Below are 138,821 nucleotides of genomic sequence, written 5' to 3'. Positions count from 1 at the left end.
TGCACATAATTTTAATATGTAGACGACAGTAATACGAACCTAAAAAAAATTTGTTTCATATTTTTTTGAGCTTTAGATATTTTTCTGTGTATTTTAGATTATTTCAACCGATTTATCAATATAACTATTATACCTCTCGCTATTTTTCTAGAATTTTCCAAAAAATTACATTATACATATAAATATATGGATATATATATACGTATATATACATATACGTATATATATACGTAGGCCCACATAAACAGTAGCTACAGTGCTTGAGCCCTAGAATCGCTCCAATTATTGATTTGTACTCTTTCCTTTATTGTTGCAGCTAGATTAATGACCAGGAATATTTGAATTTGACGATCAGGATGGAACTCAAAGGTGCCCGTTCAGAGGTGGAACCGATCTATTTGTCCGTGTTGCTTAACACATTTGCTTCGAGCCTATGAAATCCTAGCACTCGCGCCAACAGCAGCAGAGCAACAGCACCCCGCAACCAAGGACTCACAAAGTCACAAGCGTAGCAGCAAGCGGCAGTAGGAAAGCACATGGCAACTCAGGGCCGCAAGTTTAGAGTACTCCGAAACGGACGGTGAGATGAAACAGTGGTATCATGACGCATGCGCAGGACGAGCCACGCCCGTGGTGAGATTCACAGGGAGGCGTCAGATCGGATCGAGCTCGAGCTCCACTGTCACGTACCACACGCGGGCCATACCAAGGGCGCACAGGGATGGGGGGCCGCGGCAGGCAGCCAGCGCCTACTCTGATTGGGAGATGCGTGCGGCGCGAGGCTGGCGCGGGGCACCCAGACACGGAACATGGTGGGCGGAGCAGAGCAGGGGTTGGGTGGAGATCAACCTCGAAAAGGCGCCCACCAGATGCGCCCAACCTACGTACGTCCCGGTCTCCCCACCAGATGCGTCTTCTCAGTGCCCCTGCTCCACCATATTTCCTCACCTTCTTTTCTGTGACTCCCAATTTACATTGGTAGCGTTAGGTCTTTCAATGTTGAGTGATGAAAAAATATTAAGGATCTGTTTGTTTCAGCTAGAGATTCTGAAAAGCAGTTTATAAAAACTGGATTGTGAAAAGCTTTTAGGTTGTAGATTCTAAAAAATTTTGATAGACAATTTAGTAAAATAGACTTTCATAATCTATCAAAAACTGAGAAAAATCAGCTTCTCAGATTCTCCCAATCTAACCAGCAGATTTTAAAAAATATAACAAAAAGCTGTCTGTTTGTTTCAGCTTTTATAATTCGAAGCTGAAACAAACAGAGCCTAAGTCTCGTGGTGATAAGTTGGTGTTGAACTTTGCAAGCCACCGCGTGAGGCATCACTCCTAGGATCCACCAGGAGAAATAAAAAAACAAAAAACAAATTTAAAGCAACGTGTTTTCCTCCTAGGGGTGTGCGCTTCTCTCTTCTTTTTTAATCAATGGGCATCGGTTAGCATCGAAGCAGCTAGATGCCTCGCTCAAACTTTTTCTGGTTTTGGCATTGCATGCTGCAATGTGAAGAGCGATGCCCAAACCTTCTCTCTGCATTCCAAGCTTCACTTCAGGCGCACGTTGTGGTGGGCCTTACAGCAACAACCCGTACCTTGTACTAAGTAGCTACGTAGTACTCATTTCGATCGTAAATATTTGTTACTTTTGATTTTTTAATCTTTAATGTACAACTTTAATCATTATTTTCTATTAAATATAATTATAATATCTAATAAAAATATAATATTATAAAAGAATTTTTTAAGATAAATTTACACGTGTGATTTTTATATTTTCAAATTAAATATTTTATAAACTATTAATGGTTAAAATTTTAATCAGATTTTAATCAAAGCTATAAGCATTTTTGACCGGAGGAGTACCAGATCGATCCCTGCTACGCATTGTCTAACAGAACCCGGGGCTTGGTAGCAAGCAAGGTTGCGTCCGCGGAAGATCCCGCGTCGGCACTACTGCTCACGATCCCTTGTACCGAAACGCTGATGCTAACCTCCAAGCTACCTGCGCCCAACGACAGCTACCGAGGACGGCAAGACGCCAAAACTGTACTGTTGTGCTGGGACGACCAGGACATCAGGAGCGGTTGTTTTTGTTCCTCATCGGCTCATCCTGCCCTGACCTGATCACCTGATCTGATATCCCAGTTATTTTCTACCCGGTTTGTTCGACGCTTACACATCGCGTAATTAAGATCGCTTATCACCTCCTGATCGACTTGTTCTATTTTTTCACTCATTCCTCCATGGGAATCACTGCTCGGTCCCTCGCGCTCCCCGATAACACTAGCAGCCTAGCAGCTGCATCTCCACACGGCTTCCCTTCGTCCCATCAATTTCGCGTCACCGTCAGAAATGAAAGTCTCTCTCCTTTCCGTGACAGGATTGATCGCAACCCCGGTAGATGCTTGGACTGCGAGGCCCATCAAATATTCCCGTCCCCAAACAGCAAAGATTTTTCCAACCGGCGAGCACTGAAAGCCAATTAGCGCAATGCCTCGATTAGATATAGGTGATACAGCCTCATGGCACATGGTTTCAGCTTTAAAATCTTTTGCACCGTCGCCATCAGGGAGGGGAGATGGAATCCCGGCTGCTTAGTGGGGGCTGTGGAAGACAAAAGGTGCTCCCTTGTCCAATCAAGGCCAAGCCAAATTGCCTTTGTAATGCATGCATGCTAGGCTTAATCAGGCCCTTAAACATGTCAGGTTCAGGCGAACATCCGCATAACTACTACCAGTAACAAAAGTTTATCTGTCACCGAGATAAGATTTCTCGTTTATCTCCCCATGCATGAGAACATGTACCTTTTTTGTTTAGGAAAGAGAACATGTGCTTAGGCCAGCAAAGCATGTGGATTTTAACTAGTTACAACCTGAACTTTATAGCAAACAAATGACCCGATTTACGTGCGTTTCTGGCATGTACCAAATGTGAGAGATTAAGGTGACTTGGTGTTCTTGGGCAAACCTGATGGAAAAGGGTGAGAGAGATATATCAACCTTAGAACAGTAAAAAGTCGTAGGTGAGAGGGATTGGGGAGGAGTGTTGGCTAAAGACAGTTCCCTTTTGAGAGGACTAGATCAGGCAGAAAAAAGCCTCTTTTTTACAAGCACGTCTATGCAGTATTGATCGACACACTGTTGAGAACAATTTTCAGTTATTGTTGTTCTCCACGCGCTTTTTTCAGATATACTAGATGGATTGGTGCGTCTATACCATGCTCGTGGGCCGATCAAAGAAGGCCACGCTCCTAGGCAACACACAAGTCTGCAATGGCTCCGCCGTGTCTGGCATTGGCTTCATCGATGCAGCACGAGCGCTCAGTGGCGGACCCAGGGATTTCAGGGAGCCTGGGCTGAGCGCAGGCTGTGCCTATACGAGCTAGATTTTGCTCAAAATTTGATCGGCTCAATTTACGAATTTCCTCATAATCTATATAGAAGTATAGAGGTGGGTTGAGACGGAGCCCGGGCGGGCGCCCAGGGTCGCCGGGCCCTGGGTCCGCCACTGCGAGCGCTGGTGGGTGATGTCGTGGCCGTCGTGCCTCGCGCCCCGGGGGCTTGCCGTAGCGGTCACAAGCGGCGGTGTGTAAGCTGCGGCGCAGTGCGTGCAGACGGTCGGGGATGTCGACTGCGTGTAGTGTCTGAAGGTGCCAGCAGGGAACATCGATGCGTGCCCGCCCAAATTCTCGGAGGCCACCATCGAGGATGGCGCGCCCGCTGTTGGTGGCGCCACAGACGGTGCGGATGGCGTGGCAGTGATGGCAAAGCAGGCGACACAATCAGCGACTGGTGGCTGCTTCGATGGTTGCAGCGGCGGCTGTCCGATGCTGCTCCCATTCGAGTCGTCGTCCCTCGCCTCCCTTCCTCTGATTGGTGCTGACCTCCTTATCGACGGTCGACGATAGAGCCTCAGCCACGGCAGCACCAACCCTTCGATTGGTACTGGCCTCCTAACCGACGGTCGACAACAGAGCCTCGGCCATGGCGGCACCAACCCCTTGCCTCCCATCTAGTGCTGCTCCCATCCAAGTCGTGTCGGCCATCCCTCGCCTCCCATTCGGTGCTTCTTCCTTGCTGCAGCCCGCGTGCTGCCTCCTCTAAGGTCTTTTTCTCCACATGTCTGATCAGCTTCGCTGTAGGCGCCCTGTCAGCCCCGGCCCCCGCCTTCGACGATAGATCCAAGGAGCGCGTAGGCGGCCTCCGCTTCACCGACCGTCGTGACAAGGAGGGGTCTGCGATCGGATCCATGAAGCCATGTATGTGGTAATTGGGGACACACGGCTCCTCAGTCTCGAGCTCGGATCCCGCTACTGTCGGGAGCTTACTGTCGCTGCACCTCCTCCATTCCACGGACATTCGGAAAGGAAGGAAGGGGGCATAGCAGTGCCAGCGCGTCCCTTGTCGTTGGCCGCCGGTTGTCGGGCAGATTTAGAGCTCGAGTGGAAGAGAGATAGAGGGAGAGATTTTGGCTGCATGCCCCATGCGCCTGGAAAAGTAGCGATCACGAATAGAAAACGAGCAGTAGTTTTGTTATCGGCCTTCAGATGCACCCAACGGACGAAACTGAGTGGGATCCAGTTGTCTGTGCCTTCACTAGAGTAGCTACAGTAACCACCGCCCATGATATTTCATGAATTCTTAGCGCTTTAATATATGTTATAGATTCGAGGCAAAGACCCTTTACCATAAGATGGAAAGCGAATGGTACCATCATAGTGTCTCTTCGAGGACATTCGATAAAATAGGAATTATTCTCTCCTATCAAAAAAGTAGTAGTATACTATAATATGTTTATGAAATACAATATAATTATAATACTGTAAAAGCATTTTTCGAGACAACTTTACACATGTATAATTAACATGCTTTGAATCCAAATAATTAGAGAGATGTTGATAGTCAAAGTTTCAAATATTTGATCAGTCGTTCTATGTCAAAACGACAAGTCATCGTGGCCAGAGCGATTGACTAAAAAAAGAGGCGTCATGCAACAACTAACAAGCCAATCTCGTACTCCTTGATTTCACATCCATCCTCTAAGCTGATTTTGCCGCGCCAAAATCCAAACCCTTGATGAATTAAGAGTGTGTTCTCAACGATCCGCCTAAAGAATTTCTGTAAATGTTAGTAAGCTGTAAACGATGAACGCTGATGTGGTTATAGCTGAACAAGGGGCAGCCATTTGCATCGATATAGCTATCCATTTTCTGTGTAGTAAGTGTGAAAAGTTGCCACTCTTGTTCCGGCTTCCCGTTCGTGTCCGGAAAGAAGAAAGGGAAAGAAGTTGCATTTGTCTCGTCTTCGTCTAGCGATAGTGGAGAACAAAATTAACCAGTTCTAGGTTTCCGTGCGCACTGATTTGATGTTACTATTACTCGATATATTAGTTTTTTTTTCTGAAGCAGCACTACTTTAAAAACAAATTATATAGAACTATATCTAAAAATATATTCGTGAGACTCTATACTATTCATTTTATGATTAACTACTGTATTAAAGAGGAGAAAGACTGAATAGATACATATCATCACAACAGGAGAAAGTTTTTTATAGGATTGAATTTTATAAAATTTGCTTTCCCTACTATAGTACTGTAAGCACCAGCCAATCATTCAGTGACATGATTTTATTTTTCTATGGAACAAAGGATTCAGTGACATGATTTGTAAATGTCATCTCTTCACTCGCGATTCGAAGCTGAGTATCTATTGCATCTACTGCAACTGCACTTATACAGTGATGAAATTTTATCTGATGACCAGGTCATGTTTTCCTGTGTTTTCTACCGATCACAAACTAAAGAACACTAACAGGCACTGTTCCGTTCACTCATGCAGTACCAGTTCCTTTCTTTCAAACACAGAATAAATCTTGCGAAAATGCATATAATAAATTAAAATTCCATTTGATCTTGACGACAACAGAAATGACATAACGATGATGACTAAATCTCATTTGACATAATGCGCTGTGCCATAAAAAGAGAGTACTTTGCCTCCATGCACTTATTTCTCTCCTAGGCCACTGTCTTCTTGATCTCTTCTCATACACCAGACTGATTAGGATTAACGATATTAATTGCCAGATTTTACCCTACCATGCATGCACACACCTTCTTCATAATCATAGCTAGTGATTCACCATTACAGCAACGTTGCAGAAAGAAAATGCACGATTTTCAACACAAGATTTGGCGCGCGGCGCGGGACAGGATGCCTAGTCGTTCCACATCCACCAGCTGATCTGTCCGTCGTCGTCGTCCGCGTGGTGGTGGGCGTGGCTGGCGAAGAGGGCGGCGGCAGCGGCGGGGTCGTCGGCGTAGTAGCTGCAGCCCTCGTCGCTGCCCGCGCCGTCGTCCTCCTCCGACTGGAATTCCCTTGCGCCGTGGTCCAAGGGACCCATCGCGCAGTCGTGGAACTGGTCGTCGCCGCCGGGGAAGTAGGACTCCACGCTGCTGTCCACGGCGGCAGCGAGACGGCCGCCGGCGCGGAGCAGCGCGTCCGCGTCAACCACTGAGCTCCCGCCGCTGCCCGTGCTCAGCCTGTCCTCGGACTTCACCTGCTGAGCCTCTAACGCCGCGTCCGCCGCCGGCTGCTCATCGGCGTCGGCGGCCAGAGATGCCTTCGCGTCTGCCAGCAACTCCGTGGCGTTGACGGCGGCGCCCTCCGCCGCCTCCTTCTCTTGCAGCTTCTCGGTCAACGACAACACCTTAATTAATTACCACAGCACAGATCGTCGACTCATCCATCAGTGACGTTTCGAGACCATGGAAGAAAGCACCGTGCTAAGAGCAATAGGAGTAGGAGGTTACCTGCGAGCGGAGGCAGTGGTTGTCCTGGAGGATGGCGTCGTGCTCGGCGCGGAGGGCGTCGAAGGAAGCCTTGAGGCACTCGAAGTCGCGCTCGAGCTGCTTGGTCTTCCACCGGGCGCGGCGGTTCTGGAACCAGACGGCCACCTGGCGCGGCTGCAGCCCCAGCTTGCGCGCCAGCTCCGTCTTGCGCTCCGGCTCCAGTTTGTTCTCCTCCTCGAAGCTCCTCTCCAGCAGATGCACCTGCATCGTGTGCACGCACGCATGCGTCATGCCATGCCGTGCATCTACGTGCTGACTAGCTAGATGGTAAGAGCGGTACGTTGACTAGTTACCTGCTCTGGGGTGAGGCGGCGCTTCTTCTCCGGCAGCTGCTCGTCGTAGTACTCCTCCTCGAGAAGGTCGTCGGGGGAGGTGAAGAAGGGCCGCTTTACGCCGCGCCCTTCTTCCAGGCCGAGCACCGGTCTCCCGCCTTCATCACTCCCACATGGCAACCCCAGTCAGCACACGAGCCCGAGCCAAGAATCCGAGATCGAAGCAACGCCAAGAAGGAAATTTAGATGAGACTAATACCTCGATGGAACATGCCGCCGCCAGGGATGCCCGCGCCGCAGTCCAGGAAGAGCATCTGCCCCGCGCCGGAGCCCGTCGTGTTGAAGATGAGCCGGCCCGACTCCATGGATCAAAGATCAAAGCTTCGAGATTGCCTTACTTACTTGGGGGGGGGGGGGATCAATTATATATGTACATCTAGCTGTGGACGACGGTGGTGATCTTATAAGAAGCAGGAGGAGGAGGCGAGGATGGCGGCGATCTTGTGGCGGAAGAAGCTGGTGCTCCACAGAAGCCTCGTCGGAGTCTTCATCGGCGTGAGCGAAAACCCCATCATGCGCGCCCCAACCCCGAGCTCCCGCGGGATCTCCTCAGCCGCGTGCGGGGGAGACTGCTCGCCTGAAACAGACTCTCGCTGGCCGGAGAAGCAGGCGAGCGCCGGAGCGGGACAATTCGGCTACGCTACGGCGGCCGGAGGAGGTTGGTGGGACGGAATTGCAAAACGGGGGGAAATCTTTTTTTATTCTGTTTTCTGTCGATAACGAAAAGCCTTTAATATTCGATAATATTTTTCCTTGTGGAGGGCTCTGGAACTAAAGTTTGAGGAAATGGAGAGGGGCCTTCTTATAGGCGCCGGGCTGCATGGGTTGACGGTTTTGCCCCTGGGTGGCAACGGTGGGTCGAAGCACGATGACTTTTTTTAGATAGAATTTTATAAAATTTATTCCCACTGTGGGTGGCCGGCGCAGGAGACCAACGGTAGGAGAGGAGGATCTGATCTGATCCTTTGCGCTGAAAGGTGAAAAATGTTTGCCCGTGTGTATGGGATCACCCATCCAACTTTTTGCTCTTGCCGGACGTTTGAGGCCTGTTTGGTTGCTCGGCTCCTGCCGTCCTAGCTCTGTACGTGCAGCTTAAACAGGTCTATACAGGTGTTTGGTTGTCCAGCTGGTTTTGCGTGTGCAGCTGCTACTGTTTGACATATGTTTGGTTGGCTACGTGCACTCGCACAAGGTAGTTCCTGCCGATGCAAAAATATTGTACAGGCTGGCTCCACGGATACGGATGAAATCCGCGTTTCTCACGAGCCAGATCGGCAGGAGCCAGGCTCAATACGTGTAACGTAGACATGCAGCCATCCAAACACACCCTTAGTTCACCGTCAGGAGTGACGTGCTCATCCATTCCATGGCAAAGTGGATGAGCCAATCCGAAAACAAAAAACCTGGACCACACCACCCGTGTTTATGCTCGTTTTCCGCGTTGTTTTTATGTATATTTTATCTAAGTATAAAAGAGGTCTATTTTTTATAAATATTTTAATAAGTAAATTAAACTCATTAGCTACATATTTTAATTAGTTTAATGAAAAGCCTCCACTAATATTTAATTAAAATTCTTAAAAAACCCTATTTTTATAATTTCTAGTAATTTTTAGTGTCTTAAATAAATTCTTAAAAATCTAAAACATTCTCTAATATTTTTCTAATATGATGTACTAATTTATATAAATATTTCTAACCTTAAATTATTTGTTGAAAAAGTAAGTTCCTTTATAATACTTTATTAACATTTTTATCATTTCATGAGATATTCTCTTTTTAATTCAATTTGAATTCAAATAAATTCAAACATGTACAAATTCCTACAATACTTATGAAATACATGTAAACAGAAAACTAGCTCATCATATCAATCCAACCAAACAGAAAAATAACTCATCCTATCCATCTTAATTCTGCCAACCAAACAGAAAACTAATTTATCCTATCTATCAAATTAAATAAAAAATTAACTCATTCCATAAAAAATAAAAAATAATCATATCTCATCAAACGTGCTTCCTAACCAAACGCACCCTAGCAGACTCAAAGCATGGGCAGACTCGGTCCAGATCTTCTGTCAAGAGGGCATCAACGCCGACCGTATGCTGAGATCACTGGATGGTCTAGTGCTCAATGCGTAGTACACACCAGAGTATCTCCAAAGGAAGGAAGAGAAGATGCCCTACGTCGGATTGTCTGTTGTGAAGAAGAGTAAACACCAGAGGTCTACACCAGAGTATTTTCTGTAGAGGTGTTTTCAGAGTTGAAGAGTAAAGATCAAGACACCAGATGGTTTAGTGATCAGTGTTGTGTATACCAGAGGCTTACACTGGAGCATTTAATACAGACAGAGTTCAAGTGGCTTGGTTAGCTCAAGATAACTCATCGGATAGTCTAGTGATGTATGTTGTGTACACCGGAAGGTCTGGTGATAGTGCATACCGAAGTATTTTCTAGAGAGTTTGCAAAGAGATAGAAATCAACACATTGGAAGGTCTGGTGATCAGAAGATCTACACACCGGATTGTTAAACAGTGTAGAAGATGGCTCGATCAGGCTCAAGTCTATACACTAGAAAGTCCGATGATAGAACTGATGGCAATGATGGAATATCCAGTGTTAAGAAAAAGTTTGAGTGGAGTTCCAACGACTAGTATCCACTGATGTACACACTGAATGTTACAGTGATTGTACTACTATTGTCATCGGACCATCCGATGTTTATAGTAAAGTTGAGCCTTGGAGCAATGGCTAGTTAGCAGGTTTTAGGCTATAAATACCCACTCACTCGGTCATTTGAAGGTCCTAGAATTCAGAGAACCTCATACACACGTGAGAAGATATCCAAGCCATCAAAGCGATTAAGCACAAGAATAGAGAGTGATTAATGCTTATAGGCATAGAGAGAAGTGTTGCTAGGTGTTGTAACCTAGAGAGTGGATCAAGAAGTGATCCAACTGTGTACCGAGAGCTACGCTGGTGCCTTGAAGTTTTGGTGACTCATCGATAACTTGTTGACCCTCTGACTTGGTGTGGAGCGACAACAAGAAGATTGTGTGGGGACGCGGAGGCCCATGTCTTTGTGACTAAAGCTCCAAAGTGAAGACGACACATAAGTGATCGGAAGAGAGGTTAGTGGTGAGACCTCATCTTGGTGGCTTGGTGACTCATCGTGCTTAAGGTCTTATCTTGGTGACTTGGTAGCTCAAAAGCCGTGACCAAAAGAGACTTGGTGATTAGGAGCATATCATTTGTGGAGTTCCAACATGGACTATGGGTGATTTCTGTGCCACTGATACCATAGGATAAAAGTCCCTTATGCCGAGTTTGTCTCTCAAGCTTATTTATGTTTCTGTATTTACATACTTGCAATTTACCTTTCTAGAGTAGGTTGCAATACTCTTGAGCGGTAGAGTAGGCACATTAGATAAATCTAGAGCATATTTAGATAGAAATTAAGATAGATTTATCTTGTAAAGTTTTTGAAGCTATTAGTTTCTAAGTGTCCTAATTCACCCACCTCTTAGGATGTCGTCGTTCCTCACAACCTAGAAATTAGCTCCCTCGCCCATCTTCATTCCCATTTCTAAGACAATGAAATCTCCCAGGCCTTGTGGCATATGCGGGTGGACAGCAGCACTGGCCCGAATGACTTCAACCTCGGTTTCTACAAAACCTTCTGGGCACTGGTCAAGAATGACATCAGGCACCCGTTCGATGAATTCCACACAGGAACTGCCAATCTGGAAAGCATCAATCAATCTTACATGGTTCCCCTTTCGAAGAAAGATGACGTGACCACTGACAATGGGTGTCATCCTATCTCGCTGCAGAACTTCACCCCAAAGCTTCTGAGTAAGACTCTCACGACTCGCCTCCAATCAGCAATCACACCCCTCCTACCTGACTCCCAGACCAGATTTATCAAGAGACGCAATATCACTAAAAGCTTCATCCTTGCCGTGGAGCTTGTCCAATGCTGTCAGAAGTGAAAGGTACCCAACATAGTCCTCAAGATGGATTTTAGAAAGGCCTTTGACTCCATAGAATGATCCACACTTTATCTGATCCTCAAAACTCATGGTTTTAGTGATCAATAGTGTTGTGGGTCCGTCACCTGTTGGAAACAGGCAGAACGGCCGTCCTCTTGAATGGCGTACCTAGGAGGTGGATCCAGTGCAAATGGGGGCTACGATAGGGCGATCCCCTTTCTCCATACCTATTCCTCATTGTCGTGGATGTGTTGCAGCGACTGATCACAACAGACGGCTCCATTCGGCACCTCTCCTGCCCGAACACCCTTGTCCTATCATCCAATATGCTAATGACACTCCGATCCTACTTCCAGCTAACCTTGAGCAAATGCAGACACTGAAGATGATTCTGTCCTGCTTCAATGTAGCCACTGGACTGCAGATAAACTATCAAAAGAGTACCTTTGTTTCGATACACCTACCAAAAGATGAGGTTGCGGGACTCGCAGCTATTCTTGAATGCAATGTATAGAGCTTCTCGCAAACCTACCTGAGATTGCTCTCTCTGAGAAGAAACTGCCTGCTGCGGCCCTTGACTACCTGGCTATCAAGGTATAACGTCAGATCCCTACGTGGCGTACTTAGTTTCTAACGTCTGTGGGGTTGTTAACATTGATAGAAGTTGTCCTCTCACCCTTTCCTACCTATGCTATGGCTATCTTCGAGCTCGCTAAATCAACTATGGAGAAGATTGAAACCGCGACGAGTTATGTTATGGAAGGGAGCAAGTGAATGCAACATGGCGATTGCCAGGTGGCTTGGGCTACAGCTTACTGCCCAAAAGAAGACGGTGGCCTAGGCCTCAATGATTTACACTCTCCGAACCTTAGTTTGTTGCTCAAGTTCCTACATAAGCTCTGCACTAGGGAGGACACACCTTGGACTCGGTGGGTCAACCAAGACAATAAGCCTTTTCAGACCAGGTTCCGCACCTCGCTGACATACATGTCTAGCTAGAACACCCTTGCGCGTCTCATGCCTCTCTACATGGCAATCACTTCTATGGAGGTGGGGGACGGCAAAACCACCTTCTTCTGGTACGATGATTGGACCTCCCTAGGACCCCTCCACTGGGCCCTTCCGGTTGCCTTCTCACGCTGCACTGTTAAAGACATCCTGTTAGCTGAGGCACTAGCGGCGCGGCACTCTAATCCTAGAACTCCAGCCACGCCTCACGGCCTCCGATAGGGTGGACCTCGAAAAGCTAAATGGTAATTTGGCGACCCTGACTCTAGGAGACAACCTTGGCATCAGATGGATGAGAGGTGCAAGAGCACCGAGTTTCAAGATAGCCATGGCCTATGAGATTATCTGCCCCCCCCCCCCCCGAGACAAGACACACACCTCCAGGAGTATAATTGGAACAACTTCATCACCAAGAAGGTCCAAATCTTTTTCTGGATTCTCCAACATGGTAATACACGAATCAGGGCTTTCCTCCACTTGGTTGGTGATGTCCCGAGTCTTTATTGCCCCTACTACCCCTCTGCACCATAAACAATTTACCGAATTGTGGAGCCATGTGATACCTGGTGTTGGGCCCGTAAGCTCACTAGACGCCCTCTGCCCCCTGGTGTACTCTGCCTTCAATCAATGGTATATGCCTCTCCGCAACACGATCATCCTCCTGCTGCCCTGGGTCACCTGGAAACAACAGAATTGCATGATCTTCGATGGGATTAACATGAACCTCGTGAACACCATGTAGCTGCTTCGAGATCATTTCTGCCTCTGGGTCGTTCGGGCCCCTTCTTCGATCAGCATAGAGGCTGTGTTGGATTAGTGCGCTAACTCGATAGATGTAATCACCTAAGGAAGTATCCAAACCCCCACCCCCCCCCCCTCATGTCCTTGTTGTAACTCCGCCCACCTTGTTGTGGTACTTTTGTACTATGTATGGCTCTTCCATTTTTACAATGAGAAAAATTCAGATGGGCAACCCCACTGTTCTTTTCCTAAAAAAATATTTTATTTGGTTTCATAATGTAGTGGTATCAGATACCCGCTTTGATAAAGAAATTATAGAGGCTGTCCTACTCCAGGCACCAAAGAAACTGTGACATCGGGCTCCACTTCATATCGAAGACATCAACAACGACTGTCATGTGCAGTAGACGGAGCCATCGGGAAGCATCCTCCACACCACAGAGAAAAGCACGACAAGTTGTCTGCCCATGAAGAACACCTGCAATGGCGTTCCCACTGAGGTAGAAGGGGACAAAATTCCTCGCCCGAGTCTGAAAATTGAATCAAGTAAATCAACACCTCTGTTCTGCTCCATTTTAACTCCATCCCAACATCATTGCTCATCATGCCGTCTCTAGAACCGGCCTTGCACGGTTCTTGCAATCATGCACCACGCCTAGTGCCTCCGCTCACAACACCCACCTTGATCTCCTCCACCGAGTCAATCAAGTGTCATCACAGGTGTCTCGAAGCTTAGCCACGCTTCCCTAAGTCCATCGATGCCTATGCTAGCCAATCTCCACTAGTGACGAGCTTGCTTGGCGGACCTCTCCTCTCACAGTGGCACCTACTTGCCACCGGCCCCTTCAACTTCTAGTAGGGGCCGAGCACCCTCTGAGGTGGGTTCCTCAACTCATGGAACAGCTCATGTAGCCGTTGCTTTTCCCTGTTGAAGCCCATTGATGACTGTCCTTAAGCAGCCACTCGGTGGTAGAGTGGCGTGCGCACCATGCCGAGCACATGGTCTGTGTACCGGCTAAGCTCCTTGCACGAGGAAGGCGAAGGGGTGGTTGTGCTTGTGCGCAGGAGGAGGGATGGATCTATAGTATCTTCTCTGCGAGGTACCATAAAACGATAACAATCGGCGACGAGAGGAATCAGCTGAGAACTAGCTGGGCACCAATCACTAACTAACGATATCTATTCTCTTCTGCAACCTGATTACGTTACAAACGGTGAACCAACCACTATCTTAGTCTTTAATAAAAAATTAGTTTCACTAGAATATTTCTAACCATAAGTTACATAACTCTCTTGCTCGTAGTTAGTTGCTGAATAGGAAAATAACTATTCTTATCAAGCAATAAAACTAATTAACATGAAAAAAGAGGTTCCAAATAACTCGATGGATATGATGTACTTGGTCATCTCTTGTTTTTGCTATACTTGGCTAGCTGGCCTTATGATTAGATTGGTTACCAAGTTCTCGTCCTACAAGATAGACATATATTAAGGGTATAATTGGTTGTCTGTATGAGAAGTCTCGCGGATACGTATAATTTTATGAAGAAACGTGTTTGGTTGTTTGTATGCACTGTTTCAATTTGACCCGACGAATGCAAATTTACACCTATAGTCTGGCTCGCGATTCGAGCTTTACTTCGTAGCCTAGTCTGACGGATACAGAGTCCTACATCCGCTCATGTATGTGAACCCACTTATCTGTATTATAAAATTATCTTCATACGAGTAACCTATCACAGTCTCAACTATTGCATCTACTCATATAGTATCATATTTGGTCAACTAAATAGAAACTCAGCCTATCTTATTCACATAGATACAACCAATCAAACACTCTTTTTTTAACCAACATAGCTCTGCTTACACTGCATATACATTGCATATAGACAAGACTCATATAAGCAACCAATCACACCCTAAATAACTCTTTCGAGAGGTAAATTGTTCCGAGGACAAAATTGTCAACATCCGTTAGGAACAAGATCCTCGCTATCAACCGCAAGAATTAATTAGACGACAAATGAGTTAAGCTTTGGCTCTGTATGAGCAAAATTCAGATATAACTCTGAAAAAAAATAAAGAAAACTAAAAGTTCCAACGATGCAGCTAATAATCCTTGCTAGATCCAAGGCGAGCTAGGAAACAGGTGGTAGATAACCAAATGGCGATCAGTCCATGCCGCCGTGTCCGGTAACTGCCCGGTGACAGAGAATCCGAATAAGATAAATTCACAATATGCTGCCGAATTACTACTTAATTTTTAATATGTCCTCTATTATGAGGATCATGTATAAAATTTGGATTCATATATCATCAATATAATAATAATATATAAAGACATAATAAGTAATTCAGTGGTAAATGTTTGGTGGCCGATCGTAGAATCTCTCATTATCGAGGAATGGAGTCCACGGCCACGCGCCCATGTGCCCCCCCCCCCCCCCGCCCACCGGGTGGCCGGAGTGGGCGCCGGAGCTGGTGATCCATGTGGTAGGCTACTGGCCACGATTTGCACAAAAGATTCCATTGAGATTAAGTCTCGTCCAGCGCATGCTCCATGGGTTTATGCATGTTCGTATCATCTTATGTGGAAACTAGCTGTATTCTTGTATTTTTGCATGTATTTATGATTCTCTTCGTACTTTTTTATGAGAAATGTGTGATGGCTCTGCGGAAAAAAGAGTTTTATTTTATTGTGGCACCGAGACCTCTCTTATTTGAGGTGGTGACGCAATCTTTTTGTTCAATAAACTCAGGACCCTAGGCCGGCTGGTCCAATAGCATAGGATGGGGCTCACCATGACCCCACAAAATGTTTGACGAGACCGTCAGTCGGAAAATAGTTAGTAAGTTCATATGACATATATGCTGATGAATTAGAATTAGAATGACGAAACAACTACTTGTATTATCAGAAAATGGCATAACCATTTATTTCAGATTAAAATTCAGAAAAGAAACACTAAAACACATTCACTCTCTTGTGTTCTATTCTCATCATGTGAATCATATGCAAGTAAAAAGGAAGTTCCATGCTATAGAGATGACAACATCTCCTTAGACCATCTCCAATTATATTCTCTTCATTTCATTCCTTTTCTAATTCCCTTCATTGTTCTTATTTCTTTTATTTTCTCTCATCTTCAACAGCTTTTCTTTAAGGGGAATCGCGAACGGAAATGAGAGAAAATCCCGTTCTGAAGTGAATGACTTTGGAATCTCTTCGTAACGGAAACCGTGAAGGGAAACCATTAGAACGCTGAAAGAAACGAAAATCCCTTCATAACGGGATTTTCGTCCTCGAAGGAAAGCTCTTGGCGATGGCCTTATATATAGCTTGACAATTCACTTTTCTACACGACCCTGTTAATTTTATGCAGCGGTGCCAATAGCTAAATTTGGACCATAATTAACTGCTAAGGGCGCCATCAACGTACGTGGCAGGGGTTTAGAGAAAGCACCATGCCACAATAGCGACGTGGTAGCCCCTTTCACACAAGGATAACTAAAACTAATTAACTCAACATGGGTCACTAGATCAGTGCATACGTTGTGACACTACAATAAAACTAGTTATTCATATCAGATCATCAGTACTAGTTAGATTAGAATCGGCACTGATAAAATATTAATACTGATTTGTATTCTTTATAGCAGTATTCGGGAAGCTTGCTTCAAAATGACACTTTTGCAAGTGATATGTCTTATGGTTCCTCTACATTGCTTTACAATTTTCGTGTTTATGCTGATACATTATTCAAATAATAGAATCGCGAGTACATGTTGCGATGTATGAGGAATATCTTGCATTTGTATGTTTTTGTTCCGTTCTTGGATTTGGTCGGCAACTTGTTGGATCGAGATAGTGGCGACAGCCGATCCGACTCGTTTATTTTTTGCTCTCAGGAACCTTTTTAGATCAACTGGTAACTATGAACCATCATTGATACACATTATCAATGTCGGTTCACTCGATTGGTAACCATAGATCGGTACTGCTACATATTATCAATATCGGTTTATAAATCGGCATTGAAAGTTATAGACTATCAATGTTGAATAATCAATGCGGTTAAAAAACCCTCAGCGATGTCTATTTATGTGCTAGTACTCTCCCATCACAAAAGAGGGTTGTTTGGGATATTGATACGGTCCGAATACATTACTTTGACTATTGATTACTAAGTAGAGAATGTATGCAAAATATTTAAAATTGTAATATTTTAAAACTACTTTTTAAAGCAAATCTAGCTATATCATTTTTACAGTTTAAACGCTCTGATTGCATGCAAATCAAAATGACGCTATCTTGTGATTGGAGGGAGTATCAATCTAATTAGGTTATTGTCTAATCAGTGTCAGGGCGGTGTTTCAAAGATCATGCTTAATTTATCTGTCGCTGTTGTATCAGGAGAGAGACATGTGAAAGAGTGAAAGTGTCATCCTTGTTCTTTTGATAAAAGCAGAATCAAGGTTCGGCCTTTGGTCTAATGTGAAGTGACACTCGCTAATAGTCTTGTTTAACCCAGCCCTACACGGCTATTAGCAAGGGCTTGTCGTTGCCAGGATAATCTAAGTTGGAATCAACTGTGGCTTTTAAACCTAAGTAACCATGTTTTCATTGAACAGCCCAAACTAGTCCAAAATATTCCTGTCCACAAGATCTCTTCGCATCCATCATATGACCACTCTCAAAGTCTCACAATTTGCTAGAAAAGAATTTGCGTGACCACGCAAAATAAAATTAAACGGCTGAACTCACTCTATATATCACACACACACGTTTGGTTGTAACTAACTAATAACTCTATTATTTTTAGATTATAACTGTTGATAACGTAACAGTAATTAGAGTTGAGTCTAGTCACATAATATATATATATATATATATATATATATATATATATATATATATATATATATATATATATATATATATATATATGCGCCGTGAGTCTAAAATGTGCGTACTCGCAGAGTACACTTAAGTTGTGCATAAACCAGGGTGCATGCATCTACATTCCTTTTCCACCTTTAACATACACAAAATAAAGGAGTCAGCCAAACAAGTTGCGTCACGTCACCCATTAACCCACCCACTAGACAAGTGGATATGCGATTTTTAATCCGTTCGAAGTATATTGTTGAAAATATACTTAATAAAATGAGATCTATGAAGTCTATATTTTTATGAAGTTTAGATAGTAACGGAGTTACGTCCATATAAGTCACTTAGTTACGCTTTGTGCTATATTCTAGTTACAATTTAGATTGTAGTTGTGATTAAGGAACAACCAAGTTCACTACATAAAAAACCCGCAAAAGAGACACCATATAGTGATGGCTGCTCAACACGCGTCACTAACGTCCTATTAGTGACGGGTCCAATAAAGACGCGTCACTAATGTCCCTTCTGATCGGGACCAGATATTGACCCACCACTAATAAGTGATCATTAGTGTCGTAACATGACCAACCACTGATGACAACAGTGACGGGTCAAGTTGTGACCTGTCACTAATGATTAGGTTATCAGTAACGAGTCGTCTTAGGCTAATCATTAGTGACAGATCAAGTTGTGACCCGTCACTAATGATAAGATCATCAATGACGGGTTGTCCTATGCCATTCATTAGTGACGGGTCAACTTGTAATCTGTCACTAACGACCAACTCCAATCACTAATAACGATATTTGCAAATATTTTTTATTTTATTTTTATTTTTCTCTTATTTTTTCACACTTTAGCAGCACTAGAATAGGAATAATAGTATATTTATGTTCAAATTTGATGTAAGGTGTGACGGCTATGAATACAAACGCGAGTTTTGAAAACAGTGTAGGAACTTTCAGGGGCGAGAACTCAATCTTCCAAGTCATTTTTTGCCTCAAAAAAATTCTCCAAGCCCAACAAAGTGGGGAGAAACGAATGTAACTTTTTTTTAGATGTTCGTAGAGTCAAAAAATAAAATAAAATTGGAGTCTATATGTAAAAGTTATACCCGTTTTACTAAATACACTCTGGGTCACCTATCAAATTATAACCTTGACGAAATTTGACAAAATTAGGCATTAGTGACGGGGCATAGTTATGACATGTCACTAATGACCTTCGGTAAAGAAGGTTAAAAAGATAAAATATCCGGTTTCTATCACAACTATGTGATAGCAGATGTGGTAAGGTGGTTACACATGCGATGAGAAGGTCGTGGGTTTGATTTCCATAGAATGCAAACTTGAAAATAATGTGAAAAAATGTGACTTGTGAGGCATATGGGATGAAAATCCATTTGGATGGCTCGGATGAAAAAAAATAATTTTTGACTTTTTTATATCAAAAAATAAGAAAAACATTTATCAGTCATTAGTGACGAGTCAAGATTACAGCCTGTCACTAATGTTTAGTTAATAGTGACGGGTTACGGTTACGACCTATCACTAATATTCAGTCATTAGTGACGGATCATGATTATGATCCATCACTAATGACCTCGTTAGTGATGGGTCATCACCCGTCACTAATGACATATCATTAGGGACGTGGTAAGAGTGATGGGTATGAGACTCTTCACTAATGCCGATTATCACCATCACTAATGACTTTTTTCATGTAGTGGTTATAATATGTTGAACAACATAATTACAATATGGTAGACACTCTAATTACGATAATATAGTTATAACATGGTAGACACTCCAGTTACGATAATACATTATCAAGTGAGTATTAATTACAATATGGTAGACACTGTAGTTATAATATGATAAACACTCTAGTTACAATACGGTAGACAATCTAGTTACGACACGTATTATTGAGTGTGAACTAGTTACAATATGGTAGACACTTTAGTTATAACATATTGAATAATAGTTACAACAATATCGATTGCAATATGATCGTAATTAGTTACAATCAATCAGCTTGGACAGGCAAGTTGCAATCTCACTATCCAAATAGTTGTAATTGATCTATGTATATAGTTGCAACAGTTGGTTACAATCATTCTATATTTATAGTTATAACATCTTTATACACATAGCTGCAACTAGTTGTAATCACTACTCACGAGGTGAGAACGCGCTCGACCATCCAGTGGTCTTGCGAGGTAGGTGGGTGTGAGCGTGCTCGGTCGATGGGGCTAGGGCGTGCATTAAAGCCTGGTTGGCTACTCGGTTGGACGTGCGCACGCCCTATACACATTCTGCGCGTACATGCAGTATATATATACAATATATATATTAAGTGCATAGGCTCAACTCTAGTTACTGTTACGCCAACCCCTGTTATAATAAAAAACAGTAAAGTTACAATCCGCGAGATAGAAAATTATAACTATACGTAAATAAAAAAATTAAGTTATAATTATATTATGAATGAACATAGCTCATAATAAATTTCTTATCTAATATTGTACAATATAAGGATATATATATACATTTTGTATACTCTTGCTTGCGTATGATTCCTCTCTCTTTTAGTATGTTTCTAATCAGCACGCGCATTAGCAGTAATTTTTTCTCTCCATATATTTCTATTTTTAGAAAAAATTTAAAAACTTTTCTGTTAAAAATTTTCAAAAAAAAATTAGGTCAAAACTTTTGAGAAAAAAGTTGGTGATTTTTTTAAAAAATTAACAAGAAAATTTTATTAGACCACTAGTAAGCTCCATAGACCGTTGAACCGTGCTCTATGAGCCGACACGTGGGTAGGCTTGCACGCGTGCAACCGCGGAACTGGAACCGTGCTTTTTTAGACGTCATGCGTATGGAATCGGGGGAGAAGAAGAAAAGGTCGCAGTCCCCGCCGCCGCCGCCCACGGTGCTCGCCTATAGGCGTCGGGGGCGTGTGATAGCGGCGGGCACGGAAGTTGCGACGCACGGACGGGGCCGCGCACGCGGGGGTGAAGGGGGCGGGGGGGGGGGGGGGTCAGCGCCGTAATCTCGCGCGCGGAGATGCCGGGCCCGCCGGCAGGGGAGGGCGAACGAGCCACTCGTCACGGACGGCTTGTCCTGCATGCACCACGTATGCCGGCGCGGGCCCCGCCACCCGACGCGGTAGCACATGGAGCGCGCGCCCACCTGAATACCTGATCCTCTGCGCACCCGCGTTCCGCCCGCTTTCGCCGGGTGCACGTACGGCAGCTGTTGCTCTTTCGGAACCCCGCCAAAAGCCGAGATTTAAAGCTTTTCTGTTGAGAAAGGTCGGTAGAATCGAATTAGGTTTTAAAGAATTCAACCAGCGTCATTGAGTCGATCTAAAATTTTAAAAAATAAATTAAAAATTTATTCTCATCTAATTAAATTAAAAAAATAAACTATATTATAACCCAAAACTATTCATTAAGTACTCACTTTCATCTCTAAACTACCCTCTAGATAAGGGCCAATTCCGTAGCCACCTTACGTGGCCTCGGCGGGAAGCAGGTCGGCTGGTGAGCCTCACTCAATATATGGTTCCTTTCCATTTCAATTCTTCTTTTCACTATTGGCAGTGGATCGTCAGGAAAAACACTCCTCGTTGAATATATGGTTCATTTCCATTTCAGTTCTTCTTTTTCACTATTCGTAGTGGATCGTCAGGAAAAGCACACCAAAGGAGGAGAAGCAGAAGAGAAAGCGTTATTGTGTTTATCACTCCTTTTTCTTCCCCTCCCACTAAAAAAGCTGAGATTTTCTTTCTCCTACGAGGTGACTCTTCCACATTTCTTGTATTCGATCCGCGCTCGCAGTGTTTGATGTTTAGATGTACTTTGCCACTTGTAAAAGGAGCTCCACATGGACTTAGGAGCTTTCCCATGAAATATGTATACTAGAACTACTTTCTTTATGTATGTATGGAACTGTATAGAACCAAATCCTTACTGCTTAGTTAAAAATTAAAAATGAAATTAACAAATCCTAGATCGCCCTGTTCTTCCCATCACCGCCACACACAAAAAAAAAACTCTTCCAATTAGCACCTAGACGTTGAATTTGTTTTCTCCTTTTGTGTCTAACTAAGCACCATGTTTTCTCTGACAAAGCAGCGATTGTTGTGTTTATCTCTATATTTTGTCTAATAATGCAACAGGCATGGAAGTGAAAAAAAAAACTAGCACAGAAATCACTTTCAAGCATAAAAACCTGGATTGGACAGCTGAAAGGAACTATGATTATCTCGCGTTCGCTTTTAAGAGGAAAAATACTATATTAATCGGAAAAAAAAAATGATCTACATCATTAATTATTATGATTGTGATTAAATTAAAAATTAAAAATTATGAACAATTAGTAGTTTGATTTCTATACAAATTTTGAAGCAAAATAGCTAAATAAGAAGTCTATGTAAAATACAATTAATCAATAGCTAAATTTTGAAATAAAAATAATAAAAATTTAGTAGTTTGATTTCGATACGGATTGCGAAACAAAATATCTAAATAAAGAGTCCATATAAAATACAATTCATAATAACTAAAATTAAATTTAAAATAAAAAAAGAAGGTCCATATCAAATACAAGCTTGGAAAAATCAAAATAATAAATAAATAAAATTAGTAACATGATTTCTATAAGAATTAAAAAGCACCGTATAGCTCAAGTTAGTCACGTCAAGCAAGCAGTGGGGCAAGGCACAAGTAGACTGCATATCATATAAACCATGACCTCCAGCAGTGATAAAGGGACATCAACAAATCTAAGAATCGACTGGACGAGACATTTGATTGGATCGATAGGGGAAGATACATATCGAGCTTGGACCACGCAACTCAAGGCCACAATGTTAGGCGCGCAACGGGATAAGGAGCAACACACAGCCTATAGACGATGCAACCACGATCTCCAACAATAGTAAGGGACATCGACAAAGCTGTGAATCAACAAGCCACGACACGTAAGTGAAAGAACAATGATGGTGCCTAAAGGGGGGTGAATAGGTGTTTTTGCAAAACTTCATCCTCTTTTGATATTTGGCCTAGACTTGCAGTGAAAATAAACTAACAGATTTTTCACATGTAAAAAATCTAAATATACTAGGTTCGACTAGTGCACAATCATCCTAAATAAATGTGAATGTTACAATCTTATGGTGATAAAGATTATTCAAATCTAGCAAGATATGCAAGAAACTCTAACAGATGTTCCGATATTGTTCATCGAAACATCCAATTAGTTTAAAATAACATATTTGAATATTACAAAATTAACTCAATACGCATACAAATAAACATACAAACAATTAAACCCATATATTGCACAAGACTAAAGAAATACGAAGACAAATGATTTGTTATCGAAGTTCGAATATTCACAGATATCCTACGTCTCTGTTGAGGAAGCTCGGTCACATTTGAGCCGAATCTTTTTTAACCTTTTTTCTCACGAGGTTGCACACATACACTCCTCATGTGCACTATAGCCAATCCTTCCTCCATTCCAGAGATGATGAGTTCCGCAACTACTTCCGAGCCTCCTCACAATCTTCACTTGAGGAGATCGTCGTTAATCCACCACCGAGTCGTCTAGGAGACGGTGGTCTCCAAGAGTAACAAACTCCCAAACTCGCTTACGATCAACACCAAGTGCCCAAACACACACAACTAATACGACACATGAGAGTAACCCAAGCTCCACACACCTCATACACTTCACTCTATCTTCACTAAGCCACAAATGCTTGATTCTCACAATTTGTTGATACAGATGGGAGGGGAGGTGAGCACTCAAAGGTGAAACACCAAGTTCTAACATTTCTTCTTATCACCATAAAACTAACCAAAAAGTCTCCAACACGCTAGGAGGACAAGGGGTATAAATAACCCACTATAAAAAACTACCTATTGGAAAGATTCTGTATTGATTGGAACTTTCGATCCTTCAAATCCCAATAGTTGAATCCAAGAAAACACACTCCCAAACCTAGGAAAAACAACACCTCAGAACTTCCAATTTTAGATCGGAATATTTGATTAAATAAAAAATATGAACCTGAGAACCCCAACTATCTAAAAATCGGAGGTTCCGACACATTGAAACTTCGAATCTACCCATAAGAACATCCGACACATCGGAACTAGGATCAGAACTTCTGACACATCGGAACTTCCAATTTTCACATCGGAACTTCCAAAATTATCACAACTAACACTTTGAAAAATGACAATAACTTTTGATCCCTATGTCTGATTTCGGTGATTTCAGACTCTATGAAAAGCTTATTCAGAGGGATACGTATCCCTACTGAATTCATGATCTCAATCACATTGGATCGATCTAGGAATACTCTGAATACCAATTCGAACACATCCACCTATTGTACAAAGCTTAATCCCCAAGATTAAACTAGGTAACACATAGAACATACCAAACACCACTAAGACTTGACCAAAACCACTTTTTGTCACTAAGACCGATAACAACAAAGGGCTAAATCTAAAACACCTTTAAGATACCCCGGACTTATAAAACAAACTCTCAACAAAAACCCAACCAGCACTAAACATATGGTTTGAGCACTCGACACAATAATCAAGCAACGCTTTCGGCAGCCTATCTTGATAGTACGACTATAGATCATATAACCCGGTCTCCCATCAAACTCCTTGAGACCGGCAAAATTAGAAAACCTATTATAGTTATATATGAATGTGATATGCCCTAGAGTTAATCATAGAGATGATTATATCACACGTCTATGTTCATGTACTTCTGAATAATGTGTTATTCCAAGAATAACTATCATTTACATTGATTAGTAAGTATGTGACATGTTCGTGGAACTCTTTGTTTATCTCATGATGTTATTCTAATTTGATCTCTGGTCACGTATCATTAGGGATGATTCATAAGACCAGCATGAATCATAGGTATAGAGATGCCGAATCAATAATGCGGATATTTATATTAGAGAACATGATGTTGGATAGACCTACGTTGAGATACTATTGAGATTGTTATTTATGATATGCCATCAGTTGTTATCTCAGATAGTGTACCTGTAGAATCCTTAGATATGCGATCGTCATTGATTCCCAGAATATGTAGTGACATACTTTGAGGCTGTCAAACGCTATTCCGCAATTGAGTAGTCATAAAGGTATTTTTCAGGTTTATCATGAAACATGTCACGAGGTGTGAGCGATCAAAATAGAATTTGTCCCTCCTTGATAATGGGAGAGATATCTCTGGGCCCCTCGAGGTAGTTGGATTGAGAAGGTGCATGGCTATGCCAATATGATTAAATATTTAATCATGATGAATCCACTACTTGATCGAGTGAATGGTCGAGCCATCACAAGGATGACATGTATCTTGCCTTGAGCTTGACTGGTATCGTGAGGCGAAGATATCAGTGCATATGTATATTAAGATTCGACCGATATGATCTTTGTATATACTCGGGAGTCAACATGTCCTGCTATGTATTGATTTCAGTTTGAAAAGGGTTTTCGAGTCGTAGCCGTTTGTATATGAACCTAACAGGACACACACTTAATGTGTTGAAACAAAACATGCGAATTGGATTCATATATGGGTTTGATTGGATTGTGATCTCCATGAGGTGTTAGAGTCCTAAACGGCATCCAACGTGGGAGCCTATTAGCAATCTCTATATAAGGAGAGGTGTAGGGTGGGACGTGTGGAAGAGAGCCACTCCAAAACCCTAGCCGCAACCCTCCACACAATCTCGTAAAACCCTAGCCGCACGTGCGGTGCTAGCATATTGGCGCTCAGTGATTCCGCCCAGTACGTGTGGATACCGTAGAAGCGCTGCTGCTATTGCGACGCTGATCTCCTCGACGTGTAGATCTTAACGCTGCTGCTCGGCTGGTCGAGGACCTACTAGGCTGATCGATATACTTGCTCGACGCTGGTCGTAGAGCATGACGTGACCATTTGCAGCTAGTCGATGACGCGATAGATCTGCTCAATGGCTGGTCGAGGAACTAGTCGCAGAGTGTGACGCGACCACTTGGAGCTGGTCGATGACACGACAGATCTGCTTAGTGGCTAGTCAAGAAGCACAACCACCTACTCGAAACTGGTCGTGGAGCACGACCACCTGCTCGGAGTTGATCGAGGAGTGTGACCACCTGCGCGGGGCTGGTCGTGGACCTGATCGAGAAGCTATTCGAGGAGTTTGACGCGCACAATATTGGATCGAACTACTCCAACTCTTCTTCCGCTGCACTACGTATCAAGTGGTAATGATCTATGATCTCCTACTTGCATGGTTTCCTAGGTGAATAATGTAGAATTTTTTTGTTTTAGGCTAGTGTATCCTACCCGTTCCCCAATAATACATTTTCCTTGAGCAATCTCATCAGACTTAACGAATACATTATCCAAACCCCGACGCTTCTTATAGCTCTTTAAAGCTCGTCATCAACTTCTCTTCTCTTGATGACGATGACCATCCTTATTTCCATTTTGATCTTCACTCGACCTCCGAAAGCTTAATGAAGCTCTCTTGATTGCTTCCCATGCACCAATAATAGAAGTCCTCACTCATCACGTCATCTTCATTTTGGTTCACCACCAAAGCATAAATCGCAAGCATCAATCATATAAGTTATCCACTGAGCTTGTCTTGATTTTTCTCTTTCAACTTGGCATATTGAATATCTCAATTCAACTCATACCTTCTTATAAAATCTAACCCTAACTCACTCTCAAGCACAAAGTACATGAGTTAGTTCATAAAAACTAATTGATAACTTTATATCTTAAGTCACTTGATTTTCACAAGTAACTTGACCTTCACTCTTATTGTCAATCTTCATATGGAACATAATCTCACTCACTCTCAAGCACATATCATATAGGTTAGTTCATAAAACTTAATTGACAATCTCATACCTTTAGTTACTTGATCTCCACAAATAACTTTGCATTCATGCTTATTGTAAATCTTATTGAAAACATCTTTAACCTCCGAGATCTCTTCCACTCTAGCTTCTCCTTCATCATATAAGCATCACTTAGAGCTCAATAACATCGATGCATTTCTTTTGATCACATGGCATTCCTCAATAAATCCATGCTTAATCCTTCATGTATCACCTATGAAACAACCTACTAACAGTTCTTAACATAATTATTAGTCTATAGTTATTATCATTAATTATCAAAACCATATTTATGGGATAGATAAAACTTCAATAAGCTGGCCACACATCTCGCGGTCACGATAGTAGGCGAGCGAGGAGCTATATTTAACTGAATTTGTTGAGAAATTTAAAAATCACATAATAGATTTGTTATTTCATAGCATGATATCATAGTGTTCTGTAAGAGACGAGGTAAGCCATAACTCGTAGGCTACAAATGGTTGAGTAGTGACCTACGGTGGTGATAAGGGGCACCGATGACACTCAGGCTTGCATCACAAGGTGGCAAGGAACAACATTTTAATTAATTCATTGGGGAAATTAAAAAAATCTAACAATAAATTTGTTGTTGCACAACATGAGATAGTGATATCAGCTAAACGACGAGGCAAGCCACAATCATAGGCCGTAGTTGAGCCATAACCTATGACGATGACAAGGGACCCCTACGAAGAGCTGGGCTTAAGCCACGCAAATTGTGGTCGTGGTCGCAAATAGGTGAAGAGTATGGCTCGTATTTTTTTATGATCAAGACATATCTATATAATTATGTTTGACTCAAACGTTAGAAAAATTCAAAATTCAGATAATAAATTTATTGATTGATCATGTAAATATAAATTTGCAATTAAATGGAGTATAAAAAAGTACAGTGTAATCAAACTAGCCGCATAATGCGCGGGCCACATTGCTAGTTCTACTTTGAGGTAAAAGTTAAAAATTGAGGCAATAAACAACTAATAACGGTAAGGAATTAAACTCTTTTTCGGGATTGCAAAGAATTATTATATATCTGAATAAAATGATGGCCCGGTATGGTGATTTTGGCTAACATATCCGTTCGACGGGTGCTGAAAAGAGATTCTTTTTCGGTCAACTGCAGCTTTGCGCCGGGGGGACACGTTGAATAACAAAATTACTAATTTCGCCGGAAAAAAATACTAACACAAGTATTGACCTATAATTGATCTTAGTTCAGAAATTGATACAAGTTTATTGACTTCAAGTCAACAGAATATTACAAGAACACTTCATCTTCGTGGAAAATACAAAGTCGAGGAACGAAGAGTTTCCTCTCTTTTTTCAAGAACTAGAAATATTGTCTTGTCACGGGGAATACTGATCTGGGTCCCAATTGGCAACCTACACGACGAAATTCGTGGGTCTCCTGACCAACGAACATCACAGAATAATCAAGTTGTATTCTACGCACCTAGTATTTGTAATCCACGAGCACTGCTCCCATCTTTCTCTGACAGAATTGACACATGACTTCTATAATAAGTTGCTCCAGACTCTACACGGTTCCAGGCCTTGTACCCTATATCATGATTGCTCATTAGCATCTACTAGTAAATTCAAAGAGCCGATTGATAATATATTACCGGTGCATGTCACTTAGTAAATTCTAAGAGCTGCCAATTGGATCCACCATCCATCCAAACGAAGAAAGGGGAAGAACACTCGCGTGTAGACTCCAATCAAATGAACCTGTCCTTCTCCTTGACAAGTGACATACCAGCAGCAAATCTAGGTGCATGCATCACAATCAGCGTCCGCATCAGCATCAGCATCAGCGATACTCGAGTGCGTTTTTTCAAGGACGCAAAGTAGCTTGGCAAGTAGTAGCGTTTGCGTTTCCCTCGCCCATCTTCATCAATGGGCGTTCTTTGCGTTTTGGATTCTGTTAATCTACGCTTACTTATCAGCGCTGCTAAATGAGGCGGGCCAAAAGAACAAGGTGAACAAGTGGAGGCTCGGATTGGAATTCCACGAGGATTTTGAAGGAAATTCGCACGGGACAGTTCAATCTCGACACTCCATCATCAACTGCTTTTAAGTGTGCGAAACTGATGGAAGCTAGTCTTTTTTTAAAAGAAAGAAAGAAAGAAAGAAACTTATGGAACCGTGAGTGGCCCACCGGGGATGTGCTCTCCTTGCCACCACTTGGCACATGCCTCTCCGTAAATGCAATTGCTTCTGCATATTGGCTTGGTTTGAAGGACCATGGAAACAGAGTAAAAGATACAGCGAAGTGAGAGAAAGAAATACAATAGACAAGGTCAACCACAACCAGTAGCCAGCAGCGAAGGCACGATCCATTCAAAATCAGCAAAATGCTCTTTGCACTCTGCGCATTTCCTACAGCGCATGACACTACTAGAATCCTATAGTGGTAGGCACTATGGCAGAGCCAAGCACAGCGCCTCCATTGACCTTGCCAGATTTTCTGAAGCCTGCTTATGATCGAGCTTATCTGAAGCATATCATCTATTCTAACCAACGTGTAAATGCCATTCACTCTCAGGTATTCTCTGTTAATTGGGTGATGAGAACGAATGAATTGAAAATGCTATGAATCTGAAACTATCTACTCCAGCTGTCTGATGAGAAGGTTTCGACCGAAGAATATGTTTTTTTTTTCCTTTATAGAGAGGAAACCGAAGAGTATGGTCAGTTTGATTGACAGTTCGACATGTCGATGCACATGCATGATACCGACAAGGAATCCAGATCGGAGCGGCTAGATATTTCCCGGCACCTATTAGTAATACATGATGCTTCCTTTCGATACAAAATAAAAATAACAGATGATGCTTATATGTATCCACGCTACGCGTCTACGAAGACGCCACTATTTTAGCAAAGTGCTCACTATTTCTTTCGTCCTCTGTGGCTTTTCCATTATCCTCCTTTTCATTTGCCAGAATGCTCCGTCAAGGCCGTGGTGCATCGCCCATTTTTTGCAGTCCTTGGCTTAATCCTGCTTTCTATCCGGTGGCGATTTCATGCCCGATTAAGCAAAACAAAACCCACGAAATCTTTCTTTATTCCGAGAGGAAGAGAACACTCGGACGAAAGAGAGAGTGCGCGCGCATCTTGCCCGAGCACCGCCCGTTCCTGAAAAGAAGTGGGCGCAAAAGGAGCCTGCCTGGCCGGGGCGAAGCAAGTGCTCCCCGCACCAGCAACAAACCTGACCAGCGAGCCCCTCCCTGTAGCTGAGACGACGCAGCATCAGCACTTCAGCTTCAGAAGCAGCCCGGCACTGCTGATCGATCATGGCAGCTAGCCAGGTTCAGAGCAAAGGCACGCAGCTGCAGGAGCAGTGACCACACACCATCAGTGCCGTATAGATTGTAATGAAAATTGCAGTGGAGCGAGTGAAGATGCATGACATGGTTTGTCTCCTGTTGAGCTAGCCACCGGTGATTGCTAGGTTGGCATCGTCACCAACCATCCTAGGTCTTTGAATATAGGATTCTAATCAACCCAGTTGGGAAGATTCGATTCCGTTCCATGTTAGCCTGTTCAAGTCTTTTTTTTTTTTTTTTGATAAACACCCTGTTCAAGTCTCGACTTTACTTGCCTTAATCCATGTTTTCTTGCTTAATTTCAATTCAAATTTAAATAATTATAAGCGAGAACTGATCACCGTTCTGGCTTGAACTCTGCATGACTGAATTCAAATCAGAAATTCACCGGGGAGATGAATATTGCTCTCTTATTATTCACTTTTGCTGACAGTGAAGAGCAGGGAAAAAGAAACAGCAACAGAAGCGCAAGCTTATCCTACATACATAATCCTGTTTTGTTAAACGAGGAACTTGGCAAAAACTATTGCTCAGCTGTGAAGCAACAGCGACGGCTTCTGCATCAAATGGTGGTGGTGAATCTCCCTTGAGTGGAGGGTCAAGGTGGACTCTGAACTTTAGAAGTGTGGATGATGGAATGCTGATGGGACACCCCAAAAGCCAAAGCCAAAGCCAAAGCAGAGGGCATAAATACTCTTGTTCTGGGATAGAAGTGGCCATGTGGGGGCAGGATCGGCAGATAGGCATAGTGCACCTTGCCTCCAACTACAAAGCTAAGCTTTTTCAGCTCTTGTTTAAAACTGGATATCAGTAAAGTAGCAGGGACGTGGTGAAAAAGATTCCTGGTTAAGGTAAGTAATTGATCCTGGCTACCTCCTAGGATAACTGGACCTTCACCTAGCTTGGATTAGTAGGAGTATTAAACTACTAATGTAGCATGGCCAAAGAAAGGTCTCTTGTTTTTGGCGAGGGGATTAGTTTTAACTACCATTGGGTACCCACTTGTATCTCTACTCACGCCGCACATAAACCACATAATGTGTCCTGTTCGGGCAAAGCTGGAACCTCTTATCTCGATTCTAAAGGATGAAAAATAGAAGATGCTAGAGAGTAGAGGAGGAGGTGAGAGGAATAAGTGAACAAAGTGTCGGTAGAAAAGGCCATGTGTATTTGCCGTGGTTTGCTTTGAAGGATTTAGATTCTTGTAAGTATGTAGAAAAGTTCTTGAGTAATTTCTCTCTTCAGAAAAGGAGTGTTTCAAATATCAAAAAGTGGAAAGATTTCCTTCAGTTAATTTTTTTAGGGGAATTTCCTTCAGTTGATGGGCCAATCCATATTCCAATGAAATCCGCGGCCCATTTAACTGAATTGTTAATCGGCCAATATGTTGATTCGACGAAACTGAGGGCCCCAAGCCTAGTACCGAAGTAAGGTAGGCCGCATGTCGACTAGATTTTACACGGGCTTAAAATTTTCGGATGCATGACACTTAACCTTGGCCCAGTAGAACAGCTCCCTTTCCATCTCAGCTCTGACGAAGTGAGTAGGCAATCACGAGATGACCCGGTGGCCGCCGATGGATCACCACCTCGGTGCCACACAAGCGATGTGTGTGGCCGAAAATTTGCGCAAATTTTCAGATCCATAAGCATTACAGTAGCTGCGAATGCGCGCGCGTGTCGTGTGTGGCCGAAATCGCAGTGCGGGTGTGGGTAGACTGCACGGCCAGCCGAAGTCATCCATGGCCCCCATGTCGGTGTCGGCCACCCTTGCGCCGCTGCCAAAGGCGACCGCCAGGAGTTCGGCACGACGCGCGCCGTCCGTGGCCGCCGTCGCCGCCGGCTCGACCGCGTTGCTGGCTGTGACGCCGGTCGCGCACGCCGCGGCGTTGTCCAAGGAGGACGTCGCCGGGTCGCTTACCAAGGTACGAGTCCATGCATTGCGTTTGGCCGCCGTTCTTGAAGCTCGGATGAATTTTTTCGCTGCATTGTTCATGAGCGATTGCAGGTGGTGGACACGGTGGATCAGGTCATCGGCGTCGGCGGCAAGGTCGCCGAGCAGTCCGCGGGCGTGCTCAAGGCGCTGGGCGAGGCCGTCAAGCCGGTGCTCCCGGTTCTGAAGAGCGCCAGCGAGGAGGCCCTCAAGCTCGCCGCACCCGTGGTCTCTGGCGCCTCCAAGCAAGCCACGGAAGCTCTCCAAGGCGCCGGCGTCGACCCCGCCCCCGTTCTGTCCGCCGCTAAGGTACACAGTGAAACGCGTCTCCGGCACTCGGAACCAGCGTTTTGATCATCAGCTATTGTTCCGTTTGATTTGACGACCTTGCTCTTCTCAGTAGACCGCAGCGGAGCAGAGCACGAAGGTCATCGACGCCGCAAAGCCCGTCGCCTCAGCGGCCGTGGAGACCATCACGTCGTTGGCCCCTGGGGACTACGTCGTGGCCGCCGGAGCGGCGTTTGTCGCGTACCTTCTCCTGCCGCCGGTTTGGTCCCTGGTCTCTTTCAGCCTCCGCGATTACAGAGGTAAAAGTATTGCCCAAATGTCCGTTGCATTGCTTGCTTTCTTCAGTACTCGCATTGCTCACTGCATTGCTTGATTGTGTTGCTAAGGTGACCTGACCCCTGCGCAAGCTCTCGACATGGTCAGCACGCAAGATTACGTCCTGATCGACGTGCGAAGCAACAAGGACAAGGCCAAAGCCGGCGTGCCGCAGCTGCCCTCGAACGCGAAGAACAAGCTCATCTCTGTGCCGTATGCAATCTTTTATTTCCTAACTCATTCACTTACAACGCAGTGCGTTTTCTTCATTGCAATGGTATTCACTTTTTCAACCTTGTGCCCTCAGGCTGGAAGAGCTCCCGAGGCAGCTGAAGGGCATGGTGCGCAACGCGAAGAAAGCCGAGGCGGAGATCACCGCTCTGAAGATCTCCTACCTCAAGAGGATCGGCAAGGGCTCCAACGTCATCATCATGGACTCGTCCGTGCACCCAACCATAACCTTCGCAATTGCTTCTGGTGAACTCATCAGTGACCTGTTCTGACCTTCGTGCGTGGTATGGACCTGCAGGTACAACGACAACTCGAAGATCGTGGCCAAGACGCTGAACAGCGTAGGGTTTAAGAACTGCTGGGCCATGGCTGGCGGCTTCTCCGGCCGGAAAGGGTGGGCGCAGAGCCGCCTCGGGACGGATTCTTACAACCTCTCCGTAGTCGAAGTCGTGACACCGTCGCGGGTGATCCCTGCAGCTGCTGGCCGGATTGGGACGACCTCGTCGGCGTCCCGGGCGCCTACTCGCATGCTTCTTCCCGGCAGTGTGGACTGATGAGAGGGGCTGAAAGCGCTGTAAAGTGTAGATCCAATGTTTGTTTCATTTCGAGCTGCAACTTTTGTTCTGTGCATTGTTCTGTTACAGTGTAGCACAGTCTTAGTGTGGAAGACTCGAACTCATCTAGCTCAAAGACCAGGATAGTACTTCTTAGAAGAAGCCACACAAATCGAGAAATGATGACAGGTTTGCAGAGTGCATGCAGCTTCGTCGTCATCTTTTTTCGGCATTAGTATAACTTGCACGCATCAACTGTAATCATACACGAGACGCTAGAAAGGATCGAAGAATAGAAATTGGTGAAACAAGTATCACTATTTGCAAGATGTCCATTCAAACGAACTCAGGGTTCAAAAGTCAGGGCAGAATAACGCCAGCCTCAAACAAAATATACAAGTAGTTTGCGACAACAACAAAATTCAATGAAGGCCACACGTTATACTTTTCACAGTACCCTCATGATAGGTTGCCAAGGGATGCAAACTGATGATAAAGGAGCATCCGTAAAAATGCACAAGATTCCTTATGTAGAATCCCAGTTTTCAACGGTGGCCTCAGAAGCCCAAAATCGGCACAAGGTTCTCTGAATAGACTGTGTTCGAGACGCCCTTATGGCCTACTAGCTGGAAGCTTCCATTCTGTGGATCATAGTACAACCAATGGTCATCCTCCATCTCTAGAAAGATCCTTCCATCAGTCATCACCTCCAACGGGAACCCAAACAACAGCCAATTACTGTTGATCACCTGCAAGTGTGTGACATCAATAACGAAGTCCTTAGACCATACGTTGCTTGCATAGTCTCTGAGCATCCACAGATCAATTCTTTTTTCCGGGTTCCTACAAATAAAACAGAGCGAGCCACGCATTTCTCTCAATTCAAAAGCCATAGAATCCATCTTTTGCACATCTGGTAGTGCCATCACACTCCATGCTTCTTCTTCAAGATTGAACAATAGTGCTCTCCCATCCCCATCCTTGGACTCCTCAAAAAAGGTGCACTCTGAAGAAAGCATATGCAGGTTGCCATTGAGATAAGGCATATGGAACGATGCGGATATACGAAACCGAGGTGATTTTCCTTTCCGCCATGAATTGTCTATGCCCACAGTGAACACCTCACAGATATCTTCAGATCCAAGTATTATGCTGACCACCTTGTATTTTCCAAGTGATGACACAAAGCCAAACCCTGTGAGATGGATGTCAGCTTCATCCCAAGGGTCATGAGGAATGTAGAATATGTCCCGCATAGCAGGGTTGGACAGCAGGTAGCCATACTCGTAGCTCAGAACAATGAGATGACGGGAGGAAGTGACTAAACCACGGTCATCCACCCATGGCAGCATGTAGTATTGTTGCAAGTCACCCTCTTCAGTGAGCCGTTCGATTTTGATATCACCTGTACAGCTCCCAACCAGTTTGCATATGTTTGGTTGAGAACGTTCTCTATGCAACTCAATGAAGTGGCGATTAGATATTTCAGAATGCCAAGCCTTGCAAACAGATTGAAACCGCCTGAGTGATTTCACAGGAAGCCACGTTAATATCTCACTGGTGATTAAATCCTCTGGGATGTTCCATCCTTCCACTGTTGCCATTACTTTTCTTGAAATTCTATATGTTGAGAAAAAGAAACGAAAATCAACTCGGGGAGGTCAGTTTTTTACTTTCCAGTCAGGGAGATTTAATATTTAGAATTACAGAAAGCATGTAGTTTATCATAAACAAATTGCTAGATATAACATTTCGTGTCAATCAATAAACTCTCTGTACATAATCTTCTCTAAAACTCTTAGATCAATGTTGCCGAGGATCTCTAATTTTAGTTTCCACAAAGCCACAGTGCAGAATACTGTCCACCTGGACATGAAAGTTAGTTTGGCTAGAATTATTACCTGCAGTAAACACGCACACCTCAACCCTACCAATGATAGGTATAATACTCAACTCTTTATAAGTTCTCTCAGTCAACAATATCGACGTAGATTATCTTTACTAGGCTATCTTGCATTTGCCAGGGCACTACACTATTTCAGTAACAAAGGAAACCTAAGGTGTAACCAACTTGCATATTCTGATCACACAATGGAATTCTGGTGGACCAGGGTTTGGGACACTAATCTTCAAATTTCAGATGTGTTTGCAAATACAAGAGAACCTAATCAAGGGCGGTGCTGAGATATGACCAAAGGCCTTGTCGCAAGCCGACCCTGAACTGACAAGGATAGAGGAGATGAATACAGCAGAAGTCAGGTTCACAGAGGCAACAGCTACAAAGGTGTCCTCTCACTCATATATGGAAGGAAATAAAAGTGGTAGAATCAACCCAAAGGAAACACCGCTGAACCAAAAAATGAAACAATCCTGTCCAAGACTAGAATATGCTGAATATCTACATCATAACTATCTAAACACGATAGGAACCGGTGGACCACGCATACTAAATGTTGTACTTGCATACCCAATTAGACATGTGATAGTTGTTTGTGCTTTCCTGATTCCTCTACACAAACTACAAACCTACCAATTGTTTCAACCACGTTAGTGAAACATGCACACATCTGTTCCCCGTCTGGAATGCAAGACTTCATAAGAAAAATTGGCGGTAACTGTAACAATTCATGCATAATTCGCGTGTTATGATATTACAGCAGGTTCTGGAGAAACCTTCTGCACAAATCAGCAGCCCGTGCACGCCTTAGTAGGGTTTTCCTCTACCCTACCAGCCTGGCTCGAAGCAAACCTGACGATGACGGAATCCCTAACTAAATAAGGACGCTGGCTGATGCTCAAGCAGAGGTATCCTAACCCCTTGGAGAAAAATGTTCAACAGGAATTGGATTTTCATGGCCGTAAACCTAGTCAGTTGCGGGGGCAAAAGCGGCAAGCCAGAAGGTTGGGAGCGGCGGATTACGGGGAGGTGAAGGAGAGTGCGGTCTCACCGGCGGAGAGAGCTCGGAGGACGGGCTATCGCCGCGACGCCGGAGAAGGCTATGCCGGCAATCAGACCACCCCCTCCCGCTCTTCAGTCTTCTCTTCTCCCTCACCCGCCGCGCGCGGCCGCCTTGTGTGCGTATGCGCGAGTCCGGAAGACGATGGGAATGCGAACGGTTGGGAATGCGAACGAGTTGGTCGGTGCGGACGCGTAACCGCCCGGCCGGTAGGGGATTTTTTATTTTAGCCATTTTTAAACTAATCTATATCCCTAACATAATCATCATACGATCTACACTCTAGATTAAACGTTCACCCAACACCACCTAATATCACCTTCCTTCCCACATGTTACGGTGATTTAGAAACCGACTGAACCCTTCTTATGTTGACCGCCGCCACCGCCACACTCCACCCATCTCCAAACCCGCCACCGCACTGCCGCCTACGCACTACACCCCATCCCCGAACCCGCCGTCGCCTCCGCACTCCTCTCTGTCCCCGAACCTGTCGCCGCGTTGCCGCCTCCGCCTCCGCTCAAGTGACCGTGACCGTGACCGTCGCGCTGATGTCCACACCCAGCTCTTCTCCCCGCATCCGCTCTCCCCCGTGCTCTCGCCACGGCAAGCGCTCCTCCACCACCGTGTCGCCTACGGACTCGGACGACGAGGGCCCCTTGCGCAGCCCTCATCGCGGCGCGAATGGCGGCGGCGGTGGCGGGAGGATCGGCACTAGCGAATCTGCGCGACAGCGAATTGAATGCGTAGAGCAGCGAGGACACGGCGTGTTATTTGTTAATTCCCTCTACCTCGCTTTCATGTTTCAACCTCATGGCCAGATGGGACTCCACCTCCTCTTCTCCTCCTCACGTCTCTCTTAGAATCTTCCATCGAACCCACGGGAAACTAGCGTCCAGATCTTTTCCCCCACGATTCAGATCACCATATCTACTCTGTCGGAGAGTGAACTCCTGTCGCAGGGATCCCGAGAGACCCCTTTTTAGAGATTCGGCCGGGGGGATGATCCTGGAAAAACTTGTTTGGGAAATAAGCGGGAGCGGAAATAAATGTGATGGCCGGCGGGAGACGATCACCCTAATGCAAGAAAAAGTGGGTACGCCGGGTTTTAGACAGGTTCGGGCCGCACGAAGGCGTAACACCCTACTCCTGTATGAACACTATATTTATCCTTGAAGGGAATTCTTCAAGGAGGTATCTGGTTCTAAGGGGAGAGCTGTTTACAAAGAGCTTGAGGCTCTTATGTTCTAGCTTAACTTGAGCTGGTTCGAGTGTCTGTCGATCAATCTTTGGCCTGGTTCGTCGGAGATTGTTGGTCGTCTGGTGGTCGAAGGCCTTTTTCTCCTCTCTTTTAGTGTTCTCCATCCTTTCCTTTTATAGGCGCGCCGACCCCAACATATCCTGAATGGGAAAGAGGGGACGCGAATGCCCAGGTGCAACGGAGAAAGGCGTAATCATTTCATTTTGGCGAAGTGACAGGGGCGGTGGAGAAATGCGGCGCGCATTCGACCACCAGCCGCTGCGGAAGCCTCGGGGCGCCCTAAAAGGGGCCCACCGGTCAGCCTCAGAGGTGCCCAGTGCGCCCACCCTGTCTTGTTCTTCTGCCAGGGCAGGGTGGCAGGCAGAGTGCTTCGATTCTGGCAACGTTATCCCGAGGCACCTGGATGAAACGGGACGGGACCCGTGCATTTAATGGACCCACGGCCCCCTGCTAGTGCATGGCAGGGTCTGACACTGGGGCGTGGGCAGCTGAGGATGTCAGGATGTCAGGATGTCAGACCGCGCGTGCCTATTAAATGCGGCATTGGGCCCTTGACTGGATGACACCCTGACGACGGGACCCTTCGGGTCGTTGAATAATCTTGCGCGAACCTTCGGGGCACCGAGTCCTCGGGGGCTGCCACGTGCAGCCCCGAGCACTCTCTCCCGAGCACTGCGGTGGGGCCTTCGGGGCACCGAGTCCTCGGGGGCTGCCACGTGCAGCCCCGAGCACTCTCTCCCGAGCACTTTGGTGGGGCCTTCGGGGCACCGGGTCCTCGGGGGCTGCCACGTGCAGCCCCGAGCACTCTCTCCCGAGCACTGCGGTGGGACCTTCGGGGCACCGAGTCCTCGGGGGCTGCCACGTGCAGCCCCGAGCACTCTCTCCCGAGTACTGCGGAGGGACCTTCGGGGCACCGAGTCCTCGGGGGCTGCCACGTGCAGCCCCGAGCACTCTCTCCCGAGCACTTTGGTGGGGCCTTCGGGGCACCGGGTCCTCGGGGGCTGCCACGTGCAGCCCCGAGCACTCTCTCCCGAGCACTGCGGTGGGACCTTCGGGGCACCGAGTCCTCGGGGGCTGCCACGTGCAGCCCCGAGCACTCTCTCCCGAGCACTTCGGTCTTAGTATTTGGACCCTGCAGATCATCGGGGAACTGGGGTGCTCGGGAACCAGAGGCGGCGGCCCCGAGCACCTTCTCCCGGGATTTAGCTTTTTCTTACCTCGCAGGGTGGTGACATATGGTGGATAGCCGGCCTGGCCTCGGGACTTAGGGACCTCTGGTTCTGAATACACCGACATACTCGGTAGATCTGGTGAGGCGTGTGGAGGAGGGTGGGTCGGTGCTGAGGTGGGGAACGGGAGGATCGGAGAGGCAAGGGAGCTTTACGCTGCTGATAGCTCTGGGTCTGTCTGGCTGGGTGCGCATGGTCTCCAAGCCCGGTATGGAGGATTCCTCTCGGGCGCTGCTAACGTCTCCCGCGCGACGGTGCCCAGCATAGCGGCATCTTCCCCAATCCAACTCCTTACCATCCTCTCTTACCCTATACAGATGTGGTGAGCACACAGCCCCTGATCCTTCTCCTCCTTTTTGTTTCAATTGAGATGTGCATTGGTTCCCAATTTTATTACAGATTATCCTAAATACTTGAAGCTCTAACTGATAGTAAAAAAGTTGCACAGTAGCATTCCGGGATAAGATCAAATGATGAATATACTAGCATAGATTGTTATTGATATTCGTTTGACATATATCCTCCAAAATATTTCATTGACTCACATCCATCTATTCGTCAATGTCATGACATAAAGTACGAGGAAAACTTGAACGTCTAAAGAGTTTGTCACTGCTTAACATGGTATGCCATTTGTTACCATGATAGGTGGTTCCTATAAAGCAGCTTGACCGTAATGGATTACAAGGCAACAGGGAGTTCCTTGTCAAAGTTTTGATGCTAAGCTTGCTGCACCATCCAAATATTGTCAGCTTTATTGGCTACTGTGCTGATGTCGATCAAAGGCATTTGGTTTATGAGTAAATGCCTCTAGGTTCTCTGGAGGACCATCTTTATGGTATGCTATTGAAATTCCGAACTACTGTAACTTTTATTTTGATAGCAATGTTACTGGATGTTTAACATTTGTGTACTCACAACTTGATCTTGTTTTACTCAGATCCTTCTCCGGGTAAGGCATGATTTGATTGGAATACAAGGATGAACATAGCTGCTGGTGCAGCTAAAGGACTAGAGTATTTGCATGACAAAACCAATCCTCCTGTCATATATTGTGACTTGAAATGTTCAAACATCTTGCTTGGAGAGGGGTATCACCCAAAGTTGTTTGATTTTGGATTGGCAAAGCTTGGCCCGGTCGGTGATAAAACTCATGTTTCAACGAGAGTGATGAGGACATATGGATATTGCGCCCCTGGTATGCTATGACCAGTCAGTTGACTCTGAAGTTAGATATATATATATATATAGCTTTGGTGTTGTCCTTTTGGAGATCATTACCGGATGAAGGGCTATTGACAACGCCCGAACTGTGGGGGAGCAAAATCTTGTTGCATGGGCAAGGCGTTGATTTGTTTTATTTTTGTTATGTTTTGCTCCTTCTCCATGCTAAGATTAGTATAGATGATGACTATGGAAAACATCCCATTGTGCTATCTTCTACTCCTTGTGAGTATTAATTGTTAATGTATTCTGAAAAAATTCACCAGATATCTGCCCCTTAGCTCAGAAGTTTCGTAAGCTGTGTTGTTGCATTAGTCTTTTGTATCACCTGAAGGGAAAGTATAGGAGGTTAATTTCCAGTTCCTCTCTTTTTTCTTTTCAATTTTGGTAAATTTATATGTGTGGAGAACTTCTCGGCAGCATTGCTTTAATTTTGCTTGGAGCACATATTACCCTTACAATTTTCATGACAAGCTTCTCCTTAATAGCTACTGAACTGGGATGAAATATAGTTATCGTTCTGCATTGATTTTTGGTATGGTCAATTTGGTCAATATTTGCTTGCCCAAATGACATTCTTGTAACCTGTTGAATAGATTATGACATGGCAAATGCTTTGCTAAAAAAGCTCTTGCTTGCTCTGAAAAAGTAAACCTCTTGTGTCTATCTGTTTTCCACCATTATTGTATGTAAAATTTGTTGGTGCATCGTTTGTTTTAGGCCAACCCGGCCCTTGTTCAAAGATAAGAGGAAATTTCCCCTGATGGCAGACCCAACATTTGAGGGTCAGTACCCATCAAGGGTATCAGGTTGCTAATATAGAGTGATGTCTGAGAGTTTGAGGTGTTCATGTGTGGATGGTGGAGCTGTTTGTTTGATGAGGGGTGAGGCCTTAGCTGAGCAAAAATATTGCGGTAGGAAATCATAATCGCGGAAGGAAGGAAGGAGATGGATGGATGTCAGTTGTCTATGATGGGTTGAGTGAGATGGATGGTGGTGGTCCATGATTCCAAGTACACGCCTTGCGGTTTGCTTTGGGAGGGGAGGAGAGGAGAGTGCAACTGATCAATTCATGATCTGCCTTTGCTGATGAGTTGATCGCTAACAGTGATTCTGTCATCGCAGCTTGCCGTTCGTTGAACGGTTCAAGGATTTCTTTGCTGCGGTGAAGCAAGGCCTAAACTCAAGGCATGGATAGAGGTGTGTCCTATCCAGTGAACATAAAAGTGATAATGAACTTATTCTCTGTCTGTGACTCTGTTGCGGCAGATTCACTAAAATAAACTCAGAGGAGGAAAACTGGACTGACTTCTTGTTTGCTCACTGTAGCTAGAAATATAATCCCTGTAGCCTGATCCAATCAAGCAAGTGGACTGAACAACAAGATCTATATATCCCTGTAGCACCTTGAAATTTTTATAACATGATGTTAGCTTAAATGATCTTGTACATGTTAATCAGGCTTCTTTAATGATATTTGTTTGCCCAAGTTTGAAGAACAAATTAAGAATGCACATCAACAGTTGGAAGTCGCTTTCAAAGAGTGTTGGGTCAAGTGAGGAACTAGGTCAAATGTGGAGCGAGCCGGCCAGGGATTAATCCCTGGTCACTGCAAGCCTCCAAAGAAGGCTAGGATGCTTGTCCATTTTTTGCGGATGTGCAAAGAGCACGATGGTAAGGCTCCAAGGTGAATCGAACCGGCGGAGTTCGAGCCCTATACCGTACACCCCTGTAGGCCTCCAATAAAGGCTGAGCATTAAGGAAGCGTTGTTAAAAAAGAAGGGTGCCAAGTTCATGAACTGGGTAGGTACAATGGCTTTTAGGACAAAACAACAGGGGAGTGTTGATATATGAGTATATATTCTGGTGCAGTGATAACTTTATTATGACCATAGAAAATGCAAAACCACTTGAACATATAGGCAAGTAACTCTTTGCATTACAATGATCCCAAAAATTGAAAAATACCAAGTATGAATCTCTTCTTTTATTAGGATAAAATCTATTGCTAATCCATAAAATATCATGTTTTGCACGAACTTTATTTGGAAGCGTGCATTGCACGTGAGTGATTACTAGTATTTTAAAAATAGCACATGACGTGATGTATGACCGTGTGATGAGTCATGTCATGTACTTTGACGTGATAAAGAATCACGTGGCAATGCGCTGGGACGGGACGACAGTGTGATCATCTTGGTCATATCATATGTATTGGCGTGATCAAGTTGTGAGTCATGTTATATATTTTGGCGTGACAAAATGAGCTCCTAGAAATTTAATGTCTCGCGTACTATTTTTAAAATATTAATTTAAAAAGGATTAAAATAAAAAAAATCGCGGGCAGGTGGATGCTGGGCCATCGCTCAAGTGGATAATGGGCCACGAGTCCGTGTAGATGGGCCCGTTCATCTTCCATTCTTGCCCACAACACGAACGCTCGGCTAGGCGCTTGTGGGTGTTTGATGTTTTTCTGCTACGATGGAGGTTCAATGGAGCGTTTACCGTGGCATCGCTGCTTGCTTAAGCGGTCTACATCTCAAGCGGTTTCAGCATGGAAATCGACAGTTTGAGTTCGGATAACTAGTGATTAGTATGAAAAAATAGTTGATCTCATTATAGCTTAAAGACTCTTATGTAATAGCGTCATTATTCTCTCTTTAAGCATCTTGATTAGCAGCTTTTGTGATTAGTGCAACAGAGGTGGGTATTGTGTATCGTATGCGTAAATTACATACATTGTGTATAACGTATTACCGTATATAATGGGCTGCTCTTGTCTATCTCCTCCTCATTTCTCCCCTCTCCTTTCTCTCTCTTCTCCTCAGCTGCGGCCTGGTGCCGTTGAGTCGAACCTCTTGGCGTTCGGTACCACGCCAGGTGCAGTAGGAGTACTACATGGATCCAGCACCGTGCACGGTGCAGGGGGATAGGAAATTATTCCTGCAGGGGAATTATTAGTTGACTCCTCACTTGTCGGCACTACGTGCCTGATCAAGCGCTCACACGTTCTTGCACGTTTGCACAACAGCAGAGACATTACCAGATCGATCATCGGGTCCCAAACACACATGAAACCATCAGCTCCTCATTCCAGCCCGCGAACTGCGTGCTTACTCACTCACTTTCCAAGATGAAGCCTAACAACAGCAGCCAGCCCCAGGGCGTCCGGAGAGCAGCTTCCACCACGGGCCTGATCGTCATCCTGCTGCTAGTCGCCTTCACCGCGTCCAACTACTCGTCGCTCAACACCGACCGGTTCACCGACGTGCCCACTTCCGCGTCGCACGTGACGTCGACGGCGACATCGTCGTCCCTGGCAAGGAGCAAGTGCGACGTTGCGAAGGGGGAGTGGGTGCCCGACCCGGCCGCGCCCTACTACACCAACGCGACGTGCCCGCTCATCGACAGCCGCCAGGACTGCATGAAGTACGGCAAGCCGGGGCTGGAGTCCATCCTCCGGTGGCGGTGGCAGCCCCACGGCTGCGACCGGCCCCGCTTCGACCCGGCCGCCTTCCTCCGCCTAGTGCGCCACAAGTCCATGGCCTTCATCGGCGACTCTGTCGCACGCAACCACATGCAGTCGCTCATGTGCCTCCTCTCCAAGGTACATGCACTTTACCCACTTACGATCATCGCCCATTGCAACGTTTCAGCTAGCTAGATCACATGATAGGATAGCCACGAACTAGCATGCGTTAAATCTTTGGTTGTCGCGCGCAGGTGGAGCACCCTCAGGAGATTCAGCCCAAGGACTGCATCCACTGCACGCGGAGATACTACTACCGCGAGCACAACTTCACCGTGACCGTGTTCTGGACGCCGTTCCTGGTCCGGTGGAACCTCACGAACGACGGGGGGCAGCAGTTCATGGACCCGCACAACGTGTACCTCGACGAGGCCGACCCGGAGTGGGCGCGCGACGTCGCGGGCTACGACTACGTCGTCCTCAACGGCGCCAAGTGGTTCACCCGCCCCGTCGTGCTCCACGAGCGCGGCCGCGTTGTCGGCTGCAGCGACTGCGGCGATCCCAACGCCACGTACGTGCCGCCACACTACGCCGTGCGCGCGTCGTTCCGGACCGCGCTCCGGGCGCTGCGCGGCCTCCCGGGCTTCCGCGGCAGGGTGGTCGTCCGGACGGTGGCGCCCCCGCACTACGAGAACGGCAAGTGGTATGACGGCGGGAACTGCCTCCGGACGCGGCCCCTGCGGAGCAACGTGACGAGCCTCCCCCAGACGGAGGCCGCGTTCCACGCCGCGCAGGTCGAGGAGTTCCGCGCCGCGGCTCGCGGCTCGGAGGCGGGGCAGTTCATGCTGCTGGACGTCAGCGAGATGATGCAGATGAGGGGCGACGGGCACCCCGGCCAGTACGGGCATTGGCCGCACGAGAAGGTTGGCTTCGGCATCGACTGTGTTCACTGGTGCTTGCCAGGGCCCATTGATGCTTGGAGCGAGTTGTTGCTCCATTTGCTCACTAATGGTTAAAAACCTGAATGTTCCTTTTGAATATGTTGCATCGAATTGGATGCAAAAATGAGCAGATCCTGCAAGTTTCAAACATGAATACTGGTTTCACAGCATCACCGGTGTACAGAAATTCCAGCTTTCAAGGTTTCACATGTGGACCAACCTATTCAGCTCAATCAAGTTGTCACATCCGGGGAAAACAAGCTCGATCAAGCTCTACGTTTGATTGCTGATGATTTTCTTTTTAAGCAGCTACTTACTTAAAACCGCATATGGCTCGAGCCCCGAGTGCAATGTTCCACAGTAGAACAATTGGTTATCTGATGATAGCCACAATTAAGTACCATGTTATTTAGTTGAAGTCAACCACAGACCTCAGATGTTTTCAATTGCGTTGTGCAGAAGAGCAGTGGATCCAAGGCGCAGATTTAGCTGAGTAGATGGCATCTTAATGTTTTATAGCACACTATATATGACATAGATGACGGCCTCGCTGATCAGGATCCAGGTCTGAACCCTACAGTTATTGTTCACAGTATCTCAACCTTTGGAACGCAGAAAATTTACAAAAAATATACTAGTAGTACAACTCCGGAGGGAATCAACTGAAATTCCTGCATTTCCTATGGGTATTAAACTGAAAGTCTTTGTACACTCACCATCTGAAACACTCAATAGAATGCGATGGCGCAAAAAAGCACAGATGTTCAAAATTTTGGAAGCAAACGTGCACTCCATGCTCAGAAAGACACATCTATTTCGTTTTCCAGAACGACCTTGTAAACTACGCATTACTGTTATCTACTTACTAGTCAATGCAGATAGATATATCTTAATTCCTCTTATGTGATTTTATTTAGCCTCTCCCAGTCATGGCAATGATCCGATTCCATTTCCGTGAAATCTGACATCGGTGGAATCATGGAGTGCACGTTCCACGAGCTCGCGCTCCCTTTCTGTCTCCGATCCATGGTACATTGCCGGTGGAAAACTATGGACCTCCACAAACTGCTAATGCAAGTCACCGAGTTGGCAGCTTGACACAAACGCCCTCAACAAAAATCTATCCTGCGCAACTTTAATGTGGAGTTACTTTCCTTCGAACAATGGCAAAACTAGCTTCAATTTACAGAAGAAATCAAGTCATTTTAATTCGATGCATTCGCACCACTCAATACTGACATGATCAAAGCTAACGCGGCCAGCATCTGGAGCAGCAGCTCGTCCCACAGGTCGATCGGCCCCGGCAAGCACCAGTGCAGGCAATCCACCACGACGCTCCCCTCCACGCTCCCGCCTAGCGGGTGGCCGTACCGGCTCGGGTGCCCGTCCGGCCGCAGGTCCATCGCCTCCGTGATGTCCAGCAGCAGCAGCAGCTCCGCGCCGTTCCGCCGCGCCGCCGCCTCCGTCTCCCTGACCGCATCAACCTACAACCGAAACCAAATCATGTCACAAACTCACTAGTCAGACTTGTCACGTCACGCATTGTAGCAAAATCTTGGCATGTCAGAGGCCGCAGGTCAATTCTTTCCCACCTGCGCGCCGCGGTACTCGGCCTCGACGGCGCCCAGGGCGCGCTCGCCGCGCCGGAACGGGCGCGTGCGGACGCAGTCGCCGCCGGTGTTCCACTCCCCGTTCTCGAAGTGCGCGGGCGTCACCGTCCGGAGGATGACCTTGCCGCGGAACCCCTTGCGCGAGGCGATAGCGCCGAGCTCCGTGCGGAACGCGGCGCGCACGGCGCGGGGCACGGGCAGCTCGGTCACGTTGCCGGCAGCGCTACTGCCCGCGGCGTTGTTGCGCCCGACGACTCACCCGCCCTTGCGGTACACCGATGGGCGGAGGAACCAGTTGGTGCCTGACAGGATGATGTAGTCGAAGTCGGCGATGTGCGCCGCCCACCGGGCATCCGCCGTGTCAAGGTGGAGGTCCCACTGGCCGAGCGTCGCGTTCGACTGGTTGGCCTTGACCAGGAAGGGCGACCAGAATAGGGAGATGGTGAAGTCGTGGTTTCCGCAGTGGTAGTCTCGCCTGACAGCCCTCCCGGTCACGTCGATCTCCGGAGCTGTCCCGACCTCCACCGGTTGTGCCTCCTGCAACATATACGCGCATGCCCGGCCCGTCGCATCAGCAGCAGAGGAGCAAGAAGCCAAGAATTGAATTGAGCAAGCGCACATGCAAACGTACTTACCTTGGACAAGAGGCAGAGCAGAGGTTTGAAGTGGTTCCTGGCGAGGGAGTCCCCGACGAAGGCCATGGACTTGCCCCTCATGGCCTCCAAGAACTGCTCCGCGTCGAAGCGGGGGAGGTCGCACCCATCCGGTCCGGCCTCCACCGCCACCCCACGAACCCGAGGCTCGGCTTGTCGAACTTCATACAGTTCTGGTGGTCGTCGATGAACGGGCACGTCAGGTTCGTGTAGTACCGCGGCTCCTCGGTGTCCGGCACCCACTCGCCCCGCATAACGTCGCATGCCCTGGTAACGCTGGCGGAAGACGACAACGACGAGGAGGAGACGGCACGGTCTATTTGCGGGTAACTATTAGAGAAGGTCAAGTCGTAGAGCGAGATGAGCGCAAGGGCCAGCAGGACGATGATCGGTGTGGCAATGGCGGCTGAGCGCTTTGGAGAAGACAGGCTGCTCTTGTGTGGCTTCATGATCGAGGGACCGGAGGTGGCGAGGAGATGCGGATCAGGATGCTTACTTGCTTAGGTGACGGGGAGCGGAAGGAGAAGAGAGTGTGCAGTGTAGCTTGCTCTTTGTGTTGCCTTAGTGATGGCGGTGGAGGCCAAAGAGCGCGTTGCACGACGAAGCTATTTCTTAATTTCTTTTGCAAAAACCCAACTGCCGCAGACCACGGTACGATTGGCAATTTGGCATGGTTCAACAATGTGGTCTTACTTTGCCTCGAACAATGGCAAAAAAAAAATTCAATTTACAAAAGAAATCAGGCCTTTTTAGTTCGAAGCATTTGCACCACTCACTCAATATTGGCACGAGCAATTCTAATGATGAGCAGCCAGCATCTGGAACAGCAGCTCGCTCCACAAGTCGATCGGCCCCGGCAAGCACCAGTGCAGACAGTCCACCACGAAGCTCCCCTCCACGCTGCCGCCCGGCAGGTGTCCGTACCGACTCGGGTGCCCGTCCGGCCGAAGGGCCATCGCCTCCGTGATGTCCAACAGCAGCAGCTCCGCGCCGTTCTGCCGCGCCGCCGCCTCCGTCTCCCTGAGCGCATCAACCTGCAACCGAGAGCAAATGGTCAAGTCACCAGCCGCACTCGTCACGTCTACGCGTTGTAACGATATCTTGGCGCGTAGAGGGCGTGAGGCAGGTTTCCCAATTCCCACCTGCGCGGCGCGGAACTCGGCCTCGATGGCGCCCAGGGAGCGCTCGCCGCGCCGGAACGGGCGCGTGCGGACGCAGTCGCCTCCGGTGTTCCACTCCCCGTTCTCGAAGTGCGCGGGCGTCAACGTCCGGACAACGGCCTTTCCTCGGAATCCCTCGCGCGCGGCGATGGCGCCGAGCGCCGTGCGGAACGCGGCGCGCACGGCGCGGGGCACGGGCAGCTCGGTCACGTTGTGTACGCCGCTGCCACCGCTGTTGCGCCCGACGGCGCGGCCGCTCTTGTAGTACACGGACGGGCGAAAGAACCAGTTGGTGCTCGAGAGGACGATGTAGTCGAAGTCGGCGATGTGCGCCGCCCACCGGGCGTCTGGCGTGTCGAGGTGGATGTCCCACAGGCCCAGGCCGAGCGTCGCGTTTGACAGGTTGGCCTTGACCAAGAACGGCGACCAGAAGAGGGATACGGTGAAGTCGTGCTCGACGTAGTGGTAGTCTCGCCGGACGGCCCTCCCCGTCACATCGATCTCCGGCGCCGTCCCGACCTCCTCCGGCAGCGCCACCTGCAACATTTACGGATGGCCATTTCATCAGAAATATAGGAGCAAAAGGCCATGAACTGAATTAAACAAGCGTACATGCTGTTAGATTAATATCTTGACACTGTATCTGCACAAATTTTTTTAGACCAAAGAGGGGAACTGTATCTGCATGATTTGTTTGGGTCATTTGCATCTAGTAGTGACCATGTAGACTTCTGCATGGCAGCAGTGTGCGGCACCGGAAGAAGTGCACGACAGGAGGGCTTGAGCGCATTGACGGCAAGGTGCCGGCGTGCCTCGACACGCGGACGTATTCGCAAGTGAGTTGTTGCCAAGCGCAACGGACTATCCAACAAGTGCGTACCTTGGACAGGATGCAGAGCAAAGACTTGAAGTGATTCCTGGAGAGGGAGTCCCCGACGAAGGCCATGGACTTGCCTCTCATGGCCTCCAAGAACCGCGCCGCGTCGAAGCGGGGGAGGTCGCACCCGTCCGGCCTCCACCTCCACCGCAGGAACTCGAGGCTCGGCTTGCCGAACCTCATGCAGTTCTGGAGGTCGTCGATGAACGGGCACGTCAGGTTCGTGTAGTACGGCGCCTCGGCGTCTGGCACCCATTGGCCCCGCGTGACGTCACAGGTCTCAACGGCGGTGGCTGGAGACGTCGAATACGAGGAGGAGGCAGCCGGCGGAGACGTCGAAGATGAGGAGGAGGCGGCCGGTGGAGACGTCGAAGATGAGGAGGAGGCGGCCGGCGGAGACGTCGAAGATGAGGAGGCGCGGCGTATGAACCGGTAACTATCGGAGAAGTTCATGTCGTAGAGCGAGATGACCGCAAGGGCCAGCAGGACGATGATCGGCGTGGCAATGGCGACTGAGACCCTCGGAGAAAACGGGCTGCTGTTGTGGAGCCTCATGGTGGACGTACGCGATCGAGGAGAACGGATGCGGATCAGGACGCTTCCTTGCTTAGGAGGCAGGGCATGGACGAAGGAAAAAGCAGGGTGTGTCGTGTGTGGCTAGCTTACTGCCTTACTCGTTGCACACTTGCACTAGTACCATCTTCGTCGTGGCGGCGGCCGGTGGAGGTCAAAGTGCGCGTTGCACGAGCAAGCCATTTCTCTTTTGGCTTGTGCACGAGACGCTACTGCCGCAGACCACGGTAGACTCTGAAGCATTCTTCTCCATGTTACCGGGTTTATCTCAGCAACCCTCACGGCCTTCTCCCGATGAGTTTGGTATTATTATGCACGTGGTCATCAGTCAAATTCAGTTTGCTACAAGACGCTCTCCCAGTCCCCACCAGTCCAAGTTGCATCTCCTGACTCCTGAGTAGTATCACCGCGAAAACATGGAGCCCTCACCGTTGTTTGTTTCAGACCAAAGAAAAAGGACCTGGTCAAAGAGGAGCCGGCGCGAGAAAGACTGAGTCGGACAGTGGTCGGTCATAGAAACTCGCAACATCTTCTCGTTGCACGAACCGGCTTCTTCTTCCCATCCCGGCCAGAGCAGTCGCCATCTCCTGCAGGCTGCAGTTGCTTGGCACCTTCATCTAGCAGCTCGCGGCCTTCGTCCTCGAGTCTTTCTGCATATTTAAAGGTGACGAGCATCCACTGGAACAGTCTAAATATCGAAGGTACAAATTTTGCCAACGGGCGAGAGCAAAATAGATGACTGATGGTCACTTCCTCACCGCAAAAAATGACAGTGCGAATCTCCTACCAACCTCTAAATGGACAAGAATGCCTTGGTTTTCAAAGGTGCTTTGAGATTTCAAGTGCTGGATGAAAAGTAAAAACAACCATGAAAGGCTCGCGGGAGTGGAGCGCAAAGGAAGCGGTCGTTATTGAACCGCAGTGGAGAATTGCAAGTGAGAATGTGAGCTACCTGTTAAGCTTCAGCACTTCAAGTTCGTAAAACCAAGTTCGTAAAACCAGGCCATAGACTTACGAACTGAGCTTCTGAATTTTAAGGAGACACGAGCAAAGTTGGGGCAGGGGAAGAAAACGACAGGGATTTCAATTTCGTTTTATATTTTTTTAACAGCGAAAAGACCGAAATTTACGAAATTTCGGTGAAATTTTGATCATTTTTTCTTCTATTTTGTAGATCTCACATATGATCAATAAAAAAAAAATACCATAATTAAATATTTCATTCACTCTAAAATTTCCGAAATTTCGCCGGAAATTTTAATCCCTGAGAACGGTCGATTGGGTCTGAACTTGCAACAGATTCGTCCGAGTGAGCTCATAGGGTTCGCAAGAAAAAGGGGCAGAATAATTCCAAGCCAAACAAACCGTTCGATGAGTTTTCAGGAATCATCGTTTTACTGCTGTGCACACGGAATATGTCGCGGAGGAATGCAATCTGATGAAGAAAGGAGGCGACAGAAGATTCAGGGGATAGGATATTGCCACGTGGCATCCATCCCGCCGAGTCCTAAAGCGGCTTGGTTTGAGCCGGCCCAAGCCCAACAATGAGCGGCCCAATGTACAATGGGTCGGTCACGCCAAGATGGGTTCATCCGATTCTACCTGATCAAGTTCTAAAGAATTCAATTCTACCACAAATGAGAATCAATTGAACTGAACTGAGCCATTCATTCTACTACAGTGCTACATAAATCTCATGGTTTCATACAACGTCGATTTTTTTTACACAGCTCTACACTGCACTGGAGAAAGAAAATTGAACATGCTCGAACACGAAACTACTCTGAATCAATCCTGAAACCAAACAGCAAAAGCAGCTCTGTCCTCACCGAGAGTATCCCCCACGAACGCGCGATGGATCAGTACCGGTGGTTGTTGCGAATGGCGCAGCAGCCGAGGGAGTAGGCGAGCATGAGGAGCGCAAGGACGGCGACGTTGAGAGTCGCCACGGCCTTCCAGTTCTTCTTGGCGGTGGCCAGCACGCCGGCCTTGCACGCGTCGCACCGGAAGCACAGCACCCGCGGGTCGTTGCTCCACGCCCGGCAGTCGACGGCGTCCGCCGTGGCCGGGCCGGAGGCGGGGGCCGCCCAGAACGTCGCGTTCACGGGCTCGAACCCGCAGTACGCCGGCGGCTTGCAGCAGCCGGACTGCACGGTTGAGTACAGTTCTTCAGATGAACAGCAGCGTTACCCAAATTGATGCATGTATCGTCGTTAAGCTTACTAATGCTACGTTAAAACAATGCCCTTGTTTAACGGTACATAAATTAAGGAACTAATGCATCGTTTAATCAATCTCCATAAAGAAAGGTCATTAATCGCTTTACTTCAGATGAACAGAGGAAAAAGGATGATCAAAATGAATCGACGAACGAATTAGTGTAGTAGTCACTGTCCAGTGGGCCCACCGTGCATGCTATGCAACGCAACTGGTGGATCCATGCATCATGCATGCGTACCTGAACGAGCGGGAGGTGCAGCAGGTAGAACTCGCCGGCGCTGATCCCGCCGTCGACGCCGCCGACCCAACCACCGCACACGCCCGCGTCCACCATGCAGCTCTCGATCCGCCGCCACGTCTCGTAGTCCCTAACCCTGTCCCGCAGCCAGTCCGAGTAGTCCCCGATCCGGTACTCCCCGTACCCGGTCCCGGACACGGCGGTGGCGGCGCCCTTGTTGGTGACGGCGAACGCGAAGGCGGTGACCACGAACATGCCGACGACGAGCAGGAACATTGCCGTCACGTACACCCAGAGGAGCGGCGTGGCGCGGCAGCACGCTCCGGCGAGCGCCATGAGCGATAGCAGGAGGAACGCGGCGCCGAGCGCCATGACGGGCAGCCGCACCAGGCGCTGGCACTCGGTGTCCGGTTGCCCGAGGAGGTAGGCGCCCGCGCCGATGAGCGCGGTGGAGATGAGGAGGGCGACGGCGTTCAGGGCGCCGAGGACGCCGTTGGAGAGGCTCGCCATGGTTGCAGCCTACGTGTTCTCCTGGTTAACAAATGGTTACTGCGTTTGCCTCTGTCTAGCTGCGATCCGTCGGATGTTTGTTGGAGTTATGCTGAATGTTATTTGGGATCAAGATGTCTTTTTCGGGGAAAAAAAAACAAATGGGTCCAAGAACGGAGGAGAGTGTGGCTGAGGCATTGTGTTTCTACTGGTTCGTGTTATATTCCGGTTTACACCATTTAATAGAATTGAGGTGTATTCTGGAACTTACAGTTATCTTGCGTGTGACGGTGTGGTTTGAGGTTCAGGATTCAGGGACTCAAGACGCTGGCCTTAAAACGCGGCAGATACGGCTGCTCGATCGTTATGACAACAAGCGAGGCAAATCTCGTATGTGCCCTTGACCACGAAGTACGAAGCGAGCACGCCAAATTTGTGCCGGACGGCGGCCTGAATTGCCGCATACATCTCATCCCAAGCGACTGCCGGATAGAACGCCCCGCACCACGCAAAGACGCCTAAGCATCTTCTCCAGCAAACATGCGACAAGGTGCACCGCCCAGCAACAAGAATGATCAACGGAATGCACCAGATCAAAGCTTGATTTAGACCAATATATTGGCACTGGAAAAGACATAGTGTACAACTGACATAGTTTCAGTTAAGAACCATACATCCTAGAGAATGTCCAGCCAACCAAAATAGTTTGTCGAGAAGGCGGCGAATGGGTGACCAACAGCAATCACCCCTTCGGCATCTGAGGTAAGGGCAGATTTAGTACGGCTTGAATTTCCTCTGAGCCCTAAGCTTCTGTATCCTTTTCTTGTCCTGCTCAAACTTGCTCTGCAGCATCGCGAGTTCTGCACAAGAAACACAAAGCGGCAAGTTAGATCCAATCAGTTCTCACGACCTATCATGTTCTAGAGAAGACATGCAGCACAGATGGCTGAAAAAACTCAAACTTCTCATTTGCAGTTACATATCACCACTTTTCGTGAGTGAATTCATGCTTACGAAACCATGGGAATGAACTATATATCTAGAAAACTCTCTCTCTCTCTCTCCGTCCCTCCCTCTATCTCTCTCTCTTTCACACACACACAAAGAAGAGAAAAAACTCCTCACACATTCATTTGACAAAGTCCAATCAAGAAGGCAAAATGAGAACTTGTAATTCCAACCAAACTGAAAATGCAAAATGGTGAACCTTTAATTGAACCAAATACTTCTCCCAAAACCAGAACAGACAACACCAAGCTGAAAATTACCCATACTGGAACGGCAAACAATTGAACAGATTAGTTTGTCATGGGCTGATGAACTGCGCAGCATTACAAGTCCAAGCAGTCCATGCTGTGCCTAGAACTATATGGTATTGAACATAATTTGGGTTCTGTTATGTGTAGTGAGCATTGAGTGTAATTAAAATTGAATATAGAATATCAGGAAACCTTTTTAAAAAAATGTTGACATACCACTGAGGTGGGCTTCTCGTTTCTGAAATCTGTAGAAGTTTGGAGCAACTTCCTTGGGTTTCTTGTTAGCCATTTTCTCTTGCATTGCAGCAAGAGATACAGAGCCAACAGCTGTTCCAGTTTCAGTATCTGTGGTCTTTTTCCTACCCTTGTGATGCACCACAACCGTCCATCCTTCTCCTGCCGCGCGTGCCTCCCTTTCTTTCCTCTCCTGAAATAATCAAATAGGTGTCAGAGAACAAACTAAGTGACATTTTTTTGGGGCACGAGTTTTGCTATATCATGAACCCAAACATTATGAAGCAGTCTTCCACTCTGTCAAATATAACACAATCCAGAAATATAGATGTTGGCATTATGGCGGCAACACATCCACTGGGGGAATACTTCAAGAAGTTTGTCTTAAATTGCATAATAGTCGTTTGGGTAATGTGTCTATCGCTTCTTCAGACGATAGAAGTCATAGAGGGAGCATTCACCTTCTCTTGTTGTTCCTCATGAGCAACTATAAATTCATCTATTCTTTCCTGCAAAACTTTCAAGCCTGGTCTCTTCTGTTTGTACTCCAGGATCCATTCTGTCAAGACATTGAAGATAACTTTTAAGACTTTAGAGCATCAAGTAGCAAATCCCAGCAGAAAAGGAGAGAAGAATAAAGTGGAACTTATTGGAGCAGAACATCAATTAATAAGAACCTTGCAAGTCTGCTACACATATGACTGACTTTAGAACTGATCGCATTGTAGGAATAAACAAGCTAGACTAACAGATATTTGGGTTCATATGTCAGTTTCTTTTGAAATTGGCTCCTAAAAGGGATTTGATATGTAGTAGTCCTAAAAGGAATTTAACTATATAATACATATTCTACTCCCCCACCATTCATGAAAGAGTATTGTTTTGGGAGTTAGACTTTGCTATCTATATTTGTCTGTAAAAGTACTTTCGTCACATTATAATTTTACTGGGTTTACAAAATATATCACTATAGAAATAATCGTTAAAGTTGTGTTTTACTAAATATATTCACCCAAGTGAATATTTAAATAAGTCGCTCAAAGAAATTCATTGGTAGTTCTTTGGATATAGTACATTCAGTCTTCTAATTGCGAACATTATCTTTCCATCAAACAAACTTCATGAAGAATTGTCACTTGTCAGCGTAAGACTAGCAAAATGGTATCTCAGAGATCAACAATCAAAAGCGAAAACATTACTTTTCATTCCTCTGGAATAGTCTTCGTCAACTGATGGAATCTCATCGACGTTTGCCGTGCCAATTTCAACATGCTTCTCCAAGTTGTTCTCTTTGCTTGATGCATGACTATCTGTATTGTCAGCCTTTCCAGATTTTTTTACTTTCTCTGCAGCCAATGAATGGGGCATGTGTCAGGAAGTATAAATATTTATGCAACACATTTAACTGATACTTCAGACCAACTTTGACTAGGAGACAATACAAAGTCCTACTAGTCTTATTTTTCTTTCCCCTCTTTGCTTTCTCAGGGTCCCCATGATCCATATCTTCACTCTGTGCTGCACGTTGGTTGACATCAGCTGCATACATATATGCATATTAGCTATTACGTAAAATATTAATATAATGAGAACAATAGGACAGAATAAAGGATATCAACTTATTCTTGCATGAACTCACTACTTAAAACCATTTGTTAAGAAAAATGAGAAAAGATCAAAGTCATCCATTTGTTAAGAAAAATGATCAGCACTCAATCATGGTAAAGGTGAAGCAATCTTACCACTTTGAGTTTCTTCATCTTGATTTTCATGCAGGATTTCGTCTGCATCATTAAGCCCAGCAGAGATCTTCCCTTCCTTTACCTTCTTTTTCTTCTTCTTCAGCTTAGGTGTTCCGGCATCGTCACTAACAAATGAACTTTCATATACCTTGACAGGACTGCTACCATCCATTAGCTTCTTTTTGGTCTTCTTCTTCTTCAGCTTAGGTGTTGCATCACCCTTGCTGTCTGACTGTAATTCTGCCACACCATCAGCCCTGGCATGATTGCTCTTTAGTTTGGCATGCTTATTTTTCTTCTTCTGCTTCATCAATACAATTTTCTTGCTCCGTGCCAATTCTTTATCTGGCATTTAACGATGAAGGTGGAAAACATTATCTTAGATAACTGTAGCTTCATTTCATACTTTAACAAGAAAAAACTTGATAACTGTACACATGACATAAAGAGTAACTTAAGAACTAGAAAATAAAATAGAACCAATAAAAGCCCAGGACATGAGATGGTTCGCACACTAGCTGTTTCAGGCACGCAAGATGCTCGTGGTGATAATTTTATCACAAAAATGGTGGCCAAAAAAACCATCAATCAGATAATTTAATTCACCATATTGATCATACAGCAATGAGATATATCCTGAATTAAAGAATCAGCATTTCTCTACGAATTCTAACCAACAAAATAAATATTTTGCATTTACAAAATCAGCATCCACTCTGGTTAATTGCTTTACTCATCCTAACTCAAGCTGTAGCACTACCTCATCACTTCAACCTTCGTAGGCCAACCAAAGTGACATTTTTAAGCTCATAAATTACTGCTCTAGGCTAAAATCACCGATACTATCTAAGAAAGAAATGAAAGTAAAGAATAATACACAATCAGTACCATTACCTTCTGCAGCTCCATGCTCGGCAGCAGCCTCGCTCTCGACAGCAGATTCCAAACTTCTGCCCTTCTTCCTCTTCAGTTGCTTCCTCTTTACTCCAAGCGCCAATTTCTTACCCTCCTTCGCTTCCCGCAAAGCTTTCTTATCTACAAAAAGAGCAAGCTCTCAATTTACTGCCTCAGTTCGAACTAATTCAATCAAGAAGCTACGGATTCAGAGAGGCGAAAAGGCCGCACCGTTGGATTTGCCCATGGGAACAGATTAGGAACCAAGCCTACACGAGGAAGGCCGTGAAAAAGGCGGTGCCGGCGAAGTTCCCGTCCGTGAGCGGCACGGGCACTAGCGGCGACGGCGAGGGGTGTCCTCAATGGTGGCCGTCGCCTGTCGGCGTCGGCGGCTCGGAGGTGTAGGGTTTGGTCCTTGGAGGTGTGTTCCTTTGGTAAAGCCTTGCTAACAAGTGGGCCCCACAGTTCAGTGACTTGCAAAGGTCCCGACCTGCCGTTTTAATAGAGAGCGGCTTTGCGTTCCCTAAAACCCTAGCTCCAGCCTCCGCCCTCCAGAACCAACAAAACCCGCGAAGCCACAAGGGCGAAAGCGGCGGCGGCGATGGGGAGTGACACGGAGGCGGAGAAGAAGAAGACCCCGGTGGCGCTGGCGCCCATCGCGAAGCCCCTCGCCGGCAAGAAGCTCTGCAAGAAAACCCTCAAGCTCGTGCGCCGAGGTTCTTGAGATTTTCTGCTTGGCACAACTCGATTCGGTATCTGTTCTTCTGGTTCAGGGATCCATCCATCTCACTATGAACTCATGATTTGGTTCTTGGCGAATTTGCAGCCTCGGAGGCCAAGTGCCTGAAGCGGGGAGTCAAGGAGGTGGTCAAGAGCATCCGCCGTGGAAACAAAGGGTTAGTACCTTTCAGTTCTTTTCTCTGCCTGTTTAGTGTTTGGTAAACTTGTGATTTCCTAATTGGGTAATGACAAGTCCTATTAACCTATTGAGCGGTTGGGTTTATAGTTTCTGTGATAGTTGTAGCAATCAGCGAGCAGCGAATGGCTCCCACTTCCCACTTAGATGTCCTATTGGCCTTTTGGTAATGATGATATTATAGTTTTTGATGTCTTATTTTACTAAATGGTATTATGTACCCTGCCTTATTGGCCTTTTGGTAATGATATTTTAAATATTGACAAATTGTAACGCTGCCGGCCATTCTGATTTGATTTTGGAAATCCAGAGTTAGAACATACTACATAATAATGGAATATACATACTGATAACCGTAGTGTGTTGTCTTGTTTTTTTGAGGGGAGTAGTGTGTTGTCTTGTTGATGAAATTGTTCACTTTTGCGGCAATATGAACTGTTGTCTATAGGGTAGGGAATTTGCTTATCTTGATGTGTTACTCTGTGAGCTTTTTTAAAGCATTTCGTGGCTTAACTTGCACTATGTCATTGAAATATGTTGCTTTGCTTTGTGCAGGTTGTGTGTGATTGCTGGAAATATTTCTCCTATTGATGTGATTACACATGTTCCAATACTTTGTGAGGAAGCTAATATTCCTTACATATATGTTCCATCAAAGGAGGTGGGTTTACACTTTTACCGCATTATTTAGGTTTGTTTATTCTGCAATCGCACGGCATAAAAATCTTTCATTGACATGCAAGATATTATAAGATGACAATCACTTTACTGAATGTCCATGTAACCAAAGAATGCCAAAAAATGGTTATCAGATGTCCAACATCCATAAATATCTAAAATTTTGAGTGGAAATTCCCTGTCATCTTCCTGATAGGTATTGGTAGTGACGCTCTGTTTTAGGTCTGTGGCCACATAAAAACTCAGTGGCACTGCCTATTTGTCTTGTCAGTTCCTTGAAGTATTCTACACTAATTTAGAAAATACATGCCCATTCTCGTTTTTTTGGTCCAGTTCACTAATGCTGTACTTATAACTTACCTGAAGGCAAGAAATTCATATATTAGAAAGACCCTTTGCTCTTTGCAACAGCAAATTTTCTCATGATTCGCCGGTATACATTGAGATTACCAATGGACGGATTAGTAACATGGAGAAATAGGTCATGCTAAATTTGTGATTTCACTTATACGGCACTTTGTGATTTCAGACTGGATGCTTAAGATAGATGGCAAGGCCTTGAGATTTACTGATGTGTTGTGGTTGCCCCTCTGTACAGGATCTTGCGACTGCGGGAACCACTAAGAGGCCTACTTGTTGTGTTTTGGTTATGACCAAACCAGCCAAGGGGGAGATCAGTGAAGAGGTGAAGGAGAAACTTAAGTCAGACTATGACCAGCTTGTGACGGAAGTTGCTGAAGCTACATCTGCAATGTTCTGAGAATAATTCCAGATCACAGTAACTGGGAATCAGGCAACTCATTGTGCACATCTTTCTTGGTGTAATGTGTAACATGATACTGTCAGCCCACCCTGCTTGTGTGAACTGCACCAGTATGTTTTCCAGGGTGGCTGGAGCACCATCGGTTGCTCACCTATATTATGGATTGCCCTTGTTGGGCGTACTATTCTATTAATGATTACATAAAATTAGCCAATTATAATGATTGGTGAGCAGATTGCTTATTGTGAGATTGCCAGACCCGCCTGTAATGTGTAAAACTAATGCGATGCCTGAGAACCCTGACCTGGAATAATTCTGCCCATTAGGGGTAAAAGCATTGAGCATAATTGGCAGTGCGCAACTGTGCATGAGTGGGACTTGACTAGTATTATGTATCATTGAAATTTTCCACTCGGTTCAGGCTACGTCGCAATGAGCTCTTCTTTTTGTTTGTTTGATGGCACATTTTCTTGAAATCAGGTGTTTGGAGCCACGGCAGGAGTGTAGTCGTACAACACAATACAGTTCGACCACTGATCCTTCAGTATCCAGAGCTGCTTGCGGGTACGAAGGGAAAAAGCTCCGGTTTCTGCATTGGTTCTGATCTTTCAGGCCCTCATCAGAGGTGCTGGATCTTTGTTTGTAGTTACAGCGCCTTTGTTTGGAAGTTTGTGTCGAACACACGACAAAGTTTGGCCTCAAAATTCTGTGGTTACTGTTATGATATGCCATCCATCAGTCTTGCTGGGGAGTGAGAGCTAACAGCATAACAAAAAAAACTATATATAGTGTGTGGTTGAAGCAGGTTTCATATAGGAGCCCAAATAACCCAACCAATCTTTCTTGCTTGTGGACGAGGATTTGGCCGTCGAGAATCGAGTTGGGTCGGTTGCATTGAGAACAGGTACATAGAGAGAGCGCGTGCGCTTACAAAAAATTCAGGCACTACTCTCGAGCTGCCAACGACCTTTCCAATCCCGGCCTAAGGAGTGGGTTCGGTAGGATTCTAGTGGTGTTTGGTTTCAAGCTTGGGTAAGCGAAATCAAATTTTGGTCTATTCTAAAAATTTGATCGTTGTTTGATTTGAAGTTAAAAATTAGCTGGTTCATAAAAATTTGGCTATTGCTACATTAAACAGCCGACACGGGCACTGACGCTCGCCCTGGTTTTGGCGGGATGCTTTGCTTTGCTTTGTGCAGGTTGTGTGTGATTTGCAATTTATTTGCACCATGGTATTTCTTGTGATTTTATCTACAAAACAAGATCTCATATGACTATGTTTCAATGAGAAAAAAATTTGATGATACATAAGCATCACATGTCATATTCACAGCTATGGCAAAATTTTACATGACTGTCATACAAATAACATTTTTTCCTGTTACTGTCTACGAATTGACAATGCCAAATTTTGATCAGCCCTTCTGAGGTCTAGAACCAAACAGGCCCTAATGCATGAGCAAACTTGTGGAATGTATGATTCTCTTGGGATAACCATGCCATAAACCCAGACAAGCAGATGGCCTCTACTTTGCAACAGGTGTATGATTCACTTGCCATCTTAATATACCAAATCAGACAACCTAAACATCTTGTCGTTATAAATTTAAAGGCGAACATGAAAAAAAAGAGACAGGGGCAAAGTACTGGTGTGTATATGCTCCAAGTATACAATCATCAATAGTCAAACCTTTGTTTTTAAAAAATAGACATCTGAGTTACCATACTGGAGGGCTGAGGTCACCTGGTCAATCCAACCATACAAGATGCATGATATTTGCAATGGCTGTGGCTGTGGCTGTGGAGCAGTGGATGCTCAGATCTTCTACTGTTCTACCCTGCATGCATGCATGCTACAATGCATAACGTGGATTCTGCTGTCCTTGGTCGTGTTTATTTCTTGACCTCGAAGATTTATTGTGTTAGTTATCTTCATTGCCACTAAGTGCCATCATTTAGATTGTATGATATCATTTTTGTCGTGTATTTGCATCCGTAAAAAAAAAAAGAAGAAGAAAGACATGGGTCCTCAGCCGGCCCATTCTTTCAGCCGGCCCAACCCGGCTCTTTCCCCCTCCTCCTTTCTTCATCAGGCCGGCCCGGCCCATCCCGGGCCACCTTATCCTCACGCGCCGGCTGCCCTAGGGCGCCTGGGCGCTGTTCCTCTTCCTCGCGTCGCCTGAGCGGCCGCCTCTCTCCCTCGCGCACGCCGCCGCCTCGCTCGAGCCGCGCGTCCCGCCGGCCAAGCCGGCTCTTCCCCTTTTCCTCCCTGCTCCTTGGGCCTACGCCGCTCTCCTCTCCCGCACCGAGCTGTTGCGCCGCACCGCCTTGCCCCCTGGTCCACGGGCCGCGTCGCTCTCGTCGCCCGGCCGCCACGGCAGCAGCCTCAAAACCGATTTGCCTCCCTCCCCTCCATCTCTATCCCGTGCGTTTTGAGTGGATCTGGGTGGATGGAAATCGGTCTCCGGATTTTTCCCCAAATCCTAACCGCCCGGACTCTATCTCTTCCCCCAAATCCTAGCGGTTTCGAGCTTATCTCCTCGCGTGGGAACCCCGTGCCGTGCCTATATAAGGTGCAGGGAGGGGGGGGGTGCCCGAGAGGAGGATTAGAGGTGGTTGGCCGGAGGCTCTGCTGCATCAATAAATCGCCATTGCCACTTCCTGGACGCACCGCCGACCCCGCCATGGGTTTTAGCTCTGTCTGTGCCGCTGTCCTCCGAGGTGAGTCCTGGCTATGATCCCCTCCTTCTAATTCCTCAGTCTGGGTTTGATGGTGATGGTATGTGATGCTGGCCGGCCATCGTGCCGTGTATGCTCATCGTTATGTTGCGCTTATGCTTCTCCCCAGCCTTCGTGCTGTGGTGCTCTTTGCGGTCGTGCATATGCTCTAGATGATTGCTGTTGTAACATAGAAGCTAGCCGGTGCCACACCATGCTCAGTTGACCCCTGGCCATGGCCAAGTCGGCTAGCCTCTGACAGTGCTGGCGTCGTGCCGTGGATCTCTCGCTGTTCAGGCCGACTGCCGGTAAATTGATGTCGCGCAACCCTTTTTCTCTGTATTGTTCTTGATGGAGTTCGATTGCTCGACATTGAGTCGGTTCGATCATGGTTTAGCTGCTGGTTTGTTTCACTGAGAAGTGGTCTAATCTTTTGATGGTTGTGGGCATTGGCATGTGATGCCCCCTCCCCTTTTTTTCAGTATTGTCCCGGTGTTGTTTGGGCGCTGGCCTGGTGTTTTTTTTCTTTAGTGCCGAGTAGTGGTCAATCGGCTGTGATCTTCATGGTCACTCCATCTATTGATTGACTGTAGTTGCTTGACACATGCTGGTGATAGCTCAATCATATTGGTGCCCTACGATTACTTGTTCATGATTGATTCATGATTTCTGTTAGCTTCATCATTGTCCCTGGTGAATAGAAAGTCGATGTTGTTAGTTTGGTGTTGATGGTACTGGATATGCTGACAGTGCCTCAATCTTGCTTATGCTGCTGATCTTGCCCTGCCTTGGTTATTGTCGGTTGATGCTATGGCTACATTACCCTCCCTGAAATTTATAAGCAACAGCATAAAAGAAAGGTGATTGCCCTTTTGCCTATGTGGCTTATCGTCGCCTTTGTGGCTAACCAGATTATCGCCTTTGTGGCTGGAGCCTACGTGGCCCAAACAGTGATCACCCTCGCCTTTGTGGCGTTCGCCTTTGTGGTGTGTTGCCTTTGGTCGGCCGATGAGGACAAGTCCGAGGCCCAAAGAGGAGTTAGTGAGTCAAGCACGGCGTCGGAGCTCCCGGTTGTGGCCATGCTGTTGCTTTCGGTCGAAGCTACGCGTCGTGCCGCGCTCCTAGCCCATCTCTTCATAAAAACACAATTTTGAGGCCTATGTGGTCGATGATGACCCGGGATACATAAACAGTCCAAAAAGTTCATGCTAGACTGTGATCCCGTTCTTTACTGCTTTTATTTCTAACGCTCACTTTGCTTGGTCTTTGTTGCGTGTGACTACAGCCTTGCAGACTCGGAGACGACCTCGGTATGACGACCGCCAGCGCACTTAATCGGAGGTAGCCCGAAGACGGGCGTAATTAACCGGAGAGCCCCACGAGGCCACGGGAACTAAGACAAAGCAATCGCCAAATCATGAAGATAGTCAGATAGCGTGTGCGTTTGAGGAGTAAAACAAGTGTAATCGAAAGATGTACTTTATGAATTCAATATGAATGAATAAAGTTACAATTCCATTACATTGTATCCTGTCTCTTGTATACTCTGTATACTGGCACACCCGCAATATTACATACACAATTTCAAATACAAATTCAAACGCTTGACGTTTCGAATCCGCGAAACACAGATGATGACCATACACAAGTTACATGGTTGCAAAAGGACATCCAAAGCACTTAGAAAAAAATAACCAAGCCAATGATGCAGCCTTGGAGAGGAAGTTCAGATTTGGGCAATTGAAGCAACACACTATGATTCATGCCCCATGCTTTGAGCTTTATCACGCACGCTCAGCTCAGCTCGTGCATCAAGTTTCTGGGGAGCAACCGAGGTTATGATCCATGTCTCACAGATAACTTGCAGTTCATCCTTTCATGGCCCCACATACGTTTCTCCCAATCTTTGTACTAGATCTGTACGGTATGGTGGCATACCACATTGCCCTTGCCCAGTTGCTCTTTCACAAACACATCCACACAAAGCATGAGTGCAGAGGAGAAGAGAAAAGCGAGGGGGGGGGGGGGGCAAAGGCAGCACATCATCCCTCGTTTCACTGGAAAAGAGACGCCACGTCTTTCATGCAAGGTAGCCTCCCAATGATTTCAACCCAAAGGACAAAAGGAGCATGGCCATCCATTCCCTTCTCGCTTGCAGATCAAACAAGGAAAGAAGGTTGATGACCTCGTGGAGCATCCAACTGATAAACAATCTCTCCTAAACATCACTCAAACCTTGGTTTCCTTAAACACCACTCTACATGCACATATACTTCTAAATAAGAAGTGCCATCATATGACACACTAAGGTATGAAGAAAAGATAATTACCTTATTTTTGTTTTCTCAGAAAATTTTCCGGTACTTGGAAGTACGTATCTAATCATCTGCATGGTATTGTTCGACGCCAACTGAACTGGTACAAGCTGATACAAGAACCCAGGCTACTGTTAATATGCTACAGCCGATAGCAGAAACACGGCCAGGATTGCATTTGCTTTTTATTTGGTTCTTGATTCTCCATCCACACTGCGTCAGGACCAAAATTCCCTTGTCCATTTCCCCCAGCGCCTCCACTTCATGTCAGGTGAGAGGCACTTCCCCCTGTCATCATCCTCCCTTCCTCCAACTAAAGATACCTTTGCTCCATTGTTTAGTGTTCCCACCAGAATTCTTACACACTTCCCTAGCTAATTGTCCAACTGCCTATGCTTTGGAGAATTCTTTTTGTTATAAGAACCCCCAATCAGAGGTGATATTGTGACCTATCATAGTCTTACTCCACTCCACCGCTGAGCACACCCACACTCCAATAAAGCTGATGCCCTTCTTGAGTGGCATCGATAATAATTTGTTCCTTTAGACTAGATTAGCCTAGCCCATTAAGTTAAAAAAACACATTGTCACTGTTTTTCATAATTTGGGGTTTCTTTTTCACAGGCCCTAAGAACATAGATAGGATAGAAAGGAGGAATTTTCTTGCTCTTTTGTTTCAATTTTCTATTCCAAGCAGGCTCAAGGGGCAGGCATGTTTGTTCCCCCTAACCCCTCATTTTTCTGCTTTTGCTTGCAGCCAGAACACAAGCATCTTCTTTTGTGTCATTTGCTACTGACAGGTCCTCAGAGGCATCCCTTCCACTGCCACTAGCGATTGGTTCTGTGGGAAGAGAAGGTTGCATGCTTCCTCACCTTGGCCTCACCCTTGCTTCCATGTTTGAACACAGAACAAGCCCCTAAACTTCTTGCCGAGGAGGCCCAGCTCTTGCACTGCCTTGGCAATGGAGGTGGTTCTTGCTGCTTCCTCGCTGGTGCTGCTCTTGTTCTTCTCCCCTCGCAGGCCTGCAAGTGGCCTCCTCTCCCACAAGGGTGTAAACTATGAAGGTTAATATTCCTTTCTCAAACCAAGAGCTCTCTTGGTTATTTGGTGTTTGTTCTCTTGCATTGGTGCTTGCAATCATCCTTGTATGATACTCTCAGATCAAGAACTTTGTTATTGTCTCTTTATTGTTTCCTTTGAAGCATCAACACATTTTGGTTTCTTGGGTTGTTCGTTTCCATGTAATCTTCTTTTGCTTTTGCTCGGGCCTTTGGCCGTCCTGCCTGTTGTGTAACTTTGAACTCTTTTTTCCTTAATACAAAGATGCACAACTCTCTTGTGTTCTAGAAAAAAAAATTGTTTCCTTCTATTTTTTTATTGCATTGGTATGTAACAATTTCTGCTCCATTTGCAGTTCGAGCTCTCATGATGATCAAGAACTACCTCAAAGATCCTCATGGATCCTTGCAGAACTGGGACCAAGACTCTGTGGATCCTTGTAGCTGGACCATGGTCACTTGCTCACCAGAGAACCTTGTCACTGGCCTGTAAGCAAGCTGCCTACCATTTTTTCACCAGCTCGAAATCAATGTTTCCTCAGGTTTTCATCTTCATCTTACTGTTTCAAAGGCTGTCTGAATTTGGCAGAGAAGCTCCAAGCCAGAATCTCTCTGGCCTGCTCTCCCCAAGTATAGGGAATTTGACCAACCTTGAGACAATGTAATTTTTGTTGTCGCGATTAGCCTTGTCAACTTCTACATTTACTGAGTTTCTTTGGGTAGGAAGATATCTCATATTTTGTTTATAGTCTTCTGCAAAACAACAACATAAATGAGTTAATCCCAACAGAGATTGGCAAGCTAACAAAGCTCAAGACACTTGATCTCTCCAGCAACCATTTATCTGGTGAAATCCCAAGCTCTGTGGGCCACCTTGAAAGCCTCCAGTATCTGTGAGTGCAATTCAGTTCCACTGTACTAACCTTGAAGTTCTGTTCCATGTACTTGTCTTGAATGCTATTCTGGAGGTTTTCTATTCATGATATGTTCCTCTGGAGCCATCCAGTCCAATATCTATTCTTATTATTTACCATTGAGCTCTTATCAGGAGGCTTAACAACAACACACTGCCTGGTGCCTTCCCTTCATCATCAGCTAATTTATCACACCTCATATTCCTGTGAGTACTCATTGCTGGTTTTGCTGTTTTGTGTTGGCTGTGTGGCGATCACTGTTGACTTGCATTTTTCAGGGATCTGTCCTACAATAATCTGAGTGGTCCAATTCCAGAGTCTCTGACATGGACATTCAAGTAAGGCAATAGCCTTCTGTTCTTTATCTTTGACCAAAAGTACCACTTCCTTTGAAATATAACTACCTTCCAATTTGAGTTATTGGGAAAAAATATTTATACCCTTCTCTCGCAGCATAGTAGGGAATCCACTGATCTGTGAAGCAACCACGAAACAAGATTGTTATGGAACTCTACCGATGCTGATGTCCTATAGCCTGAATAACACACAGGGTGGGCACAATTTTGTTCTGCTCGGTGATGATTAGCAGTACGTATGTTAGTGTTGTAGATAACCAATTAACATATGAGATGACAACGATCATATTAGGGATTATATTGGAGTTCAATTAGCACAAAGCTTCATATCAAAGTGCATTGATCTTGTAGATAGTAATTGGTCTAACAGCCACTTTTATCAAAAGGTACTCTAATGCCAATGAAAGCAAAGAGCCATAAAGGTGCAATTGTGTTTGGTTCTACAACTGGCTGCATCAGCTTCCTTTTCCTTGCCATTGCGTTGCTTTTTTGGTGGAGGCATAGGCAAAATCGGCAGATTCTTTACAGTGTTGATGGTAAGTAAAAGGCCCAAGTTACTCATCAAGACATGAACTAAGTTCCTGAATCCTTGTGGTACTTGGTGGCATCAGTTACTAAGGTGACATATTCGTTTGATACTGTATTGGCTACTTGCAGACCAACACATAGAGCACGTCAACCTCGAAAACATGAAGAGATTTCAATTCAGAGAGCTCCAGGTTGCAACAGAAAACTTCAACAGCAAGAACATATTAGGAAAAAGCAACTTTGGAATTGTTTACCAAGGGCAGCTCCCAGATGCAACTCATGTAGTTGTCAAAAGACTGAAGGATGGTAAGGCCACAGGCAGGGAGGCACAATTTCAGACTGAAGTCGAGATGATCAGCTTGGCAGTGCACCGTAACCTTCCCAGGCTCTACGGGTTCTGCGTGACTAACACCGAGAGATTACTAGTTTATCCATAGATGTCAAATGGAAGTGTCGCATTGTGCCTGAAAGGTAATGATATAAAGTTTTCAAGTTATAAATTCTCAAGTGTCATTTCTTTTGAAAAAGGAAATTTATTAACTCTCATGGTTATATCAAGCTGATACAACCATATTAGAGTTTACACTCAAGCTCTACATAACTATAATGCACACAGTCGCAATCTAACAAATATCAACACATTACAAAAGACCCACACAAAACAATAGTCTAACATGATGGAATCACATCTCCTCAGCTAAGGTTATTTTGCTTAGTCCTGGATGCGGAGTCTAAACTACCATCCAAACTGGATAAAGAGCTCCCTAACTGCACACTCTAGTCGAGTACATGCTGTAGTAATAATCTCATGATGTTCCTACAGATGCAGTACATACCACATATGAAACCAATATGTATAAATAAAAATAACTTGTAAAGGAGGAGAAGAGTTACTCTTGTTAAAGATAATATCATTCTTACATAGCCATAGAGACTAACAAAATATGGCCGCCACCGTTAGTAAGTAGCCTTTCAAGTTTTTACTAAGACCTCGAAACCAATTCTCAGATATGTTTTGAACACTTCGTGGTTGGTAAAGATTCGATGCTACCTGGATTATTAGCCATGCAGAGCGTGCGAAAGGGCTATCAAAGAAAATGTGCTTAATTGTCTCGTGTTTGTGACAAAAGCAACACTTCGGATCACCATGCCATTGTCTTTTGATTAAGTTATTTGTCGCTAATAGAACACCCTTGTGCATATACCAAAGGAAATCTTAATTTTTAATGATATTTTCAATTTCCACATTTGACTATTCTCGATTGGTTCATCTCCCTTCACCAAGGCCATGTACAAGGAATTAATCGTGAACCTTTCAGATTGGTTTAAGATCCATTTAAACTCATCTCGGTCCCTCGTCAAAGTGATGTTAGTAAGGCGCGTCATCAAAACATTCCATGCAACCAATTTTGAGCCAGTCATGTCCTGCCCGAAAGAGAAATTTGTGGGGAATGACTCCATTGCCTTAGCTACCGAGGCTTGTTTATTTCGCATGATGTTATATAATGAAGGAAATTGGACTCATAGCGGCGATTTGCCTAACCAAATATCCTCTCAGAATCTAATTTCAGAGCTATCCTTTATGTTAAAAGTATCATATCGGAATAGGATACTTTTCACTTTCATTAGACCGGCCAAGAAGTGTGAGTCACCTGTTTTCATTCAACTTGCGAAATTGTTTTTGTCCCTATGTATTTGTTTCGCAGCAGATCTTGCCACGTCCTCTCTTCCGTCTGTAACTTGTATAGCCACTTACATAGGAGAGAGGTGTTTTGGATATCCAGTTCTTTTATTCCTAATCCACCCAGGTCTTTAGGTTTACATAGAACTTTCCATTTTACCAGGCAATACTTCTTTTTATGGCAGTCGTTTTACTAATAAAACCTTGATCGAAAATAATCAATCTTTTTTAGTACCTTGCATGGGATTTGAAAGAACGACATCATATAAGTGGGTAGGCTACTAAAAACTAAGTTTAGAAGAACAAGCTGCCACCCGTTGTTAAGTACTTGGCCTTCCAGCTGCTCAGTTTTTTTATTCTTGCCTCAACTTCTTTACAATATGAGTTTCTGAGTTTTTGATAGTGAATTGGAATTCCTAGGTACCGAATAGGTAACTCACCCATTGTATATCTAAATATATCTGCATACTGATTTGCCTTGTCTTGAACCGCCCCAAAGCAAAATAATTCATTTTTATGGAAATTTATCTTTAAGCCTGAGAGTTACTCTAATGCACAAAGCAAAAATTTCATGTTCTTAGCCTTTTCTAGGTCATCATCCATGAATATGATTGTGTCATTGACATATTGGAGAATTGATAGCCCACCTTCTACCAAGTGGGGTACAAGTCTTTCAACTTGACTGGCATTTTTAGCCCTTTGAATCAATACTGCTAACATATCTGCGACAATGTTAAACAGAATCTGAGAGAGCGGATCACATTGATGTAGACCCCTTTTTGTTTGGAAGTAATGACCAGTTTCTTCAATGACTTTTATAGCTACGCTGCCCCCGGAAATGAAGCTTTCGATTCATATGCACCATTTAGACAAAAAACCTTTCATCCAAATGGACTGCAGCAAGAAAGACCATTTTACTTTGTCGTAAGCCTTCTCAATGTCAATTTGAGATTACACCACTCATCTTTTTTTGATGGACTTTGTGTATCGTCTCATGTAGAATTACCACTCCTTCTAGGATATTCCTTTTACGCATGAATGTCGTTTGAGTTGGACGGATTAAACGGTCTGTGACACTATTGATTCAGTTGATGATCACCTTGGTGAAGATCTTGAGGCTGATGTTTAGCAAGCAGATTGGTCTGTATTGCTGAATACGACAAGCTTCTTTTATTTTTGGCAGGAGGGTAATCACTTCGAAATTTAGGCTATGTATCTGTAATCTTTGATGATATCCCAGAAGTTCTGGTAGAACTCGACAGGGAAGTCATCCGGATTCGATGCTTTATTTCTTTCCATTTTGGAATATGATGTCTTTTACTTCTTTTTCCAAGAAAGAAGCTGTAAGAATGTCATTTTCTACATCAGTTACCTGAGTGATGTCATCTGTCCACGACTTGGTCATGGAGAAATGATTGTTCACAGGTGGCCTAAATAATTCTTTGTAAAATTTGGTTATATATGTTTTTAACTGATCTTGTCCTTTAATTTTTCTGTCTTCTTGTTCTAGGCAAAAGATGCGTTATTTTTTATGTTTGCCATTTGCAGTCATTTGGAAGTAGCGAATATTGTTGTCTCCTTGGAGGATATCCTTGACTTTGGCACGTTGATACCATTTAGTCTTCTCTTCTCGGAGTAGTTTAACCAATTTTTTGTTAGATTAATTCTTTATGTTAATTTCACTTTCTGTCAAACAATTGAGCTCAGATTTTTTTTTGTCAAGCTCATCGATTATCGCCAGGAGTTCTTTCTTTTGTTGTTTGTATGTCCCACTAGTGTGCGCAATTCATCCTTTGACGTGCCGTCTTAGTGAGCTAAGTTTGTTTGCCCACCTTTGTGTGGAGGTCCATTCTCTTGACAACATATTCCATAACTCCTTAACCTAGTCTGCAAACCCCTCGTAAGCTAGCCAACCTAGCTCAAACTTGAAAGGTCTTTGTCCTACATTTGGAGTCGAGTCACTGGTATGTACCATGATCGGCGTATGGTTTGACAATGACGTCCGCTCAAGAGCCTGGACGGTAACCAATGGGTATTTTAATTCCCATTTTGCTGTTGTTAAGACCCGATTGAGTTTTTCAAATGTGGGGGTATCAAGGTTGTTTGACCATATATATCTTCTCCCCGAAAGTTCGATGTCCAAGCTGTACATGTTGAACAAGAAAGGCCACCGGTTCGAGAATCTATCATTATTTTTCCACTGACTGAACCTTAAAATATTAAAGTCCCTGCCGATCAGTATCGGGTGTGGATTATAGTGGCATAGATTAACCAGCTCTCAAGTGTCATATGCTCAAGTTTTGTCAAATATTTCTATATGGAATTAAACATGACTGCTTGATACAATTGAAGAAGCATCAAAATCGACAAGCAGAATACAAAAAGATTTGGAATTTGATTCTTTTGTTCCATTTCTATTTCCTCTCTTTCGGCAGAATATTAGAACAAAGAATATGATTCCCATATAAGGAAATATTAACTTTATTTTCACCAAACCAATTACAGGGAAGCCACCACTGGACTGGATCACCAGAAATAGGATAGCACTTGGGGCAGCAAGAGACCTACTGTACCTGCACGAGCAATGTGACCCCAAGATTACCCACAGGGACGTGAAGGCAGCGAACATACTACTAGATGACTGCTGCGAAGCAATCGTTGGAGACTTTGGGCTTGCAAAGCTCCTAGACCACCGTGAATCGCATGTCACCATAGCTGTGCGGGGAACCGTCGGACACATTGCCCCTGAGTACCTCTCCACCGACCAGTCATCTGACAAAACCGACGTCTTTGGTTTCGGAATCCTGCTGCTGGAGCTAATCACCGGTCAGACTGCACTAGAGTTTGGAAAGTCATCAAATCAGAAGGGAGCCATGTTAGACTGGGTAAGTTAATTCGCTGTTAATTTCATATGGTCTACATAACATGTGGCATATGATCATACCTGAGCTAATTGACATTGGCGTCTGATCAGGTGAAGAAGATGCACCAAGAGAAGAAGCTGGACATACTCGTGGAGAAGGGCCTGAAGAGTAACTACGACCGCATTGAGCTGGAGGAGATGGTGAAGGTGGCGCTGTTATGCACCCAATACCTTCCTGGCCACAGGCCCAAGATGTCAGAGGTGGTCAGGATGCTGGAAGGCGACGGGCTTGCAGAGCGGTGGGAGGCATTGCAGAGCACCGAGTCACACAAGTTCAAGGTGCCCGAGTTCAGCTTTGGCCGCTGCTACTCCGACCTGACGGACGACTCATCATTGCTGGTGCAGGCAGTCGAGCTCTCTGGGCCGAGATGACACCATTGCAGACAGTGGAAGGCAAGATGCATTACCGTTGTTTCCCAGTAGGGTCTGTAAATAACATAAAGTGAAGCAACTGATGTTGCACCTTGTCAGACAGTGAAGCAGGTCTCAATCAGATGAACTGTACAAAGATCAAAGAAGAGCACAACCTAGGCTAGGCATGGTACATTACTGCATTTACAGGTTTTGTAACGGTCCGTAGAATAAGATCGCAGAGCAATATTTCAAGCAGCAAGGTTTTGTTTGAATGTTTTCCTTTATCTTCTATTACACCATTAATGCTAATTGTAAGTAAACAATGTTGCTTTTGGATTGCAAAGATCTGGCAGTGTCAATGTTGTCTGTACATAAATCAACTCTACCAAATTCCTGTTATATTCAATTTACGGCTACACATCCAAAATACCCAATCTTTGCCAGAAAATAGCAAATAGTTAATGTGCATATCTCCATGTTACTGAACATAGTATGATGGCAAAGATCAGGATCAAATTCAGTAGAGCAAAAAAATGCTATTCTTATTTTCAGGATCATCAGAGAATAGGAATAAACTACCAAAGTAAACAGAAAAAAGAACTGCATAGAAGATCTATGTGTTCAGAAACATGCAGGTCCACTCCATTTCACCACCACGAGTTCAGCACCTGCGCACTGCACATTTCCATCGTGGGCCGGATGACATGCTCGGCGGTTGGGCATGTCTTGGAATAGTACTCCAAGCTCAGCTTTGAAAATGTCCGCAAGTAAATTCTCACTGCTCCTGTTTATTTAGTTAACACTGAGATTTTGTGGCTAGTCGCTAATCCTGCATGGCCTTCATAGCAGAATAAGATATGGCATACGAGTACACACTGCTAATAAAGGGGGGCAAGGCCTCACCCTCAAGGGAGAGATGAACTAGATGTGGTTGTATTGGTGTTTGGTGGCTTTGAGCTCTCCTATGTTGGGAAATCTTGTGAGATGCAGCATATTTATATGCTTCTTGAAAAAAAATTATTGGTTGGAAATTGGAAGATTCCGTTGGTGCCTATTGCAGAAAAGACTCTGATAATTATTTTTTTAAGCTAAATAATGTCGATATTATTATCTGCGAGTGTCATAGGGGGTCAGTAATCATATGGTTCTCTGCGAGTGTCCAGAAGCTCTAAGGATATCATGAACAGCAGCATTTTTTTCTTCGCAGATTGCTTAATTCATTATCTTAGTACTGCAAACTGCAGTTTTGCATTGTAACTTTACTTAAACATTTTATCAGTTAGAACTTAACACGATAATGATATCGTATATCAACAAATAGTGGTATCGTGAAATGAAAAGGGAAAGTGTAACATAAGAGATAACTTCCAAATGGTAATTCCAGTGTTTCAGATTATTAGCAACAGCAGCAACAATATGCCAATGGCACTCATAAACGATTTCTACTGCTTACCTAAAAAAAAAAAGATTTCTACTGCAGTAGTATGTAGAGACATACACATCAAGATATTAATTGTTTCACCTGGGAAAAACACCGACCATGGTAGTAATAAGGTATTGTGTTTCGAATGCCACGGACCTGTGATCTATCAGGACACTTAAAAAACAAAACTCGTGGATTAACCTAACAAGATGCATGCATATGGATATAGACTTTTGGGGATATTAACCACTATCCGGTGTATTCTTGAATTATTAGACGCAGAATTAATTGGGCTAATAGGCTTTCGGTATCTAAATCTAAACTCTATTGGTTATTTGTCTATAACTGCTGATTGAGTACACCCAGGCATCCTTCCAGGAACGTTCGGCTGTGTAAACTTGATATAGCTGAATAATGATTCTAAAGAAACAAAGACTGCGAATGGGCAAGTAGCCCGATGGCAAGCCGCATGGGAACTGTCACGTCCACCGGGGTTTCGAACCCCGGTGTCGCACGCCTCTTTAAAATGGCCTCTAAGAAGGTCCCGGGTAAAAGGGGCCGGTAATAAAAAAAAAAGAAAAAAAAGAAACAAAGACTCCTACCTTTCTTAACACGAAAAGGATGGGTCTTCCACTGTATCCATTTGGAATTTTACTATAGGTGATATGATATCATTCTAATTACCCAATTCAGTGGCAAGATCATCTTACACCCATCCAACTGAACCAATAATTAGGTACATGATAGTGCCACATGACAAAGCTAGATCAATTTCAGTATAACTGGTCAGAATTGTACTGGCATCATATGTCAAAAACTGCCTATATTATTCTGAGATAACCACATAATGTTAAATGAACTGCTAGGGCTAGCAGGGAGGCTGTTTGCTTGAAACGAAATTTAAACAACACGAACAGAACAAATCCAGTGATCATATTTCAGATAAACGAAGAAGAAAGAAGACTCGAGTCTTTGAATGACATGCAATTTCCATGTGCATCATCAAAGAATAACTTTGGGCAGTGATCAATGGCAATGAATGCAGCAAAGCTGTAAATAATTGATAGTTCGAGAGAAAGCAATTGCCTGTTCTGTCAAAAAAAAAAAAATTACAAAAGTTGATCAAGGTTACATTGCTATATGATTCTGAAAATGATTAAGATAATAAGAACTATCTACTAGCAGGACAGGCAGTTCAAGTAATTACTATGTGAAACGCATAGTCTTAGCTGTACAGCACAAAAAGCGAAAGGTGATCTTGCTAGCAACATCTCATGTTCCAAACATCACTCCAACTGGACCAAATGACAAGTTGAAAGCTACATGTTTTCAGGCAGGAAAATGACACGTGCAGGTCCAGGAAAAATCTGATTAAAAAATCAATTAAAGTATATTTAAGGGCATCAGAATGGAATATCTTGGGCTGTGTAGTAGAAAATATAATTTTCCACTGACTGCGTTTCTAACTGTAAGCTTTGAGAAAGGGACATAAATATGCTTCTGTGCTATCTTTAGTAAAAGTGAACGTGAATTTTAGCTTTGAGAAAGGTGGCATAAATTGAAATATGCTTATGTCCTATATTGAGTAACTTTATCAGCAGCTCGCATAGATTTAAGCTCAGTATTGCAAGGGCCAAGCTAGAGGCAGATATGTACATAAGTAATGCTTTCCATTAATTGGTGTGTAGGTGCTACACAATTTGACCTAATTTTACATAAATGGGCAATGCCCAAGAGACATCTATCTGCGATGCTCACCTAGATATGGGCATTAATGCATTATTACCTACAAAGAGGCAGAACAAAAGCAAAACAGAGCAATGGTCCCAGCGTGACATGTTCTTTTTCACCTTCAGAATTTACACGGATCAATCCATTCCCGTGTTCCTTTTCACCTTCAGAATTTACAAATCTCAATCAATACTCATTTTCCTTTTCACCTTCAGAATTTGCATAGCTCAATCAATCCTCATGTTCCTCTTCACCTTCAGAATCTACATGACAGGGGGCAGTAGTGAGCATTATGATACATAAGTAAATCTAAGCCCTATATTACGTGTTAGTCTGTTAGAAAGCAATGGATAATGCATGATCCCCAAGACAAGTATTTACACGGAAGAGATATTAAAAAACGATGATATATTCATCTTTAAACAAAATTTAACTTCAAAAAAAGATTTATCAAAATTTAGCCTCATATAATAACAGATTAACATTCTTGGGAAAAGGAGAACCTACCAGAACGTATATCATCCCCAACATGCCCTCTAGACTGTATTTGCCTCACGAGCATTCGATACATTAAGACCCACCAATATATATGTAGAACAAGGAGAGAGAAGAGAAGGCTGTTGAACACATAGTAATATATTGGCCCATCAAATTTATGCTTCTCCTTGTCAAGAGTTAGAACAACTTCATAGCTGAAATTTTAAGAAGAAATACGTAAGTTTTAATAATACCAAGTCCCCTAAATTATACAACCCCATCCATGAACATAGTAACTCATACCAACCTTGTGCTCCAGAGAATCCAGAATGGATAGTATATAAGGCGAAGGGCTACCCAAGAAATGACGAAAAGAAGAAATGAAGTATCTGCAAGTAACTGGCGGCCACTGTACTTGGAAATCTTTCCTAGCTCCAGGAACACGTCACTTGCATCATGAATGGCAAGGACAATTGAACCCACCCGAGCAAACCTGCTTTAGGAAGTTAAATTAATTTGGCAATTTCAAGGAAAAAAAACATTTTCATATGATATTGGGTCTAACAAGTAACTGCTAGTAATAAAGTATTAACAAACTGCCAGTGTCTGAGTATGCGTTGAGAACATTGATGTAGATATGAGAACACGACTTGACTTGGATTCAAACAAAAAAGATCTCTAGATGATCAGTATACCTGAATATGTAAGACAGTGCTATCAGAAAAACAGTTGCTACATGATGAGTCATTGAAATACCGAAGTCCGAGCGCCTTGTTTCCCAAAACAAAAGGGCAAATATTGAGTATGTATAAAAACCAGCAACATACATATAGACCACCTTGAGTTTTAATCTGGATAAAAAAAAGTTTATTAATAACTTGGTATAAACAAAATAATAAAAGGTGACAAAATAAGATGATGTTCCCTCAAAGATGACTCACATACTTTATTTTTTGATCTGGCCAGACCTGGTCATCCGGCCCAACCCAGAAATTTCTTGTGGTTGTGAACCATGGTTCGTTATATGTCACAGACAATGCCAATAGCTCCCCAGAAAGGAAATAAATGCATTTCCAAGCCGATTCTTTAAATTTCCTGATCTTTCTCTTGCCTGCATATGTGGTAGGATCAAGCTTCTCATCCCCCTTCTTGAAAATCAGCTTCCTGGCTAACCACTGTACACAAAATGCTGGATGAGAACTAATGCATAAGACTCCGTTCTTTAGGTTTGTTTGAACAACAATTGAAATAAAAGTGGCCAAGTGCAGGAATGTGTAGGCACAGAAACTTAATAAAAAAGTTGGCACATCCTCTTAGCAACCTCATTTTACCTGCCTCTGAATTTTTTTTTGCCTAATAGGCACTTCCGCTAAGGATAATCACACTAATCAACATTTTATTTTGGTGGTTTAGTTAAAGGGAATTCACTCAATTCAAGATTTGTCACTCCATGTCTCACTAACATGTAAGTCCAGGGGGTTACATGTGAGTGAGATAAATAGTTGCAAATCTGAAATGACAACAAATTGAGTGACAAATCCTCAGAATTTTTCATGTGTTAATTATGACCACGCTAGCACCTGCTTGCAGTAAATAGTTGCCGCGTAATACTCGTCAGAACCCCCATCCCTATCTTCCTCTAGAATCTAGAAAGGAAGCAGCTCAAACATCGCCTAAAAGAGGAGACAAATAACCAAAAGATAGTGTACAGATGAGCGGGAAAAAAGAATACAACCTCGAAGACGAAGCGGTCGATGAGGAAACGGACGACGAGGAAGAAGACGACGAACAAGGGGATGCCCGCGAAGTCGGCGTAGGCGGGGTAGCTCTCCACCTCCCAGTCGATCGGCGGGAGCGAGATGGCCATCGCCGCTCGCCGGAGGCAGTCGGAGAGGAGCGGGGCGAAGACTTTTTCCGGGCGGTTCGGTGCTGGGGGCTGAACCCGTATATGAACGGACGGCCCGGGTTCTTCAGAGTTGGTTGCTATGTGACCAGGTGCAGAATGCCCCTTCCAAAAAAAAAAAGTGCAGAATGTTTTCCAAGATGACTTGACTTTGAATCATCAACCCCATTCTAGAAATGTTGAATAGTTCTGGAAATTCGTCGAGGAAGTTTCTTTCGGGCTAGCTTGCAAAGCATGTAAACTATAGTAGATTTTATAGAGCTAAGGCTGGATCATTTTGTGAACGATAAAGTATACTATAACACGAATGATCTCAAAGAAAAAAAAAGGTTTAGATACTTCGTGGAATAACATATTTTTGAAAATTCATAGCATGCGCAGCCCATTTACAAAGTATATTTATATGAGCCAATTCAGCCATTACTTGCCACCATCTAGTTTGAAAATAAAAGGTTTGTATGACTATTCAAGAAACTATAAAAATTCCTAGAAATTTTTATCGATGAAATTTAGTTGTTTCAAATGCACAGGAAAGGAAAACACATTCAGAACCTATTTAAATAAAAAGATCCCGTTAAAATATCACTACACTATAAATAAATTAAATAAATTTTAGTCTAACGTGGTGCAGAATCAATTACCCTAGAGTTACCCCTCCCCTTTCACTCTACAATCTATGAACTCGGTCACCACATCTTTAACAACATATCTTTTCTGGGTGCTAATTTATTTTTTGTCATGCTAAAAAATGGCCTCACTTGTTTGCTAATTTGGTTTACAGTTATTGATTCAATATTTTATTAATATGAGTGTCATCATAATTAAGGAGCCAACCTTTTTATAACAAATTATCAATTTATATATTTTAAATAATAAATCATTAATTTATTCTACGCAAATCTCCCCCTTCCGCTTCCTTTCCCTTCTCCCCTACTCCTCGACACCGCGACGAGGGCCCGGCTCCTCGCCATTCTGGAAGCTTCCAGAAGCTCGTGGAACAATGGCGAGACTTTCTCGTGCTCCGCGCGGCGCCGTACCGTCACTCCCCCCACCTCTCCGCTGCCACCTTCTTCGTGCTCTCTCCATCCAAGCACCGCTATTACGCCTCCTTCCTCTCCTCGTTCCCCTCCGCCGCTCGCCGCATCCTGCCGTCTCCCCTCGGCGTCCCGATCCGCGCCATCGAGTCCTCTCCCGGTCCCACCAAGGAGGAGCAGTCTCCCGCAGCTGGTGAGACCCAGGAGCCGCCGCCCGCGGCGCCAGCGTTCGAGGTCGAGGAGCTCGGGTCGTGGCGCCGCCATGGAAGCGCGTCCGCAAGGGCAGCGTCCTCAACATGAAGCTTCGCGGCGAGGTGATTGCTTCCCTGCGGCACGGAGCACTTGCTGTTTCTGGTCCTCTTAATGCGATTTGCTCATTTCGTGCATTGTTTTTTTTTTTTTTGAAGCGAACATTTCGTGCATTCTGAGGTCTTATCCTAATTTATTCTTAATAATATTTTAATGCTGGCTGTTTCGGTTTGCTTCGTAGAGAATTTTTTTAGTGTTAGTTTACTCTCCGGTCCACCTTTTGTCGTTCTGTAATCTAGACTCGGTTTCTGTGATCTAGACTCGGTTTTGTTTTTATCTTCTCAAGTATTTGTTAACTTTGCTAGTGTATTGTGTGACTTCGAATTTTTATTGTAAATGTTAATGGTTGCAGATATCTGATCAGTTGAAGACACGCTTCTCATCGGGGCTGTCACTACCACAAATCTGTGAGAATTTTGAGAAGGCAGCATATGACCCACGAATATCAGGGATCTATCTGCACATAGAGCCTCTGAGATGTGGATGGGGGAAGGTGGATGCGATCACGGATCAGGAGGCACATTGTTGATTTCAAGAAGTCTGATATTCATATGCTATGCTGAATTTGGTATCTTATTGATGTTCATGCATGCCAGATGCTAAACCAATTTTGAATGATTTTGTAGGTAAATTTGTTGTTGGTTATATGCCTGTTTGTGGGGAGAAAGAATACCACCTTGCTTGCGCGTGTGGTGAGCTATATGCTCCACCAAGTGCTTATGTTGCTGTGTTTGGTCTAACCGTTCAGCAGACATTTCTCGGAGGTAATTTCTTGTACGACAATTAAATGAAACTGATGCTTTGCTGATGTGGTTATGGTTTTTATTTTGGGCTTTCTCAAACCTGTTTCAAAATTTCACTTGTTAACAGTGGAAAATGTTTTGCTGATTTGTCATGGTTTTATGGTGCAACAGAACTACGTAAGTGAATAAGTTATTAACTCTGATTAGTGATTAGATGTTTTTTGTGTGCAGTACAGTGGATTAACTTTCTTAAATGACTCTTTTGATCTTGGTACAACAAACGTTCATTCTATGTTGTACTCCCTCCAGTCAAATATAAGTTATGTTTTAGGATGCATGCAGTTAACTTCCTTAAACTTTGGCTATAGTTATTTCTGAGTATTTAGACTGGACATTTCAAAATGATATTTGTAAATTTATCTTGAAAAATACTTTCATACTGAGATGTGTTAGAACAAAAGTTACCTGTCGAAATTGTGTTTTGGAATTTGAAGACCGTATCGATATCCAAAATGCCACTTATATATGACCGGAGGGAGGAATATCTTATTCATTTCCGACTGTTTCATGTCATTGCGAGCCAGGTTTACTAAGCTCGGTCATACTTTGTGTTTTATTGTTCCACATACAAACAATCTGAATGCAGCTAAGTTCCTTTCAGGGTATCTAATACTTTCTAATTCAATTGATAAGGTGTTCTTGAGAAAGTTGGAATAGAACCAGAAATTCAACCTATTGGTAAATACAGAAGTGCTGGGGATCAGCTTGCACGCAAGAGCATGTCAAATGAATTTAGGGAGATGTTGGCGATACTGCTTGACATTATTTATGGAAACTGGCTGGATACAATATCTTCCACACGTGGTAATTTCAGCAGTTTTTTTAAAACATATTGTTAGAGAAAATTGTCATTAGAGAATTTGTTATATAGGGAAGAAAAAAAAAAGAAGAAATTGAGGAATTTATTAATTCAGGAGTCTACCAGGTTGCCAGACTTAAGGAAGAAGGTTGGATAACAGATTTACTGTATGACGATGAGGTACGAATTTCTGCATTAGCTGTTAAGCAAGGTGCAAAGTTAATTGCATTAATAGTAAGGTACAGTTAGTGTTTCATGTTCCGCACACATCCATTGTGGTTTTGTTATGGCGTCTCTCAAAGGAGAGAGAACTGTGGACAAGATTGTGGGTTTTAGGGCATGATCACAATGGGTAAGTCACGCTCACCCTCATGCAACATGCATGCGGTGGGGCTCATCCCCGACCAGCGATGAGGCTCTGAACACTAGGTCGTGCTCACCCTCGTGCATGCAGTGGGGCTTATTCATTGCTTAACCTTGATTACACAAGAGAGGTTTCGTTTTATAGAGACTTGTATAGCAATCTTTGGCTAATACAATCATATCGCTGAACTACTTTTCCAAGCAAACCCTTGTAGGTGACAACTCGAAAATCCTGTTCTTAGCAAAGTCTTATTTCCTTTTTCCACTGTTTACAGAGACTTGTCACTTTTTACCCTTTTTATTTTATTTGTTTACAAATACTTGTCACTTCACATTTCCCAAAGCGTAGTTTCCTATGTCCCTCTACTAAATATCACCTTCCTCGCATCCATGGTGGGACAAAGAACATTTGGATTTGTTTGTAAGTCCCTTTTGGTCATTACTTATTAAAAATTGTACTATGTAGATAAGCGTGTCTTGGTCAAAGTATTTGTAAACAGAGGGAGTAACAAATAAGGCCTTCCAATCTAAACCAACAACCCGCACCTATGCATGGCTGCTGCTGCTACCGCCCATGGCCTCCTGGCCCTGCTTTGTGCGCTAATGGTAATACGAGCTCCCCCCAAAAGTGTTCACTACAGTTTAGTATCCATAGGAAAGTAAATTGATGTTTCAACTATTCTTGGGCTCCCTTTTTGTACCATTTAATAATTTAAGCGAGAAACAAATTATTTGCACTCTGTGTAACTCATGGCTCCAAATATAATCATGTATACATGAAAGAGATGGCGGCATGTGCAAACCGCAAGGCATATTTGTTCATGGCACCAATATCATGCTATAATATGTCTTAATACGAAAATTTGAAACTTATTGTTAAGAGTGCTATACACACAGGCCCAACCTGATGGGTGAGGGACCCTCCACCTTTTAAATCGTGCTCCTCCATCATCAATTTCCGATGTGGGACTAAACCCAACGCTTATGGTACGAGCTATTGAATCGTCATTACTTTCTCTTTGTCTCAAAATATTAAGTGTTTTGTGTGAGTACTCAATCCAAATGTGTTTTTGATATGACTAAAAAATAATTGTAGATGAAATGTTCGCTTTAATAATTTAACTTTTTTTTTTCTTCTGCATGTCTTTGTTGGGATCATCTAATTCAACAGGTATTGACAATGCTGAAGGAGAGAATAGGACAGAGAGACAAGAAAAGTCTGTGTATGGTTGACTACAGGTAATTTACATATTTCAGTGGCACTGTGGATGAAATAGTCTATCAGAATAGTCCTGGCCAATGTTCTGGAAGACTGGCCAGAGTTTCTTGTTCCTTTCTTTAATACATTTTTCTTATGTTTTTTTCTTTCAAATATTGATGTTTCAAACATATATGCAATGAGCACTATTGTACATATTCTGGGCAAATAACCTTAAATAGAGGTCTACTGGTCGGCCAAAAAGGTCAAGCAGAACTATTATTTAATGTTGCTTGACTAATCCAAGAAGTCAACTTCTATCTGCTTACTTTTTTTTTCTTTTTTTTTTTTGCGGATTGACACTGATTCCCTTTACCGGTAAATACTCATGTGTGAGTAAACGAACTTTTGGATTACATGGAGGAGGAGAACAAATTGCTGTAATCAGAGCTTCTGGAAGCATAACACGTACTTGTAGCCCATTGAGTGTTCGTAGTTCAGGCATTATGGCTGAGCAGTTAATTGAGAAGAAACGTACCTGTTAGAGGTAATTCAATATATTATGTCAGCAATCAATTGATACTCTTTCAGATGTAAATTTGATTTATAAGTCTATAAGTGTGCTATAAGTGTGTTTTCATCTCTGATTTGAGATCTTATCTGGAAATTCCTGTTAGTACCAAGTACCAACCATCGCTCAAGTATTCAACAATGTTAAACAGTGTATATGTGAATATCGAATTTCCACAGAACATACAATATGTGCTCACTTCCTAATTTACCTTTCCATAACTCTCTTTTGTTCAGCCAAAATATTGAACACAAATCATTTAAAGCAAGGTATTTGGACACTCTACGCCTATAAAAACACAAATCTTTCCCATTTTTACTCATCTATTCCAGCTCATTATTCAAAGCCAGTTTGTGCTGAACCATAATGGTTTGAAGAAGCTGAATAATTTTATTTAAGCTCTTTTCCCCTTCAATTTTTTTCTTTTAGTCAATTGAACCAAATCTGCATGGATATTTTTTGTTTTAAAAATATATTAATCAAAAACACCTGTAACAAAGTATTTATTGACCTCTTATTTTTTTTAAAACTATATATTGTACTGTAAAGATTAACCTAGATAGGTAATTATATGGAAACCTTCCTTAGTTACAATATCCTCTTCTTGCAACCTTATTTCCTACAATTCACTTGTGCTGATGAATTCTCAAAGTAGACCTTGTTAAAAAAAATAAAAGAAACCAATACATATGAACATTCTTAAATTGGTACATTACTATATTTTGTTTATATTTCTTGGCTAGATGAAATTCCCTTCTTCCATTTGCACAGGGCATGGACCCGAGTAGCACTTGTTATAGCTTGTATTGTATGAGCATATTCATGTAGTGTGAATTCCTGTTCATCTGAGTTCATCTGATATGTAACAGAATAGTTTCTATTATCTAAGTTTTAATTACAAAGTTTCTTATGCTTTCCAGAATCAGAAAAGTATAAAGCTGTTATCCTCTGTGTAGACAGCCCTGGTGGTGATGCTCTTGCTTCTGATCTGTAAGTTATGCCTTAGGTTTATCTGCCCAGTAGCAGCAGCGTAATTTCAGTTATGTATTGGCTATTCTTATCTGAACTAGGATATGGAGGGAAATCAGACTTCTAGCCAACTCCAAGCCTGCGGTTGCTTCCATGTCTGATGTTGCTGCAAGTGGGGGATACTACATGGCAATGGCTGTTCCAGTAATTGTTGCTGAGAAACTTACTCTTACAGGATCAATTGGAGTTGTTACAGGTGATCCTTACTATCTTGTGTTCTTGAGGCCTTGCTAGGGATAATTCATCTGCATCAGATTCCAAGTTTATCTTCCTGCAATGGTCTCAACTTTGGAATTAGATATGCTCTACTTTATTTAGAGTTTAGGTAGTGAATTAAGCTATTGCTATATATTTATTCCTATTTTAATATTGGTACTGGAAGTACAGGGAAGTTCTGCCTTCAAAAGCTTTATGAGAGTGTTGATTACAATAAAGAAATTCTATCTAGGGGTCGATATGCTGAGCTTAATGCTGCTGACCAACGACCTTTTAGGTAAGGTTTACACTTTATACATCATGGTGCTACTTGACACTTAGTTAAGTAATAATAACAGCATATAGGCAGTGCATTAGAACTGTGATATAATTTGCAATTGTTTACGATATTTAGATAAATGATCAACTGGTTTTTATCATGTGAATGCATCATAAATAGAGCACATATTTCCTTCTCATTATTTTCGTTTAGTTTTGTCATTGCTAGTTTATTTATTGAAATATAAGTTAGAGAATGCGCTGCAGCGCTGAATTATGACTTTATGAGCCCTGTGGACAGCTAGTGAATATTTAACTCCCTTAATGTCGTGTATTAGGTCAGTTATCAGTTTTTTTTTTCATATATAGTTAACTGTGAGATTCAATATATGTTGGTTTTAGAATTGACTGGTAAGTCCATTACCACCTATGCTCGGTTTGGTTGGTAACAGAAAGCAGAAATAAAACTTCTTTCTGTCTAGTATGGTTGTTTAGGTGCGAAGGAGAAGATGTCAAGATGGCTGTCAGTTGCAATTCCTTGTAGTCAACTCTTTTTTTTTTTTGAAAATTTAGTTAACAAATTTAAACATCCATATCTAAGTTTATTTAGATATTCAGTTCAGCATTTGAGCTTTCTCTCCCACCCAAACGGAGCATCAGTGCTGCTGGGCTACTAGGTTACTACCGATGGGCCTGGCTGTCTGCACTACTACCATTGCCATGGATTCTAGATTTGCTATTTTTTACCTTTATGCTTCACTGTCATGTAAACTACTTTGAGTTTGAAGAATGTAATATGTTTCCACAGACCGGACGAGGCAGAACTTCTTGAAAAATCAGCACAAAATGCTTATGTATTGTTTCGTGATAAAGCAGCCATGTCACTATCAATGAATGTAAGGATCAATCTCAGATACTGAGTAGCTCATGTATCCTCCAATACGTGCTAAGTTCTTGTGTCACCAGGTTGATCAAATGGAGAATGTTGCACAAGGTCGGGTGTGGAGCAGGCAAGATGCGTTTTCAATAGGGTTGGTTGATTCACTAGGTGGACTTTCACAAGCTCTTGCTATTGCAAAACAGAAAGCTAATATACCAAAGGATAAGAAGGTTCATTCTTCTGTAAACAATGAGTATATTTTGATTAAATTTCTACAATGCATGCATGTATGTGCATTCAATTTATTTTTGTAGGGTTCAGCTCTTACCTTATTAATATTTGACATTCTCATGAAACAACTAGCAGCGTATTTCATGTTCCGTTCAGCAGTTTCAGTTCGGATCCACAGTAGATCTATATGTAGCTTTTTTTTAGGGAAAACAGTAGGGAAACCCCCTACTGTGGTAATTATATTTAGCCTTTTGATACATCCTGTTTCCAATTTTTGGTATTTTCGCTTCTCCACAAATTCTGCAAGCTTGCTGCACTTATGGATTGGCTTCAATCAGAAATGCATGATGAGTTCACCTTCCCAATGATGATTGTGGCTGAAAAATGCAGGTCCAGCTAGTTGAAATCTCAAAGCCCTCGCCAACATTAACCGGATAATCAGGCATTGGAGGTTCATTTCTTGGAGTTGACAAGGCAGTTAAGGGAGTGCTCCAGGACATGACCTCCCTAAGTGGAGTCCAAGCTAGAATGGACAGAATCTTGTTTGAAATTTTGGGAGATAAACGAAAAACTCGACCTATTGGGGAAGACAGCCCATGACATTACTTTAAAGGTTGAGAAAAGGCACCGAAGGCCAGCCACCCAGAGGCATCACTGAAAGCGACTTCACGGCCGTCTAGGACCACACTGAAAGCGACACACAGTGAGGCGCTTTTTTTGTGAGAACCAGGGTCTGAGCCCGGGTTGGTAGCACCGCAACTGGGTGACTTACCACCATGCTATCAGCACATTCTCAAAGTTTGGGAGATATGTCAGTAGAAAACCAGCTCTTCTTGCTCATAAAAGATATCATAAATTATTTTGATTGATTCTAGCACTCAGTGCCTTATGTTTTACAAACAGTTGTATGTAGGGGAAGGGGGAAAATCATTATGTCATTACACATCCACCTTACACAGAAACCGGTAGTCTGGGATTAGTACAGTTAATTTAGGATTGTATCATGCTATTTTGTTCTTTTGTACGATGATTTGGAAATATTTTGATTGACGTTCTGAAAAATTCAAGGAATATTCAACTGTTCTTATGCTTGATATTGCCTCTAATAGCCCACCATGTGCCCAATGTACTCTTTCCTTATGAGAGTTTGTGTGTTGCACTATGCAGCATATTCTAGTGTGTTGGTTTCATGTTTTTAAAGGGCTTGTAGGATGACTTCCAAGTTCCAGGAGAAGGTTTCTTGTGACTGGAACCCCAGTAACATAGCCTTATTACAGGAACTCCAGTAATCTGGCATGTTGATCATTTGCCAGATTTGGCAGGTTGGGGTGGAATATAACAAATTCAGGAATCTGTGCAGGCAATTGAATTTGATGAGGAACATAGGTAACTACACTTGCACTTAGTGGTGCTTTGACAGCACTCTTTCTTTTTTATGGGAATGCTTCACTATCCATTATTGCCAGTAACAGTATGAAACTTTATCTAAACTTGAGCAGCACATATGAATATGTATCTGTTACAGTCCTAAGATCATAAGGGGGATAAGCATCCGTCGGGAGGATAGCCGGACGGGTACATGGCTGGCCTGGAGAGTCCATACCGTATTCCAAATATTACTTTCCTAAACCAACTCTTATTATATTCCTAAACTGACTCCTTTCTCCAATAATTCTATATCCTACCTAATCTGCAAACCTCCTTTATTTCTTAATTCCTAAACCTTCCCTCCAAATAGCCTACGGCTTGTATTGCTACAGGCCTCGGGCTACTGTTCGCGTGAACAGTAACCCGCCTATGTCCTGCACGTGACAGTATCATTGCAGTTCCATATTGTTTTTTAGGGAAATACAGGAGGGGAGACCCCTTCTGCGTTATTGGTGAGAACCTGCGTTGAGCGGGGCTCCAACGTGGGCGATGTGGGCGCAACAACGCGCTCTGGCCGACTACGCTAGGCGCACTTCTCCCATATTGTTGTTTTGAGCAATACACCTCTTACTGCACTCTCTGTTTTATATAGTTTCCCTATCTGACCACCCTATGTGATCAATTCTTGGTAAGAAACTAAGAATGCCGTACAAAAAATCTTGTACTCTTCATCGTTTCCAGTAGGCAAAAAGAAATTCTTGACAAATGCATTTCCCTGTAAGTTATTGATCGTGGTTCCAGTTTTCGTGAATTTATTTAGTCCCTGACCCATTTATGGAATTGAGTGGCTTATCGGCCAGTTATAGCTAACTATTGACTCTTCTAACAGCTTTATTGTATTACCTTTTTCTGATGAATAATTTAATGAAGTTCCTTGTTACTTCATCCGTACTTTTGTGATGTTTAACATAATATGATGAAAGAAACTGGAGAACTCACCAGTCACCACTTGACCACTACATTACCAACATTGATATCCAATATAGATACAAAAATGAAAGCCTCAGAATAAAATGAAGGAAGCCTCTTAATTTAAGTGTCATATAATCGCATCAAGTACTTGTAATCCTGGACACTTCAAGAGTCAGGACCCATGATTCTACTCTTTGTGGTCTCTACAGGGAGCTTCTCAAGCTGCTTCTGCAATTTGGTTTGTTCATCTCTCAGCTGGGAGTTTTCATGGAGAACACGGTTGCAGTCCCTGATGACATGGTTCAGCTGATCAAGGAGTTGACGGTTGGTGCTGCGGAGGTGGACAACGTGGGCCCAGAGCTCACTCAGCTGCTTCTGCTTTCTCATACGTGATCGTCGGGCAGACTCCCTATTGGATATCATCCTTCTCTTCCTGCGCTCTTCTGCAAGGCTGCGTTTATAGTCATATGACTCATCTGAATTGGATTTGCTACCAACTGGAAAACTAGCTTCATGGACCAGGTGGGCAACATCTTGGTAGGATGTAGGGTGAGGCACCAGAAGGTTGCTATACTGGAAGAGGAAGTCATTTGTACCTACATGGTAATGAGGTTTGAAAGAGGCTGCACTTGCAGGAGATAAGTATGGAACACTTGCGATCCCCGCAGGGTACATGTTCACTCAAGCTATTGAAATGGAGGGAAGAGTGTCTTGTGAAAGAAAACAAGAGGGTACTGGGGTGAATTTATAGTGTGCAAGGATTACGGAATGCACAGGCCCCACATCTGCAATGTTGAAAATGCCTTTTTGTGCTGCTTGGATGTACAGAAGCCAGGGACAGCAGCAGAACTTGCATAATATACATGAGACTGAGATCACCAAATGTCTTGATGGACACCATGTATTGTTTAATTATTGTGCTAGCTTTTCTAAATGTACTGGCCCAGCATGCTTCCAAAAGTGCCTCTATCGAGACTGTCCATTTGTGCTCAAGCAAAAGGCCATGAGATGCAGGGACCTGAATAGCATCACTAGCACCAGGTGCTCTAGCCATTTAATGAGATGGTGGTTGGCTAACAGTGACAGGCATTTGTTAAGAATTGTGGAAGGGAAATGTGCTGTAAAGTTAAAGGTGTGCAGCTTGAAAGAGCAATACTGTATAATGGATCAGCGACTATACTGAGTATGATACATGATCGAGTTATTTTTTTTCCAAAGAGAGTGTTGTATTTGCGTATGGATGATCTACTTCTGGCCTGGGAGTTCAATGATTTATTTTCTGAAGGAAAGCAGTGTGGTGAAATGATAATGACAGTGGTAGTCCTGAGGAATGTTTGGATGGTATTTTATTCTGCAACAATTGCTAATAGTTTCTGGTAGAGTTCAATAGAGTATATTTCATAAAAGGCAAAAAGAGGAAGGTACGGAGTACTAAGGTTGGTGTCTTCTGGCCACTGCTGTGGCCCCCAGTGGAATTTTGCTTGGATAAAAATAACATGCACTTCTGATGTTGGCAAGTTGGCATTAATTTTCTCATCGACCAAAGGAAAACCATATCCACTAGCTATTATGCTTCGGCAAATAAATATTGCACAGTTCCAATTGTTTCCTACTTTTATTATTTAACTGAATTTTATAAAGCAAGAATTTTGGTGGCCTGCAGTGCGACGTTCTGTTCCTAGGAACTGCAGTGGTTTGTCAGGTTCACATCTATTTTATTTAGCATAGACAATAATCCTGCTCTTATGTCTATGCAATTTTTTTACTTTATGGAGAGTTTGCACGTGTACTTTACACGAAGAAACTACTGCTTATTCCTCGCAAAAGGAAATCCGTTTATTATATAATGCCATGGCTCCTTTTTAATAGGCATATATTTGCTGTGAGGACCTCAGGATCAAATGACATGTGGTCTACGAATAGTGATAGAATTCCTTCCAGTTAATCTTACATGTGCTGATTTACTTGCTACAATACCATGTTGCCCTTGTGAACTTCGAATTGTTTGGCAACATAGTTAAGATATGTTGTTGTGCTCAGGTGCAAGTACAACCTCCTTGAGTTCAGAATATTGAGATGCATTATGTCAGTGTAAATAAGAGGAGCACTTGTCAGTATATCATAGTCAAGCTATTCATCATCTGAAATTTAGTATGTCGTTGACAGATATCCTGCACTCAGCTATTGGCTCGAAATTTGCAATGTTGCTTGTGCAGGATACAGAAGAATCTTTGATGATTATTCCTCAATTGGATTGAAGGAGAATGGCTATGCCGAAGAAAGAATTAAGGCTCCGGGGATTATGGGAGAGGTCGTGTTCAATTGGATTCGTTTTGGGATTCCAGGCGCCAGTCAAATCATTTCGCACCTAGGCCAATCTACTTCATTCTGGACTCCTAGGGCCTAGAGCGATGAGGCCGTCATCTTTGGAGGGTAGGGAAATCTTATCCTGTTCTCTCTTTGGATCTCGATCACAAGAATAAGAAGAAAACTCGCTAAAGATTGTCATGATCAGAGGTAAAGAAGATGGCTGTTTGTTTTTTTTTTTTTTTTTTGCTTGGTTTACTTTCATGTATGGTTCACCTTCCCGGTGATAACAGATTTGTCAAAGAATGAGACTCCAACCAGATAAAATGAAGATCACTCCTATCATGCCGTCATCAAGCATGAGGTAAGTACAAGGTAAGAAACCCTTGCCATCTTCTCTTTGCTAACGATATGTCCCCTTGTCTGAATCTGTGAGTTCATCCAGTGCAACACTGAATAATATCGCAATCTGGATAGAGCAATGGCTACAGCTGGTTAATGGTCGACCTGAGCATATTAAAGTTTATGATTTTTTACTGGATCGGACCTGGTTTACTGATCTATATGGAGACTAATGGAGACCAACTCTGGCTGTCTGGCAGTGGGCGGCTACCTTGATCAATAATGCCACCGAGAAAGCCATGTAGAAATCAAAGACCCGTTGGCTTACACAGAGATTGGTTTCTTTCTTTTCGTAAGGTGGAGAGATTCGTGTCCGGCAACTCCCATCAGCTGCAGCCATACTGCCCGTAAATCCACCGACCCAGACACAGAATCTTTCAGTCGTTGGATCGCCCGATCACGCGTATCACCGTCGAAGCTCTCATTGTCCTGGGAGAAAACAAGAGACGTTGTGTGTCGAGCTCTTTGGAGGACGCTGGACCCGTGGTTACCTAATTTGGGATGATATGTAGGAAGTTGTACACGTCTAGACGGTACGGGCCTACTGAAAAACGTGGCAAAATCTTTTGGAGAAAGTTGGTAGTCTGCTAGAGCCTAGGGTGATGTCTGCACACTCACACAGAGTGCTGTTCTAAAAGCCACCGGGTTGGATAATGCAGCACGGTCACGTACTCGCGTACAAAGTCGACATGTTAATGATGCGCATGGAAACCTAGGGCACGCTTTTTCTTCTTTCAAAAGAATAGTCCACCTGAAATCTTGAACATATTAAGGCTAGAAGGTACTAGATCATCTTAGTACCACAAATATGCCGGACGAATGGTAGAAATGAGTGATTTTTTTTCCTGAAATAACACTAAATGAGTTTAAATACCACAAACTATATGCAAACATGCAACTACTATCATCTCCATTTTGGAAAACGTACAGTCCCAAATATTTTGAACTTTCCTGATTCCAAGCTTTTTTCTCCCCTCAAGAACTACCAGGTTCAGGCATTTATATGTAGAGAGAAACTTAACTTTAGTTACTATTGTGTCACTCCTAGTTACAATATTAAAATAGTATAGTTACAATTCGTAAGATATGAAGTTACAATCAGACGTAAATAAAAAAAAGTTACAATTGCGTTATGAATGAACGTAATTTTTAACGAATTTCTTATCTAATGATGTATAACCTAAGGAACACGATTGTAATAGTAGTACAATCTAAAATATAACTCGTTAGCTTCTTGTATTGTAATTATGTACTTCTGAACATAAGGTTGTAATTGATCTATCTAGCGGATTGTAACTGATGGTTGTTTGAGTTGTAACTGGAGGGTGGTGTAACAGTAAACTACAGTGCGTCTAGGCACAGAATAGGCACAGAATAGACTCACCGTATATATAAAAGGGTTAAAATCTCCGGTTCTTTTCTTTATGGTATAGAAGGATGTGAGATTAGGTGTCTTTTTCTTCTTTTTTTTGCATTTCTTATTAATTTTATATTCCGCTATTCCAAAGAATTTTTTTATTCTTCTTATCTTACTTTTCTAGTTGTTCTAAGTAATGGTAATGCACGTGATACAAAGTTCGTAGTAGAAATTTCATTGAGTCATTGTACTTTTTTGTTAATACGAAGGAAATGAATATATGATTTTCCAAACTGGAAAATCAAAATGAAGCCCTTTTTTGCTCGGTCTATCTGGAACTTTTTTATAATAGGAATTAATTAGAGTATAATAGGTATTTCGTTTCATCTGGGAATAGAACGTAAAAATATTCTTTGACTTGAATAAAATCCAGAGTTATGTTGTATAAGTGAGCATGAGTTTACTATATGTATATATGTATATACATGTGTGCTATATATATATATACATATATGTATATGTATGCATACACGTGTGCTATTTTACACTCGGGGTGTAGAATAGAGAATACATATTCTACACCCTAGCCCAACACGCGCTCCTTGGTTGGCCCAACCCACCCGTGCACCGTGCACGCACGCCACCCTCGTGCGCCATGTGTCCTTGTGCCGCTCTCCTCGCATGCTCCTGCACCACAACCCACGCATCATGTGTCCCCACGTTGCTCGCTTCGCATGTCCACGCGCCCGCCATGTGCCGCTTGTTATATGCCACTGCTCAGTAGTTGTCTCGCAGCTGTCATCTAGTAATTCTTCAGTAGTATCAAGTAGTTGTTATCTAATAATTCTCTAGTATTTTTTCAGTAATTTTAGTAGTTTTGTTGTTTAGTAGTTATGTCAATAGTTAGATAACTACTAAAAAATTATTCAGTAGTCGTCAATAGTTTAGTATTCGGTAGTTCCAATTCATAGTGAAATTTGTTCAGTAGTGTGTTATTAGTTGTCAGTAGTTGCTAGTAGTATCAGTAGTTTGTTCAGTAGTGTCAGTAGTTTGTTAGTAGTGACAACTACTAACATTACTGATAAAACACTAACACTGCTGAACAATGACTAAAGAACTATTGAACACTACTGGGCACGTGGTGCGTGGGCATGATCGGCGCTGATCCATGTGGGCAGACGCGTGGGTGCGGGCACGGCCACGCGCCACGTGGCTGGCAAGCTCACCACGTGGCGCGCGCAGGCTAGCTGGCTGGCATGACCACATGGCGCGCTCTGACTAAGGCGTGGCAGGTAGACTGGACCGAGTTAGGTGTAAAATAAAGTTACCGTATATATATACACACACGAGGCCATTTTCATCCCTAAATCACAGAATGGACGATGCAGCGTATTGTACGAGACCATATATACGAAGTTGCGAACAGCTAATTAGTAACCGACACGTGTATGCTCCTATGAATATAGACAGGTTGCTAATCCATGCATATGTCCACAGCCGGAACAAAAGCAGGCAAAGTTGCACAGACAGCAAATCGCCAAATCATACGATGAGACGATATAAAGCAAAGACGTTAGACGTCGAGACAGCCCACCCTAAAAAATCAGAAGTCGTCAGCGTCCAAATCCCACCTACCGTGCGTACTACTGTACTACAAATTAGACGAAAAGCTGTCCTATCCAGACCGTGTTGTCCGTGTGCCTGCAATGCGCCGTGCCGAGGCAATCCATGGCGCGATGATTGCGACCACTCGCCCTGCCGCCTCTCTGCCGAGCCACGGACTCCGCGAGGGGGGTCAATTCAAGCGATCGATGAGGTGGGGGTCAATTCAACACCCACCCGTGGAGCCCTAGGGCGAGCGCGCGCACGACCGAATCGAGGCCGGGGTCGGGTCGCCGGCCCGGCTTTGCCGGCCACGGAGGGGCACGGCAGGGGGTGCCGGCCCGCGCTGGTGCGTGCCCATTTCCTGCCGCCCCGCCGCGCGTGCCCGCTCGCTGTTCGTCCCACTTCCGCCACGCGCCTCGGATACTTGATGGAGCGATGTGGTCTGCCTGCAGCTATACCATACGACTATGCATGCGTGCGTGTGTACGTACGTACGTGTGCACATGGTTTTCGATCGTGTGTTCGGCACACAAGGGTACGGTCACGCACTCACGCTTACGCCGGGACGAGATGAGGCGATAATATTGATAAATAGATAAGAGATCTCCAGAAACACAAGTTTAATCGATTAACCTTTTGATTTAATTGTACAAACAACATGGTCAATAGTGAGGCCTCAATGCAATTCTTAATAAATGTATATTGTAGAGGGCCCTCTTTGGCACCAAAATCAGAGTGGCGCAGCGGAAGCGTGGTGGGCCCATAACCCACAGGTCCCAGGATCGAAACCTGGCTCTGATACATTATTTTTTGCCTTTTTCTTTTACCATGGAACAAAAGCTGATCTCCGGATTGCAAGAATTGGCTACTGTGACTAGGCACCCGACTCCGGCGACCCTGGGGCCCAAAAAAAGAAAGATCAATCTAACTGCATCCACCATTCACCACCTAATCACCAGGGGCGGATCCAGCCCAATGTCAAGGTGGGTGCTGGGTCTCTTGTTATTGGACCAAATTCATAGTTTATAGGCTAAAATGATGTATTTTTTCTGAATTTTTCATTTCTTTCTCTGGACTTGTGGGCTAAAATGATGCATTTTTTTTCTAAATTTTACTCTACTTCCTTTGGGCTTCCTGGGCTGGGCCCGTGCTGCAGCCCCCCCAGCACGGGCCCTGGATCCGCCCCTGCTAATCACCTCTGAGCTATGAGCGCCTATACCAGCTGCCCACCCTTTTTTACGTGTTACCAAGGCACCAGCGAAACAATTACGTACTAGCTTCACATAGCTTGGTTCGAAGGTGCAAAGCAGCGTCGCTTTTATACCCTTGGCTAAGCAACGAGCAGTACCATTATCACTAGTTAATCACCATCGTGCTAATGCTGGTCGAGTCGAAAGGCGACGCGGATGGCCGTGCGCGCACGTATCGTCGAGCTCGATCATCGGGCGCACCCTGCTGCTGACGTCCGCTGCCCCCAAAAGTGGCCAAGGCGAGACGCGGGTTGCCGTCGCGGATAAGAAAGGTGGGGATTTTCCCTAACAGTCCCCATCGTCTCTCGTCGCAACTCGCGACCGGACGGTTTCGTTTTCGTAATTTACCCGAGGCAAGAAGACTGGGCGCCCGTCGCACTCGCGACGTCGATCGGGCGGTGCTTGTGATCGTGCTGCCCACTGCTTTCGAGGTGTCTCGCGCGCGTGCCCAGCGGCGCGCGGTGTCAGAGTCTCCCTCGTGTTGATCATTTAAAATCATTTTAGATCACCATTAACTCTAAAACAGATATATCTTGATTACGAAAACGTGAGTACATATCGACGTTCGGAGATGCTATCAGATGAAGGTGTAGGGTGTCATCGTGTCAGCATAGTCGTGGATGAGATTGATGTAGACCGTTGGTGGAGCTCGTGTGTAGTCGATGTAGTAGTAGCCAACTCGGTGAAGAGGAAGGCGACACGGAGGAGCTAGATGTAGTTGTAGCGGTGTTGTGGTGTGAACGACGGCGACGACCTTCGCTCCACTGTAGCGCACAGACGATCGATATAGGGTTTAGGAGTATAGGGGTGTGTGTTAGTTGCGCAAGATCGATAACCCACGAACTCCGGTATAGCCCCTTTATATTATGGTACTGTGTAGAACGGGATCGCAACCAATAGGTTGGTTGGTTCCCGATTAGGACACGTGAGAGGAAACAGACTTCCACTCTTTCTCGATCATGTTAGGGAACACATCAAAAAATAAGACCAAGATCAATTCCAACATTCTCTCCCTTGACTATGCTTAACATTATAAGCCCACTCTTAATAAAATAGTACACCAAGGCAAAGCATTGCAACGGCTAATTAAATACCACTGAAACTCAAATACCTATAGTGTACCACTCCATCTCGAAATAGAAATTCATTGTTCCTAATGGGAATTGGTTTGCATTATAGTCATCTTATCCAGAATCATAGGTTTTTCAATAACCCCATACCGACAATATGATCATAAAAGATATGGGTGGTAAGCTTTTAGTGAGCGGATCTGCAAGCATTGACTTAATACTTATATGCTTGACACTTATTGTTTGATCTTAGATTCTACCTTTTATAATAAGATACTTAATGTCGATGTGTTTGATAGCACCACTCAACTTGTTGTTACTTGTATAGAAAACTACTGGTTGATCATCGCAGTATAACGTAAGTGGCTTTGAAATGCTGTCGACCACTCTTAATCCTAGGATAAAGTTCTTTAGCCATAAAGTCTGCTCGGTAGCCTCATAACATGCTACAAACTCAGATTGCATCGTTAATGATGTCGTAAGTGTCTGTTTGGAGCTTTTCGAGATAGCTCTCTAGCGAGGGTGAAAATATAACCTGGCATGGGTTTCTTAGTATCCACACACCCGCAAAGTCTGTATCCGAATAACCAACAACTTCGAGGTTATTGGATTTTCTAAATATGATAATGTAGTTCTTGGTGCTTTGCAAACAGCGATCAAGTCGTTCATGGTCCATTTCTCCTTCTGAGTATTGTAGTTAATCTTAAAGGGAGAAAAGTCAAGATGGAGAGAGATCATAATGAAATGGATAAGAAAACCACCAGAGATTTCTATTTTCATGTTCTTGAGTTTGGCAGCCATGTATGTCATCATCATGATGTGTTCTCTTATACTATTGGATACATAATTATACTTAGTATTGAGGAGCTTCTGAATCAATGTACTGGCATAAAACCTTGGAGGTGCATTTGAATTGCTCCTCCACGGATGCCAAGTGTAGCGAAAATAGCCCTATTAGGCTACGATTGTGATTTTGGTGATTAATGACAATATAGTCATTGGGACTAACATGTTTGTTAAGAATATATGTTAGTAGGTCTCATGGATGCAATACATGAAGAAACCACCGTAGTCGAGACAAAATTTGGTTGAATTGGAAAACATCCCAGGAGAAATGACTTCACCAGATTGTCCGATGATAGGAGGAATTTTGCACCGGAGTATTTAACAGAAGAGTCATTTTTCAGAAAAATTTGAAGGTACATGCACCGAATTGTCCGGTGATCTAAATGATGCATACACCGAACTATTTAACAGAAGGACTATTTTTCTGGAGAAAATATGAGTTTAACTGATTGGATTGTTCGGTGACTTAAAGGACTTATCACCGAACTATTTAACAGAAGCTTGGTATTTTCAGAGAAAATGGATTATAAGTCACCGGATGGTCCGGTGACCACAGGAGATACACACCGGAGTAATTTCAGCAGAGAAGTTTTCAAGTGCTGAAGAAGGAAGATTAACACACCGGAAGGTCCGGTGATGAAGATAGTGCACACCGGAGTATTTTATGCGGAGAAGAAGTTTGGCACGGTCTGGCTCAGGATAACTCACCGGATAGTCCGGTGATGAAGAGGATGTATACACTGGAGTATCCGGTGTTCAGAAGAACTCTGAGTGGAGTTCTAACGGCTAGTTTCTGAGAATGTACACACCGGATGGTCCGATGCTTGTACCTCTGTTAACGCCGGATCATCCGGTGTTCACAGAATATTTGAGTCATTGGGATAACGGCTAGTTCGCGGGGTTGATACTATAAATACCCCTCCACTCATTCATTTGAAGGGGCTGGAGTCCAGAGAAGTTCATATACCCCTAAGAAGACATCCAAGCCATCCAAGAGCATAAAGTGTTCATCCAAGGCGATTAAGCACATTATTAGTGAGTGATTGGTGCTTATAGGCCTAGAGAGAAGAGTTGCTAGGTGCTGTAACCTAGAGTGCGAATAAAGGAGTGACCCGAACATGTACCAAGAGGTACGTCGGCACCTTGGAGTCTTTGTGACTCGCCGGTAACTTGTTGACCTTTTGACTTGGTGTGGAGAGGTGGCAAGAGGATTATGCGGGGACGTGGAGGCTCTTGTCTTTGTGACTAAAGCTCCAAAGTGAAGACGTCGTATAAGTGACCAGAAGAGAGGTTAGTGATGAGACCTTGCCTTGGTGGCTTGGTGGCTTGGTGGCTCATCGTGCTTGAGGCCTTTCCTTGGTGACTTGGTATCTTAAGAGCCGTGACCGGAAGAGACTTGGCGATCGGGAGCATATACTTTGTGGAGCTCCAACATGGACTAGGGGTGGCTTGTGTTCCACCGATACCATGGGATAAAAATCCTTCGGAACGAGTTTGTTTCTCTACCTCATTTACTTTTCTACGTTTACATATTTGTAATTTACCTTGCAATTATCTTAAACGGTAGAGTAGACACACTAGATAAGTCTAGAGCATATTTAGATATAAATTTGAGATAGGCTTATCTTGTGAAAGTTTTGAAGCCAATAGTTTTAAGTGTCCTACTTCACCCCACTCTTAAGACGTCCTTGATCCCCTTCACCAAGTACATCTTAGCCTTTTTTGAGGTTAGGATTGGTCCCCTTTATATCTTTTGATATCGAGTTCCTCATTATCATAAGAGACATGCAGTTGGACCGCTCTTACTTCTCAGAAAGTGTGTCATAAGTTTTCTTTAGTTCATCATAATTTTCCACGCAAATGCCGAGAGTAGTAGGAGCGTCAATCCTAAGTGCATAATCAAAGTCCAAAACTCCAATAACAACAATCACTTTATCTTTCCAAACGGGAAAGTTATTTCCTGTGAGTTGCTATATGTCGTCAATTATGACGGCAATAGAGGAAGCGTTAAGAGTTGGAGATAAAAAATTAGGTCAAATTAGAAATTTATCATAAAGAAAATTTTTTCACAAAAATAACTCTACATTGGTCTGATTAAAGTCATGCAAAATTAAAACTCTAATCTACATCACCGTTGGGTAGAAAAAGGTTGTTGCAAGGAAAACTATACTCCGGGAATCCTGACCTTGGATTAGGGGCTCGCGAAAAAGAATTTGAATAAACACATAAAATGATGCACAATTACAGTCAACTTTTGTCAGAAAGTAATTAGAAACCTACATCAATTAACCGTAAAATTCTCAAAAAATCTTCTTGTTGGTTCCAATTCGCTTCAGTGTGTTCTGAATTGCTTTAAAGTAGGAATTGAGTGGTTTGCTCTCTCCAACAAATGAGTATGTTGTTCTTACTTGTGCAATCACCTGCTCCGAAATGACGCCGGCATTGGCATATGGCTCCTAGAAGTGGGACCGGTGAGCGTGTACGCATGCAAGCTGCCGACGAAAACGATGGCAGGGATGACTGCCACAATCAGTTGCACGAGCCACCACACCGCGACAAACCTGACATCCAGCCCAGCCAGAAAAGTGGCGATGTAGTGGATGAAGTTGCTAACCTTCTCGCCGATGGCATCCTGCACGAGCAGCATGACGGTGGTGACATCGAACACGATGTCGCCCGTGCGTGTGTCACAGAAATGAGGTCGGCACAGTCGAGGTCATGAGTGGAGGTCGCGAGTCGGCCGCCGCCACGCCGAGCTACAGCTGGCTAAGCGAGCCATTGCAGTGGAGGCCACCGAGCAGGCCGCGCATGCGGCGAGAGGGAGAGCACATGTCCTGGTAACTCCACCCTCATGGGGGAGTGAAGTCTTCCATCGAACACTTGGTGGGCGCCACTCGTTTGATCCTGACGGTGTCGATGGGGACCGTGTGGTTGGCGTTCTAGTCGAGGGGTCCGGGGAGGAGCAACAGGTTGTTGCCATCATGGTAGATCCCAGACATCTCAGCCACATTACCTGTCAGCCCGCAAACAGGAATTTCGACGAGCAGCTTCTGAGTGGCGTGAGGCGTCACGTGGGCGAGCAGGGCGAGGGGGGTGACCTTGTCAGCACCGAAGGCGATGGAGACACCACGGTCATCGTTGTTCCCGCCGGAGCTGTTGTGGTGGATGACGAACGGCCCCTGCGATCCTTTGGTGACTGTGGTGGTGAACGCAGGCAAAGATGCAACTGCGATGGTGGACGCAGGTACAACAGCGGGCAAGATGCGGTGGAGGAAGAAGACGGTGGTGCAGCCATCTTCGCCGGAGACGAGGCGGGCACCCTGGATGTAGAGGAAGTGGGTGTGGCTGGGAAGGCGCTCAATGTTGATGGCGATGGTGTTCCGGATGAAGATGGGGGTGTATGTGGCTGAGGATGTGGTTGCGATGGTCTATGTAGGCACAGTAGTGGATGTCGACGTGACAACGGTGGATGTAAGCATGAGGGTAGTGGTTGTAGATGCGGTGGCATCTTGGTGGCTTCAATCTATGGTTTGTGCTCCTCCTTCTCTACCTCTGGCCTCAAGGAAGCTCTCAGCGCCTCCATCACCTCCTTCAACTTGTCTGCGGACTTGTTCATCCCATCCAGAATACGACTCTACTCCGCAAGCTTCTCCAGCATAACGACACATGGATCATCAAGCACCTTCTCCATAGCGTCGATTTCACAGATTGAACGGCTCTGATACTAATTGTCATGAACCCAATGGATCAAGCACACAGTCAACACCAGAACACCCAATTGCACAAGCTCGGTGATAGAATTAAGCAACCAATTCTGGTATACATTACGGAATACAGCTTCAAAGGAAGGGAACAATAATTCTAGACTGGGAAGTAGAGGAAGGGGACTGGGAATTAGAGAAGAGATCAGTAGGGGAAGAGGATCCAAGAGGGGAATTTAGAGGGAGGAGTTCTGTAGGAGGAGGAAGGTGACTATTCTGTTTGTTCTTCGTTGGTTTCTTCTGTTGGGCGACACTTGCTTATATACGGTTGTTGCCTCCCTTCAAGTGGGCCACAGATCCCTTTGCAGCCCAGCTCGAAAGCTTAGTCTAGGTCCGTAAGCACGTGTCCATAACAGGTTGGTGCACCGGACGCCCAGTGCCGCCGAGCGGACAGATAGAAACGAGACGGGCATGGCCTAGTGAATGCTTGGTGCGGGTGAGCCATGTGCACAAGATGGCTTTGGTTAGCAAGCCGAAGTCAAGGACGATGTGACCAACAAAACCTGTCACAGTCCTGATGGAATTGCCACCAACATTCGTCTCGTGCACTCGCTTGTGGATTTTCTTAATTATATATTTTTTAAATCCAAAACTTGTAAATATATATGTCTACTTTAAAATTTTGCAATTCTATACTACTATCACCTGGTGGAAGGGCAACAGGTTAAAACAAAATAAAAATGCAACATTCCAATATGCTCAAAATTTAAAAAACTATCAAAATACTCATGAAAAATGCTTTGTTTAGAGGATGCTATAATTGAAAGTGCATCTAGGCCCCCTAAGTGGGTTTTGGCTTATTGATGAAAAAACGATTAAAGAACTAACATGTTTTTCGAGTTATGAACAGGTTTAAGCATTAGTTGTGAAGATAAATGACGTTTGACGCCCGCCGAAACAAATGGAGAATCAACGAAGAGTACTCAATAGGATTTAAATTCTTTTACTTTTGAGATTGAGTCTAGGATAGCCGCTCTATTTAGAAGGTTGGATTTGATTGCTTGATTAATGTCTCAATGCTCAAGAGATCCTTTAGAACCACCTAGTTGAGAGACATATTCACTTACGGACACAAAATTCATTCTGAAAAACTTCACTGAGTCCGGAGTCTCCGGTGTTCACCGGATACTCCGGTACTCAGTATTCAGCCGGAGTTTCCGAGGTAGACTCCGGCAGAGAGTCTCGGTTACGGTTTATTCTTTTTTGGAAAAAGGCCGGAGTCTCCGGTGTTCACCGGATACTCCGGTAATTTAAGGGTTAACAGACCGGAGTCTCCGAGGGAGATTCCACCAGAGAGTCTCGGTTAAGTGTTTATTTTAATTAAAAGGGGACCGGAGTCTCCGGTGTTCACCGGATACTCCAGTGACTCCGGCAGAGACTCTCGGTTAGCGTTTAATCTTTTTGATAAAAGAAAAGAGAGACCGGAGTCTCCGGTGTACACCGGATACTCCGGTACCTGGAGAGGCCGGAGGGTCCGGCTGGTCTCCGGACTTAACGTTTTTGGAAGGACTGTCAGGACCGGAGACTCCGATAATTTAACAGAACTGTAACGGCTAGTTCTGACACGTTCTGTGACCGTTTTGACGCCGTTTTTGGATTTAGGGCCGAATACTCCGGGAAGTTCTGACAAAACAGTAACGGCTAGTTTTTGAGAGAGAGCTATAAATGCCCCATCACCCCATGGCATTTAGAGCTTGCTGTGGCTGGTAAACTTGAGACCTCTTGAGCATTTTAAGAGCATTTAAAGACCCTCCAACCACCTCTAATGCAAAGTTTGCAAATTTTCGAGAGTTTATGTTTGGAGAGAATACAAGCCACTTGAGCAATTGAGTTCTTCATCGATCATCTTCTGCAATCATCTCTCTTGAAACTTTGGGCTTCTGGAAGGAAAGGAGTCGCCCGTAGAGTACCCAAAACTTGTGGTGTGCCTCGGGTAGTTTGTAAACATCTTCGAATTGAGTAAGAATTTCTAGCTTGATCTTGGTGGTCGCTAGAAGAGGATAGGGTTGAAAAAGACGCTCTTTGTAAGCTCCTCAATGGAGACGTATGCACTTCTTTGTGAGTTGACCGAACTTCGGGATAAATTCACGTGTTCTTATTTGTGCTATTTAATTTGTCGTGTGAATTTTGTGACTTGTCATATAAATTGCTTTAGTGACAATCTTGCTAGTGTTAAGTGTTATTCTAGCTCTGTGATATCTAATAGACCTAGTATAAACTTTAGACTCTAGCTGTTATCTTTAATTCACATTTATTCTGAAATTCTCATTTATCCGCTGTTTTTAGTTTTAATTTTCAGAAAAGCCTATTCACCCCTCTAGGCACTTTCAATAATCTAACGCTTCAAAAAAAAAAAATTCCAACCCAAACATTCCATGTTTGCAATTTTTGGATTTAAAAATATAAAAATAAAAAGGTACTCCTCTCTCGAAAAAAATAGCGGTTCCATGCTCTCTTGGTACGCTTTCCTTTGCCGCGCACGTTGGTTTAGTTTAGTGCATGCCATGGATAGCCCATGCAACTTTGGTATGGTTTCCGTCAAAAAAAAAATTGGTATGGTTCAATTCGCGTTAATATCATTCCTTTTATTTAGCAGTGGATTAACTGCCGTTACTTAGTTCCGCGTAACACATGATTGAGCGACACGCACCAGTGCAACTATAAAAATACACTGAAAACAACAACAAAAGAGCACTGTGCGTAGCCTATCTCTCCTGTTAGCAACGCGCGCAGAGGATGATGGAGATCACCAGACGCGCGACGCCGTTCTTGTTCCTCGCTGCTCTGTATGGATGAGTGTTATTGGCGTAGTTGGCCTGGCTCTGAATCTACGTGCCTATGACTTCATTTTCCAGGAAATGCTCTCCTCGGGATTCGCAGCGGCGGCGACAGCACCCCCGGCGCCGCCTGCAGGAAGGTCCTCGACCCGCCGGGGGATTGCGACCATGAGTCGTGCAAGGCGGGGTGCTCGTTACGGTACCGCGGTCTCAGCGTGTGCGTTCCGCCGCTAGGGTGCCAGCGCACCTACTGCTACCCGCCGTCGCCGTCGCCGCAGCCGGCAGCGATGTAGCGCTAGCTGGGCAATGGATGTAGCCATTGCTCTTAGTCGATCTAGCTTGGGGCAACAGCAAGGTTTTTGTTTTTTGTTATTGGTAAAAAAAGGCATCAATAAAGATTAATTGTATCCGCTACACAAACTGCTCCGTGAGTTGTAATACCTCTCTAATTCCTGATTACCGCTAGCTTTTCGTGAACATTTTTCTGTCACGTGCGTTAGACTCGTTTTAGTAGGGCACTCGGCCAATCGATAGAGTCATGTACGATCCAGCTCGATCCATCTAAAAAGAGACTTTCCGGATCGATCTCTCTGAGTTTTTTTACAATGGTGTGTTTGGTTACTTTACCCAAATCGTATACGTGGGCTGAAAAATAAGTTAAAATGTAGCTTAATTTATTTATGATAAGTGATTGATATTAGTATTGATTTTGTTTGATAATCTTCGGTTTTGTATAAACTTTAATGTGCTGACTCTGGTGAACCCGAAACTTTTGTTCTGAACTTGAAACTTACGGGTGATTATCCAACATTCAGAGTTTTTTTGTCACCGAAGCTTTCGGTGTTTAATTTGGGTTGTATGAACTCAGAATTTCCGGTTTGGACCCAGAACTTCCGAATTGGTAGGAAAACTAATATAGAGAGCCCCATCCAAAAGTAAGTTCGGAACTTCCGAGTTTGGACCGGATGAAGTATGTTTGTCCTATGTTCATGATTCTTTTTAGAATGTGATTTCAATCGAGAATTTTGATTTTGTATTAACTGGATTTAGAGTTGAAAAAATATGTTTGCTTGTCTTATGATGTATAGGTAATGGATATAACTTGACGGTCAACAGTGGAATGATCGGGGCCAAGTGGGTGCTTGGTGTCATACGATCACCCAGCCGGAGTTAAGAGTGATCTTAGTTGTATACGTGTAAGTCAAGCAAAGCAAGATGGATGAAGACGGCGTATTGACAAAATCAAGCGAAAGGGATACCGGTGCGAGTGATAAGGTGGCCCGAGAGATTAGGAGTGGAAGAGATTTGCCAGCGGTTAAGATCGCAAGACGGAGTATACGTGTCAACATCGGGATGCTTTCTTGAGGTCGAGCAAGTGGCAGTGAGTCACGCTTTGAGAACCGGGCAAGGGGTTTCACAGTTTGATCTCAAAACCGTAGGGAGAATAGAAGTGCATATGGCATCATCACGAAGCTTGTGTCGAGGCGAAACTAAGTCATAAAGGCGCCATGATTGTTCGATAGATGGAGGAGAAAATAGACTAAAATAACATCGGTGATAGGTAGGAGTATACTACAAGGGAGATATTTTGGAAACAAACTAGAAAACTTAGAGGTTAAAAAATCTAAGCTATAAATAGAGGAGGAGGGCTAGTTGAGCTTATCGAATCAGCAACTTAAGCCTCTTGATCCATTCATATGAGAGCTTTGTGCTAGAGTTTTAGAGAAGAGGAAGAGGAATACTTAGCCTATGCATTAGGTTAGAGCTTTGTAAGGAAAAATCTTTATAGTCCACCTAAAATAGGATTGATTTTTGCAAGCAATGAAATTTATATTTACTCTTATGCTTGAATTCACCTCTTTCTAGTTTTTCTCTATTGGTTCTCTTACGAGTTTGCACCTTTTTCTAGTTTTCCTCTATTGATTCCCTTGCGAGTTTGCAAGTTTTTTTTCCTTCGGTTGCGATTTTTGTTTTTATGCTTAAGCTAAAATTTCTTACCTTGTTGGAATAGTTTTTCTCGTTACTAGAGGCATAAAATTCGCGTACAAACGTACACAATTAGATATTGAATTACATTGCCTTTTATCTATCAACTTGGAAACTATTTTCACCCGATGTTCATTCTTTTGATATTTAGGTGTTTCTTCTCAAGATTCAAGCCTTGTGTGAGGATTAGTTATGGATTGATATGCTATAAAACTTAGTGTTCTATTCTAATCATGAGACTCACAATTGATTGAATTTTCATATTTGGATTTTGAATTTTTGAATCGCAATTCTATTTAACTCAGAACTTCCAGTTCAACTCAGAACTTCCGATAGGTCAGAACTTTCGGATTCTACTCTGAATTTTTGGGCTCTTTTATTTTCGCTATGGTTTTTGTGTCTTGAGTTGCACTTTGTTGTGATCTATTTTTGAGGTACGTTGGGTGATAAAATAGGAAAAGATCATCTATTTTGAAAGAAATTATTGAGACATCTATTCACCTCCCTCTAGTCGCCGTTCTTGGTCCTACACAGACTGAGAGAAAGCAGACGAAGTGGGGTCATATTTGTTAAAAAAAAGTATTTGATTAGTTGTAGTTGTATGGATATATTGAACTGAGTTTGTGTTTGTGATTGGTTGCTCCTATAATAATAATTTTATGACACTAACAAGTGAGCTGCTTACATGAGTGGATGCAGTAGTATATATCTGTTGGGTCAAGCTACGGAGTGAAGCTTAAGGCCAAACAGAAGATTATATTTACATTTGCTGAATCAGACTGAAACAACAGATACAAACAATCAAATATATTTCTCTTTGAAATCATACGAATTCACCGAGCCAAACTATGATAAATTTTGAAAACCAAACACACCTCAAGTTTTTCTGGGCAAGTTGGGCTGTGTAAAAAAAACAAGCATGTAACTGGGCCGTATTAGGCCCTGGACGTGTGACCTAAGGCTTCTTTCGTTAAATACTAGTATCTGGCCCATTAAAGCATGGGCTGGGGTATTTCTACAACCTTTGTTTGCTCCCCATCTCTCTCGTGAGAAAGAAAAGACACATCCGTGTCGAACCTCGTCGAGACGTCGAATCGCCGGCGCCCCCGCCCCCGCCGCCGGTGAGGGAGAACCCGCCGGAACACCCAGTAATCTCGCGCCTACCTTCTTCTCTCTGCACCCTCCCATTCGATCTGTCCGCCCCTTGTGTTGTACCCGGTGTTTCGCTCTCCATGCGCCGTCTAGGGTTTCTAACCTTACCTTTCGAGGACGAGAATCCCCTCCGGGGAATTGGTGCAATCGCCAGTCGCTTGTGATTGCTGTGATTACCTTCGAATTTTAGTCTTGTTTTGCTTGTTGTTCGAAACCTCTGCTCTCTTACCAAGTTATAAAATGTAATCTTTGGATTAATCGAGTTTAGCGTAATCTAGAACATGATATACTGCCATCTTTGCGTCCTGCGTGTCGCAGGACTCGTTACGACTTAGATTATCGTATAGATCAGATGCTGTTTTGCTTTGTTGAGCTAACTTCGTTTGGGTCTCCTTGTTGCAGCGAGATGTCGGAATACAAGAACGTTGTTGGTGGGAAGCTGAGGCTCAAGGGGAAAGCGCTGGACGTAAAGGAAGGTGGAGTCAAGAAAAAGAAGAAGAAGCATCAACGCGAGGAATCATCTCAGATGGGGCACCACGAGCTTCACGAAGGTTTTGCTCATTATTACACTGGCCTGTTCTAAACCTAGGCATCTCCTGTTCAAATTTATGAAAGTTTGGACGTGTTAATGAGCATTATCATGTGCGTTAGAGGTGATACTGTTCGGTTGCTTTGTTGTGCACACACTAGCTGCTGATAATTTCTGGGTTCCTATGCTCTGAATAATTGATTTGGCTCGTTTCTTTGGTTAGTTAGTTGCTGAATTACCCTGTTTGTTTAAATGGCCTCTTTGTTATATATCAATATACGTCTCTGCCATCCAATACAGCAAATAGATTACCAATGCTTCTTACATGAATATTTGCTTGCTACAGATGCCACTTTGTTTCCCTATATACACTTGATCCAATCTTGTGTGTATTTTGGATACACTGGTTTGTAGGTTATAGATGCTGGGGGCAGCTGACTAGCTTTGTTCTTTGGCTTGATAATACCGTAATAGATAAAGGTCTTGGTGGCATTACTAGAGGGACTTGTTATTTGGAGTTTGTGCTGATACGCGTGGTTAGGTGCTATAATCAATGCAAAACAACCAAGGAGTCAGGTCATGTAACCCCTGTCAGTTAGTATGAGCACCTGCGATGGCTCCGTATTTGTTCAGAGACCCGACTAACGGTACAGTCAGATTTCCACTTTAGTGCTGTGACAGGACAGGAGATGATATTTTTCTCATGCTATTGGTTTTTTGATCAGTCTTTACTAAAATGATCTGCAAATTTGGGTGCATTTTGCTTTAACATAACGGTATGGTGATTTTCGCTGATTTTCTAAACTGTTGAGAGTGCTCACCATTTACTTGGCTTGGTACATTTGTCCTACAACTTGCTTGATTGTATACAACTTGCTTGAATCTAAAACTGCTTTCTACTGAATATACTTGCTTCATATCTAATTCAATGGTTACCCTTCAGGTGGAAGCTCTGAATTACCAGAGGATCCTAACAATGAGCCGACTGAAGCTGACAAGATGGGAGAGGAAGAAGGGAACCCACATCCTGACTACGATCATCTGACACCAGCCGAGCGACGTTACGTGGAACAGAAGCAGAAAATTGACATGCAGAAGCTGGCCAAAGTTGCCAACAAGTCGCACAGGGACCGCATCCAGGACTTCAACCAATACCTGGCAAACCTCAGTGAGCACTACGATATCCCGAAAGTTGGCCCTGGCTAACAGGGCAAAACCGAGTTTCACAGGAGCGCTTGTATGCTGGGCCTATCCATCCTTCTGTTAGCATGTTATGCATTATCCGTATGTTGTAAAACAATCGGTTGCCACCTGGGAGACAGCATTTTATTTCAAAACCATGTTTCAAGTATTCTGATTGTGTGCTTGTAAATTTGAGGCCACATTCGGTCTCCATCTTGCCCCTTTCAGTTTAATGGTTTAATTTAGACGCTGTTGTTTACAGTTGACTTTCCAGGGAACTCGTTACTTTCAATAAATTGACAGAGGCAAAGAACAAACGAAACTATATGCTACAGATTGGTGCAGAATCTTTTTACAAATGTCAGGACAACTCAGCCATTATGATAAGGCAACATAAATTAGATGTTGCACAAATTGTACACCAGGCTAGAGTAAAAATAAAGAAGTACAATATCGTCTCTGAACATTTTGATCTGAGGCCTCAACTAGAGCAACCTAGTTTCCCCTTGTGTCCATTGCAGATTTGCAGAGTTGTGACTTCGTGCATCAGGCACAGACAAATAACCCTTTTGTCAGTCTGCTGCAAAACTTGTCATGAATTACAAAATACAGATCATTTAAATGTTAATTAGTTGAAACATTTTATCGAAACTCCAAATAACTATCATTCTTTGGCAATATCAGTCATTTACTTCAAAATAACCATCAACCAAAGAAAGCCATTCTGGAAAAGTAAAGAAGCAAAACAGTACCATCTGTATACCGTTCACAGATAACACATCAGAACCAGAAAGGATGAAACAGAAATGATGATATAGCCCTGAAGCTCGCATATTTGTCCACAAGACCGTTGAAAAACCTAAAATTTGCTTGAGACGAGGAGCCGAATTAGGCAAGCATGCCAACATGTTCATTCACAACAAACTCATGCCGAATATATGACAACAATACTATCGGATACCGAACTGGAAGGCACAAACTGCACGAGCTTCCATAGGAATATGATGTATATGAAACCATCAGAGAACTTAGAAGACCATGAATGGATGTATCAACATCAGATACTTCAGATCATATGACCTCATGTTGCTTCTTGAAATCTTGAACACTACGAGTTTGCTCAAGCATAATTAAGAAATACTGTAAATATATAGCACCACACACAAAAAATAATGAATACAAAGATGGACATAATTAAGTGTGATTTGAATTAGCTAATGTAGCACATTGGTAGAGGAAGCAATCAGAGAACTTTGAAGACCATTAATGGATGTATCAACATCAGATACATCAGATTATACGAACTCCTCGTTTTGCTTCTTGACATCTTAAACACTTCGGCTTTGCTCAAGCATAATTAACAAATACTGTAAATCTATAGCACCACACAAAAAAAAAAAAAAACTCATGCCGAAGGTATGACAACAATACTATGGGATACCAAACTGGAAAGCACAAACTGCAAGAGCTTCCATAGGAATATGATGTATATGAAACCAGCAGAGAACTTTGAAGACCATGAATGGATGTATCAACATCGGATACTTCAGATCATATGACCTCATGTTGCTTCTTGACATCTTGAACACTACGAGTTTGCTCAAGCATAATTCAGAAATACTGTAAATATATAGCACTACACAAAAAAAATGAATACAAAGATGGACATAATTAAGTGTGATTTGAATTAGCCAATGTGGCACATAGGTAGAGGAAGCAATCAGAGAACTTTGAAGACCATTAATGGATGTATCAACATCAGATACTTCAGATCATATGAACTCCTCATTTTGCTTCTTGACATCTTAAACACTACGGCTTTGCTCAAGCATAATTAACAAATACTGTAAAACTATAGCACCACACATAAAAAAAAACTCATGCCGAAGGTATGACAACAATACTATGGGATACCAAACTGGAAAGCACAAACTGCAAGAGCTTCCATAGGAATATGATGTATATAAAACCATCAGAGAACTTTGAAGACCATGAATGGATGTATCAACATCGGATACTTCAGATCATATGACCTCATGTTGCTTCTTGACAACTTAAAACACTATGAGTTTGCTCAAGCATAATTAAGAAATACTGTAAATATATAGCACCACACACAAAAAAAAAATGAATACAAAGATGGACATAATTAAGTGTGATTTGAATTAGCCAATGTAGCACATAGGTAGAGGAAGTAATCAGAGAACTTTGAAGACCATTAATGGATGTATCAACATCAGATACTTCAGATCATATGAACTCCTCATTTTGCTTCTTGACATCTTAAACACTACGGCTTTGCTCAAGCATAATTAACAAATAAGTACTGTAAATCTATAGCACCACACACAAAAAAAAAAAATCATGCCGAAGGTATGACAACAATACTATGGGATACCAAACTGGAAAGCACAAACTGCAAGAGCTTCCATAGGAATATGATGTATATGAAACCAGCAGAGAACTTTGAAGACCATGAATGGATGTATCAACATCGGATACTTCAGATCATATGACCTCATGTTGCTTCTTGACATCTTGAACACTACGAGTTTGCTCAAGCATAATTCAGAAATACTGTAAATATATAGCACTACACAAAAAAAATGAATACAAAGATGGACATAATTAAGTGTGATTTGAATTAGCCAATGTGGCACATAGGTAGAGGAAGCAATCAGAGAACTTTGAAGACCATTAATGGATGTATCAACATCAGATACTTCAGATCATATGAACTCCTCATTTTGCTTCTTGACATCTTAAACACTACGGCTTTGCTCAAGCATAATTAACAAATAAGTACTGTAAATCTATAGCACCACACACAAAAAAAAAAAAAAAAATCATGCCGAAGGTATGACAACAATACTATGGGATACCAAACTGGAAAGCACAAACTGCAAGAGCTTCCATAGGAATATGATGTATATGAAACCAGCAGAGAACTTTGAAGACCATGAATGGATGTATCAACATCGGATACTTCAGATCATATGACCTCATGTTGCTTCTTGACAACTTAAAACACTATGAGTTTGCTCAAGCATAATTAAGAAATACTGTAAATATATAGCACTACACAAAAAAAAATGAATACAAAGATGGACATAATTAAGTGTGATTTGAATTAGCCAATGTGGCACATAGGTAGAGGAAGCAATCAGAGAACTTTGAAGACCATTAATGGATGTATCAACATCAGATACTTCAGATCATATGAACTCCTCATTTTGCTTCTTGACATCTTAAACACTACGGCTTTGCTCAAGCATAATTAACAAATAAGTACTGTAAATCTATAGCACCACACACACAAAAAAAAAATCATGCCGAAGGTATGACAACAATACTATGGGATACCAAACTGGAAAGCACAAACTGCAAGAGCTTCCATAGGAATATGATGTATATGAAACCAGCAGAGAACTTTGAAGACCATGAATGGATGTATCAACATCGGATACTTCAGATCATATGACCTCATGTTGCTTCTTGACATCTTGAACACTACGAGTTTGCTCAAGCATAATTCAGAAATACTGTAAATATATAGCACCACACACAAAAAAAAAATGAATACAAAGATGGACATAATTAAGTGTGATTTGAATTAGCCAATGTAGCACATAGGTAGAGGAAGTAATCAGAGAACTTTGAAGGCCATTAATGGATGTATCAACATCAGATACTTCAGATCATATGAACTCCTCATTTTGCTTCTTGACATCTTAAACACTACGGCTTTGCTCAAGCATAATTAACAAATACTGTAAATCTATAGCACCACACATAAAAAAAAACTCATGCCGAAGGTACGACAACAATACTATGGGATACCAAACTGGAAAGCACAAACTGCAAGAGCTTCCATAGGAATATGATGTATATGAAACCATCAGAGAACTTTGAAGACCATGAATGGATGTATCAACATCGGATACTTCAGATCATATGACCTCATGTTGCTTATTGACATCTTGAACACTACGAGTTTGCTCAAGCATAATTAAGAAATACTGTAAATATATAGCACTACACAAAAAAAATGAATACAAAGATGGACATAATTACGTGTGATTTGAATTAGCCAATGTGGCACATAGGTAGAGGAAGCAATCAGAGAACTTTGAAGACCATTAATGGATGTATCAACATCAGATACTTCAGATCATATGAACTCCTCATTTTGCTTCTTGACATCTTAAACACTACGGCTTTGCTCAAGCATAATTAAAAAATAAGTATTGTAAATCTATAGCACCACACACAAAAAAAAAAAAAAAAATCATGCCGAAGGTATGACAACAATACTATGGGATACCAAACTGGAAAGCACAAACTGCAAGAGCTTCCATAGGAATATGATGTATATGAAACCATCAGAGAACTTTGAAGACCATGAATGGATGTGTCAACATCGGATACTTCAGATCATATAACCTCATGTTGCTTCTTGACATCTTAAACACTGCGAGTTTGCTCAAGCATAATTATGAAATACTGTAAATATATAGCACCACAAAAAAAAATGAATACAAAGATGGACATAATTAAGTGTGATTTGAATTAGCCAATGTAGCACATAGGTAGAGGAAGCAATCAGAGAACTTTGAAGACCATTAATGGATGTATCAACATCAGATACTTCAGACCATATGAACTCCTCATTTTGCTTCTTGACATCTTAAACACTTCGATGCTCAATCATAATTAACAAATACTGTAAATCTATAGCACCACACACACAAAAAAAAAAAAAAAGATGGACATAATTAAGTGTGACTTGGATTAGTCAATGTAGCACGTAGGTAGAGGAAGCAATCAGAGAACTTTGAAGACCATGAATGGATGTATCAACATCAGATACTTCAGATCTCATCACCTCCTCATTTTGCTTCTCTATGACTCACCACCAATTATTCCAATAGTATAGTTAAAAGGCGAAAGAATAGTTATCGAATACAAAATGGACCAGATAAGCATCAATGAATAAGAGAAGGTAGATAGAGGAAGCAATCAGAGAACTTTGAAGACCATCCAGGAATTATCAACAGTAAAGTTTCAGATGGTACAACTTCCTCATTTTACTTCACAACTACCTCGTTGATTCTTGAACAACAGCTAACTACACATGAAAGAATGTGACTTGACAGAAGGAAGAAAGGAAGAAGGTTCGAACATGAAGCGATCAGAGAATTTTGAAGACCATATATGTGTTATCCACATGAAAACTTTCAGATGTTTCAGTCTCCTCATCTCGCTTCTAAACAGAAGTCAAAGCATGTTGTACTCAATAAAATGATCTGAAGGCAGCAAACATATCTGAGCGAGTAATACATCAGAGGAAACAGCAGTCAGATGATTTGTAGACAGAAGATATGATCCTGGGGAAAATCGCTGGCTTCCCCAGAAGTACAAAGCCCCTGCCCAGTCCATGAATCTTGCACCCATAGATACCCTTTTCTCGCAGTTTTCCCTGCATCCAACCTCAACAGAGCAGGGGGCTAATGGTGCAGGCTAGCCAAAACAATCAAATCAACAAAGGCACAAGGATGTATAAGCAGATCAAGCGAAAGAATGCACTTCTTGCTTTCCAACAAGAACTAGCAAGTAAGACTAAAGCAGCAGCGACTCAAAGCTCCAACGCAAAGTTTGATAGAAGGATTCATGCAACACAGATTGAAGAGAAACAAGCAATATAATCGCCCAAATTTATGATCTCATAGAGCGGACTACAAATCGTGTAAACTGGGAAGTTGGCTGTGGGTATTTGTTCCCTGGCGGCTAGGGTTCTGACGATAGAGCTTGTGTCCGCCGTAGCGGGACATATCATCTGCGATACAGCAGAGGATCAAAGGACCTAAGCTGTAATTGGGCTGGGCCTTGTTATCTTGCCATTTTGGACCAGATTAGCACATACCAGATTTGGCTCTTTATACATCTATCGAAATTCTCTAAAAAAATATACCAAAATAATATAAAAAGCATATCTTTTTCCCGTGTAAATCAGTCGCTTAAGGGCTCTAGAAACTTTTAGAATTTAGTTCAAGTTTTTAAATCATAGTATTGATATCCTGATCGCAATACGGTGAATAGTATCGTAACGGTTGGAGTAATAACTGTTTATTTCTTATTATTACTTTAGACGAGTGAGGATATTTATAGACACACCTCAACCACTCATGTTGTCATTATATTTCTACTCCTTATCCAAATGAATATTCATTCTAACATTAGGGAATATCCTAGAATATACTAGGGATATTATAATCATTGTCTACCTACATTACTCTAAGCAACCAAATTCTGACATGTATCCTAGAGGGACTTGCACTGGATCCTCCGTAGAGGTTACTGGCGATCTCCCTCCGGCCGTTTCCTGATTGGGTTCCAGCTGACTTGTGGGCTCATTTTTAAGTGAGCCTTCGCTCTATGTCACGAAGATCCTTGTGTCACCGCCTTTCGGTGTTAGGGCTTCGCTGCACCCTTCATCCATCAGACCTCATTGCGCCCCTTCAGCCTTTGGGCCTCGCCTTTAAAATCCGTCCCTTGGGTGAAGCCATGCCTTCTCGAACCTAACTTCTGAAGAGCATGAAGGAAAATATCCCTACCTTAATGTTAGCCTTGCTGTTTCGATTTTTAGGATTTGACCATTGTGATCGAAGTCGGGGAGGTCACGTGGTACCATTCCTCCAACACCTAGGGATATGGATCCTAAAACCTCATTTCAAACATTACCTAAGAGTAAACCAATCCAATGGCTCCTATTTATTTCCTATCTAGCCTTCCTTTAGCTATTATTAGCTTAACTACACCAATGTAACCAGCACTAATAATAGAGGAAAAATGCGAATACCCCACAAGAGTAACTTGAATTTTAGTTAGATCATATTGCATCAGTACAGATATAATTTCTTATTTTGGATGAAGCTATATTTTTTACATAATATATACAATTGTGTAAAGCATTACATGGAACATGATCACCAATGACAAATAGAGTTCAACATTGTCCCTTATGCGATTTATTTTCATATTGGGACTCAAATTAAATCTCAGTTTAATCCTTCTTGTTCAAATTTCTAAGTTCATGAACTAGTTGGCTTCACTTCAATCGACCACGTGAGGAGTGCTACGCTGGGGGCCGCTGCCTTGAGTATTGAGTTCTAGCCGCAGTGCGTCATGAACCACCCCATGACATGGTGGTGCGGGATCTCCACCTGTGGCGTCCACCTGTGAATGACCATGCCCTGTGAGGCTATGTAATACATGTGGCCACCAGCGATGATCGACGTGAGCTAGATAAACATCTTAGGAATGAAGGAAACTTGAGGGAGAAGAAGAACTTGGAGCAATTGTGTTCCTACTTTTCTTTCTCAATTTGTCTCAGGTTACATGGCTGGGTTATAAACCCCGACAGCCACACCTCTTACCTCATGGCCCCATTCACACTAGCTCATCCGCTCACAACTCGCCAATGTCACCGCTTGTTTTGAATACATGCTAGCACACTCTGCTTCTTCTGATCTCGTGTTAGTTTCTTGCTGTCATGACACCTCCCCCTCTTCAGACGTTGCTTGTCCCCAAGCAATGCCATGAGGGAAGCTGTCGGAGGATGAACTCCTCAAGCGGGGATCCTGAGGGACCCCCTTTGAGATTCGACCGGGGGGATGATTCTGAATCTACCTCGTACGTGAATTAAATGCGAGTATATGAGATGTAGGCGGGGCAGATGATCGATTGCTTGTGGGAGTAAATGCTCGAGGGATTTTAGACAGGTTCAAGCCGCACGGAGCGTAATACCCTACTCCTGTGTATATGCTATTAATGCTCTGAGAATGCCTCTCTGTGGATCTCTTATGTTACAAGTTTTTCTGTCTAAGTCTAGAGCTTCGGTCTTGGTGAACCCTCGCTCGGCTTCTCAGACTCATGCTTGAGCTTTGGTGATCTTCTAAGACTTGTTAGCTTTGGTTCGGCTGTTGGATCTATCGTACTTGTGTGTCTTCGATCTGTTCTTCTCCGGGGTGCACCTCCCCTTTTATATTGCTGGGGAGGCTTGGCGTGCTCAGAAAGGAGGGCACGAGTTTTCATGAGCCATAAATGGAAAGCAACTATCATGGGGCTGCAGCTTGATGTTACAGGGGTGAAAAATCCTCCCTCGACCGGTCTTGTCGCCTATTACGCCTACTTTTAGCCGGCGCAGTGGGGGCCCATCGGGCAGCTGCCGAACAACCCCGCTTGCCCGCTCGATCAGAGCTGGCCTGACACAGCAAGGGGACAGGCGATATGCCTCGAGCCCAGGGACAACATCTCCCCGCCGTTTCCTTCATGGGCCCCACAGGGTGATGTGCGATGGGACCCGTCGCATTAAATGACCCCACGCCCCTGCCAGACGGTGGCAGGGGCTAGCGTACTCAGTACGGCAGACGTGTGGGGGAGTGGTTGGAAGTGACAGGTCATACTCCCTCTTAAATGCAGCATCGAACCTTCCACCGATTGACACCTCACCGTTGAGCCTTTGTGGGGTCCACCGGCAAGGGGCTTCTTAGGTCATCGGGGAACTGTGGGTGCTCGGGGACCACTGTTCATGGCCCCAAGCGCCCTCTCCTGGATATGTCTCTGCTCGGATCCTTGGGGAACTGCAGGTGCTCGGGGATCACTGTTCATGGCCCCTAGCGTCCTCTCTCGGAAGTTGTACTTCTTAGGTCCTTGGGGAACTACGGGTACTCGGGGACCACTGTGCATGGCCCCGAGCGTCCTCTCCCGGAACTGTGTCTTCTCGGGTCCTCGGGGAACTCGGGGGCCACTGTTCATGGCCCTGAGCGCCCCCTCCCAGAACTGGGTCTTCTTGGGCCTCGGAGAGATAGTCCCCGAGGGAAGATGCCACGTGGCATTCTGCTGTCCTGGCCTCGGGACTCGGGGACCCCTGGTTCCCATGTCACCGACAGAAGCACTGGCGGATCACGTAGAAATCCTCCTAGGTAGCAGCATCGACTGGCAACGAAGTCCATTTGATTAGTACCCGCGGGATTGCAATATTGCCCTTCTTCATAAGCCTGCGTTCCAGAATCTCCTCAGGCTCAACCTCCTTGGCATGCAACTCCACCACCTAAAATACATGATCTATCCTCTTACGGTCAACTTGAAGCTTCATTCGGTTCTGAGCAGCAGCCAAATGTTCCTTCAAGGCATGTTGATGTGCTACTCTTTCTTGTAAGAATTCAACTACTGACATTTGGTCAGGTACTGCACCAATCCTTGGATCATGCCCATATACAACTCTGAAGGGAGAACAACCCAATGATGAATGGAAAGATGAGTTGTACCAAAATTCAGCTAAAGGAAGACAAGATTTCCACTATTTTGGGTAGTCATTCACATCACAACAAAGATACATTTCCAAACATTGGTTCACCATCTCCGTTTGGCTGTCAGTTTGCGGGTGATAAACAATCCTTGAGTCTAAACCGCTCACGCCAAACTGATAGAAACCTTATCTCTGTCAAACACTATTCATTGAGGCACCCCGTGTAACTTGACCACATTGTCTAGAAAAAGTTTAGCAATTTGAGGGGCTGTGAAAGGGTGCTGAACTGGAATGAAATTGGCATATTTGGTGAAACCATCCACAACCACTAAAATGACCTCATCACCCTCATATTTTGGTAAACCTTCCACAAAATCCATGACAATATCTTGTCAGGCTCTGGCAGTGGTTGTAACAAGCCAGTAGGATGAGTATGTTCATGCTTAGGTTGCTGACAAACCTGGCATTGTTTGATGAATCTTTGCACATCTAGCTTAAGCCTCTTGCACAAGAACATCTTCTTCATTCTATGATAGGTTGCCTTAGTTCCTGAATGACCACCAATAGGACTAGAGTGCATAGCAGCAATCAATTTGGTCTTTAGAGAAGAATTGTCTTCAATCCAAATTTGATTGTCATGCCTAATGATTCGTTGATGCAAAGAATAACCATATTCATCAGGACTAGCAACAACCAACTGTGCCAGGAGTTCTTGAGCTTTTGGGTCTGTGACATAAGAGTTTACAACCTCTTGAAGCCAAACATGAGAAATTGCATACACAACTTATAAGGTTAGTAGATGCCCCATTCTAGATAGAGCATCAACAACATAATTTTCTAAGCTCTTTTTTAATAGAATTTTGAATTGGAGTCCCATAACCTTAGTCATTGCCTTCTTTTGCATATCAGACTGAAGATTTTGTTCTATCAAATAACATAGACTTCAATGATCATCTTAATAATAAATTCTTTCCTTTGCAAATAAGATCTCCAACGCTCTACCGCCATAATCAGGGCTAAGAAGTTCTTGTCATATATTGACAGATGCTTTATGCACTGGTCCCAAAGCTTTGCTCAAAAAATGCTATTGGTTTCCCACGCTGCATGAGCACAGCTCCATTCCCAGAATCACAGTAAAGTCAGGCAATGAGAGCACAGGTGTACTGATCATAGCTTGTTTCAGCTGAGAAAATGCTACTCGAGCTTCTTCATTCCACTGAAAATGCTTCTTCTTTAGTGAATTGGTTAAAGGCTTTGAAATTATCCCATATTTTTTTCACAAATTTCCTATAATAGCCCGTGAGGCCTAAAAATTCCCTCAACTCGATAACATTAGTGGGTGGAGTTCAATTGAGCATTGCTTCTATTTTACTTGGATTAGTAGACACATTGTAAGGACCCCGACCTCAAGTTCCCTTGTGCCTCCTGTATCAGTCCTTGGATTCAGTAGCTAATATGCATAGAATTCAACAGAATGATATTAAATACATACATTGAATAAAATAATTACTTGAAAGAAGTTTGATGATCTTGTGGACTAGGATGACAGACTAGCCAGATAAAAGAGCCTACAACAGAATGAAGCGGCACAAAGTTTAACAACCCAATACCACATGCAACTTAGGTGCGGATGCGACCTTAGACTTCTTCTATTTAATTTCATCTGGGTCGAGATTGATCTCCATCTCAACAATCTGAAAGCAGCAAGACTGAGTACGAAAGATACTCAACAAGTCATAATAATATTTCAAGAGGTTGAGTAGATGCATAAGGGAGGTAACCAAGGATAAAGCTATACGACTATAGTTTGGGCGCAAAACCAATTTTATATGCTATGTGAATTAAGGTGTAACATTTAGTTTAAACCAGTTAAACAAAAGACATGTTTGATTGAGAAGAGTTATTAGCACTAGGGGAAAGCTATTCGTTCCCCTACAGTTCTCATCTTTTAGCTGGTTGACGCCTAGTCCAACAAATTTCAATAGAATACAACTGGATTTCTCCAAAACACGGGCACACTACCCACTCACATATCAAGGGGTTCGAACACCACAAAACTAATCATTATGAATCTGTAACTTTGCATTTCCATGACCACGAACACGTCTATTCGAATAGGTTCACACTCTGCAGAGGTTGTACACTGTACACACACTATATGCTTAGTCTCTAACCGTTACAAGTGGAAGAACAAATCATACTGAGATCCCGTACCCATCCAACATGTTGCTACGTGATCCACCCACGGGAAAAATAGAGGTCTGGAGCATTTGATTAATTGTGGCTCGATGACCATTGCAATGTCACTAGCCAGCCCTCGTACTGTACACGGTAGCGAGTCTTTTCCTAAGTTCCCATTGCACCCCTACCTCCAGGGTGGGTACCAAGCTCAGCTAATGGGGTGTGGGAGCAAGTCCCGCCCTTTCAGGATGGATGGTTGCACGGGATGGTTTAGCATAATAGCTCAATGATTCAGCCCTTATACGATCGGGCCAAACATCTTCTCATCAGTAATCCTTCCCTGGAGACTTGCTTACTAGGAGTCATCCTTTCCCAAAGGAATACCCGCATGGGATAGCCTCCAACTCATAGAGGACTACCCTGCTCACCCCTGTCAAACCGGTTTTCAGGGTTTTCTTAACACTGCACCATTTTCCACCACCCACATCGTCAACCACCTCAACACATTTCACTCATTTACAAAGCAAGTGATCATAATAATAAGTGTTTAAGTACTCTCTGAAGAGAGATAAAGCGTCTCCCAAAAAAATAGAGTAACAAGTCCTAAGCATACTAGTTAGCAAAGTTTCATCCAATATTATTATATCAGGTATTGGGAGCATTCTAGGGTTGCTATTTGAGTATTGCAAGTAGTGATGGTAGTTTGGTTTGGTAAATGAGTTATAACTAATACCAGCATTTAAAAAGAAACCATTATATAGCTTGCATGTATAAATGTTATGTTTTAATTCATCATATTATTATATTGTAAACATGGGATCAATATGATCAAGGAGTTAGGACTTGCCTCGACAAAGGTCAATTCTTGATTGGTCTTATCGTTCGAGTCTCCCGGGTTCTTCATCATTGGTCCTCGCCTCCAGTTCCTTCCTCGTGCCCTGGCTTAGATTCTTGGTTTCGAGCCTACGCAGGATTAACGATGAAAAGCACACAGTGACTAAGCAATGAATCACTAGAACAAAACCAAAGGAACTCAAAGCGAAAGAAGAACGACTAAGAAAATGACAAAAAGGTAACATAGCAGGAAGACGATCGACAACTCTTAGCTACTCGAAACTAATATACAAAGTCTAGCAGGGTTATCTAGAAAAACTAGATCAAATTATTAACTTAGTTGTTCTATTAACTTAAGAGAAAGCCTAATCAAGTCACGATCAACTATGTGAGCGTCTATTAGCTTAACTGCCGGAAAGCGATAATTAGGGCTTCTACGTGTAGGTGAGTGCAGGTGTATAGACATATACGTATGTGTGATACTTATGTCTATATGTATGTGAGCATGTATATATATACGTAAGTATAACTCTAGGTGATTATATATGTTTAAGTGTCAGATTAAATATTCTAATCTATAGTACTAAATCATGGTTATCTAGTATCTATTCTTAATTACCTAGTGTTACTTAATTGTCACTCTAATTAAGCTATAAACTATTGCTATTGTAACACATTCATGTAATTAATTAACTAGGTCTAAACAATTCTTTAAATCTAATTATTGCTTATCAAAAGGGTAATTAATTAATTACTAACGTTAAATTATTCTATTATATTTTAATGACTAGTATTTATTACCGAAGCAGCTACACTGGTTAACTTGTTATATTAATTATACTAATATCAAAATCTATAGATTATAGCATGAAATAACAATCTTTTTCTAAACATTTAATTAAAAGATTGATTGTTTAGTTATTCTAAAAGCTATTCTTTAATTAACAGAAGGATTAAACCTACACTTAAGCTAGGTTAACATATGTAACTAAATTATGATTATAACAAATTTTATTTACTAAAGACAAAATCTATTTCTAGGTTAACGCGACGACAAGAAAAAAAAAATACCAAACGAGAAAATTACAAGAGTGCCAAGAATTACAATATTTGGCAGGGAGGTAGATTATAATTTTAGAGGAATATCGGCGAAAGAATCGCCAAAATCGGAGTTGAAACAAAGAATATATGGCCATCGTAAGATTTGCTGAAAAAAGAAATTCCTGGAAAAAGAAAATGGACACTATTCTTGTGGACTTGTTCTGCGGATTTGTGAACTGGAGGGAGGTTTGTGAGGGGGTCCTTGGTGCATCGAGTTGGTGGCCTCGATGGACTAAGGTCGGCTCAGGTGGCCGGTCCACGCTGGACTAAGGCCAGTGGAGAAGCTGGACTGAGCAGAAGGCCAACAGGGTAGTGAGGGGAGGAGAGAGCAGAGGGATAAGGCAGGTGGTAGCTCCGTGCGTGCGACTCACAGAGGGAGGGAGATAGGGAGGTGCCGTAAGGGAGAGATGGCCTGAGGGAATGAGAGAGAGTGGAAGACTGACCAGGGAGAGGAGGTTTGCTAGCGGCAAATCCTGGCCGAGCAACCAGTGGTGCGAGAGAATCGGATTTGGGTGGCCGGGCGGCGAAGAGGAAGGCCGGGGTAGGGGTGAAAGGAGGCTGGCTGAGGAAGGGGGTTCACCGACGATAGACTCCACGACCGAGCAGAGGAGGAAGGGCGCTGGAAGGGAGATGGCCCGAGGGAAGGAGAAGCCAGATTGGCACGACCCTGTGGAGCCCGGTGGGGCTCACCGGTGGTTAGTCCTAGGCAAAAAAAAAAAACACCAGAACCGAAGAACCGAACCGTACCCGAGTCATCAAAATTGTTGGCTTTTTTGGTGTTCGGTGGTCGGTTCGGTTTTTGTTTTATTGCTATTCGGTGGTCCGTTTTTGGTTCGGTTGCCATATGCTAAAAACCAAAGAATATGAAGACAGACTCCCATCTCCCCTGATTGGCGACTGGCCGAGTCCTCTGATGGCCCAAGCAACAATGTGGGCAAGCGGCCCACTCCCACGCACCGCACCCTTAGCTCCTAAGGCCTAGACTCTCCGCACCCAGTCCCCCTACCCAACCCTAGCCATGCTCGAGTCCCCCGCTCCCCACCCTGCCCTGCCGTCGCTAGCATGCCATGATGCCAAGCCACCACCACCCAGGCACCCCTAGCGCCTAGCTGCCCCCGCTAGAACGCCGAACGCCTCCCGTCACTATAGCGTCGGATGTCGCCCGCTGCCAGAGTGTCAAACATTGCCCGCCCAGCCCACACACATGTTGATGGTGAAGAAGGAGCTGAGGAAGAAGGGCATGACCATGGCCAGCACACTGAGGATGTAGTCCTGGGAAACGAATTCTACGAGACCCGGTCTGATACTAATCTGAGAGACCTTCACTCTTTATGTGACATGTGGCTAGTCACAATCTCAAAGCGATGTGCTCCTAATTCTATCTCAATCCTACTAAACGACGTCGTTTCTCCGTTAGAGCCTTACGGCGTGAGTTGAGCGCGGCGGCGAGAGGATTTCCTCGATCGTGTCGATCGCGTCGCTCACGGCGACGGGAGGATTTCCTCGCTCGTGGCCGGAGGGAGCGCTTCGTCGATCGCGTCGATCGAGTCGCGCGCTGCGGCGGGAGGCAGCAGCATCTCATCTTCGATCGAGTCGAGCGAGCTGCTTCAGCCCATCCTCGCGGCCACAGGAGGCAGCAGCATCTCATGTAACTGTCAGTGGTAGTGTCTAAAAGTTTTGTCTAGCTCTTCAGGTTATTTGATTAGCTTGGTGCTAACTCCTAATGAATCAATTACTTGTGACGCCTATCAATGCAATGTGAGGTGTATTTTGGTTGCTGTTCTTGAGCTACACCAGTGGGGTATACACAAGAACGTTGTGGCAGATCTTCAAAATGTACATGATGGTGTAGGGCCTAGTTCAAAATGGGTTGATTTTCAGTTGTCAGATATGTTTCTTGCCTGCCTTAATACAGCAGGTTTTGTTGCCATTTGAAATGTGAAAACTGGAGGTGCCTTTGAGGAGCACTATGCCCATTGTAACAAATTCTGTATAACTGAAGATTTGTTTTTTAATGTATAAGTAAAGATAGTTGTCTCGTACTTAGCATATAGAACATAAAGGAAACGTCTGCTAGCAGTTTACAATAACCAAAAACGAAAAAGGGTACAAGCAAAGATGCTAAAATAATTTGACCATGTAGCTTTAGCAATGAACCAGCACACAAAGCTCCTTGCTTCCATCGAGCTGCAAAGTGCAGGGACCATTTCATTCATCAAAATGTAAGCGTCGAGAAGCGGGCACTTCATGTTGAGCTTGAAGTAAGAGATTTGTAAATTCTCCTCCGATTGGTGGAACAAACATCATAGAATTATCTCCAAATGGCATCATATTATTTATCATTAGTGGAGCAGCAGTAGCAGTAGCATTTGAGTTGAATGGTCCCTGAACCAATTCAGATTGCTGTGAAGTTCCAGATAAATTTTTGTTTGATGATTGCCTTGGATCCTCTGCTGTATACATGTGAAGGAAATCAATTGGACATAGCAGAAGATGGAATATGCCAAACAATTAAGCATACATACCTTTCTTTCTTGTGTTTTTAGCAGCATTTTTCTTTCCACCTTCGAGTACATTTTTCTTTCTTTTAAGGGTCGGACCTCCTTTATGTGGAGGCACTTTAAATGATATGCGCGCTTCAGCAACCTCTTTTGTACACTCCAGAAAATATTGTGGAGCTTCTTTTTCATTCAAGTTTACCTGGCTCAATAAATTTTCGACTTCTACAGTCAACTTATCAAAACCATCATCCAAATGTTGAAGAACCTTTTTCGAAACCGCACATTTTAATGCAACCGATATCATTTTTCGAGATAGAAGTGCACTCTGAGATGATAAATTATCACTCTGACATTGTTTGTGACAAGAAAAAATCCCTCTTTTTGCGTACTTTGTCCATCTGCTCGATATGTACCCAGGAGGCAAAGTGATAATATCGTTGTGGTTGAAGACTTTTAGTACATGCTTGCATAACATACCTGCATAGTTAAAAAACTATAAGAGATAAATAAATATAATTAGATTTGGGAACTTCTCCAACAGATGCACATACCAAAACAATTGTACTTCTTGCAAGAACACAACACTTGCATATCATCTGAATTAAATATAACTGTAGCTTCATCCTCGCTTCGATCCATAGACATTATCTTGTACGTGCTTGTTGTCCCTTCACTATTTTGCAATGTGCATGATAGAACAAATTGCTTTTTAAATTCCTCCTCAAAAATAGTATACATATTTCTTGTATATGATTCAGCAGCCGTCTTCAACAAAGGCAAGTTACTAATACAAAGAACCGGATCTGAATTCCGTGATTTGTAGTCTTCATATAACTCATTTCCACGGAGACGTGCAGCACACTTATCATATTCTACCAAGAGTTCTGAAATGGAAAGTTTCCTACGAAAAGTTTTCTTGAACACATTATTCATACCTTCACTCCTTTGAGTGGATGTCATGTCTGCACAAAATGAATCATGGCGGTAGACAGTGGCCCATTTCTCATGCAATGCATATAAATTTTCCAACCATGAATTATTTTCAAGGTTGTAAGTAGTCAATAACTCTTGCCACTTCATGTTAAAATGTGCAACTGATCTTTCTTCATATATGCAACTCTTAAAGTCCTTGAGAAAATCATGATTGTTGGAGATTACATGACTGAGATGTTTTGCAGCATTCTGGTATATGTGCCACAGGCAAAGACGGTGGCTTGAGTTTGGTAATACAATCTTAATTGCTTTTGCCATTGCAGCACATTGATCTGTGAAAATTGTTTCAGGTTGCTTCCCAGACATTACTTTCAAAAAGGTACTAAATAGCCAAATGAACGACTCGGCACTTTCATTGAATAACAGTGCAGCTCCAAAAACAATAGTCTGCCTGTGATGATTTGTTCCAAGAATTGGAGCAAATGGCATCTCAGACTTATTTGTTTGAAATGTAGTGTCAACGCACATGACATCCCCGAAACAAGCATAATCTATAATTGCATGACCATCGGCCCAAAAGAAATTAGATATTCGACCATCCTCTTTATCTAATTCCACGGCATAGTAAAAAGAAGGATCTTCAGCTTGTTTATTCTCCAGGTATTCCAATAGGGTTTGTGCATCTTGTGTTTCCAAGTATTTTTTGCGCTCACGACCGATGAAGTTATTGCAATCCATTTTTAAGAAATTCACATTCTCTGCTCTACCGGACCACCGTTGAAAAAAATCATATATTTCAGTTGGCCTAACTCCTGCTTCACGCATCTTGCTAATGATATGTTCATCGGCATTTGACATACGTCGTTGTGATCTAAGCATATGTGCCTTGTTTGGACTGACAAAACTGTGATTATGAGCAAAGAAGACTTTTTGCATCATCCAAATACCATCCCGGGAAATATAGAAATGAACACGAGCATTACAAGATGACCTTGTTGTAGCACGTTCTTTCTTTGGTTGATATATCTGACTAGTGTTCTTCTGACCTTCGTTACTGCAAACAAAGTACTTGGAAGATAATGTGCCATCTACACGATGTTTAGTATGGCTCTTCCTAATACTGAACCCGATCTTTCTGGCATATGCATTATAGAACTTGTATGCATCATCCTCTGAATTAAAGGTCAAGCCAACCTTTGGCACAAGTTCACTAGAAACATTTTGATCATTAACCTACACCAAAGGTATATATCAAATCAAGTGTTACCGTGGTTCATAGCAAAGTACTTCATTTTATATAAATCACTTACCTCCAAATTTGCAGGAGCAACTTTTTCAGATTTATCATCATCAGAGTTGAAATCGCCATCACCAACCTCAAAATTGGGACATGAGCTTTCGCCCACATCGCCATGGATAGGCAGCTGTGACATACGAGCACACCTGCCCACGACAGTATAGCAGTTAAACTGGAGAGAAACAAAGCAGTCGCCAAAGCAGTACCAATTCATTCATCACAACAGAGCAAATGTGCAAAGGGAAGGGTCCAACGAAGCGCTCAAGAACAGCAACCAAAATACACCTCACGTTGCATTGATGGGCCTCATAAGTAATTGATTCATTAGGAGTTAACACCAAGCTAATCAAATAACCTGAAGAGCTAGACAAAACTTTTATACACTACCACTGACAGTTACATGAGATGCTGCTGCCTCCTGTTGCCGCGAGGATGGGCTGAAGCAGCTCGCTCGACTCGATCGAAGATGAGATGCTGCTGCCTCCCGCCGCAGCGCGCGACTCGATCGACGCGATCGACGAAGCGCTCCCTCCGGCCACGAGCGACGCGAGCGAGGAAATCCTCCCGTCGCCGTGAGCGACGCGATCGAGGAAATCCTCTCGCCGCCGCGCTCAACTCACGCCGTAAGGCTCTAACGGAGAAACGACGTCGTTTAGCAGGATTGAGATAGAATTAGGAGCACATCGCTTTGAGATTGTGACTAGCCACATGTCACATAAAGAGTGAAGGTCTCTCAGATTAGTATCAGACCGGGTCTCGTAGAACTCGTTTCCTCTCTCGTAGTCCTGCAGCCACCACCGGTGATGCTTGACCACCTCCTTAAGCGCGCAGATGGCGATGAGAAAGAAGGCGAGACAGAAGCGGAGATATTCACGTACGGCATCGAGTAACCCTCCTGATCTGAAATTTGGTGAAAACCGAAAATCGAAACTTAAAACCGAAACTGAACTAGACGGTATTTTCCATCATCTTTGGTTTGCATATTTGAAAATTGAATTATTCATACACCGAAAACACCAAAAACCGAATGGCCAGGCCTACCGGTGGTGGCTTGTCAGCGCAAGGGAGAAGAGGCGACGGCAGCAGAAGCCTAGACGGCGCACATGCGAGTGGCGGCGTGGAGGGATGGCTACGCGTGGCCGAGCAGCGGTGTGGAGGGACGGCGCGCATGGCTACACGCGCACGGCAATGGCGTGGCGCTCGTGGCTGCACACGGCTGAGCGGCATCGCAGCTTGGTGCCAGCGGGGCTGTCGGCTTAGTGGCACAGTGTGGCATGATGCGCATGGGACGACGTGCCCGAGCGCAGAACATGGTGGCAGCGCGCATGGTGTGGAGGCCAAACGGTCGCGCGGGCGGTTGCTCGCAGTCAAGCAGCGGCGTCACGCGCTCGCGGCTGACGGTCGAGTCAAGCACGATGGTGGGGCACGACCGGCAGCGGGAGGAAGCGTGAGTGGAGCTGCGGCTGTGAGCGTGGTGCAACGGCGCTAGAGGACGTGCGGGGCGACTGGAGTAAGACCGAGGCGCCGAACACGGCGCGCGCGGGTGGTGCAGAACACAGAGGGGAGAAGGGAGCAGAGGGGCTCATCGGAGCTCAGAGGGATTCAAGAGATGGCCAGAGGTGAGGCAGCATGGTGCGAGGGGTGGGGATCTTCACTCGTCGACCATGGCTCCCGCGGGTGCCCGCGAGCAGGGAGACGTAGCAGCCCGGGACGGCGTGCGGGAACGTCCTGGGCGGTGGCTGCACTCGGCTGGGCGGCACGACGATGTGGTTGCGAGAGAGCGGCCAGCGGTGGGGGCAGGCAGAGCAGGTGCAACAGAGGGAGATGAAGCTTTGTTTGGGCGCTGTGTTTGTGATGTTGTATGGCGTGGGTAGATGGTCTTTTGCAGGTGAAGTGAAGAGAGAGGAGCAGATGAGGGGTGTGCAACTGCCCTGACCTTTGTGAAGAAGGAGAAAAGGGAAGGGCAGGTTTGCTTTTGCTGCTCGCATGAGAAGATCAGAGGGAGGGGACATGGTGTGAAAGGGAGAGCAGAGGGCGGCGACGGACCTTTTGCTGCCATGCTTGAGGTGGCGCCCGAGAGAGAGAGAGAGAGCTCAGTGAGAGATTGAGAGAGAACAGAGAGTGAGGAAAGACCTTATAGAGAGAACATCTGGATGTTAAATTCAAATAAATGTATTTGAATTTGAAACTAGATTTGGAATAATTTTGGAATGATGGTTTGAATTATGAGATTTGAACTTGAAACAAGATTCGAAATGAACTAAAATGAATTCACGAAGGGAACTGGAAAGCATTTGAATATACCTCGAATGAGTTGAATTGCATTCGAATACGAAATCGACGAGGATTTGAATGAATTTGGAATTGAGAGATTTAGGATTTGATTTCGGGATAAGGGAAGTTGGTCTAGGATAATTCAATTTAAAATTAAGTTATTAACTAGAGTTGAATTTGGGTTTAAAGAAAGATCTAGCGATTCAACTAGGGTTTGATTTAGATGATGGTTCGGATGAGTGAAATCCCAAGACTTGAATTGGACGTGGATCCAAAGATCGATTTTCACATATTCATTTAGATCAGGAAACAGCCGAAAAGATCTAAAATAGATTCAAATTTGAGAAACAATCAAATTCAAATCGCTGCACAAGAAACAAGGACACCGAGAAGGCAAAAATGCAATTACTCAATTTAATGCAGGGTTTAAATTTAGAAATTGACTTTGGTGACTTTTGGAATTCATAGTCCAATAATAATATACATGTACATATTCACATACGAATATATACATACACACACATATATATTTCCTGGATTTTAAATTGGTTTAATTATTAAGAATTTTTTTAAACATGAGTGAATTTTCACTATTTTTTCTAAATGCTAAAACGCAAGGTGTTACACACACCCTCAGCTGAAATGATGTGACCTAGATGCCACCAATTGGTTAAGAGCACGTAGATGGCTTCAAATAGAATTGATGCTCCCTTAACTTCCCAACACCTGCCTGATATGCTCCACATGAGTTTCTAATATAGGGTTGTATATTAATATGTCATTGATGAAGAATAGGGCAAATTTCCTCAAAAAAGGAGCAAGCATTGTATTCATCACACACTAAAATGATGATGACGTATGAATCTCTGCAAGCCCATCTGTATTCTGCGAGAATTAAATGCTCCTATACACGTTGTTTTAAATTTTGAAAGGTTTTTTAACTCTACTCGGAGACGGATGTCGATAAGTCAATACTAATGACCCTTATCGAGTCTCAAGTGCAGATAACAACAGGGTGTTCAACCAAAAAGTGTTTCCACTCGATGCTCGGAGCAGAGCATCTTCTTCTTCGATTCTTTCAACTATAAGTTCGATCTACCTTACTCGACCAAACTTGGACTTTACGGTACTTGAGAAGGCGCTTACAGAAATCTTTCCTGCTGAGTAGAGTTAGGGGGCTACTGTTGAATATCTAACTATGTGGTGTATACGCATAAGGATTGTACCATATACGGACGGGGTGTGTCGTGTGCATACTTGACAACTCCGGATATTACGAAACCGAATTTGCGGTATCTAATACTCCTAGAATCTAGAAGGTGTATACTAGGAAGGCCTCGATTGCTTACCCAACTCGAGAAGACTAATATCCATAATAGATTTATCTACTTGGACGACAAGAAGGATTCCCTATCGATTATGGATGGATAGGATGCACTACATCACCCCTATATAAGGCGGGGACCTAGATCCCCCGGAGGTTCTTTTTTTCCGGCTACTCGAGGCAAGCATCACGATCTTGATAAAGAAGGAACTCGGACTTTAGCCCTAGGTTAGACTAGATCAGATATACACCTTGTAATAGGCTACCCACATTGCTTGTACTCGAGTGAATACATATACATAGTCATCCACACATGACATATGGTATTTGTCGGTGACATGGGAACCAGGGGTTCCCGAGTCCCGATGCCAGAACAGCAGAATGCCACGTGACGCCTTCCCTCGGGGACCATCTCCCCAAGGCCCGAGAAGACCCAGTTCCGGGAGGGGTGCTCGGGGCCATGAACAATGGTCCCCAAGTACCCGTAGTTCCCCGAGGACCCAAGAAGACACAGTTTCGGGAGGGGTGCTCGGGGCCATGAACAGAGGTCCCCGAGTACCTAGAGTTCCCCGACGACCCGAGAAGAGTCAGTTCCGGGAGGGGTGCTCGGGGCCATGAACAGTGATCCCCGAGTACCCGGAGTTCCCCGAGGACCCGAGAATAGACATATCCTGGAGAGGGCGCTCAGGGCTATGAACAGTAGTCCCCGAGCACCCGGAGTTCCCCGAGGACCTGAGCAGCCCCTTGCCGGTGGACCCCACAAGGGCTCAACGGTGAGGTGTCAATTGGTGAGAGGCTCAATGCTGCATTTAAGAGGGAGCGTGGCCTGTTACTTCCAACCACTCCCCTCCACGCCTGTCGTACTGAGTACGTCAGTCCCTGCCACCGCCAGGCAAGAAGGCGTGGGGATATTTAATGCGACGGGTCCCATCGCACGTCACCCTACAGGGCCCATAAAAGAAACGGCTTGGAGATATCGTCACTGGGCTCGAGGCATATCGCCTGCCCCCCTGCTGTGCCAGACCTGCATTGACCGAGCGGGCATGCGGGGTTGTTCGGTGGCTGCCCGGTGGGCCCCCCTGCACCTGCTAAAGTTGGGCGTAATGAGCGATAGGACCGGCCGAAGACGTATTTTTAACCCCCTCTAACATCAATCTACAGCCCCATGATGATTGCTTTTCATTTATGACTCATGAGAACTCGTGCCCCCCTTTTCTGGGCACGTCAAGCCTCCCCCAACAATATAAAGGGGGGGTGCACTCCGGAGAAGAGGATACAACACACAAGTTTTAGAGGCCAGAATAAGCTAGAGCATACAGCACACAAGTCTGAGAAGCCTTCCGAGAAGTCAAGCCGGAAGCAAGGAGCAAGACCGAAGCTCTAGACTTAGACAAAAAATCTTGTAACTCAGAGATCCAGAGAAAGGCATTCCAAGAGCATTAATAGCATATCATACACACAGGAGTAGGGTATTACTCTCTGTGCAGCCCGAACCTGTCTAAAATCCCTTGAGCATTTACTCTCGCTAGCCGACGATCATCCGTCCCGCCTAGATCTCACATATTCGCATTAAATCAACATACGAGGTAGATCCAAAATCAACCCCCCGGCCGAATCTCAAAGGGGGTCCCTCAGGATCCCCGCTTGCGGTGTTCACCCACCGACAGTATTACTCCAACCGGAGGCCTGAACCTGTATACATCGTATGTGCCTCGCTTCATGTTCGATCTTTGATTCACGAAGGTAACCCCGTTATTTTCTAGACACATTGTCAGGAACAAATCCTCTCATGTATTTGATCTATAACTTAGATTGTTTTCTTGTGCCATCCATTTTGCCTCTCATGTTATTCGATATGTACTTAGATTGTTTCGTACATGCTTCAAGACAACCGATCAAATGGCTAAAATATATGCCTATGCCAAATGTTTATGCCTTTATGGATTCATTTGTCTTTACACAATATATTCTTTTGCATGTTCTAGAATTTTCTTCGATGCAATGAGAAATAGAATATAATGTTTGAAATAGTTGTGTTCGCCAAATGCACCATGGATTCCTTATTCGTGAACATTATGCATTGCTCTGTATTCCATGTGCTTGCTTTTTTTCCTTATATAAGGTGCCACAAAGGACCCAAATAGAATATCGCAAACAAAGCTATGCTTATGATGCATCACCACAGGACCACTAGATCTTTTGCATAAGGGCATTACATAGGTCCTTATGTTAACTAGGATATACGATATGAATTAAAGAACTTCTTGAAAGACTTACATTTCTAATTTGAAGAACTAATCAAATGAAAGACTTACATGTTCTTATGTTAGTAGATATGTTGAACCTTTGCCATATAATTGTTTTGTATGTTTATGTGCTATACACATATGTAGAATTTCTTTATTTGAATTAAGTTGAGCATGCAATTTTTTAGTTGACTGACTCACCTCCTTCCTAAGCCTACTCTTCCTGGCAGACTCTCTATTCTGTGCAAGCCTCCTCAGTGTCTGCCACAAGCACATACATATTGCTCATTGTCAAATACTTGTATGCTTCTTTAATCATATACTTGTATGCTCATTTAATCATATAACAGTGCTTGACTTGCCTCTTGCACCTTTAATCATATATCGCAATGACATTATATTTGGATTGAACTTTTGAAATAGTATTGCTAGATTTGTCTCGAAAAGTAGCTTCAAAATATTACATGACAGTTGGATGCTACAAGTTTTTTCCAATCATTTTTGCATATTGTCTTAAATTTAGGACTACTATGATATGGTATGTTGTCCATCATGGTCGGCAAACTGGAGTGTTCTCCAATTGGGAGGCATGTCATGCACAAGTTAAGGGATTCAAAGGAGCACGTTACAAAGGATACAAGTCCAAACAACAAGCTCAGACAATAGACAAGTGATCCAAGCCGAGCTAAAATTGACTAACTTTGAAAATAAGGAGAAGAAATGTGATTTCACGTGTAAAGATGTTGTAATCCTAGTTCTGGTTGTAATCATCATTATTTTGCTACGTAAGATGATGTGACTTGTAAGATCAATGTGTCACTTATCAGTAATTTTATTCCTATTTGTGCCTATTTTGCTATGTAAGGTGTGACTATTTGTGTCATAATCCTATTTGTACATATTTTGCTATTTTGTCCCAGTTATTTCACTCTTTTGATAGCCTCTCTACCTCCCTCGTCAGCTTTCTCTCTATCTCCCTCCTTTCTCAGCTCTCTATATATAGAATACTCAATCACTCGTCATTGTAGTATGCAGAACTCTTAGGAAGGGATGGCACCACCAACCGCCGATCCGGCCCAGGTGACAAAAGGAGATGTTACGCCGTCAAACATTGAAGAAGGTAGTCCGAGCCACTACCTCAACCAGGACCAAACAAACGCATATGGAAGCGATGAGGTAATTTATAAGTAGATGAATGCATCTATTGTACATATTATCGTAAAGGTTCTCAATAATTTTTTTGCTTATGTGTAGATGTCTGATGCTCCGAAGGGTCACGACAATGAGCAATCACAGGAGCAGCATCGTGTCTGAGGTCCCTCAAAGATGCTTATGAGATGATTTGTCATCACAGAGGTCTCACCAGCTAAGGAGCCAACTGCAACAGAGAAATTTCTGAGGCCATACAAGTCAGTTTGTGGAATAACTGTTAAGGATCACATGCCCATTAGCTACAAATTATGGACTGGTGAACGAGGTGATCTGCATATGTTTCCTGATTCAATCAAGAACAACATTAAAGAAGTTTGACTTCCCTGAAGAGACCAATATAAAAGTAGTTAAGCGTAAGACGCTAATGATCATGGGCCTTTCATTTAAGAATTGAAAGAGCACACTGAACAGAACCTATATGCAGAAAGGTACAACACCAGATTTAAGCAAATGGCCATAACTGAAAGATCATTAGCAAGCCTTTGCAGAGTAAAAGTTGTCGGAAGAAGCATAGATGTTGAGTGAGGTGAACAAAGCAAACTAGAAGAATAACCTCTACCCCCACAAAGTCGGCAGTCGTGGGTACGTGAGGAAAGAATGGCAATGGCAACAAGAGTTAGATGAACTGCGAGAGAGAGTTGTCACACCTGAGACGAAGGCCTGGAGCAAACTCTCTGATGGAAGCTTATACTTTACAACCTCCAAAGACCAATAAGTGACTCAAACTCTTGCAAAAAAGCTTGCGAACGCCTACACGCAGTCTGCACAAAGCTCTTTTAAGACAGATAAGGATAGGGATGAGCTCACCTTGGCTCTAGGAAACAAGGAGCACGGTGGTCGCACACGAGACGTTGGTGTGATGGGTTGGAAATATGGATTCACAGGCGTCGTTGATAGTTACAAGAGTCGAAAGAGATCCCAAGCAAAACGAGATGCAGAACAAGCTAGGATGGTAAAAATGCTTGAACAAGCGCTACAACATGAGAGGAAACATACTGATAAAAAATAGCACAAGCAGTGCAGCAAGCCCTCATGCGTGAATGAGGCGCCGTTATGAGCTAACAGGAATGGCTGACAACGTCTCTAATGTTGTGTGCTCTTTCCCCGGTGGTTATCGAAGTAGTTGTACGTCCACGGGAGTTCCGGGAGCTGACTCTATCACTTATCCCATGGACGACATCACAGCACGGACACCGTGTGAATTACACGTTGGTGCTAAGAACATTACCATCAAGGTGGCTTTCGGTGTGGCTTATCCCCGCAATGCCCATAACCATTTGCATGGACGTCTGATACTAGAGGGCTACATCATGGTTGAAGTAGACGATGCAGTTGACTATTACCTGAAGGTGATATACCCTAGAGGCAATCATAGAGATAATTGTATCACACGTCTATGTTCATGTACTACCGAATAATGTGTTATTCCAAGAATGACTATCGTTTACATTGATTGGCAAGTATGTGACTTATTCATAAAACTCTTTGTTTATATCATGATGTTATTCTTAGTCGATCCCTGGTCGTATATCATTGTGACGATACATTGATTGGCAAGTATTGATTGATGATCGTGTTTCATGGATCATAGGTATAGAGATACCATGTCAATAATATGGATATTTATGTTAGAGAACATGTTGGATAGACTCACCTTGAGATACTGTTGGGATTGTTATTTATGATATACCATTAGTTGTTATCTCAAATGGTGTACCTGCAGGATCCTTAGACCTGAGATCGTCATTGATTCCCAGAATGTGTAGTTGCATACTTTGAGGCTGTCAAACGCTATTCCGTAACTAGGTAGTCATAAAGGTAGTTTTCGGGGTTGTCATGAAACGTGTCATGGGGTATGAGCAATCAAGATGGAATTTGCCCCTCCTTGATAATGGGAGAGATATTTCTGGGCCCCTTGAGGTAGTTGGATTGAGAAAGTGCATGGCCATACCAATATGATTAAAGAGTTAATCATGATAAATCAACTACTTGATTGAGTGAGTCGAGCTATCATAAGGGCGGCACGTATCTCGCCATGAGCTTGACTGGTATCGTAAGGCGAAGGGATCGATGCATGTGTATATCAAGGTTTGACCGATATGATTTTTTTTGTGTATACTCGGGAGTCAACATGTCCTGCTAGGGACCGCTATTGATTTCGGTTTGGAAATAGTTTCTGAGTCATAGCCGTTTGTACATGAACCTAACAAGTCACACACTTAATGGGTTGGAATAAAATATGCGAATTGGATTCGTATATGGGTTTTGATTGGATTGTGATCCATGAGAAGTTAGAGTCCTAAAGGGCTTCCAACGTGGGAGCCCATTAGCGAGCTCTATATAAGGAGAGGCATGGGTAGGACGTGCTGAGGTTGAGCCACTCCAAAACCCTAGCCGCAACCTTCCACACGATCTCTCAAAACCCTAGCCGTGTGTGCGGTGCTAGCACATCGGTGCTCGGCGTTTCTGCCCATTACGTGTGGATATCATAGAGGTGCAGCTGCTATTGCGACGCTAATCTTCTCGGTGGGTTAAACATGACATGTTCGAGACTGGTCGAGGAGCACGATCACCTGCTCGGAATTGGCCAAGGAGCACGACCATCTGCTCAGAGTTGGCCGAGGAGCACGGCCACCTGCTCGGAGTTGGTCGAGGAGCACGGCCATCTGCTCGGAGTTAGTCGAGGAGCATGACCACCTGCTCGGAGTTGGTCGAGGAGCATGACCACCTACGCGGGGCTGGTCGCGGATCTGATCGAGAAGCTGCTCGAGGAGTTTTACGTGCACGACGTTGGATCGGTCTACTCCAACTTTTCTTCCGCTGCACTGCGTGTCGAGCAGTAACAATCTATGATCTCCTACTAGCATGATTTCCTGGGTGAATGCAGTAGAAATTTTTTGTTTTAGGCTAGCGTAGCCTGCCTGTTCCCTAACATTACCGTCATGTTCAGGTGGACTACCCCACAGAGGAGGGGATGAACACTATAGGAGAGAATGAGCACACATTCATAGCATGGGAGAAGGCCTACATAGTGTTTCTACTAGGGATAGCTCTCGAGAACCTCTACTCTCCACTACACCCTGGGTCGTTGTCACCTCGTAGATCTCCCTCTCCTCAACCATCTCCTAGAAGAAGTTCACCTCCTCAGCCATCGTCTTGAAGAAGTCCACTACTCAAGAAACCAGTAATCATCTTGGAAAACACGATCTGGTTCCGTAGCGTCCAAGAATACGACGTCATCTAAGAAGTTAGCGAAACCCAAGGATGTCTATTCACTTAATCCTGAGGAAACCAAAAAGATTATGGATGCTAGTGTGAAGGCTCATTTGTATCCTCCAGCACCTCCACCGAAACCTATTGTGCCTGAAGATAGCATAAATTTTTTCATGAATATAGCCAAATTTAAAAAGATGGGGACAACTTCAAGAAAGCCATCAACTGACTACAAATGTATTAGTAAGAAGCAGACCAAGAGCAAACTAGGTCCTATTGTTGAGAATGCTCGAAGCATTGGGGCTTCCTAGCTACTTCTAGATTAATAGCAGTGGAACTAGCATAGCTTGTTGCAGGAGCGGAAATCCCAAAGTTGGATGTTACATGGTTGTTTGAGTTGGGCAAACCTTTGGTCAAACTAGATATAGAAAGAAAACTTACAATTCAAATGCGCCGATTACATCTGTGGTACTTGGAGTAGTCCAGGCAAAGTTTTGAGGCGTTCCATGTAAGATACAGAGATGAATATTTTCTCAATGAGGACTACTACTTCTGACTGAAATTCGAGTGCTTGTATAAAATGTACAAGGAAGATGCTCTCGACGTGGCTATAGTCAGAGCTTGGAGTCTATAAGTGACTTATGTATATAATTCACATTATACGATGTTGTACTTTCAAATCGGCTGACTAACTTCTCTCTTTCGTAGAATGGAGAACCGCATATGCAGATAAGAATTAGAGAATAAAGTAGTATTCATCGATCCTAAACTTGTCAACGAGAAACTTGTAAGAGAGAGTCCAGACTTCACCGAGAACTACTTATTGAAGTGTCTGCTTCACCACCAACACAGGACATTTGTACTCTTACTCTACAACTTTGAGACATGTTTGCATGCCAGGCATTCTCCTTTTATAGGCAACTTGATTCTAGTACTAATTTGCTATTGTGATATATTCCTGCAGTTTTTATTGGATCTTCCTTGTCATCCACCCATACTTGAGCAAGATGATTATCTTAGACTCACAAAAGAGAGATAAGAAGACTTATCAAGACCTCATCGACATGCTAAACAGGTAAACTCGATCATTTAATCTTCTCATCGATTGCATCTAAGTTTAATTAGTATTCATATTCACATACATGACATACACAAGATACTGCAAAAAGAGTATTGTCTACCATCCATACAGGAAGCAGTATGATGTAAAAACTGACTTTTCGATACATGGAGAATATTCATGTCTTGCATTTCTACTAACTAAAAATGTTCAATTCATTTCACTGATGAATCATTTTCTCTTGAAGTTTATGAGGCAACGACTCGGCAACAATCTTTGCGGGTTCTATGTTCTTACTTTCATGCAAACATTCAGCGGAGACAAAGACGCTGTCATGTTTAACGATGTTGAGGTATGAAATTACATATCGATGCCTTCTTTTCAATTTCTATACGTGTATGAAATTACATATCGAAGCCTTCTTTTCAATTCTTTCGATTCTTCAAACGCAATGCTTCAAACACCGCACAAGTGATACCACGATTATCACTGCTGATTGAGATCATCAGTCGGTAGTGATACCTGGGCATCACTACTGGTTCAAACCTTGGGCCGGCAATGATAACCCCCTTCACTGCTAGTTCCTTGGGCTGGCTGTGATAATTGGGAACTATCACTGATAGTCAGGGAGCATGACCGCCTATTACCCACTGCCGGCTCCAAAATCGGCAGTGAAGGAGGTTTCTATAGTAGCGGTACTTAATGAGTAGTTTTGAGTCACTACTTAGTTTATTTTTTCTTAACTTAATTAGATGGAAGTAAATCTTTAGTTTGTTTTGTTTAGTTTTAGATCAACCTAATGGCTCAAAAAGTATACAACTTGCATCCCTACTTGTTAGGGTAGAGATAGACACAGATTTAACCTAGCCCCTTAGTATTCCAGGGGGTTAGGTTCAGTCCTCATGGATTGGGAGGGATAATGAACTAGTTTCCCTATTAATACATGGTATTGAGTCAAATCCCAAAAATCCAAAAATGGCGTAAATGAGGCCTGGCTTACTCAATCATGTTGAGTTCCACACACTTATGTGTATGTGCACGTGTATGTATATGTATATCTAGAAGACGGCTGTGCAGACTTAGTTAGAGATGAAATTAGAATGCAGTGAGCACATCCATCACAATCACATTGTAGATTTATAATGCCAAATGTGGAATTATATACTTTTTTAGTTTTGGGACATGATTGTTCTATATACATTGAAGTAGTATTGAATTCAATTTGAGAGAGTAGAGTTTAGAGTCCTATTCCATTAGAATGGTTGGCTCGTTCTATGCTCACCAGCGTTCGAGCCCTATGCTCGGCGCTCATGTCTCACCGGGTACTACCTGCCGCTTGCGAAGCCCTAACGCATAGTGTATGTATAGCTTGCACGTCTAGCATGCAAGTAGGGCGGCATAGTGTCTTAAATAGATGTTGTCGAAGAATACGTTTAATCAAACTTTAAGAACTTTAACCATCAATATACAAAAAATTATTAAGATTTATCAAACAAAAACAATGTTATTAGATTTCTTTTAACATATAGACTGTATCAAAAAGAATGGAGCGAGTGATATTGCCCCTATGTTTTAGAATTATAGTCTACTTAATTTCGATGAAAAAGTATACAATCAGTGGTGTGGGGAAGGACCTCACATTATCGAGTAAGTCGATAAAGTTTCTAATCATCATCGGTATCAGCGCCATCGACTCTGTTTGCAATGACAGATGAAGTTGTACGACAAATCTTTATCGAGTTCGTTCGCCTCCCCGCCATCACTAGTGGCGGGGATGAAGACATCTAGGAAGTAGTCATAGGTGGTAATTAGGGATGTAAGTGGGCACCTAATGGATAGTTCGGAGTCAACACTTAATTTATTTTTCCTTAACTT

The 138,821-nt window shown here is 43.8% G+C and overlaps 12 protein-coding genes, 20 non-coding genes and 4 pseudogenes across 35 annotated transcripts; 8 read left to right on the top strand and 28 right to left on the bottom strand.

The window, feature by feature from the left end:
- Nucleotides 1–5,888: 5,888 nt before the first annotated feature.
- On the bottom strand, nt 5,889–7,970 carry LOC133919720 (homeobox-leucine zipper protein HOX16-like). 2 transcript variants are annotated; one of them, XM_062364210.1, is made up of 4 exons: nt 7,384–7,970; nt 7,146–7,282; nt 6,814–7,053; nt 5,889–6,689 (listed from the first exon to the last, which is right to left on the bottom strand). In XM_062364210.1, exons 1-4 carry the CDS (start codon nt 7,487–7,489, stop codon nt 6,219–6,221), a joined length of 954 nt encoding a protein of 317 aa, XP_062220194.1. In that variant the 5' UTR covers nt 7,490–7,970; the 3' UTR covers nt 5,889–6,218. The 2 variants fall into 2 exon arrangements, with proteins under 2 accessions (XP_062220194.1, XP_062220192.1); XM_062364208.1 differs by having other exon boundaries at nt 5,889–6,710; nt 7,384–7,969.
- Nucleotides 7,971–31,775: 23,805 nt separating this feature from the next.
- On the top strand, nt 31,776–33,544 carry LOC133919718 (calcium sensing receptor, chloroplastic-like). Its single transcript, XM_062364206.1, has 6 exons — nt 31,776–32,040; nt 32,124–32,357; nt 32,452–32,635; nt 32,723–32,864; nt 32,959–33,090; nt 33,181–33,544. The coding sequence occupies exons 1-6, from the start codon at nt 31,783–31,785 to the stop codon at nt 33,434–33,436; spliced, it is 1,206 nt and encodes a 401-aa protein (XP_062220190.1). The 5' UTR covers nt 31,776–31,782; the 3' UTR covers nt 33,437–33,544.
- Nucleotides 33,545–33,735: 191 nt separating this feature from the next.
- LOC133919719 (F-box protein At3g07870-like) lies at nt 33,736–36,568 on the bottom strand. The gene is made up of 2 exons (XM_062364207.1): nt 36,385–36,568; nt 33,736–35,056 (listed from the first exon to the last, which is right to left on the bottom strand). Exon 2 carries the CDS (start codon nt 35,038–35,040, stop codon nt 33,994–33,996), a length of 1,047 nt encoding a protein of 348 aa, XP_062220191.1. The 5' UTR covers nt 35,041–35,056; nt 36,385–36,568; the 3' UTR covers nt 33,736–33,993.
- LOC133918072 (probable serine/threonine-protein kinase PBL7) lies at nt 36,228–40,924 on the top strand (annotated as a pseudogene).
- Nucleotides 40,925–43,211: 2,287 nt separating this feature from the next.
- Nucleotides 43,212–44,592, top strand: LOC133918071 (protein trichome birefringence-like 20). Its single transcript, XM_062361833.1, has 2 exons — nt 43,212–43,714; nt 43,831–44,592. Exons 1-2 carry the CDS (start codon nt 43,241–43,243, stop codon nt 44,590–44,592), a joined length of 1,236 nt encoding a protein of 411 aa, XP_062217817.1. The 5' UTR covers nt 43,212–43,240.
- Nucleotides 44,593–45,626: 1,034 nt separating this feature from the next.
- Nucleotides 45,627–47,229, bottom strand: LOC133919716 (protein trichome birefringence-like 21; annotated as a pseudogene).
- Nucleotides 47,230–47,369: 140 nt separating this feature from the next.
- On the bottom strand, nt 47,370–49,621 carry LOC133919715 (protein trichome birefringence-like 19). Of its 2 annotated transcripts, XM_062364205.1 has the most exons (4): nt 49,203–49,621; nt 48,821–49,169; nt 47,923–48,477; nt 47,370–47,814 (listed from the first exon to the last, which is right to left on the bottom strand). In XM_062364205.1, exons 1-4 carry the CDS (start codon nt 49,370–49,372, stop codon nt 47,578–47,580), a joined length of 1,311 nt encoding a protein of 436 aa, XP_062220189.1. In that variant the 5' UTR covers nt 49,373–49,621; the 3' UTR covers nt 47,370–47,577. The 2 variants fall into 2 exon arrangements, with proteins under 2 accessions (XP_062220189.1, XP_062220188.1); XM_062364204.1 differs by having other exon boundaries at nt 48,821–49,620.
- Nucleotides 49,622–51,249: 1,628 nt separating this feature from the next.
- On the bottom strand, nt 51,250–52,358 carry LOC133918070 (tetraspanin-8-like). The gene is made up of 2 exons (XM_062361832.1): nt 51,849–52,358; nt 51,250–51,537 (listed from the first exon to the last, which is right to left on the bottom strand). The coding sequence occupies exons 1-2, from the start codon at nt 52,356–52,358 to the stop codon at nt 51,250–51,252; spliced, it is 798 nt and encodes a 265-aa protein (XP_062217816.1).
- A 574-nt stretch (nt 52,359–52,932) lies between these two features.
- Nucleotides 52,933–56,883, bottom strand: LOC133919713 (uncharacterized). Its single transcript, XM_062364202.1, has 8 exons — nt 56,698–56,883; nt 56,467–56,607; nt 55,573–55,917; nt 55,283–55,369; nt 55,030–55,176; nt 54,292–54,389; nt 53,813–54,023; nt 52,933–53,197 (listed from the first exon to the last, which is right to left on the bottom strand). Exons 1-8 carry the CDS (start codon nt 56,711–56,713, stop codon nt 53,112–53,114), a joined length of 1,131 nt encoding a protein of 376 aa, XP_062220186.1. The 5' UTR covers nt 56,714–56,883; the 3' UTR covers nt 52,933–53,111.
- A 100-nt stretch (nt 56,884–56,983) lies between these two features.
- Nucleotides 56,984–59,065, top strand: LOC133919714 (H/ACA ribonucleoprotein complex subunit 2-like protein). Its single transcript, XM_062364203.1, has 4 exons — nt 56,984–57,182; nt 57,293–57,362; nt 57,938–58,043; nt 58,659–59,065. The coding sequence occupies exons 1-4, from the start codon at nt 57,068–57,070 to the stop codon at nt 58,818–58,820; spliced, it is 453 nt and encodes a 150-aa protein (XP_062220187.1). The 5' UTR covers nt 56,984–57,067; the 3' UTR covers nt 58,821–59,065.
- A 7,520-nt stretch (nt 59,066–66,585) lies between these two features.
- LOC133918069 (LRR receptor kinase SERL2-like) lies at nt 66,586–71,753 on the top strand (annotated as a pseudogene).
- A 2,994-nt stretch (nt 71,754–74,747) lies between these two features.
- On the bottom strand, nt 74,748–77,272 carry LOC133919712 (ASC1-like protein 2). Its single transcript, XM_062364201.1, has 6 exons — nt 77,038–77,272; nt 76,248–76,477; nt 75,998–76,153; nt 75,610–75,795; nt 75,333–75,517; nt 74,748–75,088 (listed from the first exon to the last, which is right to left on the bottom strand). Exons 1-6 carry the CDS (start codon nt 77,167–77,169, stop codon nt 75,057–75,059), a joined length of 921 nt encoding a protein of 306 aa, XP_062220185.1. The 5' UTR covers nt 77,170–77,272; the 3' UTR covers nt 74,748–75,056.
- An 820-nt stretch (nt 77,273–78,092) lies between these two features.
- LOC133918068 (serine protease SPPA, chloroplastic-like) lies at nt 78,093–85,994 on the top strand (annotated as a pseudogene).
- A 1,347-nt stretch (nt 85,995–87,341) lies between these two features.
- On the bottom strand, nt 87,342–88,053 carry LOC133919711 (basic leucine zipper 8-like). The gene has a single exon (XM_062364200.1). The coding sequence runs from the start codon at nt 87,909–87,911 to the stop codon at nt 87,402–87,404; it is 510 nt and encodes a 169-aa protein (XP_062220184.1). The 5' UTR covers nt 87,912–88,053; the 3' UTR covers nt 87,342–87,401.
- A 5,583-nt stretch (nt 88,054–93,636) lies between these two features.
- TRNAM-CAU (transfer RNA methionine (anticodon CAU)) lies at nt 93,637–93,708 on the top strand. Its single transcript has one exon. It is a non-coding gene; the product is annotated as a tRNA-Met (tRNA).
- An 11,896-nt stretch (nt 93,709–105,604) lies between these two features.
- LOC133919710 (uncharacterized) lies at nt 105,605–107,721 on the top strand. Of its 2 annotated transcripts, none has more exons than XM_062364199.1 (3): nt 105,605–105,745; nt 106,152–106,300; nt 107,222–107,721. In XM_062364199.1, the coding sequence occupies exons 2-3, from the start codon at nt 106,156–106,158 to the stop codon at nt 107,482–107,484; spliced, it is 408 nt and encodes a 135-aa protein (XP_062220183.1). In that variant the 5' UTR covers nt 105,605–105,745; nt 106,152–106,155; the 3' UTR covers nt 107,485–107,721. The 2 variants fall into 2 exon arrangements, with proteins under 2 accessions (XP_062220183.1, XP_062220181.1); XM_062364197.1 differs by having other exon boundaries at nt 105,605–105,755.
- Nucleotides 107,722–108,474: 753 nt separating this feature from the next.
- Nucleotides 108,475–108,551, bottom strand: LOC133920251 (small nucleolar RNA R160). Its single transcript, XR_009910065.1, has one exon. It is a non-coding gene; the product is annotated as a small nucleolar RNA R160 (small nucleolar RNA).
- Nucleotides 108,552–108,698: 147 nt separating this feature from the next.
- LOC133920246 (small nucleolar RNA R160) lies at nt 108,699–108,778 on the bottom strand. Its single transcript, XR_009910060.1, has one exon. It is a non-coding gene; the product is annotated as a small nucleolar RNA R160 (small nucleolar RNA).
- Nucleotides 108,779–108,954: 176 nt separating this feature from the next.
- On the bottom strand, nt 108,955–109,031 carry LOC133920257 (small nucleolar RNA R160). The gene has a single exon (XR_009910071.1). It is a non-coding gene; the product is annotated as a small nucleolar RNA R160 (small nucleolar RNA).
- Nucleotides 109,032–109,175: 144 nt separating this feature from the next.
- Nucleotides 109,176–109,255, bottom strand: LOC133920241 (small nucleolar RNA R160). The gene has a single exon (XR_009910055.1). It is a non-coding gene; the product is annotated as a small nucleolar RNA R160 (small nucleolar RNA).
- Nucleotides 109,256–109,427: 172 nt separating this feature from the next.
- Nucleotides 109,428–109,504, bottom strand: LOC133920248 (small nucleolar RNA R160). Its single transcript, XR_009910062.1, has one exon. It is a non-coding gene; the product is annotated as a small nucleolar RNA R160 (small nucleolar RNA).
- Nucleotides 109,505–109,653: 149 nt separating this feature from the next.
- LOC133920243 (small nucleolar RNA R160) lies at nt 109,654–109,733 on the bottom strand. Its single transcript, XR_009910057.1, has one exon. It is a non-coding gene; the product is annotated as a small nucleolar RNA R160 (small nucleolar RNA).
- A 178-nt stretch (nt 109,734–109,911) lies between these two features.
- On the bottom strand, nt 109,912–109,988 carry LOC133920255 (small nucleolar RNA R160). The gene has a single exon (XR_009910069.1). It is a non-coding gene; the product is annotated as a small nucleolar RNA R160 (small nucleolar RNA).
- A 144-nt stretch (nt 109,989–110,132) lies between these two features.
- Nucleotides 110,133–110,212, bottom strand: LOC133920240 (small nucleolar RNA R160). Its single transcript, XR_009910054.1, has one exon. It is a non-coding gene; the product is annotated as a small nucleolar RNA R160 (small nucleolar RNA).
- A 183-nt stretch (nt 110,213–110,395) lies between these two features.
- On the bottom strand, nt 110,396–110,472 carry LOC133920254 (small nucleolar RNA R160). Its single transcript, XR_009910068.1, has one exon. It is a non-coding gene; the product is annotated as a small nucleolar RNA R160 (small nucleolar RNA).
- Nucleotides 110,473–110,618: 146 nt separating this feature from the next.
- Nucleotides 110,619–110,698, bottom strand: LOC133920239 (small nucleolar RNA R160). Its single transcript, XR_009910053.1, has one exon. It is a non-coding gene; the product is annotated as a small nucleolar RNA R160 (small nucleolar RNA).
- A 178-nt stretch (nt 110,699–110,876) lies between these two features.
- Nucleotides 110,877–110,953, bottom strand: LOC133920253 (small nucleolar RNA R160). Its single transcript, XR_009910067.1, has one exon. It is a non-coding gene; the product is annotated as a small nucleolar RNA R160 (small nucleolar RNA).
- Nucleotides 110,954–111,101: 148 nt separating this feature from the next.
- On the bottom strand, nt 111,102–111,181 carry LOC133920244 (small nucleolar RNA R160). The gene has a single exon (XR_009910058.1). It is a non-coding gene; the product is annotated as a small nucleolar RNA R160 (small nucleolar RNA).
- A 172-nt stretch (nt 111,182–111,353) lies between these two features.
- LOC133920247 (small nucleolar RNA R160) lies at nt 111,354–111,430 on the bottom strand. The gene has a single exon (XR_009910061.1). It is a non-coding gene; the product is annotated as a small nucleolar RNA R160 (small nucleolar RNA).
- Nucleotides 111,431–111,574: 144 nt separating this feature from the next.
- LOC133920238 (small nucleolar RNA R160) lies at nt 111,575–111,654 on the bottom strand. The gene has a single exon (XR_009910052.1). It is a non-coding gene; the product is annotated as a small nucleolar RNA R160 (small nucleolar RNA).
- A 183-nt stretch (nt 111,655–111,837) lies between these two features.
- LOC133920250 (small nucleolar RNA R160) lies at nt 111,838–111,914 on the bottom strand. Its single transcript, XR_009910064.1, has one exon. It is a non-coding gene; the product is annotated as a small nucleolar RNA R160 (small nucleolar RNA).
- A 143-nt stretch (nt 111,915–112,057) lies between these two features.
- LOC133920242 (small nucleolar RNA R160) lies at nt 112,058–112,137 on the bottom strand. Its single transcript, XR_009910056.1, has one exon. It is a non-coding gene; the product is annotated as a small nucleolar RNA R160 (small nucleolar RNA).
- Nucleotides 112,138–112,279: 142 nt separating this feature from the next.
- On the bottom strand, nt 112,280–112,359 carry LOC133920237 (small nucleolar RNA R160). Its single transcript, XR_009910051.1, has one exon. It is a non-coding gene; the product is annotated as a small nucleolar RNA R160 (small nucleolar RNA).
- A 115-nt stretch (nt 112,360–112,474) lies between these two features.
- LOC133920252 (small nucleolar RNA R160) lies at nt 112,475–112,552 on the bottom strand. Its single transcript, XR_009910066.1, has one exon. It is a non-coding gene; the product is annotated as a small nucleolar RNA R160 (small nucleolar RNA).
- Nucleotides 112,553–112,646: 94 nt separating this feature from the next.
- Nucleotides 112,647–112,725, bottom strand: LOC133920249 (small nucleolar RNA R160). Its single transcript, XR_009910063.1, has one exon. It is a non-coding gene; the product is annotated as a small nucleolar RNA R160 (small nucleolar RNA).
- A 10,176-nt stretch (nt 112,726–122,901) lies between these two features.
- LOC133918067 (protein FAR1-RELATED SEQUENCE 5-like) lies at nt 122,902–125,778 on the bottom strand. The gene is made up of 4 exons (XM_062361830.1): nt 125,631–125,778; nt 123,939–125,553; nt 123,412–123,864; nt 122,902–123,336 (listed from the first exon to the last, which is right to left on the bottom strand). Exons 1-4 carry the CDS (start codon nt 125,751–125,753, stop codon nt 123,095–123,097), a joined length of 2,433 nt encoding a protein of 810 aa, XP_062217814.1. The 5' UTR covers nt 125,754–125,778; the 3' UTR covers nt 122,902–123,094.
- Nucleotides 125,779–138,821: the final 13,043 nt, after the last annotated feature.

Source organism: Phragmites australis, chromosome 5 (assembly GCF_958298935.1).
Source record: "Phragmites australis chromosome 5, lpPhrAust1.1, whole genome shotgun sequence".
NCBI lineage: Eukaryota > Viridiplantae > Streptophyta > Magnoliopsida > Poales > Poaceae > Phragmites > Phragmites australis.
Note: the sequence above shows the minus strand (reverse complement) of the source record. Positions and strands in the feature narration are given on the sequence as shown.

Excerpts from the sequence above, each read along its gene's own strand:
- LOC133919711 (XM_062364200.1), bottom strand. The coding sequence starts at position 87,911 with ATGTACCCTGCGGGGATCGCAAGTGTTCCATACTTATCTCCTGCAAGT.
- LOC133919719 (XM_062364207.1), bottom strand. The coding sequence starts at position 35,040 with ATGGCAACAGTGGAAGGATGGAACATCCCAGAGGATTTAATCACCAGT.
- LOC133919718 (XM_062364206.1), top strand. The coding sequence starts at position 31,783 with ATGCGCGCGCGTGTCGTGTGTGGCCGAAATCGCAGTGCGGGTGTGGGT. Across the intron at positions 32,041-32,123 it reads TCGCCGGGTCGCTTACCAAG|GTGGTGGACACGGTGGATCA; the intron begins GTACGAGTCCAT and ends GAGCGATTGCAG. Across the intron at positions 32,636-32,722 it reads CAGCCTCCGCGATTACAGAG|GTGACCTGACCCCTGCGCAA; the intron begins GTAAAAGTATTG and ends TGTGTTGCTAAG.
- LOC133918071 (XM_062361833.1), top strand. The coding sequence starts at position 43,241 with ATGAAGCCTAACAACAGCAGCCAGCCCCAGGGCGTCCGGAGAGCAGCT. Across the intron at positions 43,715-43,830 it reads TCATGTGCCTCCTCTCCAAG|GTGGAGCACCCTCAGGAGAT; the intron begins GTACATGCACTT and ends TGTCGCGCGCAG.
- LOC133919710 (XM_062364199.1), top strand. The coding sequence starts at position 106,156 with ATGTCGGAATACAAGAACGTTGTTGGTGGGAAGCTGAGGCTCAAGGGG. Across the intron at positions 106,301-107,221 it reads GCACCACGAGCTTCACGAAG|GTGGAAGCTCTGAATTACCA; the intron begins GTTTTGCTCATT and ends GTTACCCTTCAG.
- LOC133919713 (XM_062364202.1), bottom strand. Across the intron at positions 55,177-55,282 it reads GGGAAAGAAAAATAAGACTA|AGAAAGTAAAAAAATCTGGA; the intron begins GTAGGACTTTGT and ends CATTGGCTGCAG. Across the intron at positions 54,024-54,291 it reads ATGAGGAACAACAAGAGAAG|GAGAGGAAAGAAAGGGAGGC; the intron begins GTGAATGCTCCC and ends TGATTATTTCAG.
- LOC133919720 (XM_062364208.1), bottom strand. The coding sequence starts at position 7,489 with ATGGAGTCGGGCCGGCTCATCTTCAACACGACGGGCTCCGGCGCGGGG. Across the intron at positions 7,283-7,383 it reads CGGCGGCATGTTCCATCGAG|GCGGGAGACCGGTGCTCGGC; the intron begins GTATTAGTCTCA and ends GGAGTGATGAAG. Across the intron at positions 6,711-6,813 it reads ACCACTGCCTCCGCTCGCAG|GTGTTGTCGTTGACCGAGAA; the intron begins GTAACCTCCTAC and ends TAATTAATTAAG.
- LOC133918067 (XM_062361830.1), bottom strand. The coding sequence starts at position 125,753 with ATGTCACAGCTGCCTATCCATGGCGATGTGGGCGAAAGCTCATGTCCC. Across the intron at positions 123,865-123,938 it reads CAAGAAGTACAATTGTTTTG|GTATGTTATGCAAGCATGTA; the intron begins GTATGTGCATCT and ends TTAACTATGCAG. Across the intron at positions 123,337-123,411 it reads TAAAAACACAAGAAAGAAAG|AGGATCCAAGGCAATCATCA; the intron begins GTATGTATGCTT and ends TGTATACAGCAG.
- LOC133918070 (XM_062361832.1), bottom strand. The coding sequence starts at position 52,358 with ATGGCGAGCCTCTCCAACGGCGTCCTCGGCGCCCTGAACGCCGTCGCC. Across the intron at positions 51,538-51,848 it reads TGCACCTCCCGCTCGTTCAG|TCCGGCTGCTGCAAGCCGCC; the intron begins GTACGCATGCAT and ends TCAACCGTGCAG.
- LOC133919715 (XM_062364204.1), bottom strand. The coding sequence starts at position 49,372 with ATGAGGCTCCACAACAGCAGCCCGTTTTCTCCGAGGGTCTCAGTCGCC. Across the intron at positions 48,478-48,820 it reads TGCTCTGCATCCTGTCCAAG|GTGGCGCTGCCGGAGGAGGT; the intron begins GTACGCACTTGT and ends TAAATGTTGCAG. Across the intron at positions 47,815-47,922 it reads CCGAGTTCCGCGCCGCGCAG|GTTGATGCGCTCAGGGAGAC; the intron begins GTGGGAATTGGG and ends TCTCGGTTGCAG.
- LOC133919712 (XM_062364201.1), bottom strand. The coding sequence starts at position 77,169 with ATGGCCATCTCGCTCCCGCCGATCGACTGGGAGGTGGAGAGCTACCCC. Across the intron at positions 76,154-76,247 it reads TGGCCAGATCAAAAAATAAA|ATTAAAACTCAAGGTGGTCT; the intron begins GTATGTGAGTCA and ends TTTTTTATCCAG. Across the intron at positions 75,089-75,332 it reads TGGGGATGATATACGTTCTG|ATTCTGAAGGTGAAGAGGAA; the intron begins GTAGGTTCTCCT and ends CCTGTCATGTAG.
- LOC133919714 (XM_062364203.1), top strand. The coding sequence starts at position 57,068 with ATGGGGAGTGACACGGAGGCGGAGAAGAAGAAGACCCCGGTGGCGCTG. Across the intron at positions 57,183-57,292 it reads CCTCAAGCTCGTGCGCCGAG|CCTCGGAGGCCAAGTGCCTG; the intron begins GTTCTTGAGATT and ends GCGAATTTGCAG. Across the intron at positions 57,363-57,937 it reads ATCCGCCGTGGAAACAAAGG|GTTGTGTGTGATTGCTGGAA; the intron begins GTTAGTACCTTT and ends TGCTTTGTGCAG.